Source organism: Parasteatoda tepidariorum, chromosome 6 (assembly GCF_982258835.1).
Source record: "Parasteatoda tepidariorum strain Cologne lab strain chromosome 6, Ptep-v5.0, whole genome shotgun sequence".
Taxonomy (NCBI): domain Eukaryota; kingdom Metazoa; phylum Arthropoda; class Arachnida; order Araneae; family Theridiidae; genus Parasteatoda; species Parasteatoda tepidariorum.
The window spans coordinates 16129831-16274009 of record NC_141760.1 but is presented as its reverse complement, the minus strand read 5'-3'; the positions used below and the strand labels follow the sequence as shown (position 1 = coordinate 16274009).

Genomic DNA, 144179 nt, shown 5'->3' with positions numbered 1-144179 from the left:
TGCATTGCTACCAAATCAACACTCTTCCCAACCTTAGGTGTTCAATTTACTCTATTTTATTTTCATTACATTTGATATTATTGCATCAGTCGCAGTAATTAGTTTAGATTAATTTTGGGATGCAAAATGTTTAGTAGCAATAAATTTAAGGTAAAAATGTGTTTTTTTCCCCATTTAATTTTTCATTATTAGAATATAATAATTATGTAACTCCTTTCCAACATTCTGTGATATCAAAGGCATTTTTGTAAACAAAACTGTTTATAAAGAATTCTGTTATGTAAATATCTTGAATGAGAATAAAAGTAATTTAATTTTCTCTTTTCTTATCTGGAAATAGATTTGTTTCAATTTAAAATCTAAATAATGCTTAGATTTCATATGAAATAAATATTTCATTTTAAGATTTTTTTTTATATTAAAAATAATTTTTGCTATTCTTTTATTTAAGAAAAAATAAAGTGAACACGTAAAATTTTTTTAAAGCTTTGATGCAAAATTAAACCTAGGTTAGCACAAAACTAAAAAAATTTTGGAAATATTTAATTGTTTAGAACAAAATTTGTTTCAGAACAGTTCTATAACAAATTTTTCACATTTTTTAGGAAAAATTACTATAAAAGGAGATATTAATTCCTATATTAGTTGCCATCGTTTCTTAATTATGTATAATTTAATGTATTTTAAAATTATAATTTCAGGTAGAGTAAAATTATTGCTCCAACTCATTATTCACAAAAATATTGAAATTTCTGTTCAAAGACACTTAACCTCACCTGTTTCAAAAATAATATTCTTCACCTTCTTCTGTTTGAAACGCTTTTTTGTAGCTCACCTTTTGCTATTAAACCCAACATTGTTTGTTCTATCACCTTTTACAGTTAAAACCATACTTTTATTACACTTTTTGTAAAGTTGACTGCAAATCTGTTAAATTTAGTATTCTTAAGCCAGAAAAATTTAGTGACATGTACCTCTATTAATCTATTTCATTTATATACAAAAGAAAACTTCTATTATTTACAATATCAGATACTTGTAAATAGAATTAGATTAGATTAAATGTTTTCTTTAATTTATAACAGCGCAGTGAAACAGTTAAAGTTTTTTAAAAAAGAAAAAAATTCCAGTAAATTCTTGTGTGAGAGAATAATCCCCCCCCCCTCCCAAGTTTCTGCATTCAGTTCAAAACTTTTCTGACATATTACTATACATCCATTTGATCTTTTTTTCCATTATGTTTTATTTTATTAATATGATAATGTGATTTTTATTTTTTGAAAATTGTAGTGTTGTTACAATTATTTTTCAATTAACTAATTTAATATATGCAGCACTATTTGTTTGAATTTTAAACTAAAAACAGTAACTCTGCAAGTAAAAATTTAGGTCCATCACATTAATTTTCTAAAAGAATTTTTTTATCCTGCTTTAAATTTTTGAAAACTATCAGTCTAAATTATGAATTATGTTTATTTCTATATATAACACAGGAAATTTAAAACAAACTACAAAATAATCAAAATATTTGTTCTTTATTTGTTTGCATTTAAAAATATCTTAACAGTTTTAAACAAAAATTTTACAATCAAAACCAAATCAAAATTTTACATCAAATCAAAATGATGAAGATTTTACAAAAATGCTGTGGAGACAAACTGGATCACAATAGTTTGAGATCACCATTCAAAAATTATTTAAGTGCTGAATAGTAAAAATTCAATTTTTTTAAAACTTTTTCGTTTATCGTATCTGAAATTGAAGAGAAATCGAAAAGAATACTGAAATCGAAAAGAATATTGAAAAAAAAAATTCTTCACATAACAATTATTGCACAGAAAAGCCATGATTATTTCACTATAATTAAACTCAATATGAAAAGAAATATTTAATCCTTAAATAATTAATATGCATAAGGTCTACTACAAATCAAAACTTCCTCTGCAGTAGAATTAAATCTTACATCAGCCTTTGGCTAATTCACATCCTTTTTCTAAACAAAAAATTGTTACTTTATCCAATTTACTATTCAAATTTTTATTGCACTCGTTTTGTATTAAAACTAATCAATTTTTATTTATATCTGATTTAGGTGAAACAAAACAAAATGCAAAAACAGTTGATTCAAAACATGGTAGCATATGCTAAGTGTAGATTACGCTGAATAACTTTAAATCCTACTATTGGATTTTTACGTACAAATATGCAATCTTAATCATTCGAATAATTAACCATATTGAGTATGAAAGGTGATTTATTAAAATATTTTTTAAAAGATACCTTTCCTAAACAAACTTATTTTGTTTTATGTTCAACCTATGGGCAGTTTGTAAAATACAACCCAATTAAGTAAGTCAGTAGATTGGGCAGGAAATTGATAACATAAATTTTACTTTTTACGTTTTTTGCCATATTTCAAAAATTAGTTGAGTCACATAAAATTTTTCCTACTATTATTAAACTTGTTTGTTCAAATGCATTTCTAAGTGAAAAATTCTTTAATGCAAAGAAAATTGAGGTTTTTTTTTTCTTTGATGTGCTTTAGAATAAAATAGGCTTTCTCAAATATAAATTTTTTGTCTAAGCTTTTTTCATATTTACAGACACATAATTCAATTTTCAACAGCATGTATATTAAGTATGTAGTTTCCTTTGCTCATCCAAGTTTATTTATTAAATCCTACAAATTAATTTTATTTTCAAAGTATGAGAAAATTAATGGCAAATGAGTTAATAAATGTTTGAAGGATAAAACTTCCATAAGTTAAACCTTCTGCTTTTCCATAGGAAAAAAGAAAAAAACATGAGAAATCAAATACATTTCATATCACTCATTCTTTTATGTTTCGTGTATAAGGCTAAACACTAGACATTGGGTAACAGCAATATTTATATCATGATAAAGCATGGAAATATACAGTGATTATAAATGCATTTTTAAAGAAATACTATAATTTATCACAAACTCAGAAGTGTAAGGCATTTTCAGGACTTCAAAGGATGATAATAGCAACTAGTAACAAAATCTTGGAGTGTTACCTTCGAGCAAGTTGTACCACAGTTGTCTTACTGTACCAATACTCACATGTAATTTTATTTTTAAAAAAACTAACCCAATTGGGTTACTCTAAATTTCTACATATGATACAATCATTAAAACCTTTTTGTCTTTTAATATTTACTAGCTTCTTTATTCCAAACACGTTACAAGAATAAAATCACCTATATTTTAGAAATATAAAATTTTGTTTTATTCTCCATAATAATTACTACCTCATAGAGCTTGAAAATTTGTCAACTTTTTCCACATATTCGCCACTATGAATCATGCATTTTGTTGACATTGTGACAGATTTTATAAAACCCATGTCCTAATAGCTTCTCGTGATGAACAAGTGTTGAAACTTTTCTTACTTCTCATTAAAGAGGAGACCAGCCAAATATTGTTTCTAAACAGGAAATGGGTGGTAGTCTCCGAGTGCAAAGTCCTGACTATAGAGTGGAGTTGTAGTGATTTTCTATAGAATAGAAGTTGTTGACAAAAAAGCACAAGTCAGACGTGGGCAATAATTTGGGTGGTAAATGTTTGCACCTTAACTAATTTTTTGGCTTTAAAATAATTCTAACTTAGTTTCTTAGTGTGTAACGTTTTTTCTTAGTATGTATTCGTTAAAATTATTTGCTCCAATAACAAGATAAACGCTTTTCTCAAGGACATGACAGGGAGCTGGTGTGTTAGGAACACACAAATCTGCAAAAGTGCATAGACCAAGGTAGCAGTTATGTAGAAAAAAGAGAAAACTTCTAAATTGATGTAAATATTTTAGAAAATAAAATAAGCTGGATTTGTTTATATATTGTTGTGACATGTGATTCATTCATCCCTTGACGCATACTCCACTCCCTTGGTTTTCTCTCCTTTGTAGTCTAACCATTAATTAAAGTTGACAGGGCTGATTGTGCTCCAGAAAAAATCCGGATTTCTGGATTTTTCGCTAACAGTGATCCAGAAGTTTCTGGAGATTGAAGGTCCAGACGTTTAAAAAAATCATTGATCACAGAAGTTTACGGAAATCAAATTTTCAAAGGTGGAACTTAAAAACACAGTTTATTTTATTTGTTTGTAAGGGAGAGCCAGAGAGATACTTTATAAGCTTATAATCATGATTAATATTCATTTTTTATCAATAAATAGTTGTTATAATCATAAACTCAAGAAAAAAAGTAATATTTATAAATTTTAATTACTTCTCCAGGTCATCATAGGTACGTGTAAATGGTATAGGTATGTGTAAAATTGTGTATATATTTTAAGTAAACTAAGAAATATTGAGAAAAATGAAAAATAAACTTGTTTAAATATTTTTCAATTTAAACTTTTTTTTTAACTCAAGAAATTTTCCGGAATTTTGGCTTGGGCTCACAATCACCCCTGAGTTGACTACTTATTAAAGTACTTCATTATATCTCAAAAACCTCCAGCTGATTAAAAATTATATTTCTTTGAAAAAATTTAGATCTAATCTATCTTTTTCCTACTATATAATAGCGAACAAAGTAGCTGTTAATCAAGCTATTTTAAGAAAAAATATTTGCTATTCTTTGTAGTTTTTCTTTAATTAAAAATAATTTATAATTTAATGCAAAAAAAAAAAAAATTCTAGTAGGCTCAAGAATGTTTTATAAATAAAATAACATTAAAATATAAGAGAAAGAAAATTTTTTAGCATTATATTATAATTTAATGTACAGTGTGCAAAAAAAGGACCATCCTGGATAACTTTTGTAACTTCACATTCTAGGATGACCTCAAATCTGGTAATAAGTGCAGATGATATTTTAAGTTACGAAATCAAACACAAAAACGTACTTTCTCTGAATAAACATACATTTCTGTCAACTGATTCGAGTTTAAATATGTAAAAAAATTTATAATCAAATTTCTCACTAACTCTTCAACCGATTTTGCTTACATTTTGTATTTTGCCATGTAAAATTATATTCTTTATATTATATATCACATATAGAATGTAAAATATATTCTATATTCTTTAAAGCCATAAAAAAATGTATACCTTACAGTTCAAAAGTTTTTCCGACCATTTCTAAATAAAGTAATAAAAAAATAGTAAATATTTACTACATAAATATTATTTTTTGCATGGACTTACCCGTGAATAAACAAATTTTATAATTGTGAGCAAAAATTTTTCAATTCGGTAAAAAAGTTCTCGAGATACAGCGGAATACACAAAAAGTAAAATTAAGGTGTCCAAACTTTGGACCTTTCTCCTGACCAAATTACAGAAGCAATGATTTTGCTAGATTGCAGTTACCCCCTATGTTTTGGGGGTCAGAAATCCGAACCTGTCAAAAGCAAGGTATGTTTTTTCAGAAAAATACATTTTTGTGTCTGATTTCGTAACTTAAAATATCGCCTGCTGTGGCCCTAGCTAGATCTCAGGGGTATAAATAAAGAAAAGCTTAGTGCCTAATAGCACACAGACAAACATAAATTTGAATAATTACGAGGGGAAAAAGAAGGTCCATTCTGTCCGAAGTCTGAGCATCTACTATCTCTTCAGATGGCGCTATAATAGTGGGGGAAAGAGGAAAGTTTATCATTCTTTCCCCCTGGTTCCGATTAAACGTCTCGTAGATTGAACAGCAGTTTTTGGTCCTTTGCTTCTTCTGAGGGTCGTCAAGGTTTTTGGGTTAGGATCAAGAGTCTTTGGTCTGCTTTGCTTATGTAAAGGTGCCACCGGCACTGCATTTTATCAGAACACTTTTTCAATGCAGACATATGATACTGTCCTAACGGTTTATGTGGCTTATCAATGTGGGCAACTTCATACGATGTACGGTCCATCTCTCTTTGGCATGAACTTGGCCCTAGCTAGATATCGGGTCTATAAATAAAGAAAAGCTTAGTGCCAAATATTTTTATTAATAACAAACAGCACACGGGCAAACATAAATTTGAATAATTATGAGAAGGGAAAAAAAAGATCCATTCTGTCCAAAGTCTGAGCATCTACTGCCTGTTCAGGTGGTGTTATAATAGTGGGGGAAAGAGGAAAGTTTGTCATACTGCACTTATTAATTAGCATATTTGAGATCAGCCATTAAGATTGAGTCCTAGAGCGTGAAGATCTGATCATTAGATCAAAAGTTATTCAGGGTAATCTGTTTTTTGCACACTGTACATAAAATTCTAAAGAAAGTAGCAATTTCTCAATCAGAATAAAACAGTTTCACTTAAGTTATTTCAGTAATAATAGGTTTTTGTTCACAGATTTTGTGTTTGTAAGAAAGGTTAATTAAAGAAGGTTAGAATAATTTTACTCTTAGACAAGTTTAAAGTTTTCAAATATTTGTTTTAAATGGGCAAAAATGAAAGAACTTTTCAATGTGATCTTTTGCAAGGTCATTTGGAACATATTTTTCAAGCATTTTATTAAAGCGTGTGGTGTGTCAATAAAATAATGGGCAATGGTCATATTTATTTCTAGAACTGAACGATTGTGTTACTATTTTTAAAAAAAAGTTTCAGAAAAATATATACAACCTTTTAAATGTAATGCTTCTAAAAGGTATTTGTTTAATTTTATGGTATAACATTTTATTTACTTAACAGAGTGTTATGTACTTGAGATGTGCTTTAATTTAACAATTTGGAGTTAAATATATACTATAGAATTGTAAAATACTGTGAAACAGTAACTCATAAGTAATTGTGATATTAATGAAGTGAAGTTGGGTTTTTAATTTCAAGAGACAACACTTTCGTTATGGAACCTTTGTCTTTCTCTTGCATTGACACTGCTACTTGGCAATATTGTTCTATGACATATAGGACAAGTCTTTCTTTCACACAACCATTTCCTAAGACAATAAGAATGATAAAAGTGATTGCAACGCGTTATGCATGTAATATGTTTACTTATATCATTTAAGCAAATAGCACATACACCATCCTCTTTTTTAGAAGCAATGGGCAAGGCATTGACACTATGAAAAATTAAACGCCTTTCCTGCCAGGCATGCCAACCAGAAAAAAGTTGGCTCCAAATATTATAGTAAAAATGAATGAAAATAAAGAACAATCTCAACATACTGCCAGATTCCATAAGTTTATTGATACCAGTTAAGAGAAGTAATACTGAAAGCACAAGAGTAATTATGTCTTTTGCACTTTCAAGATAGTAAATGTAGTCATAAATCTCGTACCACATTGTATAGCGATAAGAGTGAATCAAATTTAAAAAATATATCATTGCACTAATTAGAAGATTTATCAATATTTCAGCTACAAAAACAGTTAAAGGAAATGACCAAGTTTCAAATGCATTTGTTCTTTGTAGAAATAACAAGTATGAGACACAAACAAATAAAAGTACAAAAAGAGCAATCAAAACCCTACAATGTCTTTGTGGTGTACTTCCTGTTGCGCTTAATAATATCAATTGTTTATTAATTTGTACATTAAATCTGCTTAGTACTGAAATAAGCATAACCCAGCTAATTTTAGATACCATATTTAAACGACTACTCGGTGGGAGATTCATAACACTAAATTTGATGCCCAATAAAACTAACAGTTGTGAAAACATAGCTGAAACACTAATTTGTTCTTCTTTAGGTATGATAAGAAATTCTTGTAAAAAGTTGTAAACCTTTTCAACAAATAAAGAAAGAACGGTTGCTGTGCCAGAAATTGCAACAACGTTTTCAAAACTAATTATAACAATGTGAGACATAATAAATTTTGCACGAACTAATGAAAAAATATTTTCATAATGCTCATTTAAAACATCATCATACATGTAATATATAAATATTTTAATGAGACGGATAGTAGTAAATAACTGCAAAACTTGAGTTACTTTGTAATAAGTCCAAAAATACCCAAATAAATTTAAATTGTGGTGAATGTTAAAGGACAAATGAAAGGGAAACAGGTTTTCGTGAAGAAAAATCAGCAAGTTTGGAAGGCATTTCAGTAAATGAACAACTAAAATAATGCAGGTTACCACAGAAACTAAGATGGGTGTAACAAAAGAAAAAGAAGGCAATGCAGCATTTATTAAGGTGGGGAAAATAAATAAAACAGCAATTAAAAATTTTTTATGAGTAAAGTAAGAAAGATTCACAGTAGAGAAACAAAATACTAATGCTAAGAATGTTTGAGATACATAATTGTAAAAAAATACTTGGACAGCATTTTGATTAATATTGAAAAGCTCTTGCTGCAAGGTGGAATGTTGAGCTAAAAGATCAGAACAAAATTTTATAAATTCGATGTTCAATATGTAAGACCATAAAATGACTCCAAGAGAAGCAGCTGATAAGTAAAATGACATCAGATGATGAGTTTCTTGAACAAACAGTATTGCAGCAACCAAGAAACCTAGAAATAAACTTAAAATGAAGTAACAAGTTTGAGATGTGCACTTTTAAAAACACATTAATACCAATGGGAATTATGATAAGAAGATTTTATCATGCATTTCAAACTTACAATATACTGTTTTTAAGTACTCATTTCAGGGTGGTTATGTTTAAAACATAGAATAAGAAATGTATTTTAACAATATTGCTACGCCCATTTGACCAACAGTATGACAGCAGATATATGATTGGCATTATGCACTGGCTGCTTTTACTTTTTTTTTTTATTTGTTCTAAATTATTATAAATAACAGCACTTAGCAAGCATTAGCTGATATATGCTCTAACTTACACTTTTAGGCCGGGATAGCCTGGTCGGTAGGGTGCTGGGCCCATGTCCAAGAGTTTGTGGGTTCGATCCCCGTCGGCCGAAGACTTCCCATGTGGTAAATGGTGACTGATGCTCGTTAAATCTGTCAAGTCGCTAAGTCGTCCCTGTTCCCATTACAAATCAATATCTCTGGGGGTACTGATCCAGGAGTTTCCTTGTCTTCTAGATTGATTCAAAATTACAAGGCAATGGAGTTGAACATTAGTAGTTGTAAACCCACAAAATTGGGTCGGCTGTTCAACGACGGATATATATATATAACTTACATTTTTGTCATTAATTGAATTTTTTTTCAAAAGTAGACTTTTACCCCTTTAAAACAGTCATTTTTGGTTAAATATTTACTCACTGATATACTAACATTTAAAAAATAAAATAGCAAATTTGTATTTAAGAGGTAGATTTGTATTTGTAAGAATATTCATCGATTCAGGATTCATCTTTTTTTTATTAAATTTTTTTTGACAATATGAAGAAGAAGAAAAATTAATTTTAGAGACATTTTAACTTTTTGAAATCACAAAAAAAAAAAAAAAAAAAATTCCATTTGTTTTTTAGTCAATTTTGATTTCACCAAATTTAAGTTTAGTGTAAAAAATATTATTGAAAGAAATGTGGTGTGGGGTTAAAGTAAAACATCTTGAAATGTTACTCCTTTTTGTCACCATGACATTTTAGCGTAGATGGAAGAGTTGGTCTACAATTGATGTGATGTATTATTCTCCTTTCCTTTCGTGGTTCTTTATTGTACAAGATTTTCATCGTCTTTAAGAGGTAAAGAGATTTTTCTTTAAATGTGATCTTTTAATTTCTTAGTAGAAATGCATTAAGATATTAAAAAGAGGGATAAGACATAAAATATTTTTATTTAATCACCAACAACAGTTCAAAGTGAGCCTCTTTATGAAATTGTTATGTTGATATAACATTGGTTAATATCTTCTAGTTTGGTAGCATTTTTACTAAGTGGTTGATATGATTACCTTTCATGTTCAGGTTCTCTCCTTCTAAGAGTCATTCAAATATTACCAAAGCATGCTTTTTGGAATTTTCTACCCCTTTATCAGCAAAAATAAGTAAATCACACACTTCTTCCCATGATTACATAAGAACTTCCCTTTTTGTTTTTTATTTCAACTTATACAGTTGTAATCCAATTCAAATTACGAAGTTGTCCTGATATCCCTAATAAAAAATGTTTTGTTCTTATTTGTCTTGATTTTTAGCTTTTTTCCTGATTCTCGGTTGTGTTCAGAACATCCCATTTTACAAGAATACAAATCAAGAATTTTAAAAAATGGATTTTAAGAATCGAAAGATCTAATATCTTTTTATTTTGATATATAATGCTAGTCATCATCATAGTTGGCCAGACAGCCCAAAGCCTTCCTATATAATCCTAATAGAAATCACAAAATTTGATAGCTCCAATTTAGAGACTGCCAACTAATTCAACCCTACCCATACGTTTCATTGCTTGAACCTCATTCTATGAAAAATGAAACTCAAGATATTGTCAAATTTTTATGATGATGAATTCAGGGATCATAACCTGATTTATTATTTTAAGCAAGTGTTACAATAAATTCTCTAGGGTGGACTTGTAGTTTCATAATTATCGATTGGTCTCTATATATGGTTTTAAAAATGATTATACTTGTTTTAGGTCCCGCAGTGGACTGATCGTTAAGACACGGTTCCCAGCAGATCACTGAAGTCAAGCATCACTGGCTGCGGGTGGGTGACCACTTGGATCAGTCTGCGTAGGGACCGAGGGTGTGCGGTATTGGTCCTCGTTAAAGTGTGCTACCGTAAAGTGCTCGACTTAACGCGCAGGTCGTTGGGCTACCGAAGCGGGGCTGCCATCCCCTCAGCAGAGGATCAAAATTGTGATGGCATGTCTTCGGATCATCCTCCGGGATGTTTCCCAGACCGTCGCCAATAGCTGATCGACCGTCGCCAATAGCTGATCGTTAAGACACGGTTCCCAGCAGATCACTGAAGTCAAGCATCACTGGCTGCGGGTGGGTGACCACTTGGATCAGTCTGCGTAGGGACCGAGGGTGTGCGGTATTGGTCCTCGTAAAGTGTGCTACCGTAAAGTGCTCGACTTAACGCGCAGGTCGTCGGGCTACCGAAGCGGGGCTGCCATCCCCTCAGCAGAGGATCAAAATTGTGATGGCATGTCTTCGGATCATCCTCCGGGATGTTTCCCAGACCGTCGCCAATAGCCCATTGTGCAGCTCTAGTGCGACGTAAATTAACAACAACACTTGTTTTAGTTTGCCAGATTGCTAAAGTAGTCTGATATATGTATATTGTTCCAAAAATATTCCTGATTTTTTTCAAATAATTATCCTGATATTTGATTGGCCCACTAAATTAAAAGATGTAACTCTACATAAAGCAAAATTTACGTTATAATTCATTTTATAAAATTTTAGTCGGTTCCTATTAGGACAAAAGGTTAATATTCACTAGAAACCTTTCGTGTTTTCTTTCAGAGACAGAAACTTTTGACCTCTAGAACTCATCAGAAAAAAATATTTCTAACTTTTTCCTCCCCTAATTTAACTTTTACTTAAAATTTTTGCAACTATTAAAAAAAATTTAAAAAATCGAAAAAGGGGAAATTATGTTAGCAATTTCATCATTTAGGAATGTTATTTGCAGCTTTAAAAGCATACAAGTCAGTTTTTATAAAATGGAGCCGTACTTATAATATTAGTAAAAATCAGTATTGTTATTTAACATTACTCCAATTTTGAGGAACTTTCATTAGTTTCAAAATATATTTTAAAAATGAAAAACTAGGGGTGATGTTACAGACATAACACAATTACAGAGATGACTGTGCTCCAGAAAAAAAAAAACGGATTTCCGGATTTTTCGTTAACCGTGATCCTGAAGTTTCCGGATCTTCCTTATTTAAAGGGTATAACTCGCCACCTGGATACACCTTAACATATATATTTATTTTTGTAAACTTTTGCAAGTTTAAAATCTCTATGACTAATTGGCGATTGTAGTTGGTGTAAACAGATGCAAAAATATTCCCCGGCAGCTAGTGTTAAGGTGATGTATTCCTTCATTAATGATACCTAGTTTATTTCATTACAAATAATTTTGAAAGAAATGTGTACCACTAAAACACACCTAATTACAGTTATAATAAAAATCTTTTTTATGATGCTGGAGATAATTCTTATTTATATTTTTTAATAATGTATCAAAAATTTACCAACCCTTTACTAAATATGCAGATTAAATACATCAAGTTTATTAATAATATTAGATATTTGTCAAAATAAAAACATTACAGGGAAGGAATTTTTAAACATAAATAATGTTTAAAAGATCACAAAAATGTAATTGACATTGTTAGGTTATTGATTTAACAGTTTAATCCACGGCTAAAATAAGTGGTCAATTTTGTTTTTTACAGTTAACTATTACGAAAACTTAGTCTTAGTATCGCACTATTGACTACAATATTGTTTTCAAAAATTTTTACATTGTGACTACTGTAGTTTCGTTACTTGTAGGTTAATTTACTGGTTAAGAATGTTACAATTTTGACTATAATTACGAAATTAGAAGGTTTTCAAGGAATTAGTATGTCTGCATTTATTTGTATTAATAAGCCACTGAATATTAAAACTTTGGAAAAGTAGTAAAAGAAAAAAGACAGAGATTAAAAATTACCAAAGGCTTGCAGAAAGAAAGAAGCAAGAGTTTCAAAGGAAAATAGAGAGAGATGATTTATCCAAGTATTTGATTTTATAGTAATAGGTAATTGAATTATTTCATTAATAACAGTTTTAAATATAAACCAGCCATCAAAAGAAATACAATTTTTTGAATTGCATATTGTATCCATCAAAAAAACAGATGGAACGCGTAATAACAGATGCAGAAAAGCTTTAAATTTGTGATGCACCAAAATATTTTCCATCATGCAATAAGAAAGAATTGATTGACATATAAATGAAGTTTCTTTAGTAATAATTTATGTGATTTTATTGGGTTTCCAAATTAATGATGAGTAACTTATTGATTTATTTACAGTAACAATTTTTATAACTAGTTCTAGGGAAATTGTTCAATTATTAAATTTTGAATCACCCTTATTAAATGTTACTTTTGTACATATATAATTGAGAAAACGATGGTCTGAGCAAAACGCAATAAAAAATTAAACGTATATTTACTATGACGTCACACTTGATTATTTATACGATCGCTTTTAACACGCTCGTAATCTCACTCTAAAAACGAAAGTTAATAATTATCACATATCAAGCATAAAATTGAATCTGATATAATTAAATTATACAATTAATTGTGTGTAATTTAAAGCATCGTCTCCAAAACTAATTAACAGAAATACTACTGAAGTTCATTTTAGAAACTTTAGTGAAGAAGAAGGTCCATTAGTTATATTAACATCAACTTTAACTTCGACCGTGTAGTACAAAATAAAACTGTTTCTGTTTACAAAATTCCTCTATGACAGAATTAAAAGCAAAGACATCTAAAATAAGTTTCTTGATTTATTATTTATTGTGTTATTGATTTTAAGTTGATCGACATAAATACGTTGTTTATACGCTAAGATATTTAAGAAGCTGTGCTGAAAAGGCTTTAAATAAAATGATTAACTGGAGTAAATGTCCAAAAGTTGATTTGTAAAGAAAAGCCTTGTTATAGATTGCACGAAGAAAAAAAAATGAGTCTCAAATGAGGAAATTTTCATCAATAATATAAATTGGAATCATACTGTGTAATTAAGAAAATTTAATGATTCCTGCCCTCTAGTATAAGTAAAAAAATTATTACCTCATTTTGAAAAAAATAAATCATACATTTTGTCTTGAAAGTTCACGGATAAAGTCTACTTTCTGTTCTATTCTTGTAAGTAAAGTGAATTTATCCATACTGAGCATATATTAAAACATTCATAGTTAACTATAATACCACTTATCATTTTAGACAGTGTTACTTGCAGAAAATCTTACTTAATTATCTATTTTTATGATTATTAAATTATTTTAATCCTAAATTTATCTTTGTGCCTGCTTCAAACTTTGCCATTGTGATCAGTAAAAAATTGTTAATCATGATGATAAATTCTAAAAACATGTATTGCTTAAATTTTTTGTTTACACTGAATTGAAACTGCATGTGGACAAAAAAAAAATATGTGCATCGTAAGATTGGCTTTTCCTTCCATGATTCTTAATATTGATTAAGTATGATTATATCCAGCATTTATGTCTAATGCATCTTAATAATAATAACTGAATCAGGTTCAGTCGATAGAATTACTTGAGATTGTGTGCTGTTTTAATGATGTCTTTTGAATATTAATAACAATTTAAATATTTCTGTAGCTTTTGATATTCTACAGAAAGAAGCTCTTGTAAAGTTGGATAGGTCTTCTGATCAAGCATTACTAGCTCAGATAAACATCACATGTTAGAGTTATATAATAAGAGTTAGAGTTATATCTAAAGGTGATACGATGAATTTTTCAACAAAGAGTGACCTACCTGATGAGAAGACTTATTCTTGTAGTGTATGTAATCAGAGTTTTTCCAAGAAGCACCATCTAACTGTTCACAGAAGTGTTCATAATGGTTCTTATTCTTGTACTGTGTGTAATGTGAGGTTTTCAAAAGAGCGTACTCTTGCCAACCACCATCGTATTCATACGGGTGAGAAACCTTTTTCTTGTAGCGTGTGTAGTAAGAGCTTTTCTCAGAAAAAGTATCTAGTCAAACACTTTCATATTCACAGTAGTGAGAAACCTTATTCTTGTACTTTATGTGATAAAAGTTTTTCACAAAAGAGTGCTCTAACTAAACATAACAATGTTCACAATACTGAGAAATCTTATTCTTGTTGCATATGTAATAAAAGTTTTTTACATAGAAGTAATCTCATTGAACACAGTCGTGTTCATACTGGAGAAAAACCTTATTCCTGTAGTGTCTGCAATAAGAATTTTTCCCTTAAAAGTAGTCTAACTAAACACAGTTATGTTCATACTGGTGAAAAGCCTTATTCTTGTAGTGTATGCAATAAGAGTTTTTCTCTGAAGAGTAATCTTAATAAGCACAATCTTGTTCATACTGGTGACAAACCTTATTCTTGTAGCATATGTAATAAGAGTTTTTCACACATTGGAAATCTAACTGCACATAGCCGTGTTCACACTGGGGAAAAACCTTATTCTTGTAGTATATGTAACAAGAGATTTTCATTCCTTGGAAATCTAACTTCACATAACTGGACTCATTCTGGTGAAAAACCTTATTCTTGTAATGTATGTAATCAGAGTTTTTCTGCTAAAAAAATCTTAACTGATCATGTTCGTGTTCATACTGGTGAAAAACCTTATTCTTGTAGTGTATGTAATAAGAGTTTTGCACAGAGGAGTACTCTAACGAAACACAGCTACATTCATAATGGTGAAAAACCTTATTCTTGTAGTATATGTAATAAGAGTTTTTTACAGAAAAGTGATTTGACTAAACACAGCTATGTTCATGAGAAGCCATATTCTTGTAGTACAGTCAACCCTGCTTAAAGGAATACCATCAATTCCAGCCATTCTAAGAAGTGGGTTATTCAATTGATCAATCTTAAGTTTTACTTTGAAATGGTATGTATATTCTTTTGAAGAAATACTCATGTAATGATCAATAAGCTATTATAATTAGAGTTAATAGTGTTAGTATTATAAAGTAACATTTAATTTATAAAAATAAATTAATCATGGTGTATTGCTAAATAACGATGTTGCTGTAAATAATGTTGAAATAGGACATTTACAGACAAGCAGGTTGACATTCTTTGCTAAAATAACATTTAAATGTCAAGTATTTATTTACATGTTAAATGGTGTTGTAAAGTGATATGTAAAAACATATTTAAGAAACAAAATTTGATATTTTTCAATTGTTTATTGGAAACATTAATTATTAGTCAAAAAAGGTTTCTATGAAATAATTTTGAATGGTTTAGTTGTTTTTAATTTGTAGCTTATAATATTATTTGACCTTTTGTTTCACATAAACAAAATAAGAATCAATTCAAACAACAACAACAAAAAAAGAAAACTTTTTTTGCTACTTTTTGGCAATGATTTGACTTTTGATTTTGGCAATAAAAAAATTAGCATTTTTAGCTAAAACTTGCGACAAAAAAAATTTTTTTTTTTTATATTCAGAAACCAAAAAGCCTAACTCAAAACCTTACAACAAACTTAGAAAATAATCAATCTTGTCATTTATGGTTACAGTAGTTGATGATGTTTGAAGTGAATAAACATAGTATCAATTTCATTTTATTTTATAACCGTCGTTGAACAACCGACCCAAATTTCTTTGGATTTATGACTACGAATGTTTAACTCCGTAGCCTTGTAATTTTGAACCCAATCCAGAAGACAGGTGAACTCCTGGATCAAGAAATCGCCTTTGTGGAGGACTCTTTGATGGAACATTTTGCGTTACACGGAGAGGAAGACCACGAGAACCTCCCACGGTTTGCCTGATGGCAAGGGGTCTCTAACCCATGATCCGTCTACCATTGAGTATATTTTACGTCAGCACTATTATCGGTGCAAGCCGGATGCAGAATTCGTATCGGCCAGCTATCGCTGGAATTCGAGCACAGTTCACCTCATTGAAAGGCAAAGGCTCTATCCTCTGAGCCACCATGGCTATGTAGCATCTGTTATAATCATTTCTTGTAAAAATTCAACTGTAATATGGTTACAATTTCTTAAATGAATTAAAATCAGACCTTTAATTTGTACCAATACCCTTTCTTCAAAAGATTCTTGTTTTAATTTTCTTTAAAAATCTAACGATTATTTGTAGTTCTGTGTGCGAAAAAAGGGAACACCCTGTTAAACTTTTGATCTAATGATCTGATTTTTCAGTATTAAGACTTAATTTTAATCATTCTAAATGCATAAAAATCTAATCAGAATATTTCTAATCTAGAATCTAATACCTAATATTATTCAAAATATTTCTTCCACTGTACAACAATACTAGGTAGGTTGGTTATAGTTTGTTTTAAAAATTTAACTTTATGCATAAATGCATTTCATATACGAATATGATATGTAATGGCTATATGACTAATGTCACTCTATTATGAATTATATTACATTGCTTGGGTGCTGTTAGTGTGGGGAGAAAGTGAAAATATGTTCCCTTAAATAATCAGTATTTGAGACAAATAAAGAGAAGTTTCATTGTATTAATCATCTATATAAATTCATCTGAAAATAAGTAAGGCATAAAAATAATTCATCTTTTTAAAGATCTTTAGCAGATTAACAATTACTATTATTATTTTATCATGTGTGTATTTTAAAGAATAATAGTGACTATGCATTTTAATTTTGTCCATTCCTTCGATAACCCTGTTTCATTGTGAATTTTTCAGTTTTTTCCAATTCTTGTGTAAAATATCACTTCTGTTTGTAATTAGTGTACTTGTGTAGGATGAAGTCTGTTTGTTAAACTATCCTCTAGTATAATTCTGTCGTCTTACTCAATTTTGCTCATGCAATATTATAAAATTTGTCCATGAATTTAGAACAAAATTTTTTGTTGCTTGCTTAATAAAAAATGTTGTGTGCGGTGAAAATATTGTCTAGAATTTTATTGACTGTTAAACAATATCGAAAGGAATATTTCGAAAGGAATAATGTCGTAAGAAACGGAAAATAAGAAAATTTTAAATTCTAATTATAGAACAGTCGCAGTCGAGATTTATTATATTGAATAAGTCACGTTATAGTCCCTATTAACATTAGTAGAAAATGTTTAGTTGATGCTGTACGTTTGAAGTGTAGGACTGTAGTCAAGGGAGGGGAGATATGGACTATTTTCCCCGGGGTCAAGGACTGCTGTGGACCGAGAAAAATATTTGTACAAAAAATTTAGTGTTTTTTGAAAGAAAATTACTGAGTTTTTTTTTTCTACATAAAAACTACAGTTTTGAATAAAGGATCTTTAAAAATTTGCCAAAATATAAAAATAAAACTTTAAATGCTCAGCCCTCAATGTTCTGGGACCCATATAACTTGTGTTCAGCTTTGTTCAGCGAACTCAAACACGTTGAAAAAAATTATTATGCTAATTTTATTGTGTTGCATTTAGTTTTTTGTTTTAGAGTATATCACAGTTTATATAGTTTTTTGAGTATATCACAGTTAAGACTTTTCAAATAATCTTTTTTATTTCTCATGGCAGATTACAAAGACAACTTTAGACAAAACAAGAAAAAAGCAATAACAAAACTGCAGTGAATAAAAGAAAATCAGCCTACACAGTATAATTTTTTTTTTTTTTTTTTTTTTTTAACAAACAAATATAATTTTATTGAGAACAAAAACACATAAATACAAAGAATATATATTCGTCGTCAAGAGGAAAATCCTGTCCAGGCGACAAAGAAAAGTAATACAATAAATTTAAAATAGAAATTTAAAAAAAAAAAAGGGGGGGGGGTATTACAATCATAAATTATTTTGCTCATCATAAGACGTCATATATTGTTGAACATTGTAATAATAGAAAACAAAAAAAAAAATGCATGAAACTATATATAAAAAAAAAAATAAGCTGAATACACATGCACTCGAGCCTCCCAAAGAGCTCGAGTGCATGTGTCTTCAGCTAATTCATTTCCCAAACCATTGTGCTGGTAAATAAAGTACAGTTACCATTCCCACATCTATGTCTATAAAGTTGCGAATTGGGTTTGAAAAAATGTTTATCCGATGCAGATATTTTAATAGACTGAAGCAAGACGAAAGGCAGATTATTTGAAATAATCTTCAATCAAATAAATGAGTTTTTCTTTACCATCGTGTCGCCAACTACAACATTATTAAAAAATTATTCTGCTCGAATTTTAATCTGGTTTTAGAATTAGGAATGCTACACTTATTTCTGAAAGCAGCAGGCTTTAATTTTATTCCAAATTGGTGTTTCATAAGCAGTGGCGTAGTTTTGGGGACAAAACCCCTCGGAAATTACATATTACATCATTAAGGAGCTATTGTACGGTAAATAGGTTGCAGTTTTCAAGGAAAAAAAATTTCATTTATGATTTTTTGTAATGGAGAGAAAAATTGGAGAAAAAATAAGTTATTTATATATACATAAAACTTATTTTGTCGACTTTCACCGGTGAATGTCCGAAATATTTGTTATATCCGATTTTATATTAATTTATTCGTTGATATTATTATATTTATTCGATATTTTAATATCTGCTGAGGATAGATTAGGAGAAACATCGGTGTTAGGAGTACCGGTTAAATGCATGATGGGCATTGGCACTGGACCTTAAAAAAACATTGATGTAGGGTATACCGGGCCGTGTCACTTAACTAGATATTTCGCACATTTACCAAAGCGACTATGTGATTGTCAACATTCACCGGTTTAAGTCAACAACCACCAAATTTGGATCATTCATAGTAACATACATACATAATATACGAAGGACATAAACCCCGTCCAAACATACATTAAAACTATGCCACTGTTCATAAGTATAAAATACAAGGCAATAATAGGCCGGGATAGCCTGGTTGACAGAGCACTGAACTCGTGAGAACGGGAGTTTAAATCCAGCCGTCAAAAGACCTCGTACAGTGACTGGTGCACACTAAATCTGTTGGGTCACTAAGACCTCCATGTTCCCATAAAAAATTATACATCTGAGGGTACTGAATTGGAGATTAATTATTCTCTGTTTCAGGTCAAAATTACGAACTGTGGATGTAAGAATGGATCCGCCGAATTCTTTGCCATAGATGGCGCCACTGGAAAAACAAGAACAATCGCACCTATTGCCTTAATGGCCTACGACAACAACATGAACAAATAATATCAGTGCATTGCAATCCACTTAATAGTATTTATAATGATAAAATTAGACACCTAAAATTTAACTGTCCCGCAGTGGACTGATCGATAAGACACGGTTCCCAGCAGATCACCGAAGTCAAGCATCACTGGCTGCGGTCAGTGTGTGGGTGGGGGACCACTTGGATCAGTCTGCGTAGGGATCGAGGGTGTGCGGTATTGGTCCTCGTTAAACTGTGCTACCGTAAAGTGCTCGACTTCGCGCGCAGGTCGTCGGGCTACCGAAGCGGGGGTGCCATCCCCTCAGCAGAGGATCAAAATTGTGATGGCATGTCTTCGGATCATCCTCCAGGATGTTTCCCAGACCGTCGCCAATAGCCCATTGTGCAGCTCTAGTGCGACGTAAATTAGCAACAACAATAAAATTTAACTGCAATTCATTCACAGAGTTTTATTTTTATAAAGTTACGAGAGTGTAATAAAATTAAATTTCATTAAAAACGTTTAAAAATCATAAATGGTAAAATTTTTATTAACACCTGTACGCTTTTCGGTAATTTATATTCAATTTGCACGTACTATAACAAATCTAGTTTTTAAAATATGCAAGCTTCAACTATTAATATATATACTTATATAAATATTTATTGGACGGTGACTAATCCTATTTTATTAGATAAATAGTAAATAGTCAGATTTGAAAAATTTTGTAAATACTAAAACTTTACAGTTGTGTTTTTGTTAATGATATTTTGTAATTTTAGGTTGATATTGATGATCGTTAATTTCTGTTTTAAGCCAACCTATAAGGGTTCTGAATTTGAAAAGGGGAGAAGTTAACCAGATTCACTTACTTTTGCTCAATAATAAATGATAATAAAAATAATATTTAAGTAGTTAATTCGAGAATATAAATTAAGAAAACGAAAGCTTAAAATAAAGAGGAAATAATATACCAATACTTATTCTAGAACTAACTCACTACTAAATAAATGATAAATAGTAATAGTAGCCTAGAACGCCCGGAGGCTGAGTGGTTGAGCGGCTACGCTCTCTCGTGCCACAGGTCCTGAGTACGTTCCTCGGACCTGGCACGGTTGACTCAGCCTTTCATCCCTTCAGTGGGTCGATAAAATGAGTATGGGGACTAAACACTAAGGTATTTCGCTCTCGGCTGACGGCCCAATCGGAACATCTGCTCCTGAACCTCAGGTCTAGAAAACTGAGATTGGCCCTTTATGGGCAATTTACTTTAGTTTAGAAAATAGTAGCCAATTATATTGTGATAGTAACCTAGGTTACTATCACAATATAATAGGTGCTATTATATAGCTATGGTAGTGAAACCTAGACTTTTACACGTTGCCACAGTGGAAAATTATTGATAATTAAATTTATCATTTAAATAGAAAGAAAAAAAATTTCGATTTATGAAAATGAAACGCTTAACATAACCTGGCAAATTAATAAAAAATTAACGAAAATATTTGGCAGAGAAAAGTCTTGGAATGTAGTGAATTCAAGACCCAAAAAGAAAGGGTTTTAAACGTTAACAAAAAATCTAACCACAATGAAAATAACTAGGTGGAAAACTATATCTATAAGAACAGGAATGTTAGAAACAACATTGTTCAGTAAAAGCCCATTGTGGGCTGTAGCGCTTTTAAAGAAAATAGATGTCTAAATATTTACATATATTTAAATACGAGCAGTTTGTTAGCAAAAATATTAATGATTTACATCTTTTATGTTCAAACAAAATAATAAGTTAAATGAAAAGGGAAATAGTACAGATTTATTTATTTATTTATTTTATTCTCAAGATAGTTTGCTATGACGGTCGTTGCGCAATCAATCTTCCAATCAAAAGCGAAAGAAATTAATTCAATGATTTTTTAGAAAATTATAAACTACTGTTTACTGTTACACATTCTCGAAAAGCATCAATTTTCTCTTTTTTCAGAGTCAGAAGGTTAAATTTCTTTGGGCATCGTTTAAAAGTCACTATAAAAATTGAAAAGTGCGAAATTTTTTTCGCAAACCAATCTTTTAACCAGAGATTACCATTTTCTGTTTCCAAATATGCAAACTTTTCAATAATTAGGGACGGAAAAACAATGTCCTTATACTTTTTACCAATATCATTAGGATTTAAAAAATCAAAAAGTAAATTTAAACAGGTGTATATTTGAAAATTTTATGTTTACCCAAATAAATAATTTAATTTCATTCCAATTATTACTTCAAAATTTTGTCCACGATTTCGTATATAAAATTTCTAGGATTGGCGTGTCCTTATACTTTTTTTCGTGTAGTGTATATTCTATTCATCATTGATAGAAGGGAAAGTCCAGCAGACGTTGAGTTTCAGTTTGTTCGATATTATTTTCTATTGCCGAAGCCTCCATACTGCCCTTGTACTCTAGTATTTCTTTTGCTAAATCCGGGTGAAACATTTCAAAATAAATCCAGTTTCCTTTTACCGAATCTTGACTATCTTTGACCCTTAACAAAGTCCAGCTTTTGGAATCGACTGCCTCTTGCCAGTGCTCAACGGCGTATTGAATAGCGAACTTTTTCAAATCATCATCGTTGTGCATATCTGCCATGACAATGGCATCGAACACGACGTTACTGTTCATGTGCATCTTAAGATAATCACTGCATTTCTTTTTGAATTCCGGCATCAGAACCTTACTAGCGAACTTGTAAAGATTAAACACTTCGTCAAGATTATTAAAGCGTGGGTCAATATTGTTCAAAATGCTCTTCCCTATAATGTTCAAAGACCTGAAATCATCCGAATCAAACAGGTAAATCCTCGAAGCGCGGATTTCGACTAATAATTTTCTGAAGTACGCTGATTTTTCACTGAGAATCTTCCATAAGTGATGATCCGGATTCTCAATTATCAGCATTTCATCTTCATCCGGAGAATTGAGGTACATTCTGTAGGGCATGTGGAAATTTTCATGCGGATAATACTGGACTTCGCACTGCACGAGTAGCGTTTCAGAACAGAAAATGTCCGATGACAGCAACCTGTCTCTTCTCATGTACCTGCTTAGACCGAATGTTTTCGTGTTATCCGATGACTTTTTCCTTGAATTGATATTTTCTGAGAAATCTACTGAAAAAGATTGTGGAAATCTCGAACTTCTATCTGCGTCTAACAAAGTCAATGTAAAGTTCATATCGCATCCTTCATAGAACAGTTCTCTTTCTACAAACATCAACGAAATGTAGCCTTCATTTTCTTTACAGTTGCCATTCGGGTAACATAAGAAGCTTATAAGCCCGATAAAATCTCTGTGCAATTCGTTCTTTGAGTCAATAACCTCTTTCACCTTAGCAGCTTTTCCATATTCCGATTCCTTGACAAAATTTATTTTAGGAATTTCGTAGACTATAGACCATTCTTTTACAGTCCTGTAGTCCGGACCAAATTTATGTTTACTGATAAATTGATTATATTCTTCCATTATTAAACATGCGATCTTGGGAATGAGAAGTCACAAAACAAAACTTACTACTTTTTATTTCTTATTTTATCTTTTCCACTGATGCGATTAGAGTTTTCATCACTTGTATTATCTAATCGCGAGTATCAACTGTGATAAGGCGTTACAGATGTCAAAAACAAGGACGCAAATGATTTTATCAAGTTTTTCTTACTTCTTTCAATTCAACATATATTTTTAGATTTCTAGTCAAAGATGAAATCAAAACTTAATAATTAGATATTTAAAATAAATATTAGATGACAGGAAAAATAATTAATCTCGCATCTCCTCATTTTTATCCCCACTACCTCATTTATTTATTTATTCTTTTTTCCCTGGAGGAGGAAAAGTTTTCCAACTGATGAGTGAGGTTTTAAATGCCCGAAACAAAATTGATGTGTTTCAGCCATCGATGTATGGAATCATGTTAATTAAAAAGATATTCAAGGTGGCAAGTATTCAAATTAAAGCAGTGCATGTTTTCAATAACATTTTTGCATTACATGGCGATCGAAAATGAATTAAGTGATGATTAATTTAAGTTTACTTAATGACAACGGCGGAAATAACACCATCGCAACCTCCTTGGCTTAGGGGTGTGGGGGGCACACTATCCAGAAATAATACACTACATGACACAAAACAAAAAAACAATATATATATTTTTGCAATAGGGTCCAATTAGCATTGTTGGATTTATGGATTCTGTTGTTGTTGACGTATGCCATTTAGGCAGGGGGGTGCGATTGTTCTTGTTTTCCAGTGGCACCATCTATGGCCAAGAATTCGACTTCTGCTAGACCTATACGTCACACCCGCTTATAGGGCGGACCCATTCATCCACAGATCGTAATTTTGACCTGCATCAGAGAAAGATCAATCTCCAATTCAGTACCCCCAGAGGTATTGATTTGTTATGGGAACATGGAGGACATTGAGACTCGACATATTTAACGTGCATCAGTCACCATTTAGTGAGTCTTCGGCCGGCAAGGATCGAACCCACGACCACTTGGACATGGGCCCAGTGCCCTTCCAACCAGGCTATCCCGACCTATGGATTCTGTTTTAGAATAGAGTTATAAAAAACTACTAAATGTTTAAGTGAAGAAATAAATTATTTTAACTCGAATAAAAGACACAAATTTTAAGAGTAAATCTTTAACATAAAAATGTATTTATGCAACAGTGCATTGCATTACTTTTCCAACTGTGTAATTGTGTCCTATGTTACGTACGATGAAAGAGAGCTTTTATTATAAGTTCTAGTATTTCAACAAGGAATACATCAGAACAAGTAAAAATTTCTCAAGTTAAAAGATGCAATATTTTAAAAGTAACAATTGGAACTGTATTTAATAAGACTTGCAGATGGGGAAAATAGTTATTAAAATATGTACTTTATAAATAAATTATTATTCCATTTCATTGAATAGTGAGTCTAAAAGTATGATATGTGTAATCTTGCTATAAGAGTAGTTTCAATTGTGAATTAGTATCTCCAATATACATAATTTGTAATTTCTAATATTATGCATTGTTAAAAATGTTAATTTAAAATATCAAAGTTCAGAGTATATTATAAATTTAATATTTAGAGCTGATTTGTAAATAATAAAATGTAATTATAAAAAAACACACTTAGATTTTTTTCAAGTCGGTTTTTTGAAAAAACCCATTGGAGTTTTTCAGTTTGGGTAAAATCATAACAACCCTGGCGTAGGCACAGAACTGTTGGAGTCCCCATTAATTGTATTTTTAAGCAAAATTGACATGTTTGACATATGTAAACTATCTAAGAAAGCTTTACCATAATACATCAAGTTTAAATACTGTACAAAAAATATTTATTCATCTGTCTTTTGATAAAATAAATACAGGACATACGAAAGTAGACCAATAACGTAGACCTAAAAAATATTTTTAAGGACAGAAATTTTTTTTTTCGATTTCCGTCTTCGAGTCAGTCTTGTTTCCGTCCGCGGACATTTTCGAAAGACGGAAATCCGTCCTGGGGACGGAAGGCTTGCACCCATGATGTTTGGAAAAAAATTATTTTAAATTATAAATAACAAAAGTAAATTATGATTTATTAGTAAATTTGAGCTTGCATTTATTTCAATTTTTAACTCATATTTTTAAAACACATTTCTTAAGGAAAGACATAAATTTTTTTATTTTATTTGTAACATTTAAGGGGTCATGTGAGAGCCTCTCAGGCTTAATAATAAATGAGGGAGAGATATGCGGTCTCCTTCCCTCTTGTAATAAAATCACAAAATGATACAGCAAATGAAATTTTATTGAGCAAAACCCAACACAAAGGAAAATATGCGGTCAATTCAGATTTTACAATGTACACACAGTATATACATATAAGTTTTGATGGCATAAAAGTAGCACAATACTTGTTTTAGGAGGAAAAAAAAAACTTTTACAGATGTAAACTATCACAGAACCAGTTGTTTCAGACCCTTGTTAAGAATGCATAAATTGCATTCTTAATATATTAACATAAGATTACTCTAATGATAAAGATAAAAAGCATTTTGAAGAATTGGCCAGACTTATTATTAAATTATAATTGGCCAAGCTTTATTTATTAAATTTTTCTCTCAAAATTACAGATTTGAAACTTTAATATTTTTTATTCCAGTGGGTTAGCCAAGCATGATTGGCCTGATAAATTGAAGAGTTATTACAGGCTAGAAAATAAATAATCTTAAATTATAATTATCAAAGTCCTTTTTTTCTTTCAAAAATATTATTATAATAAATATATAAATATGCATTGTTTAAGTAACATTTATACTCTGTCAATAAAAAAAAAAGCTATAAGCATGTATACAATAAGATAATATATCAGCTTTAAAGAAGCAAATAATACACATAAAAATATTTAAAAAAAAATACTAGGTAAGAGGTTGACTTTCTTCGAATGTCAAATGAACCTTTGCAGGGATGTCAACTTCTAAGAATCTTTCTCCGTAATCGAATAAACTCTGAACACAAATTTTAGGCAATTTTCGCAATGATCCTCCATTCAGATAACTGTTATTTACAGAAAATTCATCCTATAAATGCACGCAGGGAGTCTCTTGAATAAGTCCAGTATTACATTCATGTTTCTTTTGTTCTCTTTAATTTACTTTCTCTTTTTCAATTTAAGTATAATTCTATAAGTTTTTACAAATAAATTCCGTCAGAAAAAAAAAAAACTGATTATGGATATACTGATTGTATTTATTGATAACAATAAACACCGTGAATTGAGCTGTTTTCACTGACTATGCATAAAAAAAAGGCAATAAAGACAATTTGATTGCCTTTATAGGCAATTATAATTTGGAAGGCGGATCTAACAGGTTAAGAGTTTTTTTGCAGAATAATTTGATGAAAATTATATATTTTAATGGAGAAAGAGAATGCACCCAAATTCAATCCGTTCTACTTTTTTTTAAAGAAATATAATCTACAAATGGAATTTGCATTATAAAATTTAAACGACACAAAAGATAAGAATCAATGAAAAACTAGACTAAAAGTAGAAATAATATAAACAGGTGAACATAGCTGCATCCCTGTTTTAAAGCATCTCAAACTCAGAAGAAATTAAAAAGTATGTTAAATATGAACGAAATTATTGATATATAATTTTTGATACATTTCTTGATATTTCTATAAACAATTAAAACCTATAAGTCACTCGAAGCATATTGTTTTTCAATGATACAAAACTTTATTTGGCGGAGAAGATAATTTTGTATATATATATATATTTTTTTTAAAAAAACTAAGAATAAAAAGAAAATGTATTGCTCTTCGTGAGAAGAAAATATTATATTTCTCCCTCTGAATCCCTGCATACTTTCAAGTTAGAAAATTAGTGTTTTCATTTATTATTTTTTTATAAATAAAATTCATTTTATATTCAATCTTAGAAAGTTGCTTTTTGAAAAAAATTTTAAGATTTAAAAAAATCAGAAAAAATAATTTTATGAGAATAATTGGCAAATAAAACTGAAATAAATTCGCTATAATGTATTAAATAGTGTGTTCAACATAAAGTTGTTAATGAATAAATTTTAAAAAAAATTATTAACGATAGTGTTCAGATCAATTTTACAAAAACTATAGCATCCAAGAAATAAGAGTTATGAAAGAAATTTATAAATTATTTTTAATCAATCAATTACATGTAAATTCAAAAAGGAAATATTTATTAATCTGAATTCAATTCAGTATTAGATGATATATAAGAAAAATACAAATGTTTGAAAGAAAAGCAGACAAAGGAAAATAACATAACAACTTATCTGTTAAAAAATAAAACGAGTAACAACAAAATTTAAACTATACAAAATCACTACTTTAATAATGACAGAAGAGAAAAAAACACGCTACTGAAAAAAATAAATAAAATAAAATTGTTTAGGGTAAAGTAACGTCACAATTTACACTATAAATAAATTTATTACAATCAACAAAAAATCAATAAATATAAATGCTAACAAAGTTATACATAGATTGGAATTCATGTACTTTTTTCTTAATTTCAGATAACAGTCCAAATAAATAATTTTTAACATTATTGAATGAGATGGTTTTAGAGCATAAAAGTTGCACATAGTCAAAAACATTTACATAGGTTTAAACATAATATTTTATAATAGAAAATATTTTATTTATCACATGTTTAAGAATGTGGGACATTCAAATATAAAACCATTTAAAGTCACATATTATTACTTCTTTAAAAAGGATTTTAACAAGTGCACAAACATTTTTAAAGATTAAATTTGAGGACGTAAACAAGAAGTGCTACACAATTATTTATTTTTAAGTAAACAAAGAAGAAAAAAAAAGAAACTTAATATTATGACAGAACTTTAAAATTGAAAATAAACATAGCCACTTTTCTTAACACGAATGAAATTTTTTTAAAAGTCTGTTTTTTTCCCCTTTTAGTTACAATTCATTTATTTTATTTAAATAATATTCTTTTATGTGGAATAGAACCTTTATTATTATTAATGAATATGTATGCTTGTTATAAATTTAAAATAAAAAAAATTGGAAAAAAGAAAGAAAAACTAATTTTAACCTTGATTTAAGTATAGGTCATATTTTATTGGTAGTGTACGCAACTTGAACATAATAGTTCGTCTTCTGAGGTCACACATTGTATTTGCAATGGCTGCAATAAACGACTAAAATCATATCTTAATGCAGTTTCTTTAAAGTTCTTCATTAAGGAGAGGGATAACATGCTTTATTAAAATTTCAGAAATCAAGTTGTGATTATAAAGAAAGAATTGGTTAATGACTTCTTCTCTTCTATTGTAGATAAAATGCCATTCTGCTTAAAATTTATCAATTATTAATAATTTTGCTGAGAATAGCTATTTTGTATTGTATGTTTAAAGGCAAATTTTATAATGAGGTTAACTTATAGCAATTGTTTTAATCTAAGAGGCAATTAGTACTGTTAAAAAATTATTAAGAATTATTTAGACCATTTGAACCTTCTATGAATTGATTAATGATTAAAATTTTTAATGAAGAAAATGTTTGTAATTTAGATCATTACTTTTAAAGTAATTTTTCATCTCTGAGGAATGTAAAAAATATATTTATTAAAAACAATAAAATCTGGTAACCATCTTGAAACATCAAAATTCCTTAATATTTGAGAAACAAAGGAATATACAAAATGTCTAATACATCATAATGATACTTTTTAAAAAGTATTTTAAAAAATATTTGTTAAATTCTTATAGATTAAAAAATTAAAAGTATTTCAATTGTTTAAGAAGAACAGAATAAGTTGAATTTTTTAATAGAACAGAATAAGTGAATAAGTTCAATTGTTTAATAAAATAGAATAAGTTGCTCAACTAAAATCTGTTCAAATAGCTCTAAGAAGATTATCAATCTACTTTGAATGTTGATTGAGTACTAGGGCAGATTTTGCATTAAGGATACTTATCGGTTATTTTATTGCTAACATTTAATTTTTATTAGTTTTCTTGGCTATGGTTCAGTTATTATAAAATGTCTTTTTTGAAGTTTACATATTTAACAGACATTTGTAAACAAATTGACTATTTTGATGGGGTTTTTCTTCGTTGCCAGATGATTTTTTTTTTTTGTCAGAATGTAGCTGTAAAATGTACTTTTTTGTATTGGCAGTTAATTTGAATTTTTTTTTGTGGAAGTTTACATATTTAGTGAACATTTTTCTTATGACTAATCTAATGATTTTTTTGTTGTTGTTGTCAGATTCTAATAAATACAAATGCTAAGTTATATCTCTTTTAATCTGCTAACAAAACTTACTTCACAGAACAAAAAAAAAGAACACTTAAAGTGTTCTTGTAACGAATAAAATACAACAAAAATGTAGATATATCTTATTTAAATTTTATTTTTGATACGATATAACCGATAAGTAAATTTTAACAAGATAATTACGGATGAGTATAAAAACTGCATTAGTTTATAAGGCGGATAAAGAAGAAAATTGTGCCAATGTAATAATGCTCTATTTCACAAGATAAGATAGTTATGCAAAATTCTTCTCACTCAAGAATAACAAAGCTGAATTAACAATTTATAGTTTGGCCATATATATATATATATATATATAAAAAGAAAAATACAATTAGCTATCACATTTTTATATCAACAATTGGAACACAGAGCTAATTCAAGGCTCTTTAACCGCTGGTCATGGAAGGGATGTACGGACAATATTATCTGAACTTTCTGAACAGGGTAATGCTACATTAAGTACCTGTGCATGTTCATGGTTCACAGGCTGAGGATTTATTGTTGATACTGATATAAGGGAGGGGGCTTGATAAAATTTCACATCATTATTGGAAGAAGCCATTGGAAGAGAAGATTGATCTATTTTAATAATTGTTGAATTCATAATGTTCCTATTGGGGCTCTCTTGAGAAACACCAGGCTTCGAACTGCTGGCGGGAATAGCTTTTAATGAGTCCGACTGATATCTAAGGTCATTCTGCAAACTGTTGTTATCAGAAATTGCATCATTGAAAGAATTGAAATTATTTTGCTTATTACTAATGAGATTAGAGGCTTGTGGTTCAATAGTTTGGTTCATGTTTTGATTGAGTGCAGAGCTAACGGATGGGCTCCCATCCCTGGAATGGTGAACATTTCTGTCTTGACTATATACAACTGGATTTTGAGAGTTTTTGATATGGTAACAACATTTGTGTGTCCGTAAATGATGCATTTTATAGGACTGAAGCTCTTGCTGGTGACGCCTGTATAATTCCTGACGCTCTTGTTCTTGCCTATAAACATAAAACAATACACACCTTTTTTAAACATAAGTATTTTTAGCATAAAAAACACATATCACTTTAATATTTGCTCCCAGATTTAATTTCTTTCAATTATGTTTTACACTGATTATGTTAACAGGGGAAAAAACAAATAACTGTTTTGTTTATTCTTAAAATTTTGATCCCAGCTTTGCTAATTTTTGTCTGAAACCCGTAATGATTATTATCTTATAGCACAATATGTATTGAAAAATATGGTAAAAAAATGCCTTGCTTTATTAAGTGGAAAATAATATACGAAGATTAAGAGATCCTTTAGATTTTTTTCCCTCTAAATATTAACTATGGAGTTATGAATTTATATTGTAAGAATTTTTAAATTTTCCCCCATTTTTTTTAACTGATTGAAACGTTGAAAATTAATATCAAGGCATACTACACTAAAACCAAGACATAGTTTTATAGTCAAGAAGAAAGCTATTAAATTATTTATCTAAAAATGTGTAGTATAATGACATTCTATTGCTACGATTTTGGGTGAAAAATTTACAGAAATTCTAAAATAATGCATACTATATCTTTCTTTCTAATCGAGAAATTTATTAATAAATTGATACAATTTATTTATAAACATAATATTAAGAATATAAAGTAGCAATTATTAGTAAAAAAAACCTTAGTTTGTAAGTAAAAATAAAGAGGGTTATCAGAACTTTTTCTCCATCCATACCTATTAATAAGATATAACAATAATAATAGAAGTAGTCGTTTAAATTTAAAATACTCGGGGACTAACCTTCTTGTTCGCGATTGCTCACCAACCCCGATGATTGCTTCGCAATAATTGTTGTTTCTTAGCAGAAAACAGTTTTTCTAAATTATTCACTTAACATTTATGTACTAAAAGTAATGGTGTTTGCTTACGATTGAGTCTCCATTTCCCATGTCCAAATATTATTATTTATAAATATTTAGATCTATTGGTGAACCGAAGTAATTATTTTTTAAAATAACATTTACATTGTTTAAACAAATTTGATATGTTCACAATCGTAATTTAATATTTTTGCTTACCATACAGGTGGATATATTAAATATTTTTGCTTGCATCTCATTGTGCACGAAGCTGACGGTTAAGTTCTAAATCATTTAACATGTCTCTAACTGTAATTTATAACAGTATATCAATGTTTGGGAAATAACTTAAAATTAGGGACACAAAAATAGTTATAGAAAAACAATACATTTATGACTTTTGTTAATTTTATGTTGACAACAAACAAATATGGAATGAATGAGGAAAAACTGGATCCTACCACGTGAATTTCCGGTCGGTAAAAATGCACGAGTAAACAATGGAAGACACCATCATTACATTTTTATATATAATAAGACATATGCTGTTAAGATATAAAAACTTGAAAAACAACTGAAACAGAATTTCATACAATGAGTTATTAATTTAAGTGTCTTTATCTAAAACTTTCCCTCATCTCGCATTATTATTAAAATAACATTTTAATAAAAAATATCTTACCTTTCCAGAATTACTTTCAGATATTCGTCATTACATTCTAGAAATTCAATATTTTGGTTGTCTTCAATTGAAGGTTCCTAATGATAAATTGATGAGAATTAGAAACGATTGATGATAATAACTAATGAGATTAGGAACAGTTTCTTTTCAATTGTTATCACTTTTTTAAAGTAATTCAGAAACTTGAAAAACATGTTGAGAGAATCGCTATAGAAATAGTAAAAACACGATCCAAATTTTTGTTTTAAAAAATATTTTTAAAACTAGCTGTTTACTGTTCAATTTTATTTAATGCTGGGAAAAAAATAATTCGTCTAAATAAATTTAATGGCAAAATTTACCAAAAAATTTCTAACATCGATAAATTTAAATACAGGAAAACTAGAAATTAATATTTATAAACATTTTAAGGAAATGATAAAAATATTTTGTGTTAGAACCATTTTTATACTTTGATATATTTTTAAATGAGCTGTTTAGCAACTATGATATGAGTGCTTGAAAAATATTGATAAATTTACAAATTCATACTAGTACAAGTTTCACACTTCTTGATTTTAGATTCTAATTAAAGAAATTAGTACTCAACTATGTCTTAGTTACATTCAAGGATGTAAATAACCAGTTTTTTTTTATTCATTTTTAAATATCTACTGTTTTTTTCAAAAGTTAATTGTTTTTTCCTCCATCATTTTTACTTTTTATGGTCGTAGAGAAAGTCTTACTGCATTAATAAATACCATTAATTTAAATTGTGTTAAATTAGTTATATTAAAAAAAAATTATTAGGAACTGCATATAACAAGGCTTGCAAGTATGTAAAAATATTATTTAAAATATATTTTAATAAATAATGTGCTTATTTCACTGAATTATTCTAAAAATATTATACATTGTATCTTGCTATAACAAATTTCAATTATATTGTGAATCATTTATATGTATAACATTATACTGTATTATATATATTGAATCTAATTATACGAATTTTCCAAAATGTTAATTAGAAATTTTAAAGCTCAGTAGAATATAAAAGTAAAGGAAGTATGTGTAAATATGAATAGTTAAGTTACGTCTAGGACTGGGCGATATTAGAAATTATATATCGTGATGCATCGTCAGTTTTGCATCGCGATATAGCGATGTATCGCGATATAGTATTTTTGAATTTCATTTACTTGTGAGGCACAGAAAGTCAGATTTCTATCAAAACTTCATACTCAGATTGATTTAAATCAATTTATAAATTTGAAGATATATATGTTTTGCTTAAGGAAGATATTAAATAAATTGACTACAATGTACAAATCTTACTTAAAATATTTGTTGAAATGTTTGTTTAGAAATACATAATACGCGTAAAACAAAGTGTTAAAAACTTTTTTTAAAGCGTTTTTTACAAATTAATATTTTCTTGTACTAATGCATAAATAATTTCATAATTATTAAGTTCGATTGTAATGTTCAATTTCTAAATGAAACGTTAAAAATTATTTGTATGTTTAAAACAAAGTGCTAAATAAATTTTAGAAAAAAGAAGAAAAAAACGCTTTTGAAACACTATTTTTTATTATTATCATTTCAGTTATTATAGTTCATTTACGTCACACTAGAGCTGCACAATGGGCTGTTGGCGACGGTCTGGGAAACATCCCTGAGGATGATCCGAAGATATGCCATCACAATTTTGATCCTCTGCAGATGGGATGGCACCCCCGCTTCGGTAGCTCGATGACCTGTAAGCGAAGTCGAGCACTTTACGGTAGCACAGTTAACGAGGACCAATACCGCACACCCTCGGTCCCTACGCAGACTGATCCAAGTGGTCACTCACCCGCACACTGACCGCAGCCAGTGATGCTTGACTTCGGTGATCTGCAGGAAACCGTGTCTTAAAGATCAGTCCACTGCGGGACCTTATCATTTCAGATAAATAATTAAATTAAATAATGAACGAAAAACAAAGTAAGATTTAATTTCTTAAAAATAAAAAAATTGTGATATTCGATAATATATTTAGCTAATTAACAAATAATATGAAAACGAATATTTTTAAAAAAAAATTATTATACTCTCTAATAAAACGAAGTGCTAAATGATTTTAAAAAATGAATAAAATACGCAAACCTTTCAAATTTTTTTTGTATAAACAAAGTTGATTGAGATATGTTCAAATCCAAACGACAAAAAAAAATTTTTTTTTTTTACTTTATTTCTAAAAATAAAAACAACAAGATTTATAAATTTAAAATCGGTAATAAAAACTCATTAAATTATTAGAAGTTTCATCCAAAAAATTTTAAATAAATTTAAAGAAAGTAAAAAAATAACCTAACAAATTCAATTCTTTATGGGCGCCTAAATTAGATTGCGGATAATTTTCATATTTAAAGATAAAAAGAAGTTTTTTTAAAAAGAAAAACTTATCTAATTAATGAAGAAACTCTTCTTTATATATTCTTTTCAATAATAGATTGCCTTCAGAACGAGGTAACATCGGCGATCACGAAGTTAGTTCCACTGAAAATAATCTACAAGAAAAGTTGCGACAAAGAAAAAAAAAAGCTAAGAGGTGCGAAAAGGAACATGCGATATAACGATATGTGTTCTCAAAACTCTGATTCTACAGCTCATCATCAAGGCCATTTCAACATAACGAAACGAACATCGTCTTCCACAGCGCGAGTCGACATCGGAACGTAAGAGAAGAGTCTTTTATCCCTATATCGTTATCTTATATCCTTGCGTGTCTTATATCGCTATATCATTTTGCACTCATTGTCTTTACTCGACGGCTTAAATCAGATTTCTGATGCATCGCCTTGAATGAAAGTCGCTGTATCGTCTTGCCGATATATGCGTTAAATCGATATGTCTCGATACATCGATTTATAGCCCAGTCCTAGTTATGTCGTATACGTTTATCTGTAATTCTTGTTTTATTTCTAATTTGCACATTTTCAAATTTATTAAAATGTCATTTAAGTATGAAGTTTGTAATTTATACTATTGTATACTTAATATCTAGAGATGATTTGTTAGTAATAAAATATAATTACAGTGTTTTCACTACAGCGCGAGAATCTCGCATATTTTTTTCTTTTCTCGCAATAAAAAATGATTAACGCGAGAAGTTCGCGCACTCTATTAATCAATTTCAAAATGCGCGAATTTTGGAAAAAATTTCGCCTTTTGCCATTTTGAATAAAATCCGTTTCACTTTTCTTCCTTGATTTTTCATTATTTTGAACATCAGTCCTTGTTATCTAGCTTCCCTATTTACCAGTATTATTCAGAACCGGTGCGAACAGCAGAACACCACCCCCAGAACTACAGAACCCCTTTCAGAACACATTTCTCTGCAACCATGTTTTCACCGTAGGTAAGGTTTCTTCATTTAAGACGATTACATTTTGAGTGCATGAATGTAAAATGGACTAATACCTTCTTGTTAAGGCGACATCTTCTACTCCGTAACGGACAAATGAAAATGGAACAAATGTCGGTAGAAACAGTCAAAACGAAACAAATGCGGATATTTTTCAGGCAAATAAATATAATAGCTGATGAAAAGGTAGATATAGAACGTTTTCCATATGATGATGCATCAAAAATATTCAATTAGAAGATGTTAAAAATGTATTATAATTAAAGAAATAATTTTTTCTATGTCTATTCGTGTTTTTTTAATTTTAAGAAATCTCACTTAACTTTTTGAAATCTCACCCTGTTTTTGAGAAAGGGTGACAAATTCTCTCCCATTTTTTTTTTCTGTAATGAAAACACTGAATTATGAAGTAAACTCAGTTGGGATTTACAAAGGGATTTTTCTGAAATTCCCACCCAGGTTTTTTCGGATAATGTAAAATCATAACAACCCTGTTTCTACCCAAACTATTGCCACACCAATTTTTTTTTGGGGTACTACTAAGAAATTTCATAAAGGACACAGTTTTACAAAGTATTTTAAAACAGACGATGTATGAAAATCTGTATAATGTTAATTCTAAAAAAATGATTCTATAACATTAATAGCATTGCTTAATTTTTTCAATTAAAATAAAGATGGATTGACTTAAGACCGATGTCTTCAAGAAAAAACAAACACAAGCCTTACTTTAATTTTTTTTTTTAAATTTAAAACCTACTTAAGATTTATAAGTTTAAAAACAATAATAAAACTGTAAGAAAATATTTTAGTTACGTGCATTAAAAATAAAAAACGAACATAAAAACGAGCGAAACGAACTAAAGACATTTTAACTTCAGTAAAACATTTGCTGAAAAAAATGTGCTTTTGAAACATCCTTAGACTTTTCAATTATTTATTTAAAATAATAAAGCTGGTCAAATTCTATACTTAATAAATGTAAGTTTTGTCTTATTTATTTATTATTATTTTCTTTTTCGAAAATAAAATCGACTAAAGATTAGAAAGGTTTAAAAGTAATACTAACTACCTAACAAATTATTAACCGAACACGTATTAAAAGAGTTTTTAAGAAATTTTTTTAAAAAAATACTAAAATTTAATAGCATTGTTAAAAAGCATCAAAACATTGCTTAACTTTTTATTTAATTACTTATTATTTTAATAAAAAATAAATTATTATTAAGCTCATTTTCTATTCCATTTTAGTTAACTGGTAAATAAATAATATAAATTAACAAACGAAACTTTTATCAAAAATTCATTTTCTATTTTGAGGTGTAGTAAAATAGGCTTAAATATGCAGGCATGCCAATAAACAAATTGTCACTTGCCTGATGATTGCCTGCATTGAAAGTACATCGTAAAGGATTGGCATTTGCATCTTTTAAGATTGGCTGCTGGGGAGCAACAAAAGAAGAGGAGATTCTAGATTCAGCAGAAGATGAAGTCACTTGATGGGGCGTGATAACAGAAGATGGATGAATTTCAGCAGCAGAGAGAGAGCCTGGCGTGAGTGCAGTCTCATTTGCGGAAACATTACTACATGCAAGACTAGATGGTAACACTTTAGAAGTAGGAACAGAATTGCTATCATTGACCACTATTTGCTCATGATGTGGCATGACAGTCACTTCTCCGGTGTGCAAATTTCGATCACTCGTGATAGCAGCCCCATTCTCTGTTATACAAGACTGGCTGTGAAACACATTAGGAGGAACTTTACATACTGGCACAGAGCTTCCATTGACTAATTGTTCACTTCTAGAGACTGGGGTGAAGACGCTAAGAAGGGAATCTGACATAACTAACTGGGGAGCGGTTGAGACCAAAGTTAAACTGATTAAAGGCTTAGCAGAGCTATCAGAAATCGTTGTAAGACCAGGAAGACAACACATCACATCTTCTGTAACTATTGCCTTAGGTAAACTAGAATCATAAAAAGGAGCTTCTTCATTTGGTAGAATCTGAACAGTGTTAGATGTTTCATCAGCGACACGTGTGATTTGAAAACGACCCTTCTTTTTCACATTAAGCTCTACAGGGTTTGTAGCGGTCGGAGAGGAAACGCTTGGACTTGAAATAGAAGCAATATCGTCAGGTTTACTTTCAATTACAGGAGTGACTTTGAAACGTGAAATATTTGTGATGCCTGAAATTTCTGGAGTAAGAGTATTATTGCTGAGAGTATCTGAAAAAGTTAATAATGTTCCACATTAGCTCCACAAATTTAAATGCAAAATACATATAGTATGCTAAATTTGAGCATTTTGATAGAAGTTTCATTCTATCTAGAATAGAGGTGCATAACCTTTCATGTAAAAGAGCAAAACATAATTTTCTGAGGTTATACAAGGTTGCAATTGATAATAGGTTATTTCTTCTTTAGTATAAAGAAATACCTGATCAATATGTCGTAAAAAGACAAAATGTATGTATAATATTTTTGAATGAAAAAAACCCAACAAAAACAATTGTAATTTCGACAGTTGTATCTATGGATCAAACAGTCACATCAAAAACAAAAAGTTGAATTTGTAAAAATATTATTTTATTTTAAATAACAAGTAGAAGACAATATGTAAGGTCAAATATTAAATACGTATTACAGTACAGAACCCGTTATCCGGAAATCAGAAAACCGGAAAACCAAAAAACCGGAACGAAATTCGATAAATTTTCCCACCATTTAAAAAAAAAACAATTTTTTTTCCTCATAAGATTTTAGGATTTTTCTTTCTTTTTTGAAAGATGTGTACCATACCATCATTTTAGAAATAATCATTACTGTATTACTTCATCGTTTTTTCTTCTTTTTAAGATTATTTCCTAATCTTTTTTTTAGTTGGGTTTAACAATAAAAAAAACGGCTTTTTGTAGCGATTCAGAAAACCGGAAAAATCAGTTATCCGGAATATCGATGGTCCCGATCGTTCCGGATAATCGGTTCCCTACTGTAGTTATTAAATATAATTTTTATGAGTTAATTTTGTAGACAAGAAAATGCCTTGGAGGAAAAAAAAGCGTCTTTTATTACATAAATATAGTTTAATTATAGACCCGTAGACACTAACAAAAGATCTGCTGGAAGTTGATTTAAAAAAATCATTTTAAAATAATTTTAAATAGAATTAAATCATTAGGAAAATAATTTTAAATAGAATTAATCAACTATCTTTAGAATACTTTCCTTACATTAAAATTTTTCTTTTCTTTATGCAATTCTGTTTATAAATCAATCCAATGCTATAATCTAGATTTTATGCAGTATTGAGACTTTAAAATAAACAAGAATGAATTATAAAATATAACAACAAAATAATTCAATTTTAGTAAAATGGAAATTTAAATAATAAACTATAATTTAAACTTAATCAAATCAATCATTTAAAATTTTTTGAGGATGTGAAAGCTCTAATTTTAAAATAAAACAAAATATGTATAAAAAGGGGAGATTTTTTATATTTAATTATAATTTCTACTTTAATACAATTGTTAATTCAACAGAATTAACAATAACTGTAATTATATTTGCATATAAATACTTTTATATGAGTTTAATGTTTTAAATACCTTATAAAAAATTTAACATTCATCAATGTTTAGTGTAGAAACTTTCTCAGAATTTGCCATAGGGTTAATCTTATATTAATTGTAACATAAACTGTACTTAATGTTAGTTTGTTTAAATTCCTAATAAACATGTTTGACATAGATTTTAAATGAATTAATTCACCATTTTTATGATATTAACAACTACATTTAGTAAATTCTTTTAAAATTAGAAATAGAAAAAAAAAAATATATATTTAAAAATTAATATAAGTCAATTTTACTATTGTTTACCGGCAAATTTACAAAATTTTTTTTTTTTAATATACTTGTAACTTTCCCAAAAAGCCATTGTATAATTCCTGTTTAATATGTGGCTTCTTCTAAAAATAGCAGTTTGATACACCAATATATTTCATGAGAAGTACATTGCAAAATTGTAATTTATTATAAATTTAGTAAATTTTCATATTATAGTGGCAAAATAATTTATAAACTATAAAATATCTTTCTATCCATATTTTTCTCAGAAATGGGTATTAAAAAAATACATTACAACCCCATTTTGCCAGCATATGATTAAAAATGCTAGTTTTAATATCTGACATTCTTTCTAGAGTAGGTTAAATGCATTAGGAAGCAAGTTTCATTGTTGTTATTATTATAGATAATGTGGCGCTATAACTTTTGTAATGACAAACACAACATTCAGCTGCTAGAAAATGATGTACCAATGACTTTTTATTTCATATTATATTATTATTTAAGATGAGGCAAAAATAAAATGCCATTTTTTTAAACTCTGTTAAAGTCACTACTTTTTTTGAATAATTTCACTCATAGTTTCATGCTTAAAAAATCAACATGAAAAAGCTGTTGATTTTCCACTGAGACATAATTGAGGTTGTATTGCATTCAGATTTGGTTTTTAACGTCTGTATACAGTTTATAAAAATAAATATAATTTGGACAATTACCTGTTGGGTCTTTAGTCAACTCCATGGGAGGTTTTACTAAACTTTCGCTCACTTCAGCGGAGGGAGACATAACAGTAGGCGTCACAGGTGGCAATTGGTGCGTATGATTACTGGTATTGGAATGAGCGGGAGTAGTAACAGTTTGAGCGTTACTGCTGATGGAGAAAATAGCTTGAAGACCCTGTTCAATGTTGCTCTTCAAACCAACACATGGTACTGAAGGGGAATGAATTTTTTGCAATTCCAGTTTGAGACCTTCAATGTTGGTCGCAACGGTGTGGCGTCGAGTAGATATGTTATCAATGGGTAAACCCATCTTAGAAGAAGAAGACTGAGTAGACACTACTGGAATGACAGCCGGTACTTGAACTGCTGGTGTACTTACAGGATACACTTCACTGTTAGTTGTTTCCAAATTAAGAGACGAAGTTGAATTAGACTGAAAATAATATAACATTAAATAACTTAAGAGAATAGCAGAAAAATTTCTTACAATAAATAAATATTCCCTTTCATTTAAATGTAGAGTTTAGTGTACCAGCAGAAGCTATATTGTGCATGATACATAATTAAAATAAACAGATAAAATGATTCCAGGTGTATTTCTTTTGTATTCACACATTTGCTTTTTAACATAAAGTTTGCTATGATATAACTATAATAGCTACAATGGAAAGACAGCACATACCCTCATCTACAAAAATTCTAATACTATCTAATATAAAGAATTAAATAACACATTTTTATCCTGATTGATATTTTAATTGGCACTGTTAATGCTCTTTCTAAGATACCATGCCCCTTCAGTGGGTCGATAAATGAGTACCAAGCATGAGTGCTTGGGCACTAAACATTGGGGGTTCCGCGTTCGGCTGACCACCTAACCAGAACATCTGCTCCTGCACCCCAGAGCCCAAAGTCAAGAAAACTGAGATGGGCACAGTAGGCCTTGGCTCTCTATGGGCTGTCGTGCCACTGAGTTTAGTTTAAGATACCATGTCAAACTGCGAAAGAAAATGACTTTAAAATTTGATTCAGAATACTTAGATTCAGAATATTTGAATTTATGTTTACTCTAAATGAAACATTCAGATCTCAGTGCATTTAAATTATTATATATAAGTGGCACTAAAAATATTAAAACGATGAAATTAATGCAAATTAGAGAATAATTTTGACAAAGATAATGATACAATAAATTTCGATGTCTTTCTGTGTCACCCATTTTATATTAGAGAAAAGTAACTCCAAAATTGATTAATTAACATACATTATGCAGCAAATATTATTTACAAATTACATAAAAGTTTTACGATCTAAATATAATCAATTTTAAAATTACATACCATTACAGAAGTTGGCTGAGAGGGTGGAATATTACTTGTAGACATATCAGCGGGAATATTACTACCAGTAGATGTCAGCTGAGCTAATTTTAACTGTAAACTACTTAAATCTGGCACTACAGGTCGTTGCTGTTGAGAATGCTGGGTGCTTCCACCACTGCTACTGTTGCTACTAAAAACATAAAAGTTGAATTTTAGATAAGTAGATAGATATTACATAAAACACTAAAGCCCTGTGTATAAATGTAGAATGCTTTTCAAAGTGCCAACTATTTCCTTTTAGTAACTATTTCTGTGGGCCACAAAAGTCTGAAAGGAACAGAGCTGTACAAAACAGAAAGTTTAAAGCAACAGGTCAACAGAGTGTAAAATATTTTTGTTATAATCAGGGTATCAGCTACATTTTAAATTTTCAAATTCATGACTTTACATGACTAATTCCTAGAATTTTTCATGACTTAACTAAGTTACAATTTTCTTCAACAAAAACACAACAAGAAATTTAAAAAGCATTATAATAACATAAATTGAAATGATAGATATAACCAACACTGTTATACTCTGCATCGTCATATTTAAAGATTTTAAATTAAAACAGAGTAAAGAAAGAGTTGAAGCAATAAAACAGCTGAAAAAAATACAAAAGCAAATAATTTTTTTCAGTAGAATTATATTCTAAAGATACTTTTCTTGTTCATCCGAAACGAAGGAAATACTTCCTATTTTTCTGTTCTCATTTCGTAATTAAAAAATTTGCCAATGAATGGCTTGTTTCAGCTAGAATTTATATAGATAAAATAAAATAAATAATAACAAAAATTCCGAAATCACAGAAGTTTAAAAGATAATTCGCTCTAGAAATGATGTTTAACATTAAAGAAACAACACCATAACTTTTAAAGTACATGATAAAAACATTTTATATTTTTATAAAATATGACTGTGAGGGAGGATTTTATTACAAATTCAGATATTTGGAACACCATGAAATGGGAGAGGGATTTTTAAATTCCATTTTAAAAATTAGATTTTTCAGCAACCTAAATCCATGACTTTCCATGATTTTTTTTTAAAAAAATAGTTAAAATCATGACATTTCATGATAAATTTTGCACAATACCGAAATTCATGACTTTCCAGGTGCACGGATACCCTGTATAATTATGTTAATAATAATATAATTAACAATTTAGAGATACATTTAAGCTTTCATGAAGCTTAATGATTAACATAGAGACGTGTGTTTTATAAGCAGAGTAAAACTTTGTTACAATGTTCTTCTTATCTTTGGTTTTTATTGAATAACGGGCAAATGAAATTTCCAAGTAGCATTAAAAATATAAATGAATCAAATCGTACTATATATATATATATATTGAATGAAATGTTTATGAATCAAAGATTTTACAGGATGTATATGATGCATATTTTAAGAAATTTATTTCCAAAAGAGGACAACATACATACAAAGCAAGAAGCAATGAATGAGAGATTCGAATTCTGATGATTGGTGAGAGCAGTCGGCAGGATTCTAGATAATTGTTTACAGAGTACTATATTCTAAAGATACTTTTCTTGTTCATCCGAAACGAAGGAAATACTTCCTATTTTTCTGTTCTCATTTCGTAATTAAAAAATTTGCCAATGAATGGCTTGTTTCAGCTAGAATTTTAAATAGATAAAATAAAATAAATAATAACAAAAATTCCGAAATCACAGAAGTTTAAAAGATAATTCGCTCTAGAAATGATGTTTAACATTAAAGAAACAACACCATAACTTTTAAAGTACATGATAAAAACATTTTATATTTTTATAAAATATGACTGTGAGGGAGGATTTTATTACAAATTCAGATATTTGGAACACCATGAAATGGGAGAGGGATTTTTAAATTCCATTTTAAAAATTAGATTTTTCAGCAACCTAAATCCATGACTTTCCATGATTTTTTTTTTTAAAAAATAGTTAAAATCATGACATTTCATGATAAATTTTGCACAATACCGAAATTCATGACTTTCCAGGTGCACGGATACCCTGTATAATTATGTTAATAATAATATAATTAACAATTTAGAGATACATTTAAGCTTTCATGAAGCTTAATGATTAACATAGAGACGTGTGTTTTATAAGCAGAGTAAAACTTTGTTACAATGTTCTTCTTATCTTTGGTTTTTATTGAATAACGGGCAAATGAAATTTCCAAGTAGCATTAAAAATATAAATGAATCAAATCGTACTATATATATATATATATATTGAATGAAATGTTTATGAATCAAAGATTTTACAGGATGTATATGATGCATATTTTAAGAAATTTATTTCCAAAAGAGGACAACATACATACAAAGCAAGAAGCAATGAATGAGAGATTCGAATTCTGATGATTGGTGAGAGCAGTCGGCAGGATTTTAGATAATTGTTTACAGAGTACTCACCTATCGAGAACTCTTTTAGTTTGGTCCAAAATATTATGGGTTATGTGAGACATGTTTTGACCGTCAAATTGTGGGAAATCTTTGCCCTGAGATGAGGACATCAAATCAGGAGCACCTGGTATAGTTTCAGGGGTTCCAACTTCACTAGAATTGAGCTACAAAATAAAAATTCAAATTCAGAAACACATTTTAAAGGTTCTTTTTTAATAGCTGCTTAGTATATAATACTGTGTAGTCTAATAAATTATACTTGCAGAATATAATCACCATTTTTTTTAAAATAAAACTTAATTTAGGGTTTATAAATTTTTTTAAAAAGTAATAATAAAATTTTAAAGTGAATATGTGAAATTTTAAGAATCTATCGAAAAATATATAAGGTTAGAAATTATTTATAAAAACTTGGGAGATATCTACAACATTAATACAATTATTTTGAAATGAATTAAAAAAAAAAAAAAAAAAAAAAAAAAAAAAATAAAAAAAACAATCGCCTGAAAATTTTACAAATTTATTTTTTGCATTTACTAAACCTTATAATTAATATGGCGATTATAATTAATAATGCATAATCATACTTCACATATAATGATAGTAATTTTGTAACATATTTATAATTTTAAGAAATTGAAAGAAGTCCCAATTATTGGTTATGGAAATTAAATTTACATATCCAACTTATCAGAAACTAGATGAAACAAAACATTTTGGAACAATAATAAGAATATATATTACTGCAATAGAAAAATTATGGAACGAAATCTGAAATACAGAGGAAAGGTTATATCACTAAGAAAGTTTAGAATAACGTAACATTCTTAAATCACGTGACTATATAGAGATTTTGAAAAAAATTTAATTTAATCATTTACTTCAATTTTTAAATTCGATTCAAACTAATTCAGGCACTCTTTTTATAAGTGAATGAAGTACCTTAAATAGGTTTTATAAGTTGTGAACAAAATTGTTGGCAAATTGCTTGCATCAAATAAATTCCAATTTAATTGATTTTAAAGTGTATTTTCTAAATGATTTAGAAACAATACATGTATCATATCTTTTTTTAAATCTTATTAATATTCTTAAATAGGAAAAAATATCTGGCTTAATTTTTCCATTTTTTTACTATGTTCATTAATGATGTAAATAAAATGTAACAAGGTTATTATATGCATGTGCACCTGATAAATAACAACATAAATTTTGCTGTAAATTAAGACTTTTCCAATGATCTTTTATTTTAAATTCATAGTAACATAATTAGACACAAATTTATTATTATCTTAGAATTATCATCATAATACCATTAACTATTATCATGATTATGAATCTCCACCTAAGACATTAAATGCTACATTTAAAATAAATTTAACAAAAACTACACCAGTCAAATAATCACAAAATTTAAAAAAAAAAAAAAAAAAAATTAAAAATCAGCACTTGTCAGTATTATTAGAATTTGAAGTTATTTTTTTTTTTATAAATTTGCTATTTTATAAAGATTCTCTGTTTTATTTTAAACATGAATTTAGCAAATCTAATAATTTTTAGGGATGTAACGAAGATTCGGCCACTTATTGGTCCTTTTGCCGAATATCTGGCCAAATATTCAGCTGAATGTTGGGCAAAGTGTTAGTATTTGAAATTTGAATTGATTTAATAAAGCATAATCTAAAATCGTTTTTACTATACATTACTAAAAATAGTTTTTACCCATATTTTTTAAGTTCTAAAACTTGTAAGCTTATGTTCTGAAAGACAAATAGGAAAGCGAAATTTGAAGAAATTGAAACTTTATTACTTAATACCGGCAGTTATGTACAGCTGATTTTTTTTTCTCTTTTCCAGAATTATATTCAGGCAAGTTAATTCATCCTTTTTTAAACAATTTATGTTTTAAAAATTGAGAATTTTTTTTAAATTTTTGTTTGTTTTAATATTGTTTTATTATAACATGGCAATTAAAAGGGTTCTTATTAAACTATATTCTTTTTTTGAGTTTCTGATAGACTATATCTCTCAACGTTTTATGGATATTTTTTTCTATTTCTCTTTTATCAACTTTACAAACTTAGATTTTTTAATAGTTGTTCAGTTTTTATTTATTTTAAATATTTCTAATGGATAACTATTATAGTTTTTTTTCTTCTACCCCATACCAACATTATAGGTAACTTTTGATTATTTTTCAATAATGACTAAACTTACTTATAAATAAAAAATATGTTGCTATTCAACTACCTAATATTCACTATTCAGCCGATTTTTTTGTTCAAATATTCGGCGCTTGGCTCTTCGATCAAATCACAATTCGCTACATCCCTATTCATTTTATAATCAAAACCTCCAAGCAAATGAATCACCAGAAAAAATATAATTCAAAATAAGACATCCAAGCAAATCATAGTTGGAAATCCTTCACACAAATTAAAATAATTCAGGAACTGATTAAAGAAGAAAAGAAAAAAGAATTACAGATTGTTTGTTAGCAGGCTGTTTAGAAAGGATAGAAGGATCAGATTTTGAAGCATCACTTTCCTTAGGATCAGGCATAGGGTGTGTTCCCTAAAAGTGAGAAACAACCCTTCATTAAAACTAAGGACAATCACTGTGTATGCATAAAAATTCTTAGTGAATAGCTTTATGATAAAAGCAAGTGCATCTAGGAAAGCTAATTTATTAGAACACGCATAAATAAAACATCATGAACAACTAGAAATAAATCTTAAGAGTTTGAGACCTTAAATAAGCTAACTAATTAGTGAAGATGATGTTTTAAGTTACAAAATCAGACTCAAAATCGCACTTTCTCTGACTAAACATATCCCCCCCCCCCAAACAAATTTGGATCCTTGATATTTAAAGAAGGGGTAGGTCCAATCTTTCGAATGCCTAAACTTTGGGAACCATGTTTTTAACATTGCAGCTACCCCTTCACTTTTTCAGGGTATAGAATTCCAAATCAGTCAAGGAAAAAAAAAGATATGTTTGTTCATAGAAAACATATATTTAAGTCTGATTTTGTAACTTAAAATATCACCTGCACTAATTAATTAGCTTATTTAAGGTATGACCCTTAAACCATTAAGATTGAGTTCTAGCATGGTAAAAATTGATCATTCAATCAAAAGATATTCAGGAAATTTGCTTTTTTTACAGCACTGTAAAAAGTATTGATTGAAGAATTTTCTGTTGTACGATGAAAGAAGATGGATACAAGTAATAGAAATTAATCTCATATTGCTACACTGATTTTCGTTGGAGTAAATAAAAAAGTATGAAAGACAACTTAAGAGGAATAATTTTCAACATAATTAATAGGAAAATAAACAAAAGATTATATAAAATAATCTGTAATGATCAACATTATAATTATGTTTTCTTTTAATTAAGCCCTTTGACTATTAAGTATTTTTTTTTCTTCCTTTTTTTGGGCATAAATTTGTATAAAAATTTATGGTTTTCAGAACAACTGTGAAAGAATAGTGGGAAATCAATCAGGGCCTATTATAACAAGCTTACTTAAATAATTAAAAAGTAAAATATATGAAAAATATAGATAGTCACAGAAGGTTAAATAATGCAAAATACTGTTCAGTCTACAATGCAAAAATTAATAAATTTAATTAAAAACAATAAGAAGCTGCATACTAAATTGTTGATGAAATATGATATATTTTAAGTCAGATAATAAGATATATTTTCTAAAAGTTTCTTTTATACATAGTAACAAATAACAGCTATTACAAAAAAGTGATCTCTTTAAATAGAAGTATGATTTCTGTTTTTTCTTTTATTATCTTCTTAAAAAATCCAGAACATGAAAAGAGTCTAAAGCAATTTTTTTTTTCATAAATATATGTAATTAAAAAAAAAATTCATAATTCAGTTTATAAACTGATGACTTTAAAACTTTTAAAAATTATTCAAGTCATTAAAGAAATTTTTTAAAATTTAATACTGTCTACTAAAAATTAACTTAATTTTTTCTTAATTATTATATACTATTCATTTACATTTTAATTAATTTAATTAGTACATGAATTTCCATGAACAATATCATTAAGTATATTATTTGCAAAATTGGAAAATTTTATTCGAAAGTAGAGTGGAAATTGAGCTACTTTTATTACAAAGTGAAGCAAAATTGTTATATATGCTCCATGAATGAAGTATGGTAGAAAAAATATTTTGATTAATGCTAGTTTTACAGCAGGATGTTTGTTCCCATTTTCACAGCCGCTCAGCAACATGCATTTGCAACTACAGAAGCTGGCAGCATTGCAAAAAAGAAGCATGGCTGCAAACACTAACCTGCCATAGAAATCCAGGAAGCAGCATGTATGGGATTTCACAACAAACATGGTGAGTCATGGTTATCAATCTTTTCCAACGACCAGAGCGTTTGCTAGCAAGTCTTTTGTCTTTTGATTTCTTAATATTTTTATTAAAAATTTATTGCTTAGAATAGTAAAGTTTATAGTCTTAACAGGTGTAAAGTTTAATTTAGAAACTTCATTACAGAGACATAATAAATTGCAAAAAATTTAGCAACAATCAGACATCTGTTTGTTAAATAAATTACGAGATAAAATTCATGCTCCACAACAAAAGAAAGCATGTAACACATCAAAGCACATAAAATAAAGTAAAATAGATACAGATATTAATAAAAAAAAAGCAGTTTATTTTTTTGCAAAAAAAAAAGCTTCAAAAAAATATCATAGCTGCCAACATTTCCAAAATGAAAATTTGGTAAAAGTTCAAATTTTTTGATACTGAATTTCATGATGAAGAAAAACTGTGCTAAGATATTATTTTTCAATGAAATAGGAATGTTTCCGAACATACTTTTAATACTTAGCACTATAACTTATATGCAAATACTTAAATTATCTTTTAATTTATTCCTGTGCGAAATGTTACAATCTTTAAAAATTTATTTTCAATGTAAAAATTCCCTTGTTAGAGATTCAGTAAAAATTGGTAAATAAAAAAAAAAGGATATTTTATCAAAAATATTTTTTTAGTAATAAAAATCTATATAGATTAAAAATAATTCAAACACATTAAGTAAAATATAATCTCTATATGAAATAATTCCTCTTCATCATATTTTTTTATATTAAACATGAAAGTTTGTTCGTTTTTAGGAATTAAATTTTCATTACATTTAGGAGAAAGCATTCATCTCTATTAAAGATAAGGAGAGTTGGCACCTATGAAATATTAATAATTTATTCCTTGCTATAATTAATTGAATTCATTCATTAAACATTCATTAAACATCCATTCATTTGGGATACTAGCCAAGTAGTTATCCCACAACTCATTGTTCACAAATTAACTAAATTTGAGAACTATTTCCAGCATTCCATTACTACACAAAACTTACCAGGCACTTTCAGAGTTTGATAAAGTCACATAAAGCAGCACAGTTTTTTCTCAAGACTATTGCTTTTGTAATGAGATAAGGTCCCTCTCACTAAACTAAAGGATTAAACCTCCAGTTTAAGTGGCAGCTTTTGCACATCATGAGATAAAAATATTAGGAATCCCCATAAATATTAATTTTGTTGTTTTTTCCAGCAGGACTTCCTTCTTGTCCCATAATACTGAAGTTAAAAAAAAAAAATTTTTTTGTAATAGGATGAAGTAAGACTAAATATTGCAATTTAGTAATTAGATATCCTTCTTTCTCAATCCATTGATTAACATACTTTGATACAGGCTAAATAAATAAATAAAATTTCAGACACTAAAAAAAAAAAATGCTTTCGAAATGCTGTGTATATTTGTCATTCTAAAACAAAATTACTAATAATGTGGATTACGAAATTAGTAAAAAGAAATATGCATGGCAGTTTGTTAATAATTTGAGTTCATTTAAAGTAATTTTAAGGAAGAAAAAAAAAAAAGGAGAGATAGAGAGAGATTGAAAAATTTACAGGTCTAATTAAATTTAAAAAAAAACAGGATTTTAGTTTATGAACTAAATTATTTATACAAAATTTTCCCTTTTGAGAACAGAATTTTAATTAAAACATATTAGTTAAGTAAACATTTAAAAAAAAAAATCACTGAATACTTCTTCACTTTAATAAACGTACTTAACTAGCTCACCTACACAGAAGTTTAATGACTTTTCTGTGAAATTGCTGTGAAGGAAAAGATTTTAATTATAGATTACTAGAAGTATGTTGGGGATATTTAAAATTAAATAAACATGTATTTATTGAAGAATGCTCAATTATTTTTCGCTTTTCCAACCACTCACCTAATAAAAGCAATCACAAACTTTTTAAATAACCTTTTGCATACAGTATGTAAAAGCTGATTATTCTAGTCAACTTTGTTGTACCAAAACGTTAAAAATTTTTTTATTCTTATTAATTTATTGTTTATGTCAGGAGATTTGTTGACCCTCTCTTTTTCTAATTTCCTTCATAGAATTCTATATTTGAATGCAATTATCTTTGCCTTTCCTTAAATAAACATAGGAAACAAAACATGAAAGAATTAACTTCTATAATTAATAACTAATACAACATTAAACATCTAAAGGAGGAATTCGTCACGTTTCTCTACCTAAAAGAGAAATGAATATATAAGAACTTTTCTAAAATGATTGCCCATTCTATTAGTCATTGTGAGAATTTATTACTGAATTTAAAGCAATTTATCAATAAATAAGTGCCCTTTAAATGATAAATAGCACTAATAATATAATATTTTAATAAAATAAATTTTTTTTTCCACAGGCTGCTTAATGGAAACAAATAGAACATATTTAAATTGCTCAAAATCTATGAAAATCATACACCTGAAATTTGAGAACTTTTATAACTTATTATTTGCAAAATACTAAAATTGCGTTTGATAAATATACATGTTAACAGGCAATGTCCTTTTTACAAGTTTTAAAATTTTATTATTGCTCAAACAAACCTGCGAAACTTAAAATTTTTAGATGCAATATTTATTAACTTCAAAATAGTTAATGACAACCATTTAATGTGTATAATAGTCAAAACAATAAAACACTCTTGGAATAGAAAAAAAAAGAATTACCTGTTTTTCTTTGGGAGGAAGGGATGCCTGCACAGCACTAGCATCATTTGTTGATATTTTAGCAATGGGATTCACCATCTTCGAGGGAGATCCTTGTTTTTTGGGAGACCACTCTTTCTCCTGATCCTGAGGAGTTGAAGGCAAGCTGCTGTCCTGACTGTCCAAACTCAAATTCTAAAACAAATAACAATCATTTTGTTAATAAATAATAATGACATTAGACTCAGAGGTCGGGCACATCGACCAGAGGTCTATTGTACCCAAACCCTAAATCATGATTAGCAAAAAAGCTTTATAGCTGAACCAGAACTCAATTCAATGCTGCCCTAAATACTCAAATCTTTGAGCAGTACTTCGCAAAGTATATGTCGTGAAGTCTCCTCCTCAAGATGACAACCTTGACAAAGAGGAGCAGATACAATGCTCATTATGTATTATGCAGTGTCCAATGAGAAGACCAATGCCTCAAACTGTTCCCGTTTAACTTAAGAAGATTTTTTTTGTCGCACACTAGCTTGTCACAATTTGCTTGTCTCTGACCTTGCGAGTTGCACCATTGCTCATCAGCAATCTTGCCATAGAGCTTGAATATAGATGCCTTGAAGGATGTGGCCCCAGAAAATAGCACTCAAGCCAACTCCTTACCAGGAATACCCATATGTCCAGACAGGCATGACATAGTTGTTAACAAGGAAAAAGCATAATTAGTAGAACTTTTTTAAAAAAAAAAATAATAATATGGGGGGGGGGTAAGAAGCACAGTATATTTTTGAAACTCTCAATCAAAATATAAAGATTTGTTCACTTTAAAAGTAAAGCAAAATAATTCTTTACAAAATAAATATTTTTCAAACTTATTATAGTGGTTTACTTTACTTTGTTTATGCCGCCATAAGAAACTTTAGATATTATACGTAATTTAATCTTTTAAATTCACACACATTTATGACATTCCTAAACAATATGATTTATTATGACTAGTTGTCAGTAGTTTAATTGGATGTTTGATTTGTCACACAATAGAGCTGGTGTTCCTAATATATTTACTAGTGATCCAAAATACAAAGCAAATTTTTATTCCAGCATTAAATGTAAAAAAATAAACTAAAGTTTTGAACTGAGTTAAATTTATGACCAATTATATGTGATCATGTGGATCACATGAGCTATAAAGCTTTGAATGCCTGACCATTTAGAGACCAAAAGACAACAAAATATTTTATGAAATCAGCCTTAAAGAGTTATTTTATAGTAAATAGCTTTGTGACAATCATGGCCTGCAGATTTAGTGACAAACCTGTACGCCAAGAGTTAAAAACTTTTTTCCATAGTTCACTTTTCTTATTCATAAACCATTTCAGTATAGTTCAAATTTATTAAAATATAAATAAAAATAATATATATTTTTAAAATAAATTATTTTACTATGAAAAATTTCCTAAAAATACATTTGACACATCAGATATAGCAAGCATATTAACTAAAAAGCTTGAAATTTTTTTTTTTAATATTTAGGGAAGGAAAAACATACAATTCATGATTTTTAAAAAAATATTGAATTTATGATAAGTAAATAAAATAAATAAGTGACATAATATGAACATAAAAGAAACATTGAATTTTCACATTAACAATAATAGTAAAAGCAACCATTTTGAAGTAAACATTTACTTTGATCTCTTAAAAGATTTCTTAAAATATATTACAGGTACCATTACAATAACAAGATTAAATAAGATTTTGTATAAAGATGCTCACTCTTTCAAATTCTAAATAGTCTTTAAAAGCCTGTCTTCTTAAAGTAGGAGGGCTGGAATTACCAGGTGTTGATTCCAAGCATTGTATTACAGGTATCGTATTTGGATTTTCTTTCAGTTGTAAAATGACTAACTGTATGAACTCTGTGAATATCTCGGCATGATTTTCAGCTAACAAGTTTGTTATGACCTGAATTGAAAAAAAAAATAGATATAATTTAATTTGATTTTATCCGATTTCAAGCATGCCAAAGATAAGTATTTTATTTGCCACTGAATAATGGTAAAGTCACTTTAATATTAAGGGGCAGTATGGGGTCATTTATATGTACAGCTTTTAAAGTGCCACAAATCCTTTTTTTCTATAATTACTTACCGGGCTCCCTAATTTATTTATAAAGAATTTTTTAGATATGGTTGCATAGTATGTCATAATATGTGCCACATCGTAGACCCCCTAATTTGGCTATAATTTCCTTTGATATGGTACTATAGTTTGTTACATAATACCTGACCAAGTTTGAATATTATAGGTTAATATAAAAGGCAGACATAGGACCTATAACACTTTTCAATTTATTGAATATTACATTTCACCGGTGATCTTTTCATTCTAGACATACCTTAAAATAAGTGTTCAAGAACTAACAGAAACAACTAACAATGTGTGTTTGGGGAAATGGATAAAGCTCGACATGCGCATTTAAATTTGATGTATAGGGTACATTAATAAAGCACTCCAGTAGAGCAGTTGGTTAAGGGTCACTTTCAGAGATAGAGTCGCAAGTTTTATCCTGAAAGCTGACTAAACAATAGGTGTGTTAATGCAAATAGTCAAATATGTTGTGGCTTAAAGTCCTCTTGTCAATGTGCTATGGAAATTTAGGGAGGCAAGCACCAGTTAAGACCATTTGACTGGGGTCAGAATTAAGTGGTGTTTCTTTTTATGGCAGTTGAAAGATAAGAGTCCTGAAAAAGGTTAGGTGATGTTCAGACACTTAACGATGAAGAATATGAACAATTTATTAAGACCACATGAAATAAGTATCAACAAAAAAAAATATATAAAAAAATATATATAATATAAGTAAAAGTGGAGTGAGACCTAATATTCGAAGGCCCGTTGGAGCTAAACCTTCCGACCTAAAAATGGTTAGATTTAAGAATTAATATCATTCCTGTAAAGTCATATATGTACTTCTTAAATGACTTTTTTCCAGAAAAAGTCAAATAACCATCATGTGTAGAGTCACCACTACCCGTCTTATCCCAGTACTGGAGTAAGACTGGGTACACATGCTAACTCTATTAAAATTCAGAAATCTTGCAATTTCAGTTAAAAAGTAGCTGATATTTCTATTTTAAAAGACTATTTAAGGAAATCATGCATGTAATTTATGTGTGATGTAGTCAAGGCTATACTTAAGAGGGGCGACAATTGTCTGGGGGCTCAGGATGGTTGAGGGCCTGATCACATACAATAAAAAAAAAAAAAACATGAAAATAAGGCTTTTTATGCCTTGAGGAAGTATACACAATATATTTTGTCCTGTAGCCCATAAATTTTATGCACAAAAAATAAATATTAATTTATGTATCAAACTTGAATCACATTTTTTAACATAATTTTATAAACTATCATTCATAATTAAATTACCAAACAACCAATACCACACCTTTACATTAATTATTCAAGAAAATACTTACTTCTTACACGAATCTATGATATTGAATTTTAAAATCTCAAAAATGCAAATGACGATATTGAGTTTTAAATCGCGTAAATACGAATCCCGATGCGTAATTTTTAAATCGTAAAAATCGTGTGTGAGTACAAATCGCAATGTGTGGTTTTTAAATCATGTATAAATAGGAAAAATCAATTTTTGATATCGAGAGATCAATCGTTCATTTTGAATCGATAATGGATATCGACAGCTACGTGAGTGCGTATCACAATATTGGATTTTAAGAATGCATGAATACAAATCGCGAAGTTGGATTTTAAACTCGCATGAATACGTATCACGATTTTGTGTTTTTGAAACACGTAAATACAAATCGAGATATTAGATTTTTAATTCACATGAATAGGAATCGCGTGAGTGAATAAGAATCCATGCGAATTAAAATGTGTGAAAATTAATCGCAACATGTTTTTTTTTAAATGGGTGAATAAGAAAATCTATCTTTGATATTAAAATTGTGATATTAGCCGATCCCAGCACAGTCTCAAATATTCAAAATTTGGTAAATCCGCTGAACAAATGGCTGAAGAATTACATCCTGTAATCAAAATTTTGTCAGATTATTAAGTTTTTGATTCACAGAAGTGTGTGTGTGGTCTTGAGATCACATGCCCTGCTTCTGATAATATTTCTCTAAGATGATACTATGTCTAAAAATGAATTTACTTTTATTTATTAATATAATTTCATTACTTTAAAATGCATGAGTTCTCGCTAAATTTAAATATATACATCTCATAAATCAAATGCTACACAATATTAATTTAAAAATTGGCAAATAAAAATTAATAAGTAGAAAAGAAAGAAAATATATCTAATAAGGATCCTCTTCCTTTGGAAATGCTTCATTATTTTCATGATACTAACCAATTTGTTTGCTATTTCTTCTGGACTTGTGTCTGTATAATCAAATTTAAAGGTGACAGTTTTCCCTTTTGTGGATTCAAGTTGACATTCAACCATAGTGTCCTCCACGCTGATGACAGTCAATTTGGGAGTGCGATCTTGTGTCCGTCGCCTTTTAACCTTCTTCTTATCAGATTTCTGAGGCTTAAGACTGCCCTCAGGAAGTTGTTCTTCTGAACCACCTTCAAGAGCTGGCTCTCTAAATAAAGTAAAGAGAAATGTGAAGATTTTTAAAACTTAATGCAAAAGGATAGGATTGTTTTAAGTACCACAGAATGTATTAATTATTAATTATAATTTAAACAATTAATCAGGAAAATAAAAATAATTAAAACATGGATTATAACATAAACCTACTTATCATTACATATTTTATCATAAAAAATGTAAACCAATGTAAATTTTTAGTGTCGTCATTTATTAACAGAATTTTTCTGAAGACAAAGCAATAAGTTTTCTGGTTTATGCTGTTTTGCTTAAAACGTCTATAAGAGAATGAGAGCACACATAGTTTAAATTGTTGAAATTTTTTCACAAACCAACAACAAAACAAAAGTCTTTTTCCATTAATAGCTGCACTACTTTTTTAGTAATTCCATCTGACTAGAAAGAACAAAAGCTATTTTTTAAATATTGAACACTGGTTACTTTCTCACATACATATATATCCAGATATAAATATATATATATATATATCCTTAAATACACCTACTTTTATGCCTACTTTTTTAAATTTTTGTGACCATAGAATTCTTGGAAATAAATGTTTAGAAAAAAAATTTATAGCCTTAATTTAAAAACTAATTTAAACGTAAAAAAAAACTTACCTGATATTTTTAGACTCATCATGCACACTAGGAAATGATGTCTGTTCTAACACAGGAGTCTGTGAATGACTATCTGAATTTTCCTAAAGTAAACAAACAGTACTTAAAAGACCAGCTTGTATTTAAAGATTTTTTAAGTAACACTTAAATACATAGTTCGTATAAACTAAATAATTTACTCCCTGATTATTTTACCTTTAAATTGTAATAAGTTTTGAAAAGAAAATCTTTAAAAGAAAAAGATAAGACTTCAAAAATATAATTTCACTGATATGATTATGTGTTAAGAGTAGCTATTTCTAATGCTTTTAAAGCAATACAAAGCTTTAATGATTTTACAGAAATTTTTTTTACATTTTATGTGCAGTTCAAAGCAAATAAATGTTTCATAATTTAGGGAGCCTTTTTGAGTAATAATTTTACATTACACAGAGTTGCAATAACTTTTTAGATGTAACGTAAATAATCAGACAACAAATTGAAACAAATGAAATAAAACTATGAATTTTCAGTTTTTGAAAGGAAAAAAAAATAATAAAAGTCAATCACAGTTTTATAAAAAAATTCCTGTATCGCAACGTAAATGCAGCTAAAATAAGTTGTAAAATAATTATTTGTATAGGTTTGGAGGAAGCGTTTGTGGAAATGCCTACTTTGCAACGAACTGGTAGGTATATTTATGGTAGTTCAGAGAAATTTGAAGCTTTAATCAAATTACTGGGTTTCTTTTTATTTTGCAATACATGAATGTTTAAGCCAAATATTAAATTGCAGCGAAATTGTAATTCCCATAGATATTTCAATTACCTATATCAAATAACCTTAGTATCAAAACAATGATTTCACAAATTATGATTATTTTATTACACAATTAATGGCACATCTATGTTTATGATTGTTTGGTTGAGTAAGGTTAGTAAAAGATCATGCAATAAAAACAGAAAATGATAAATAAAAACAAAAATTATCATAAGGATTCACCGATAACACAGACAACCTAAATTTTAATAGTAGAATCTTTCATATAAAGGTTAACTGACAATAAAAAAAGATAATTATGCTTGCAAGTTAGTGAATATACCAGAAAAAAAACCCCACAGAAATTTCATTGTTTTTAAAAAATGAAACATTTTCAAACGTTACTATAATTTTACCTTGATATTACTTTGATCAATAAGTTTATTAAAACATAATTAACAACAAAAAAGGTACACTCAAATAACCAAGGCTGAATTTGACTGTAACTGTGCGTATACAGGTCTGCTCATTACATAAATTTAATTTATTTAGATCATATTTAGTTATGCATGGGGCAGAATCAAGATCATTTATCAAACATTAAATTTCAACATTAAGAAAAGTGTTGCCTTGGTTATAAAAGAAGGAATTTAACTTAAATATTTTAATGTTGTTAAGAACATTTTTACTGTATGTTTGGGATTTTTTCTTCTTTTTTTGTGTAGAAAGATCTGTCCATTGTTTTGCATGTACGATGTTCTAGACCATATTAAAATTAAATATTAAGTATGATTAGTAGCCTTAAAATTGAAACAACTTTGAAATTGGATTTGTAAAAAAAGTTAAAATTATTCCATTCATTACAATAATGATTTTTAAATAAAACAATATTTATTTAAAATTCTCTTTGTTACTTTAAATGTTTTCAATGGTTTTATTGCTACAATAGAAAAGTAAAGATGCATAAGTGATTATAAAGAACATCTTTAACTTATAAAAATATACTTTAGCTTTATATTTTCATGGGATACTTAAAAGTTAAATTGGAAGACATAAATTTTTAAATATTATAAATCGTATTTTAAAATTTTAAATCAAATATCTCAGTCATAAATTGGCTTAGTCTAGATATAACCAGAAATATTGACTGCCTGTAACACGCAGCTATTGTTTGCTAGAAGGCATTACCAACATTGTTCTTGTGACAGTCCATTTTAATAAAAAGAGACAGACTGATACGTAACAGTTGAGTTACTGATCTAGTTCAGCCTTGAAGTAACAAAACAAAATACATGCAAACAACAAATGATTTAACTCCATCATACACAAACATGCAAAAATTCGAGCAGAGTGCCATGCAAATCATGCTGGACAACAGTGAAGATATTTTTTCATGCATATTATTAACAAAAAATAGCTCATTGATATAGTACTTCTCTGTTAATTTTGTACCTGGTCCATTCACACTATCTATAATTACTAACTATATAATAATTTTAACTCAGTTATTACACACATAATAAATAATAAGTAATGCTTTTTCCACTACTAATACATAAGCCTGTACTTTAATAATGTGATTAGGCTACATTATACATGCGTGAAATTAAATAAAATGTTCAAAACTTATCAATATAAGTAATGTTATTACATTACAGATGGTGCTAAAAATGATTGCATGCATAAATAAAATATTATACAGTCAAAACCTACTTTAATGACCTCTAAACAATGGCAACCTCCGAAGAACGGCCATATGTTACCGAAATTCTTCTATTGGATTTGCATCAATTAAAAACTTCTGAAATGCCATTTCCGAGTAACAGTTACTCCTTTTGTATCAAGTATGTATTTTATTTCAAGGTGAATCTAATAAATTTTTTAATCTTTAGCTTACAATATTATAACTTGTAGTTACTAAACATATTTTTCTTTAATGGTCATGGTATCCCAGTTCTTGTAAAAAAATATTTTTTAAGCATTCATACTGTTAATTGCGAATGCAGTTTGACAGTTACATTCAGTCTACTGCCTTTGATGCAATTTGAAGAAATTGCTTGTGCATGTACAAAAAAAGTAACTTGCGCAATATATGTTGACATTTCATTTTTTTCTTTCTTTAATTTCTAGACCCTGGTAGAAGAAGAACTTAGTAAATGAATACTTGAAAAATGAGCGATTATTGCAAGTGAAAATTCTTTACACTGAAGTATAAAGCCAGTTATTGAGAACAGTAAAAAAGAAATAAGAACACGAAAGCTGACTACACTACGTGAGATTAGAAAAACGCAAATTTAATATCTTTTAAAATAAAATAAAAAAGATTATAAGTGGATCAGTATTCAGGTGAATTAAATCTACTTTTTATTGTTTTTAAAATCATTATTTTAGGGAATTAAATATCTTTGTGATTCTTTCATTTTTTAACAATCAATTCGTTGATAATGCATGCAAAACAGCTACATCTTAACACCTGTTACTTAAGCACACCAGGGACCATTGTTCGGAGGTTTTACTTCATTATGAACATACCATGAGATCATAGAAAATATTTTTACTTGAAAATTTAATGACTAAATACAATAATAACATTATTTTAACATTCCCATTTTACAAATTCCCTGCCATAAAAACCAGTTTTCTCACTTATGACTCAAACTAACCGAAATAACAATAGCTGAAGATAATTTTCAGTAATAAAATTGTGTATTAAAGTGAAATCGGCAAAATAAGCTTTTTTTTTTGTTTTCTTAGAAAAAGCGGTAAAATTTCAGGACAGAATGCATTATTGATAAACAAAAATAATATTTTCCTTCTTGCTTTTTTGCAAAACTGTGTTTTAGTCTTAAAATTAAAAAAAGCTACATTATATAGCAAATGCTTGATACATGCTACAACTGATCAATTCAAAAGAAATGAATATTTCGAAAAATAAAAAAAATTTCAAAGTTTAGGTAGAAAAATAATCAATCTGAGCTTATATATTTGAATAACTTCCTTAAAAAAATTGGGAGTACGATCAAGTTACTTGCAGTTCGAGTTTCGTGTCACAAAACCAGTGAACAGAGGTCTGAATCGGTAAAGCGTTTACAGCAATAACCATATTAAAAAAGTTTAATGAGTTCGGTTAATTTTAATAAAAGGTAGAAGTGTCGAGATATTCCATTTTTTTTTGCAAAAAAAAAAAAATTTATTTTATGTAAAATAACAAACAGTATCTGTAATGGAATAGATTTTAATTGAAATACCGATAAAAGAATTTTGCATCAAAAAAGTGAATAATTTTGATGCCACATATATACTATGATTTGGATTGCTCCATAAACTGGCATTCAGAAAAGTTGAAGCACACATCATTGGGTTTATGTCAGCCACAGGTATGTAACAAAATAAAGGGCCTCACTGAAACACGCTAAAAACTTTATAAAACAAAATTATTAGTCCACCTTGAACCTTTCAGAAATGGTGTTATTTATATGTAAAATTTTTTTAACAATTCACCTTTCTGAAAGCAATGAAAAGGGGCTTTATGTTCTACCGTTGATATAAAGAAAAAGAGAGATAAGGAAAATACAATTTCTATTAGTGTTCACACTATTCTTTAAGCCTGATACATTATACTATTATTCTATCCATGATAAAAATTTAAACCAGTTTGTTTAGCAGTAAATTAATATGGGCAAGAAATAATTCAAACTAAGATGTAAAATCTAGGACACGGTTAGTTTAAAAATTTAAACTACTTGAAGCAAAGAGTTAGGACTAAAATAGTAATAAAAAATTAACTAGAATTATTGAACGTAAGTTCTAATTTATTTGCCATTATCAACAATGCTTCTAGTAATTCAAATTTTACATTAAAAAATATACAAAGTGTTTCAAAAATTACTAGAATAAAAGCTTTATCACAGAAACAATTCACATAGTAAGTTTAACCGTCTTATTAAAACATAAAGTAAAATTAGGAAACTAATTTTTTCCATCTTTTTGATTGATTAATGCAACCTAAAGCAGATCTATATCATTATGATAATACAAATTAATGCATAATTTATAAGTAGAATTAGAACAATGCGAATACTTGTGTTAATTGAGAATATAGTACTCACCTCCATGCAACAAATAAATTTCTCTCAGCATACACTTACAAGAATACTGAATTTTCAATAACTATAGTTTTATAATTATTATCAATGAAACTAAATCTTTACGTTAACCCTTTCGACCCGATATACACACACAAAAGACTAAATGTTATTACCTCAATTTTGCATGCTTTCAAGGTTCTTTAGGCATTACAGAATAAAAATATGACTAAAGGAACATGACAACACTCTCATTTTCAGAACTTCTGCTTGCCAGTCATTCTCGTATTAATTCAAGTATTTTCTGAGTTTTGAGGTAAGTACAACTATATTTTTGCCATATTTTGTATAAAATAGTTATGTTTGTTCTTATGAAGTAATAATTGTACCTATTTAGTTTCAGATTTAAAATTTTGACACATTTTGTTTGGTGGGATACAAAGTCCCAATCATACATACCAGTGGGATAATATATCTCATTAGTGATAAAAATATTATAGGACAGAATTTTAGTTTTTATTTTGATTATTTTATAAAGACAACTTCTGGTTTCTATAACTTTTGGTTAGATGACTTCTGGTAAGAATAAATAATTCGATGTATTTATAATATTTTCATTATTTATTCCCATGCAATATATAGGTATTTTTACAATATTCAAGACGAATATATAGTTCCAGGAGATTTCCAGAAAAAGTGGAAAACTCATAGTATACTTATTTTAATACGTCAGCATTAACAAACTGCTTTTCATATTTAAATTTTAATTCTACAAAAGTTGGGTCGAAAGGATTAGGTAAGATTTTATCCAAATTAAAATAGTAAATATTCAAATTTTATGAAAAGAAAAAAATGAAAATATTCAATTATATTTTTTTGAAACACAATGTACATTGTAAAATTAAATAAAATTATAAATATAAGAACATTAAACATGACTAATACCACAAAGAAGTAAACTTAAAGCATAAGCTCAACAAGAAGATGTACTTCTCCACCTGCAGTTCACCTCTTGAAACATTTATGAAATATTCATATAAGTATAGTATCTTAAGTAACAAATTATATTTAAGAATTAGATGCTAAATTTAACAAAACATAAGCATCATAATTCGACAATATAATGCAGGTCAAGAAAAATATTGACCTTACTTGGTGTATCTAGCGATTTTTTATTTTATTTTAAATTTTAAAAGTTATTCATAGATGGAGGGAAAATAGCAGAATTCAAGTTTTAAAGGGAAAAATATATATTATTCGGATAATTTGTCCCAACATCCTATTTTAGCATTTTTTATTTTTTTTCATGAGCATATAGAGACGAAATGGAAATAAATAAAAGGAATAATCCCAAGACACCGATAGAAAAAGAGAATAAAAGAGAGAGAGATTCACCTCAAGTTAAGAAAAAGAGCCCATAGCCAGAAGAACCAGAGAATCAACAAAATACTGTAATGTCTGAACAAATTTAAAAATAATTTACATTATATAATTGAAGAAGTTTTATTAAGGGAAAAATTTAAACTACGGGAATATTTTCAATTTCAAAATTAAAAATCTCGTAGTTAAGAGTTCCTTACTAATTTCATTTCCAAAAAACAATTAGCTTGTAACCAGATTAGTTTACACAGGTCTAATCTATGATAAACTATGCCGCTTAAATTGATGATTAGCATTAAAATTTAAATATGTTTCCACTAATTTATTTATTACAACACATAAAAATATATTTTGGTTACATTATCTATACAATATCTAAAATAATCATAGTGATATTATTCATAACTATGCACCTGCATTAGAATTTTTATAAATGTTGCATATTAATTATACTATTGAAGTTAATAAAATTTTTATAAAGTTTTTTTTTTAATTTTTGTTTTTTAAATACATAAATACCTAACTGATACCTAACCTAATTGATAATTTCACAACAAACATAGAATTTAGAAGAGTAAGTAATTATTTCAATTGTTTTTTTAAACTTTTATTGGACAATAGAAGTAAGATAAAAATGAAGAATAGAATGATTTTATTATTACCTAACAATATGAACAACATTTTAACATAATTGGACTAAAACTCAAGCAATTTGGCATATGTTTAACTTTTTCTGTTGCCAGTAATGTTAGCCAGGGTGCATAGCCGGATTTTTCAACAAAAAATAAGCACCTTTTAAACACTCAAAAAATATTTTTAATCACTTACCAAAAAAAACAAAAATCATAACTAGGATCTGTGCAACAATAAAAAAATTTTTTCTCTAAGTTCTTTTAAAGTTCTTGATTTATAAACATAAAATTAATAAAATTCAAAAACTTAACATAATCATGATAAAAAAATAACTGGTTTCTGATAAATATTGCCGAAAAAATTATGAAAATCATGCATTTTTCGTAATTTAGAATGACAATTGATATGGCAAAGAAAATTTTTTAAAAGATAGGAAATTAAGCACTTTTTACAAAACCCAATTTAAAAAAAAAAAGCACATTTAAGGGCTTTTAAAAAACTTAAATAAAAAATAAGCACTTTTTAAAAACACTATGCACCCTGGTATTTGATGGTTTTAACTCCTACACCAGACTAAACAGAAGCCCTTTCAATTGTTCCACCTTCTCTAAGCATTGTCAGATTGGCCATAATACTGCTTTCAAGCTAAAGCTTTCAGACAATCAAAGAACTTAGGAATATTGTTGAGCCCCTTATCACATTCCTGACAAAGCCAGCCAGGTGGCCGAGTGGTTAGCATGCCTGACTAAGAAGCCAATGGCTGTGGGTTTGAATCCCGCTCAGGGTATGGATGTTTCTCTGTAGTGTGATGTGTGAATAGGAACATGGTCTAACCAATGAACGGGTATCTGCGGCAGTGTGGCATGGGTAATGTTGATCGCTTCTGTGATTTTGGTTCCCAGGTGCCCACCAGATAAATGAGCAACACTTCCGGTACCTTCTACAGCAAAGAACAAAAGTTCAGTAACTGCCGTTATTAAAAAAATACCTGACAAAATGGATTGTCAATGAGAATGTCTACTCACTGACCTGGTGTAAAAGCCAAAGTTTCCAGAACAACAAGGAACATCTATATCCATCATAACCATCTTACATTATTCAAGAGAAATATTTTTTAAATAGTAAATTAGAAAACAAAGAAAACATATACCAAATGCCTGGATATCTATGGCAACTATCTTAAAAAATAGCAATGTTTGTAAATATTGTTTAGTAAAAAAAAATCACTTAGTTTTTTACTTGTCTTTCTCAATAGTCCAGCTGAGGCTAGAAAAAAAAAAGCAATCCAAATATTTTAAAAATCGGTGTAAAAGTAATTTGTTCTCCTGACCTTTAAATGATTAATTGATTATCACAGTATTTTGTTGATTTAAAGAAAAATATATGTAAGCATAGACGACAAAACAAAAGCAACAAAGCACATGCATTTGATGGAGAATTGTCCTAGATTTAAGGTTACACTTCTGGTACCTTTACTTGGCAGGTGTTTGCAGTATTGCCGTACAGTACATTTCTAATGCCTAGAGTTGTAGGGCGCTGCACGTTGCTTGAACCAGGTGGCAAAAAGGCAGGAACAGTGGCTACTGGTTTCGGAAAACAGCATTCACTCATTCTATGCTGCGGATGAACAACAGTATTGGGTGATAAATTGTAATTTTGAGGAAAAGATGGACATTCATCTAAGCTCATACTTCGCTCATTTCCATGCATCAAACCGGCTCTCCGGCTATTTTCAACCGCGAGAGACATAAACAACGGAGAAGAGGATTGAGGAGATACAAAAGGTCCAGATAAATGAATGGGAGAATGTCTATTTGAACGATCAAATGGGATGACAGTATAGCTGTTATTATAACGACTGCCATGTGATGAGGCCAGTTGGTTTAAGATAGACGTTGGTATAGCTGACAAAGGTTGGCATTGGTCACCTGGAATGTTGATATTAGGCTGACCTCCTCCGAACGTTCTGGAACGTGTTCTATGCAATTGAGATGAAGGAGGCAATAATTTGTAAGAATTGTTTAGAAAATTGGATGGGGCGTTTTGATTTTGAAAGTCATGTGATTGGTTAGAAAGATCCGTAACACTGCCAACTGGTGTCCCACATCGAGATAAAGTGCGCATCGGAGTCGATGGGGGAGAATGAGTTGGCGATAAAAGAACGGGGAAACCAAAACCTGAATCTGGATGCAAAAAATTAGTAGGCGGAGAGAACATTTGCGGAGGAGGTGTCGACCTAGGAGAATCGTTATCTATCCTATTCGCATAATATGGTAAGGGAGATGTTGACCTACTCCCACCAGGGGTCACAAACTTAGTGTATCTCCCACCACTTGTCAAATATGAATCATTTGAAGGAGCATTCACCGAAGAACCAACCCAAGAACTCCCCTGTGAATGAACAGAAACACCATATGCAGAAGGTGCAGACAAAGACCGAGAATCATTAAGAGAACCAAACTGAGCAACATTGGTTCCAGCAACAGAATTATTGGTGGCACTGTACAAAACAGCATCATTTTGCCAATTCACAATTTGAGGGGAACCAATGTTACTGGATGGCTGCAAGACAAAATAAACAGGTGAAATTGAACCATCGCGTTGGGGGTTGCTATAATTAAATCCAGGTAAAGACCCACTACTAGATGTAGGGGTGACAGCTTTTTTTGACATGGAAGGAGTCCTAGTGAGTGGAGAAGTAGATCTATTATTCCACACAGTGAAATTTTGAGGTGCATAATTTGGATCATGTAGGTTAACCGGTCCACCAGAGACATTGGTAAAAGAAGTACAAAAACCTACTAAAGGTTTTCCTCTTCCAACAGACTGACTGGAATCTTGACTCTGTGATGACATTTCACCATCTGGAGGAAGCACAGCAGACTCCATATTAATGGGTGGCATTTGTTGAACTGGTAAAAAATTATTGTTTGGCTGCATCTGATCCGTACACGTCTAAAATGATATACAATGATTGATTAACATTTAAGGCATAAAAATTTGGTTATGAAACTTATTTTTTAAACAATTCAAGACATAAAGGCATGATGCTAGATTAACAAAGCAGTAACAAAATAATCTAAATCTGCTACATACTGGATGAGTAAGCAAACAAATTTAAAAATTTTTTTTGATAAAAATACTAATTAATATTTAAAAATGAAATTTTCATTTGTATTGAATACTTCCTAAAATGGTTTAAAAGTGTATATAAAACTAATGCTTCAAACCAAAGTTTTACCTGAAACGTCTAAACTTTTTCTTCTTTTTTGTAGTTATTCCTATTCCTTGCAACAAATAAAATTTTTGTGAACAAATTTTTTTTATTGTTTCTTGAAATTTAGAAACATAACTATTAGTGTAAAATCGAAACAATTAATTCGTAATAAATATTTTATTAAACTAATTTTAAGGTTTAAATCATATCTACATCAGATTATAATTTCTCAAAATAATTTAAAATTAATGTAATCACTAATATTGCAGTAAAAGTATCAGATTAAATTTTCCTGAACCTCAGTTTCCCTGTTGATCATTGTTTCTTGCTTCTCAGGGTAAATCTCTTCATTTAAGCAGTTGAATAAGAATGCATGCTCAATATAACAGATAAAATATACAACACCATGGATTATAAGTATAATTTTTTTAAATTTAATGTATGATTGTGTTGGCAAGGATAATTAATTTTGAAACAGATCAAGTAATCAATTCGAAACAGGGGATTGCAATTTAATTGAAGGTATGGTAAGTATAAGCAACATATACTTAGGGGTGCACAACCTTCAGGCTAATGCCGCCAGCAGAAGCTTCAAAACAAGCTTTTTTTTTGTTTGTTTGTTGAAAAATAAAATATATAATGAAAAATTTTAGTTGCACACTAGAGTCATCACTTTTTGATGTACTCAATTTGCACAGATTATGTTGTAAATCTCTGCTGTTTCTCTAACACAAAATTCTTAATACAATATTACGATGAGCGAATTTCGAATTTGAGTAATTACTTTTCGACTCGCTTTAATTGTGCTGATTTTATAATAAATATTTTAATTGCTTTTTTAAAGGCAATTATTGCTATACTTTTGCACAGGATTTTAAAATTCCCATACTTTTGCTACGATATTACAACGAGACGAGAATTTCAAATTGCACAATAAAATAATTACAATTTGACTGGCTTTGTTTTTTTTTTGATTTACGATCTCATTGTAAATTCCAGTTTTTTTTCAATCAATTTTTTATGATTCATTCCCACATGATTTTAAAAATTCCAATTTTTATTATGGCATGCTTATTAATTACTTATTTAATTACTTACTTATGTTCTTCATTCACGCTGATTTAATCGCAATTTTAACAATTCCATTACTTTAATTATGATGTTTTTACGACACACTTTCTAAACATGCATTTAAATAATCACTTTTTCATAGTATTTATTTCCGATCATTTAATAGTAAATATAAGCTGTTTTTTTTTTTTTTGGAATTAATGTCATGCATTTGTAAGTAGTATTTAGAATTCCAATATTTTAAGGCAATGTTATTGCAACCTGAAAAATTAGAAAAAATGGAGGAAAACGCTAATTTTAATTAATTAAACACTAACTGCTCACTGTTTACAATTTATTTTGCTTCACATTTTCTGTTCATTAGGAAATTTTTTTTAGGAAAAAACGAAAGAGAATTTTTTTTAAATTTAAAATTTGCAAAAATATAATAATTCAAGAAATATCTGTATTATATTGAATATAATATTAATTATACAAATAAATTTTGAATTTTATTTTGTCAAACATATATCAAACATTATCAAAACATACTCAAAATCTACTTTCTCCAAACAATCATACATAGGCTTTTTGGCCTGAAAATTTGTCAGTCGCAATTTGGATCAAAGCTGCCTAGCAGTTGTAACAACAACAGAAAGTGAATAAAAACAGACATTTTGTAACTGTAACTGAGCTGCAACAACTTTTTACAGACACAATATTTTGTTTGAAAGATTTAATATTGGGTCATGAATTATTATTCCAGAAAACACAACGTTAGAGATGAGTTAAGAAAAAAAAAGGGAACTGAAAGTTTGTAATAATTAAAAAGTAACTACAGTCGGACTTCTATTTAACGAACTTCCATTTTGCGATATTTTCCAGGAAACTAGAACACTTTGAAAATTTCTTCGTAAAATAACTTCAAAATAGTGAAGTGAATATTCTATTTAACACACTTTTCTTTGAGATCCATTTTTCCTATTTCCTAAAATATTTCAGAACCTTTTAAACTCATTAACACATTTATTTTATAGGGGGAAATGACTTTGAATTGATTTTCGCAGCTACTTAACTTTTAGAGAAAGTAGTACAATCCCTTTCCCTTTTTGTTTGCATTTCAAACGAAAAACGCAGACAAAACGGATTTTATCAGTATCAATTAAACTTAAGAACACATGTGGAAATGTATGTTTAAAATTACTTTTATAATAATCGCAGCTATAATTTCATACATATATTTATCTTTCTTTAGTTGAAAATGTATGCAGCATGATAGTGTAACACTGGATAATGTTTTGCTCTATTCTCGGTTTCCATGCAGATTTCTTTTATGGTCAAGATTTATAAAATAAATAGTAGATTCTAGTGTACACGATAAAAGATTAGTACAGTAGGGAACCGATTATCCAGAGCGATCGGGACCAACGCTATTCCGGATAACTGATTTTTCCGTTTTTCTGAATCACTACGAAAAGCCGTTTTTTTACTGTCAAACTCAACTGAAAATAAAAATATTTGGAAATAATCTTAAAAAGAAGAAAAAACGATGAAGTAATACACTAATGATTATTTCCAAAATGATGGTAAGGTAAACTTCTTTCAAAAAAGAGAGAAAAATCCTGAAATCTTATGAGGAAAAAAAAATTTTAAAAAAAAAATGGCGGGAAAACTTATTGAATTTTTTTCCGGTTTTCTGATTTCCGGATAAAGGGTTCTGTACTGTACTATAAAGAAAGTATAATTTTTTTTAAAAATTATGTCTAGTGTTTATGAATTTAAAACCTGTTTTGTGTTGTTTAAGTATTTCAAAAGGCGATTTTCTATTTAACGAATTTTCCATATAACAAACTTATTATCGGGATTTAGCGACTTCGTTAAATAGAGGTCCGTCTGTATATTTTTAATGGTGAAGACAAAAAAAAAAAAATTTCATGATCTAACCTGAGAACCAAAGTTCAATTGATTTTCCATTAAGTGTACTTTTTCCACCTCAGGTAATAGACCTGTAAGAGTATTAGCAATTCAAACATAATGCACTTAAAATTCTTTATAAATCTAACTTAAGGACAAATGCTAACTTACCTTGCGTGTGATGTTCCCCTAGAGTTTCAGGGTTCAAACCTTCAGATTCCAAGGAAGGTTGACGAGACATAGCATCTTGCAGGGCGCTCAAAGATTGCTCTGAAGTTTCTTGGGCACCACCTTCAGAACTGTAAGCAGAATTTTGCAAGTCTTGCGAGCTAGACATTTGAGAGACACTTTCTTGATATTGAGGCGGAAAGTTTTCATGCTGATTTGGCATGTGTTGATTCACTACCCAGTTAGTATTTTGGCTTGGATCACAAGAAGTGGGATGAGGGACAATATTTTGCTGAGGAGAATAAACTTTCTGGGGACTTGGTGGCTGTCCTTGCGAATAAATAATAGAAGCATTACTGGTAGCGTATGACGGATGGACAACCTTTTGAGGACTCTGGGCTCTGGACACTGGAACCTGAGCAGTTACTTGCTGAGCTGAAAACTGTTGAGAAGCAATAACTGGAGAAGACTGGCTAGAGGAAGGTACTGACGCTAAATTTTGTAGTGGTAAATTTTGCCCCTTCATTTGATACTGACTCGATATGGCAGATCCACTCACAGGCTGCATTATATGCGCCAGTTGAGCTTGTAAGAGTTCTGGAGGTATAGTATTGTCACTGGATAAAACTTGGGTTCCTGCAATTTGCATTTGATTTGAATAACGAGGAGTAGTCATTTGATTTTGGGCAGAAACTTGCTGAAATTGTTGATACTGTTGATTGGTACCTTGATACTGAGAAGTTATGGGCTGGTTTGTGATTTGATACTGAGTATGAAGTACTTGATTCTGAAATTGGGCTGCTGACGCTGGTACAGAAACATTAGTTACCTGGACATGAGAAAATGCTTGAGGTTGACCAAGAGGCTGAGATTCAGATTGCATTACATTTGCTTGAGTTTGCCCATGTTGTAAAATTTGAGATGCTTGATTTTGCCCATGCTGTACAACTTGAGGTGCTTGAGCTTGCCCATGCTGAATAACTTGGGGAGCTTGAGTTTGCCCATGCTGAATAATTTGAGGCGGTTGATTTTGCCCATGTTGTAAAACTTGAGGAGCTTGAGTTTGCCCATGTGGCATACCTTGTGGCGCCTGAGTTTGTCCATGCTGAATAGCTTGAGGGGCCTGAGTTTGCCCATGCTGCATGGCTTGTGGTACTTGCGTTTGACCATGCTGCATAGCTGTGGGTGCTTGCGTTTGTCCATGCTGCATAACTTGAGGAGCTTGTGTCTGTCCGTGCTGTAAAACTTGTGAAGCTTGAGATTGCTGCACCTGACAAGATTGAGTAGAGGCATCTTGGTGTTGTGGTATTTGTATATGAATGGTTTGAGATTGATAATCTGGAGTTTCAGCAACTTGTGTAGAGTACTGAGATTGTTGAGAAGCTGCAATATGCATTTGCATTTGCTGCATTTGAGTTTGGTAAATTTGTTGAGGGTACATTTCATGAATCATTTGAGTTTCAGACTGCTGCTGATTAGCATTAGTTTGGTATTGTTGAGGCATAGAAATTTGAACTTGCTGCATAGTTTGATTATTCATGGTCATATTTTGCATCTGCGTTGAAGTTTGAGAAGGGCGACTAGGAATAACTTGTTCTTGCATCGCCATTTTGTTCTGATAGCGTAAACGTTCTCTAGTTAAATATGAAATTTGATTGCGTACAAGCATAGCCACAGTTCTAATATCCTCATCTAAAATTATATTATTCTTTGCCTAAATAAAATATATATATATAAGTAATAATTAAGGATAGATTGATTACATCACATTTATGCATAAAAATAGTACAAAAAAAGAACAAATAATAATTATCACTGTATTTGTTTTCATTTAGATGTATGCATTAAAAAAATTAAAGCTTACTAGGAAAGCCTTAAGATAACAGAACTGCTGAAATAATTTAACTAAACATTCTTTCTATAATAGGGATGTAGCGAATATTCGACCCTTTTGCCAAGTATTTGGTCGGCTGAATTTTTGACCACATATTCAGCAAAAGATTGTTTAGAAAAGCCTTTATTCCCAAAGGTTTTGTGTTGTGAAATTTGAATAGATTTAATAAAGAATACTCTGAAATTGTATGTTTTATTATTCATTATTAGAAATAGTTTTTACACATATTTGTAATCCAAGTATGCTAGCGCTTCATAGTACAAACATTAGAATTTACATAAAATAACAATACAGTTGCCCACAGAGTGTTAAATAATGGAATCGTAAGAGAAACCGAGTCTAAGACCGGTAAACATAATGATCATCAGCAATCCAATAAAGAAGCAATCCGTCAATACGCCATAAGCTTTAATCCCTGTGTCTCCCATTGTTCAAAGGAAAAATGAGAATTATGCCCAGCAGCTTATATAAGCATATTATTGTTTTAAATTCCCATTCCACAAATGAAAAAAGAAATTTCTCCACCAAAAACATGAAAATTTCCTTTGCTAAGATAGGCCATGAAAGTAGGTAGGTATTTTATTTACGTTGCACTAGAGCTGCATGATGGGCTGGGAAACATCCCTGAGGATGATCCGATTTTGATCCGAAGACATTCCATCGCAATTTTGATCCGAAGACATTCCGTCGCAATTTTGATCCTCTGCAGAGGGGATAGCTCCCCTGCTTTGGTAGCCCGACGAACTGCGCATGATGTCGAGCACTTTACAGTAGAACAATTTAACGAGGATCCGTAACGCGCAACTTCTATCCCTATGCAGGCTGATCCAAGTGGTCACTCACCGGCTTACTGACCATAGCTAGTGATGCTTGACTTCAGTGTTATAAGGGATCTTTATGATCAGTCCACTGCGGGATCTAGACCATGAAGAGTGTTAAATTTGGGAAACTCGAGGCCTACACAAAAATCAAGTCACGAAAGGATTCCCTCCCTCGCAGCACTTTTTATTGCTGTCAGAAAAAAAAGATTTAATAAGCTGCTACTATAAGTTCTTGTTAGATGAATTGAATGCAGAGTTTTTAAAATAGTGATGTGATTAGACAACTGCTCAGGGCAACAAAAAAAACTGGGCTTTAGTTTTGTTTTCTGCCTACATCATCAACCCTTCAGAAATAGCTGTAGAAGCAATCAAATAAAACTTTTTTAACCCTGGCCATTTTTTCACATCAGCTGATAACTTTCAAATTGTGAAAATCATGAATTTTTCGTAATTTACAATGGCAATTGATATGGCAAAGAAAAAATCCCTTTTTAAAGGATAGAAAATTGAGCACTTTTTACAAACCTCGAATAAAGAAAGCACCTTTAAGGTGTTTTAAAAAAACGTAAATAAAAAATAAGCACCTTTAATCACTTTTTAAAAACACTACGCTGTGACCTGGTAATACTCTCACCATTTGAAAACTGCCCATATGCAGGAGAAATTACGTACCATAGCTTGAGCAACTTCATCACAATTATCACTTTCAATGTCGAATTCAAACTGAATGGCTTCATTTTCTTTATGTTTTTCTTTCCTCTTTTTTGGATCCAAGAGGCGCAACCATAATTCAACTTTAGTTGATGTACTCTGAATACTCTCCTCTTTGTTGACAAATTCAACTTTTAAGCCTAAATCCTCTTGGAAAAATTCATACGTCAGCAAATCTTTTACTGTAGGCCTAAGATGATAACAATAAATAAATAAATTAATAAGTAACACGAGCAAAAGTTTAAACGTTCAAACAAAAATTCAATTTTATACGAAATAGTCAAGTTTTTTGCATCTTAAATCATTATTAATAAGGATAAAAAATAGTTTCGTAAAGAAAAGAAAACTGCCTGCATTAATGATAACAAAAACAATTTAATTGGATTTTTATCTCATTTTCTATAGGTTTTAGAACTGATGATCTCTGTGTCAACATGTAAAGCACTTTTAACTAGCTCATAGCTTTGAAATATGGAAGGCACTGATTACTTGCTTTATCATTTTCTTCAGAGTATAATAGATATAAATGGTCAAGGGACAGGTAAAGTTTAGAAATTTTGTTCAAAAGTTAAGCAAAATGTTAAAAAAAAAGAAAGAAAAAGAATTATTAGTGCAATGAACCGATTCGAAGGAAACAGGAAGATGAATATCTTACCGGCTAAGACGACAATCAAAATTGGGTGCAGGAATGTAAGAATGTTATATGAAACTGGAAAACTTTTTCAAGTTGAAGCTGAAATGGGATCGATATAAAATTGACACTCTTGGTATTAGTGAAACAACCCGCCTTAAAAATGGAAAGTCTATTATTTTCTCTATCAGCTGAAGAAGCAGTTAGAAACAATGACTCAATAAGGCTTTATGACATCACTTACAAAATGAGTGGAAAGAGAATTCCTGGAAAACAAAACTGAACAAAAATTTGAATTTTCAATAATGTTAAATCTGTCCTACTACAGTACAGAACCCGTTATCCGGAAATCAGAAAACCGGAAAACCAAAAAACCGGAATGAAATTCGATAAATTCTCCCGCCATTTTTTAAAAAAAAAATTTTTTTTCCTCATAAGATTTCAGGATTTTTCGTTCTTTTTTTAAAGATGTTTACCTTACTATCATTTTGGAAATAATCATTAGTGTATTACTTCATCGTTTTTTCTTCTTTTTAAGATTATTTCCAAATATTTTTTTTTTTAGTTGGGTTTAGCAATAAAAAAAACGGCTGCTTGCAGCGATTCAGAAAACCATAAAAATCAGTTATCCGGAATAGTGATCGTTCCGGATAATCGGTTCCCTACTGTATATGGATCTGAGACATGGCACTGCAATAAAAATAAGATGAAAAAAACTTCCAAGTATTTATTAACAACTGTTTAAGAAGAATCTTGCATATTAGTTGGTTCTATAAAATTTGTAATACAGAAACGCTTAGAAAAGCAAAACAGAAACCGATTCATCTGGACATTAAAAAGCGTGAACGGAAATGGATTGGTGTTATGATCGACATAAACCAGGAAAATTTAAAGTAAAACAAGTTTTTGATTGGAATCCTCAGGGGAAAAGAAAAAGAGGAAGAAATAAAAATATTTGGGGCAGGATGATTGTAAACAGTAGGAAAGACATGGAGGGAGGCAAAATATCTGGCTACGAATAAGAGTGAGATGGAAAGCTATGATCTGAAATGCTCCAATACATAGTGAAGAGGAATATGTATGAATACATTAGTGAAATTGTTGAAGCAATGAGTAAAAAGAACATTTTTAAATGATTTATTTGCATTCAAGACTGGCATGTTTTCTAAGATTGTACAGATTTAATAGGTGAGGGGGCAACTGTGCTTTGATCAATGCCAAAAGAAGCACTTCCTAACAGTTCTTATTAAAGGAAAATAATATAACAGAAAAGATTTATAACTTTTGAAGCCCCACAAAAGTGAATACTTTATCCTTTAAATATTCTTTTAATACTGATAAATTATCTTTTTGCAAAAGGAAAAATAATGCAATATTAAAAATAATACTAAACTTTTTTAATAAAACAAAAACTTTTCTTCATTTTCTTTCCAGTTCAAAAATTAACCTTACATTATTCACAATATTTTTTTGAAAATTGTGACATAATTTAGCAAAAAGGTTTTGGACAGGACAGTTTAAACCATTTGTTAATTCATTCTGTCCTAAACCTTGCCAACTCTGGAATAAAACAAAGGTGGATAATGTGATTTCTTAAGATCTTAAAAGGAGGGACAAAACTGCATTTTTTTAAAAAGGTTAATTTTTTATCTTTTCTGCTAACATTACATTTTCTAAAACTAATGTTCAAACATTAATTAATATGCATACCAACGTGTTCTCAGAAAGGCCAACTTGCTCCGGACAGCTGAAAGATATTTTCGAGTGGTAGTCTTTTAATGCACCATTCTTGGTTTAGCAGTGGGCATCTCTGTTCTTCCACTTATTAATTACTTTCCCGCAATGCCTAACTAATTTTTTATTTTCAACTTTTAGGTGACATTTTATGCTATACTGTTTTTGTGTATGAAACTCATAAGAACTTAGGGTCACGAAATTGATAAGAGTTGAACTTATGGATAAGAACTTAAATAGTAAAGTTAATCCAAAACAGTTTTATTAAGTAAAAAAAAAATTAATCAGATTTTAAATGAATTTAATGCAATATTAATATTTTAAAGCACAAAATTAACTTTGCTTTATTTGGTTTATTATTTTACATGCATGAAGTTACTAATTAGCAGGGTTTTCACATTAAGGGCTAAAAACACATGACATTACCAGCATTACCCACTAGGCTTAAAAAATAGTACTCAATTAATTCAAGTTATTTACATGTCAAGTTATTTACATGCTAAAAACACATGACATTACCAGCATTACCCACTAGGCTTAAAAAATAGTACTCAATTAATTCAAGTTATTTACATGTCAAGTTATTTACATGCTAAAAACACATGACATTACCAGCATTACCCACTAGGCTTAAAAAATAGTACTCAATTAATTCAAGTTATTTACATGTACAAATTAGAAGCGAAATTCTTTGATCATAGCACTACATAAAATAAAGAAGAAATATTACAACAAAACAATAAAATTATAGAAAACAATTATAAAATAGATACAGTCGTACTTCTATTTATCGAACTTTCATTTTGCGAATTTCTCTATTTTGCGATTTTCTTCAAGGAATCAAGAACATTTTGGAAATTTCTTAGTAAAATAACTTCCAAATAGCGATCCATATTTCCCAAAATATTTTGGAGCAATTCAAACTTGTTAACGCTTTTTAAGGGGGAATTGAACCTGAATTGACTTTCGCAGCCATTTAACTGTTAAAGAAAGCGGTAAAATCTCTTTTTATTTGCATTTCATACAGGAATTCATGCCAAAAAGCAATTTACAAGAAAGCATAACAAAAATTTTTGAAACATGGAACTATGATGTTATAGATTGCACTATTCGTAACAGTTTTACTAAAGCTAAATTCTTAGTCAGAGCAGAGAATTTGGAAAGTGCGGAGGACAAGGATGGCATTCCTTTAGAAGAACTTCAAAAAAATGGATATAGCTAAGAAAGAACACTGAAATTAATGATGATGTACTGATTAATGAATTTTTTTTAAAAATTCATTCTGAAGCTGCAACCACAGAAACATTAACTGAATCGTATATTTTGAACAGCGTCAAAAAATAAAAACAATACAACAATAAATTCTGAGGAAGACGAAGAAGATTAAGCCGAAAATGATGAAGAAATCACCAAACTTTTATATGATAAAATCACTTGAAACAATTCAATAGTAAATAATAATTTACAAGATAAAGGTGTATCAGCTGCTATTTTAATTATGTCTAGTGTTTATGAATTTAAAACTTCTTTTGCATTGTTTAAGTATTTCAAGTGGTGATTCTTTATTCAACAAACTTATAAAATAACAAACTTTTAATCGGGATTCAGCAACTTTGTTAAATGATAGTCCGACTGTAATTACAAAAGCAAACTAATAATATGAGAAAAAATACACAAGATATGAGTAATACTTTTGTCAATTATTTACTAACTTTTTGTAATTCACTTGTTTTGTAACTCACTGTAATTGTCATGCAATTTATAATATATACTTCATTGTCTTACCTATCATCTTTGGCAGATATACATACTCCAATAATTTCTTTAAGCTCTGGGTTTTCCACTTTCTTAAAATTTTGAGGCAAAATACCCTAATTAAAAAAAAAAGCAATTTTATGTTTCAATATCAATCCAGTTTCACATGATATGTATTTGATAGTGATTTTCAATCATTTCAGTAACATTTATTGATAACAATTAGATAATTAACTTAAATTAAAATAGATTGACAGAATAATTTAAATAAATAGTCTTTTATCTCGTGGCTTGGCGACATTTTTGCAGAAAGTTACAGAGTTCTTGCAGAATGATTTTTATTTTGAAAAGTAAAAAAAAAAATTTCCTTTCTTCAGAAATTTACATGTAATATTTGAATCATGCATTCAGATAATACCTTTTCGACGCAATTAATTTACACAGATAGTATCATAAATTTATGCTCATAGTATCGTAAATTGATGCAATGTTTCACTTGTATTTTAGGCAGTTATTGATTTTCAGGTGGATTTCAAATATCCTGATATATTTCAAACAATATGGAAAATTAGAATCACGCATTTGAGTATTTACTTTTTAAGGCAATAATTCTATCGAATTTTTGGCAGTTCGTGCCATTGATTTCGCTGCAGTTTTTAAATCCAATATTTTTTATTACAACAACCTAATCTCCAAACAAAACATGCATTTGAGAAGTCTGATTCATGCAGTTTCCTTGTCAATCTTTTTTCGGCAATTACTACTACAGATTTCCTGATTTTTAATTATCTTTTTATTGTGATGATTATTTACAAAATGCAAAGAAGGAAATGATTTGTGCGTTCCTCCCAACAAAATGTGAGAATATCACCAATAATATTAGAATAAAAAATTATTACATGTTCAATTAGAAAAAAATATATACAGTTTTTTTTTTTTTTTTTGTCAACACAGCGCTTTTATTTTAAATAAGTAACATATGTGCTCGTTATTATTATAAGTATCTTGCAGAAATATATTAGTGCTAGAGAGTTTCATTGCAGATAGCTCGAAAAAATTCTGCCACAGGAGTCTTTTAAAAATGTTTAAAACTTAAATATTTTATTTTACCAGTTATTAGACAATTACCAGACAATTAGTTATTTTAACGATCTTAATGTTTTCCCCTTTACAAGAGTGTAAGGAAAAGCTTACTTTGCCACAAAAATATGCTTAGTGGTTCTTTAAAATTTAAATAAAACCAGACATTTTGCCACTTACTATTATAGTGTTAGTGCATTTTTGACAATAGGCACAATATCCAAATAAAATAAAGATTACTAAAAAGTTATTAACTGACATGTAAAAATTATAAAGTTATATTATAAATTAAATTGTTAAAAATGTATTTTCAGGAATTCCTGAAAGAAAGAAAAAATTCTAAAAGTATAGACAATATAATATTTTACAAAAATTTTAAGTGCCGGTACAAGTAATTTAGATTTATTAAAAAAAAAAAAACAAACATTTGGTTTGAAAACTTGTAAAAGAACATAATAAGAGAAAACTAATTAAAATATTTTCAATCAATACACTTATTGCTTACATGTTTTGTATCAATATTACATATAATTTATTTATTAGTTGGAGTTTTTGCTCCAGTTAAGAAATTATTTTGTTAAACTTGAACTAACACTATGATTAAATGAAAACTACTAGTTTTTCTTGCTGAATATTTAAAGGCCATGCCAATCAATATATGCTATTTAGTAAGCAATATTTACACTAAATTCTACCATAAAGATTTAGAATACTTTTACTAGACAACACTAGTGATTATGCAATAAAAATGAAATAATTGGGTTAAGAATGATTAAAAAAAATAAATTTACAAAATTTTAAAAGCTAGGAAATGTGTAATGCCTAAAGAAGAACAATAAATAGTAACTTACACTGGTGACTTTTTTGTAGATTTGAGCAGGTCCTGTACATTCTGAATATGGATATTCTGATGTGGCCATTTCTAAAATGCACATACCAAAAGCATAGACGTCTACGGATTCAGTATATTTCTCCTCATACATTTCTGGGGCCATATATTCAGGAGTACCTATTAATGGTTATTTATATTATAATTGTTAATAAAATATTTTTATGTTTAATTCACTCATTTATAAATAATTAGTGGACCAATGACTTAAATCATTATAATAAATAAATGATTAAGATCATATGCTTAGAAGGATTTTGAGCAGTGAAAAAGAAAAAAAGGAATTTTCCTTAAGCAAATAAAGTTATTAAGAGCAAGAATCTGAGAAACTGTCACACCTGACATGGGGTAATTCATGACATCTCAGATTTTCTCCAAAAACTTACCAAATATTACACACCTTTGTCAAAAGACAATATCCAGAATTTTTTTTAGCAAAGTTGAGTTGTTCATTTTCAAATGTTAGCAAAATGCCAATAAAATAAGAATTTTAATACTGGCAAAGTTTTAACTAAAAAATTCAGCTACATTGGTTTCTACTTCACAAATAAAGTAAATAATTTATATGAATTTGATAACAGTTTATAAATGATTATTTTTTTTTTATAACCATTGTTGAACCACCGACCCATTTTTTGGGTTTACGACTACCAATATTCAACTCCGTAGCCTTGTAATTTTGAAACCAATCCAGAAGACAAGGGAAATCCTAGATCAAGTATTGGGAGAAATTTGCCTTCGTGGAGTACTTTTTGATGGAACTAACCCGCATTTGCGTTACACAGAGAAACATAAGACCACAAAACCCTCCCCTGGTTAGCCTGATGGCAAAGGGACTAACCCATGATTCGCCTTCTACTGAGGATATTTGACGTCAACACTGTGGCACGCGCAAGCCAGATGCGGATTCGTATCGACCAGTCAATGCTGGGGCTCGAACCCGGTTCTCCTCATTGGAAGGAGAACACTCTATCCCCTGAACTATCGTGGCTCAATTTATAATTTCGTAAAAGATGCAATCTAATACATGCTGTCTTAAAGTAATAAAATGAATAGACAATTAGATTTTATTGTAGTATCAGGGCCATGCTTAGGAGTAGCCAAACTGGTAAGCCGCTCAAGGCCACTAAAATTTCAAAACTTTTTAATACACTTATGTTACAAGTTTCTTCTCTTCCTTCCCTTTCTTGCCACATTGAGTAAGTTTCTTTTTAACTCTTTATAAACTAGTTCTATCTCGTTCCCAGAAGAAAAGGTTGTTATTTATCTTATAGCCAGTTATTGTGGAAGCATGTTAAAAGATCTTTCCACTAAGGGTTGTGAAGAAGACATTGCCATCTTCACCAAACAAGTTCACTACCATCGAACTTGAAAGTTGGAATTATATACTCAGGTAAAGGCATCTTGGAAGTAGCTTTCGTCCATTCCGTAAAATTGCCAGAGCAGGCAGAATTTCTGAATATCCTTGAAGGTCTCAATATTCAATTTACCAGAAAGAACATGCGAATGTACCAGACCATACCATGAAAATAATCCTCAAATAAGTACACTACCACCGAACTTGGGAGTTGGAATTATACACTCAGGTAAAACCTGGCGTTCATCCTGCTATTTATTTACTGTCAATGAACCAAGGTTTCTAGTTTTAAAAAGAACAGTGAATAGTAAAAACAATTTTACTGACAGTATGCTAAATTTCTTACTGTTCCTGTAACCATTACTACTGCATTTATTCATTTTCAAAACTGAAACTGATAGAAACATATTTGAGATCAATGATGCCCGCCTTTCATCATGGCATCATTGAGAATGATCTATCCACTTCTTTAGATTTTCTGTGTAAACAGACAATTTTGCTGCCCAAAAAGCTATAAAAATTGCATTATAATTAATTTATCCATATTTGTAAGCAATATTATAATTTTTTCTTTACATTTGCTGAATCTTGGATATATTTTTCCTATTCCTAGGATATATCATTTTTACGAATTATTTTAATTTATATTCCAAATCAGTCTGATTTCTTTTCATTTGATGATCCTTTATATCAGGAGAGTAATTTTGAAAATAATAACATAAATTTAACTTTGATGTCATAGAAATTTATTATATTAAAAAATGCAATTATTGCCTATTTATGAGTGAGTGCAATCCCCAAGAACTGTCATGGATGATGTCAAGAAAGAAAAAAACAGGGTTGTCATAATTGTAGAAAATATTATGAATATAATACTGCATTTTCTAATACAATGTATATACTTTGATAATAAATCATTGATATCAAATCTCATTGTTAATAAATGTTTTACAGGGTACGTAACCAGATTTTTCAACAAAAAATAAAGACTTTTTAAGCAGTCCAAAAATATTTTTAATCACTTTCCAAAACAAAAAAAAAATCAAAAAAAAATTCGTAATTAGGATCTGTGCAGCAATAAAGAATTATTTTTTCTATCGTTTAAAGTTCTTAATTTATAAACATAAGATCAATAAAATTCAAAAACATTTTCAAAACCTTTACATAATCATGATAAAATAATTAGTTTCTGATAAATATTGCAGAGAAAATTATAAAAAAATCATGCATTTTTTGCAATTTATGACTACAATCGACAAGGCAAAGAAAAATTCTCTTTTTAAAGGCACTTTAAACAAACCCCGAATAAATAAAAAAAAAAGCACCTTTAAGGGCTTTTAAAAAATGCAAATCAGAAATAAGCACCTTTAAGTACTTTTTAAAAATGCTATGCACCCTGTTTAATTCTTATAATGTGGAATAGGTTGATAAATTAAAAAAACAAAATAAGAATGTTTTTTCTGTTCAAGCACTTAAATTCAGATAAGAGTGTAGCTTTAAAATGATAATATTTCATTATTATTTTCATATTTTAATGTGCTCATTGTAGTATGAAAAATAATTAGCAGATTCCCTATCAGTAAATATATTTATTTTTAATAAATAAATAAATTTATTTACTTTTCATTTGACAAATTTATTCTCTCTCTTTACAATTGAAGTAAAAAATTGACAAATTTGTAACATACCCCTTTTAACATTGTACTAAAAAACAATATTAAAAGGGGTGTGTTACAAATCTGCACTTTCGAGAAAACCAAAAAAAAAAAAATTTGTAAAATCTCCTTGATATCAAATATTGAGTAATTTTCTAAACTGCCTAAAGAAGAGTTTCCAATGATTCGGAAGCAATTAAAACAAACTTTCTAAAATTGACGTAGCTTTTTTTTTTTTTTTTTGTTGGCTTTTATTGAGAATTGAGAATGCAGATTTGTAACATACCCTCCCTTCTAACGTTGACCTTTTCAATGCATTTAAGGTTACAAGTTTGATAGAAAAAAGTAACTGACTTCATTTATTCCTTAATTAGTATGCTGTAATTAAATAAAAATATTAAATTTTTTACTATTGGTGGTGCTAAAAATTTCAGTTGCAGTATTGCTGTTAAATAATATTCAGTATTATTTATACATTTTATCTGCGTTTTGATCGTTAAACAAGAAAAGAATTTTTTAAAAAATCTGATTGAAATTTTAAAAAAATCCAATACTTAATATATATATATTTAAATAAAACATGACTTTGATCAACTCTAATAAAATGCCTGAATATTTCACCCAGAGCCGGTAAAACACTCAGCACGCCCTTTTATTAGCAACACTGAGAGTAATTTTTGACATGTATTATAAAGCATTGGTTCTTTCAGTTAAGTTTAAAGACAACTAACCAATGACACTTTTAGCAAAAGAGCGATTCTTTAGAGTGGCCAATCCTAAATCTCCAATTTTCACAGCTCCTGTGGTACCAGTAATGAATATATTGTCACACTTTAAATCACGGTGGATGATGGGAGGTTGACGAGAATGTAGAAAGTTTAATCCTTTCAGAATCTGCCTACACCAAGATCTCACTACTTTGATATTTATCTTCTTGAAACGTTTCAGGTAACTAGAAATAAAACAATAAATTATTAACTCAAATTTAGTTAAGACAAATAGAAATACTAATTAAAATTAACCTTACGTTTCATTTTAACTTTCAGACTGACTTATGGTGTATTGGGGAATGTGCTTAGCTTGTAAGTCAGGGTTGGGGATTTGGACGTCCTAAACTGGTTTTGGACGGGACAGGTGGATTTTACTGTCCTAAAGTGTCCAAAACCTTGAGCATTGGTAAAAGGTAAAAATTCTATATTCCATTGTACACAAAATAATTATTTGATACTTTTTATACACTTTGCTTTAACTTATTAAAGGAAAATAATATAATAATTGGAAAATATTTATACGTTTTGAAGCTCCACAATTCAATGAACAACAAAAGTGAATACCTTATTCTTTAAATATGAATAAATATGCTTTTAATACTAATAAATTATGTTTTGCATAAGAATAAATAATGCAATATTAATAATAATAAAAAACTTTTTTAGTAAAACAAAACTTGTCTTCCTTATGTTTCAAGTTCGAAAATTAACATTTTATTTTTCACAATATTTTTTTTAATTGTTACACAATTTGAATAAAAGGTTTTGGACAAGTCAGTTTAAACCCCGTTTTAAACCGTGGATTAATCCATTCTATCCTAAGCCTTGCCAACTCTGTGTGTACCCCTAGTTTTCAATCTAAAATTTTTAAAAAAAAAAATTTCTTCTAACCTTTATTTTGATACTTTTTTATTTATCCTTTAATTAGATTAAATGCTCTTAATTTTTTCCTTAAATATTTTACTAATTAATTCAAAATTAGTAAGCTTCAAATAAGGTTCAGATAAAATAATTCAAATTTACTTATTTCTTTATTAAATCGATTGCTTAAAACATGGTATTAAAAAATGTTCTTTTTTTTTTTTCATTCCTTGTTAGGAAAAATACTGACCCTTTTCTGACTACTAGAAAACAGTAGGCTCATTTATTTGTTTTGACAAACAGATGATACTAGTAACACAGGTTGCTATCTGTCACGACAGCAGTCTGTTTCAATCAAAGTTGGCAACGTTTAGGACAAAATGTATTAATCTATGGTTTTAATCAGGGTTTAAACTGTTCTGTCTAAAAATCTTTTATTTAAATTATGTCACAATTGAAGAAAAATATTCTAAAAAATAAAAAGTTAGTTTTTGAACACGAAACATAATGAAGACAAGTTTTGTTTTATTAAAAAAGTTTATCATTATTATTAATATTGCATTATTATTCCTTATGCAAAACATAATTTATCTGTATTAAAAGCATATTTATTTGTATTTAAAGGATAAGGTATTCACTTTTGTTGTTCATTGAATTGTGGAGCTTCAAAAGTTATAAATCTTTTCCAATTATATTATTTTCCTTTAATAAAGCAAATTGTATAAAAAGCATCAAATATTTATTAATATATGTAATTATTATGCGTACAATGGTTACACATATAGAATTTTTACGTTTTACCAATGTTCAAGGTTTTAGACAGTTTAGGAAAGTTTTAGTCAGTTTAGGACATTAAAACCCGTGTGTTCGGTCCAAAACCCCAACCCTGGGTACACAACCAGCAGTCTAAGTAGAATGGTTAATGTGAAATCCCTTACCTGCCGAACATTAATTTACAAATGACTCAGTTAAAAAGCTGCTATACATAATTTAATTTTATTAAAGAAAACTAAGTTTTCATAACTTAAAATTTTATTTAATTCAGAAGTATTTAACAACTTTATCTAGCAATTTTTAGGACAAAATGATATTGTTCTTATCACAATAAGTAGGTTAGTATCAGCTGAATGAAATTCATCCCAATTTGTAATATCCATTTCCCCCCCCCCCCCCCCCAAGATCATCTTCTGAAAAAGATTGTACAGCTCGATATTTAAAATAGATGGAACAGCTTTTGAAAAGATATACAAATCTACAATCTTCATAAACAGTAAAACTGAATAAGTAAGATATGATTAAAACTGATTGAAAACTAATTTTTACACTACAGTAAAATTTTTGAAAATTTTTACAGAAAAAAAATCCAATTTCCTAAAATTTTAATTCAGTGTCACTTTTAACATATATTACCTACAGTACTAATACTTCACAAACATTTTTCTCATTATCATGAGTGTAAAATGAAAAGAAAAAGTGTGCTTACGTTTTCAGAGTCCCAGAAGTCATAAGTTCGGTAATCAATACTAGATATTTTCCTTTAGGTGGCAGATCCATTTCCCAATAATCATAAAAGCGAACAATATTTGGATGCTGTAGACCCTTCAGCATTTCTGCCTCTTCTCGAAACCTTTGTCTTTCATTTTTATTCAGGCGTTCCTATAAATAATCACGTTTTAATAACACTACACTGTAATTTACTAAAAAGAATGCAATAAAAATTATTATAATATTCCTATAAAGCTTTTTTCAGGTAGGTACTTTATTTACATTGCACTAGAGTTGCACAATGAACTATTGGTAATGATCTGGGAAACATCATCCCTTTGGATGATCAGAAGATATGCCATTGCTTTCGATCCTCTGCAGAGGAGATGGCTCCCCTGCTTTGGTAGCCTGATGACCTGTGTGCGAAGTCGAGCATTTTACAATATAACACCTCAACCAGGTCTGATACGGCGTACCCTCATTCCCTAAGCAGGCTGATCAAACTAGTCACCCACCCACTTACTGACCGCAGCCAATGATGCTCGACATCGGTGTTCTACTGGGAACCATATCTTTACGATCAGCCCACTGCGGTACAAAGCTTTTTTTATTTATCACAAACAGAGTTAACATGCAGAATCGCTACAATATTTACAATTCTTTCAATGCAAATCCTCTTGTGGGTTTACGTTGATTAAACAAAAATTTATTTTATAAACATATTTTAGATGAAATAGCAAAAATAAGCAATTCCCTACCAACCAAAAATATTTCAATGGCTCAAATGTTAAGGTTGTTAATTGAAAATAAAAGCGGGAAATACATACTATACACATTAATGCAAACTAAAGAAAATTCTTTGAGACATGAAAAATCAAATCAAAAATATAAATAATTCATAGTCAGGGGTCTGTTTAGAAGAAATTTGGGTCCGTTAACGGACCCTTCACAAAATATTTTAACTTAAAAACGGACTATTCACAAAATGATTTTTCTTTTAATCGGACCCTTCACAAATTTGTTTATCTTCATTATTATTTTGTTAATCGAATAAACCCTTTCCAGGGCCGAAAACAAGAAAGATGGATGTAAACGAATTAAGTTTTGTCTTCGGCAGACGATTCTTCCATTATTCGTCCGAAATTAATATTCTGCTTTCAGCAGTATAGGCTAAGTACCAAATATTTGTATGTTGCATCTCGAATTTAGAAGCAGCAATTGTTGTTTATTTTTTAATTATAATTTTACAGTGTTGAGCATAATCTTGTATGTCTTTACAATTTAAAAACTCCTTGAAAAAGTTTTTTTTTTGCAATAACGGACCCTATTTGCACAAATTCATAAAAGCGGACCCTGGTTGAAAGAATGTGAGTAATTTTTTCACAATTTCACGAAAAACGGACCTTTCACAAAATGTCTGGACAGACCCCTGATAGTATATATAGGTCTAGAATCTTTTTTAAAATTTTTTTTATTCAAGTGACACTCTTTGCATAACTCATTTAGTTAAAAGCTATCTCATCAATTACAGTTATAATATTTAAAAACAGAATTTACCATAGCTTGCTTAACTTTATACTATTGTGCCAGTTGAAAAAGTATTAAGTTCTCTAAACTTAAACTTTTTCAAATAATATTTAGTTAAAAAAGTGCATATACATTTCAGATTAAAAGTTACACTAGGCAAACAGTCTTAAATAAATTAGATAGTACTTTTAAAAATATTAAAATAATTAACTTGAATTTATAACAACTATAAACTATACACACAATTGGTGAAAATTAAATTTTAAAATATTTCATTAAAATATATGTTTTCCTTTTGAATGTACTTAAATACATTAAACTGCACTTTAAAAAAAATAGAAAGAAAAAACCCAGAATGTGTTTACACAATACGAATACATAAATAAAAATAATTTTAGCATAGAGCTTAAATAAGAACTGTTTTTTTAATTGTTAAATTGCAATAAATACGTTATGATTTATATTCTCTCTCGACCTTTTATTTAATTCCCCCCCCCCCCCTCTTTTTCATTTACTTTCGGCAACAGCTGAAGTGCGAGTTCATAAAATAAAAATCTTGAGAGATGGATTTTCTTTGTTTGAAAAATCCTTACATAAAGCAAAATGAGAAAAAATAAAACGTTAAAAATGCAATGGCTTCTGAACAAATTGGAATTAGGGAGGGGAAAAAACAAATGTTTAGATTATTTTTTTTTGTAAGGAAAAAAAATTGCTTTTGTTAACGCAGTAGAGTCCAGATTATTCGAATGAATGTGGACCACGACTGACTCGGATAACCTAACAACTCGGTTAAAGCGAAGAGTATAAAAAAGGAAAGGAAAAAAAAAATAAATAGGTATAAATGTAATACATTTAACAAATACAAAATTTATACGAGTAGGTACACCACATAGAACTCATATTATAATTAAAAAGCACTTAATTAAGCCTTTTTTCGTGGCACACGAACTAAAATACATTAGTTGTAATTTTTTTGTGGACAATTTTCGTTAAAAACTATATGGGTTTAAAGTACTTTTCTTTGTTTAAAAAAAAAATCCTAATTTCTTCATTTCAGTGAAATTTAACATACCAATGGCGCAAAAAATTTATTTCTCAGGTAAAAATCTACTTCATATTTTGCTTTGAAATTCAATACTTTTGTTTTGTACAACTTGATAAAAATCTGACAGTAATATTTAATGTTCCTTCAAACATAAAAGAGTCCCATATAAAATTTTGATGAAGTTGCGGCTCGCCATTTGACTGACGTTTTTAATTGCGGCCCCCGGCCTCATGTAAGTTGGAAACCCCTGTTCTATAGACTCAATAGCATTTTCAATAGCTTTTAGTCCATCTGTTTCAGAGATTTTTATAGGTTGATTTTCATCGTCACTATCTTCATCATCTTCGCTAGATTCCTTTTCATTATTGACGATAACGATCATTTCATCTTATCAAGTTATTGGATTTCATTTTCCTGAGTGTTTGTAAGATAAAATTCAGAATTTTTTTTTCCGCGGTTTTTTTAAATATAAAAAAATAAACTAGAACAAAAAAAAAAATATCCTGGAAATATTTGATAGTTCGGTTAAAGCGGAAATTAAATTATGATTGTATTTTAAGTTTTTTAGATTCTATATTGCAGACATAATCACTTAGCTTGTATTAAAGACGACTCAGTAGCTCACTTTATTTTCATTGAAATTGATTTAGAAATAAATTATTCGATATTACGCCAAAATATCGATTAAAAAAATTATAATAGTAAAAACAGATGATGTAAAGGCAAAGTAATAATAATAAAGATTGGTTGAAAAAAACTGCATCAATTTTCATTGGTTGGAACAAAAAAATATATAAATAAATTGTGTCAAAATACCTTAACTTTTCTCAATGTAAATAGAACATCAGTATCTTTTTCATAAATCGAAAAAAATAACGTCGAATTTATTAACAGTTGAAATTGATTTAGTAATAAATAAGAAAAGTGAAGATAATGCGTTCTCCCAGAGTTATCTTTTATCTTGCCTTAACAATCGTGACATTTAAATTGCCAAATAAATTCACGTTTTCATGCTTTGCTTTATTCCCTAAATAAGCCAAACTTATAAGATAAATACAACGCAAGAAAGATGTTTTCAACTGAACACCTTTTATTTCAAACACGATTAATCGATACTGAAAAACTACCAACTTGAATTGAAAATTTCTTACAAAGAAGCAGTTAAATAACAATTGTTTCTTTATACCTTAAAGCGCAAATAGATATTTTAAAGTGGTAGTTTATCAATTGTGATTCTTGGTTTAATAAATTCGATTTAGTAGATTTTTATCCACCACCATTTCTAAATAATTCGTAGGTTTATATAATTCACCACTTTATAGTACTTATGTCATGCTATACCTTTCAAAAAGCAAGTAAAAATAGTCAAATATTTGCAAAATTCAGTTTGTAGTTATTTACAGTTTTTTTAATTACTATTTTGGCGTGTGCGGAGCAATTGGCATATCTGCCAACATTCTGTTGCGAGTTGTTGTTTACAGTGCAATCTCAAGATCATTTCTATATCAAGAAATGATATGCCAAGGGGTTAAGAGAAATATTACTACCATAAAAAAGAAAGAAAAGAAAGGAGGAAAAAAAACATTTTCCTCAACGCTCGGCAGTCAGCTATGCAGTCCATTAATTTGAAAGCGAACAGATTAAAGATTAACAGACTATCGTGGGCCAAGAGAATCGGGGCAGGATAGTTGTAATTCGGTCGGCATGGCGCACAGGCCGCTTTTACTAGACAAGTTGAAACCCAGCGATTGGAAACTAGATGGGCTAAGAGCTGTCACTGGTAATAGAATGCCAGTACTTCACTATAACAATTTATGTTAAAACCATCGTTGAACAGCCGACCCAATTTTTTGGATTTGCGACTACTAATGTTTAACTCCGTAGCCTTGTAATTTTGAACCCAATAGAGAAAACAAGGGAACTTTTGGATCAAGTATTTGGAGAAATTTGCCTTCGTGGAGGACTCTTAGATGGAACTAATCTGCATTTCGGTTACATGGAGAAGAAAACCACGAAAACCTCCCACGGTTAGCCTGAGGGTAAGGGGACTCTAACCCATGATTCGTCTACCACCAGGGCTTGAAAAAACCCGGGGATTTTTGAAAAAACCCAACCCGCCTGGGTTTTATTGAAAAAACCCGGGGGAAATTGGGTTTTATTGAAAAAACCCGGGGGAAATTGGGTTTTATTTGAAAAAACCCGGGGAAAATTGGGTTTTTTCACTTAGTGCTCATAAATTTCACTGTGAAAATATTTTTATTCATTAAATAGAGTTGTATAAGTAAACACTAAAATATCATCTGACTTTTACCTGTATTAAAATTAAACTGGAATAAATATTTAATGGTCTTCCACGTTTTTATAATACGATTAATAGAAAGTGAAATTAAAATTACGTATAATTATAAAGAGTTTGCCCCTTTTTTCAAATATTTAGATAAATATATGCATTTTTAGATACATTTTAACTTTATAGTTTCAAAAGACAAATTAATCTTAAAATACATACACTACAAAAAGCATACATAAAAAGTTATGGCTTATTTTTAAAATCAGAAAATAAAACTTTAAATTTGTTTATTGTTGTTTAATGTATCACTTAATAGAAGTTTTTTTTCGTTTGCTTTCAATATTTTTAAACATGATTAAAAGAAACAAAATAAATTGTATTCAAATGAAATCTTAATAATTTTTAAAAAAATCTTAAAAGTAATATTTTAATATTTAACTGTTTTTTAATTGTGATAAACTTTCTCCAAATAGTTAAAAATTGTCAGCAGGTGTTAAGAGTTAACTTTAGAAAAAGGTCCATTTTTTCCCTTATTATTATTATCATACAACAGATTCAAAGTGTCTACATTTCTCTCTTAGATGGTGATACACTTTTACGAGTTTGGTGCAGAGTAAACTTCGAAATAGATGAGGAATAGATAAAGCTGAAAGTTGAAAAGCGTCTTTCGATAGAGACAGAGGATGCTGGTGCTGAGTGCAAATAAAAAAGAATTGACAGAAACTTTGTGGAAGCAATGAATTTTATTTACTTATTTATTTTTGCCATAATTTTCCACTATTTTTTGATGAAAACTGTTGAATAACAGTGTCAAGCATCATTGATTTTGGAAAGAAAGTATTCAGGATCGGAAATTTTGAATGCCATAACACGTGGCAGAAATTCTGGATGATGCTTAGAAAGACAGTTTTCTGCTAATTGGTCTTGTTCATCATTTAAAAATTGTCCCCTTGTTTCGAGATCCAGGATGCATATGCTAATAAATGATGTGGCTGAACAGCCTGATTGAATCTTTTTACAAAATGTTTATGGGGTTCTAATTCAGAACACGATAGTAAGTTAATTCATATTTCAACAGCTTCTGAAATTGAAATGTTTTCTGATTGAAGCTTTTTTAAAGCTTAAGAAACAATTGATATCTTTTTTCCCAATTGATAGTTTATTGGTAAAGCCCAACATTATTTATTATGGTAAAGCCCAACATATCATTATTAGATTCATTTTGATGTTCAAGAACAATCTCTTCATATTTATGGTAATTATTGGCAAAAGTTTTTACGTGCTCACAATATGAATTCCACCTAGTATCATTTGGTCATCAAGCAGTTTTTTTTCATTTGCCCATCCATGTGCTTGATGCACATTTCTAAAATATTTGTTAACTTCAACGATGTGTCCAATGATAGTATTAGGAGATACTTCTTTTTGAACCAAATTAAAAAAAAACAATTTGTGAAAAAAAAACACCAAGTGGATTTTTTCAAAGTGGGCCCACTTGGGGAACCCTGGTTATATGTATTTTATATTAAGTTTAAATAATGCATTATCACTACATATTTGAATCCTCTTTATTGTTAAGTACATTACGTTTCATAATTTTTTAAATTAGGAATTATAAAATATAAATGCAGTAATATAAAAGGAACAAGTTTATTAATCTTTTTGTTTTTACACACATTTATTTACTATATTTATTAAACATATGGATATTACCTATTATAAAATTATAATCAGTAAATATTTGTAATCAGTAAAAACTAAAATTTCATCTGACTTGAGTTAAATAAAAAACTGAAATAAATATTTAATGGTCTTACATTTTTCTATAATAAGGTTAATAGAGAGTGAAATTAAAACTACGTATAATTATAAAGAGTATCAGTTACTTGTCCCATTTGTTTTCAAGTAATTGGGTATAATATGAAAAAAACACAACTACTTCGATTTAGTAGGAACAACATATGACGCAATGCTAAACGAATGGAATTTAGTTGTTGTTTATTTAGTTATTGTTATTAGTAGTTGTTGTTATTTGTTTTAGTTGTTGTTGTTTATTTAGTTGTATTTAGTTTCAATAACTTTTCTTTATAATGCAATAAAATCTGGCGAGCAGCTATTTAAACGATCGAACACTTCGTTTGTTTATTTGTGGCTTGAAGTTAGGCTCGCAGAAAATGCCGTTCATGGGTTAAATTTAGTAGGAACAACACAACCTGTGACGTAGGCTATATTATACCCAATTAACCCTAGGAAAATGATTTCATTTTTAGATAAATAATTTTAAAAAGTTTTAGCATTTTTTTTTTTTAAAGCCAGAAAATAAAACTGTTTAAATTTGTTAATGTATCACTTGGTAAAAAAAGAAAAAAATTGTTTCTTTTCAATTTTTTTAAACATATGAATTAATAATAATAACCTGTTTATTAATATATAAAGCATGCAACAATATTTGAAAAATTGATCTTTTCAGAGTATATTATTTAAATTTTTATTTCATTTAATATCATTAAAATATTACTTTTTGAAAAAAACCCACTTGAAGTTTTCAATAGCAGGTACCTACTATAAAATTATATGAAGATTCGAGTTTCTTTTACTTTACTAATATTAAAAACTTAATCATATAAATCATGCAACTCTATTTGACAAATTTATGCTGCACAATAAATTATATAAAAGTAAATACAAAACAATAAGTTTTAGTAAAAAAAAAAAAATGTTTTTTTGAAAAAACCCACTTATCGTTCCAAGTGGGTTTTTTCAAGGTGGGCCCGCCCAATAAAACCCGGGCGGGTTTTTTCAAAGTGGGCCCACTTGGCGAACCCTGTCTACCACTGAGGATATTTTACATCAGCACTGGTCGGATACGGAATTCCTATCAATCAGTCATCTCTGGGATTCGAACCCGGTTCACCTCATTGGATGGTGATCACAGTTTGAAAATAAATTCTAAGAACTTCGGCACTTTTCGTTAACTTTTTTTTAATTTAAAGAAAAGTTAATATATTTGTGTGCCCCAAATTTAACTTGTAAAAAAATAATTGCAATGGTTACGAAACCATACATCTCTTAAGTGAGTCTGCAAAAATGGAAAAAATATATATATAGTCGGGTAAATGAATCATGGAGCCCAGGGTAGTTATCAGTCAAAATTGTTCGGGAAAGACCCGAATTGTAAAGTTTGATGAAGATATCGTACACATGCTTACTGTCTGATCAGTTTATGAAGATTTAAGAATTATATTTTTCCCGAAAAATTTCAACTTTGAAACCATTAAAAAAAACTGGAACCAAAAGAAAACAAACAAAGGAATTGAAGAGATTTTTAAAAAACTTTTGGAAAAGAGAATTGGGGATTTGGCCTTAACTGATCCTTCAATAGTATTCCCTGGATGCCCCGTATGGGGGAGAGACAGGGTTAAAGCCGAGCTGGTAAATGCATGAAATGAAACAAACATGCGTGCAGCCGTAACTAGCACGTTATTTTCAGAACAATTCTAAAAAAACATAACACATATATACATCGATCTCTTAATTAATAGACATTAAAAAAAAAAAAAAAAAAAAAAAAATATATAATAATAAAAAATAAAAAAACTTGCATGTTGCTTAACAACAGGTATTTATCATATTATATAACAACCAGAAATAATAAGAAAAAATAAACAGCTAGAAGAAAAGAAAAAAAAAGGGTGTACATGAGATAATATTTAAGAAAAAGATAGCTGCTCCATTCTGTCTAAATTTATATGAGGAAGCAGCATCATCGATTCTAATAACATCTACATTTCTCATTCTTGTGCCAAAAAATATGAGCCCATAAATTTCTCTCCTATTTTTTTCCCAGAGAGTCTTTTGTCTGGACGGGCTCACTTGGCACTTTCTTTGTTTTACATTTCTTTAATCAGCATCCATATAAAAGAGTTCGGCGAAAGAAAGAAAAGCTTTTATATAAAGTAAATTTAAAAATATGTAATTTTTTAATTTTTTTTATTTAAAGATACACAACTAAGAAGTGTGAAACAAAGATGAACATTTGTTTAGAAGATAAATTTCACGCAATTTCTCCCTTTTTTACAAAAGAATTCCATGGGGTAAAAATATGTGGAATGGGACATAAAAGCTTGTGAATAAAAATGAACATTAGTAAGAGAATTTTTTCGTTTATTTTATTTTTTTCTTTTATTTTTATTTCGTTTATAAAAATAAAACGTATTCGAAAAGGAAGAAAAGAATCAAAATATTATAGTATAGCTCTCTATATATAAAATAAGCTCTCCCCCCCCCCCAAAAAAAAAAAACTTTAAAACTTTAATCAATTTTCTTTATAAAATCGCGAAAAAGTCTAGGTAACTCAAGATTTTTCTTTTTTTTTTAAAGGGCAATAATATATAATAATGAATTTTTGGTTATCAAAATGCTTGAGAACCAAAGAAAAAAAAAAAACAAGTATGAATATCCATGTTGTCAAAACATGTTTTCGTTTCCTGATTTTTTTAACTTAAAATGTAAAATTGATTTATAATCCTAAATAAAATTCATTCCTATCCTAACACATTATAAGTGTCTCTTAAAACTTAAAAATCCGATCTTTGTATCAAAAAATAATTCAATAATTTAATTCTTCATTATTTTTTGCCTCATTTCACTTCGTTAATAATTCAGCATTCAAATGTAATAAATGATAAAATTATTATTTTAAAAACTTGTGTCTATATAGCTTACTATGGTAATTTCAATGTGGTACTAATCAATAGTGTTATTTATTTAGTTTAACTGATTTTTTAAAATTTCCTAAAATTACATTCTTATCTATATTTAATAACTACTATTATTAACAGATGGCAATAAAGTAGCTATTCAAAGTCATGCTTAAGCACAATGTTTTGATTATAGCAGTAAAAACAAGCTATTTAAAGGGGTGATTAAATCGCGCATATAAAAGCACGCCTTCAACCTCTCTTGGCTACAAAATTGACCTTGAAATAAAAGCAAGGGGATAAAAAAAAAAAGAATCATTTTGGCTTTGAAACTGCTGACGATGTAAAAAAAGGTTAATGTGTTTATTGAAAGAATTCTTGATTGAAAAAGTCTGTTAAGAATCACATCGAGAGAAATACCGCAATAATCATAGAATTTAAGTTAAAATAATTAGTAGAAAGATGTCAGCAGTCGCTCAATTTTTTTTCAAAGAAATTAACACAATTCTTATACATTAACTTTTTAAAAGTTTGTTAAACAAGGGATAAAAGATAAAATTAAAGTTTTTCATATTTAATGCGATTCATTATTTAATTATTTTTTTTTTATGAATAGCATCGCTATGGCAACTATTAATATGAACGATTTGGTATAGCCATTTTGGAGGTCTGGAGCCCAGGACATACGTGTAATTTCTTCTGTTCTTAGCATAAGTGTAACTAATCTTTAAAAATATACGATAAAAATGATAGTTAAATAATTATAGATTAATAATAGGCGAATATATGTGATATTAAATTTTAAAAAAAAGGGGAAGAAATGTTTACGCTTCTCAGGGGTCTGTTTAGAAGATATTGGGTCCGTTAATGGACCCTTCACAAAATATCTTTTCATAAAAACGGACCCTTCACAAAATAATTTATCTTTTAATCGGACCCTTCACAAATTTGTTTATCTTCATTATTGTTTTGTTAATCGAATAAATCCTTCCCAGGAAGGGGGGGGGGAGGAGAAAGACAGATGTAAACGAACTAAATTTTGTCTTTGGCAGACGCTTCTTCCTTTATTCGTCCGAAATGAATATTCTGCTATCAGCAGTATAGGCTAAATACCAAATATTTGTATGTTGCTTCGCTAATTTAGTAGCTGCAATTGCTGTTTATTTTTTAAAATTTAATTTTTTTAATTATAATTTTTCAGTGTTGAGCATAATCTTGTACGTCTTTACAATTTAAAAACTCCATGAAAAAAAAATTTTTTTTTTTACAATAACGGACCCTATTTGCACAAATTCACAAAAGCGGACCCTGGTTGAAAGAATGTGACTTAACGTTTATTTTATATTCACAAATTACGAGTAATTTTTTCACAATTTTACAAAAACGGACCTTTCACAAAATGTCTGGACAGACCCCTGCTTTTACCGGCATTTGCGTTACCTGGAGGAGAAATCCACGAAACCCTCCAACGGTTAGCCTGACGACAAGGGGACTCTAACCCATGATCCGTCTACCACTGAAGATATCTTTACGTTAGCTCTGTGGTCGGTGAGAGCCGGGTATGGAATTCATATCGACCAGTCATCGCTGGGATTCGAACCCGGGTCACCTCATTGAAAGGCGAACTCTCTATCCCCTGAGCCACCACGGCTCAAAGCATGATAATGAAAACTCCAAAATGACTAAAAAAAATATTTAAAAAAAAATCTTAAATTGAACACCTAAACTTTAACCTGACACGAAAAACAGAAGTTAAAGATAATTTTTATACCTTGTAAATTTTAAATTTTTTATTTTTAAAAACTGAACCAGATGCCCGTTTAAAAGCAGTAAAAAAGTTATTCAAAATTTTATTATGAGTCCGAAACCTTTTTTCAATAAACGAGCTCTGGCTAAGCCCATCTCTCGCTAATAGCTATTGAATATAGGAAGGAAAAATAATGAGAAACAGAGAATCGGTATAATAAGGAATCAGAGAAATGGAAATGAGTCAGCGAATAAATTAACAGCAGTTTAATATTAACCTCAATATTGGTATTGCAGTCGACGTATATATTAAAAGAAAAAAAAAATTCAATAATTATCGAAACGTCTAAAAAAAATAAGCATCATTAATTCTTATAATAGTAGTTCCAAAGTCATAAAATTTTTCCTTACAATAAATGTCTGTTTTTCAGAAATTTACATCTCGGTACATTAAATGTGTCGCAGCTGTAAAAGGTCCAAAATAAATTTTTAAATTTTATGAGTTGAAATTCATGATTTGTAAAGCTTTAGAAATTTTATGACTGACAAAGTTGCTTGTAAAATTATTTGCTGAATGCGGTTGAGGGATCTATCTCTACCTCACATCTTGAAACAAAAATACATCTCATTAAAATTCATGTTTTCAAAGGTAAATATGATAAATTTAGATTTTATATTTTGCACAATTTTAAAAATTTAATTGTTGATTGAAAAAGAGAAGAAATAAAATAATCTTCATTTAGAATTAATTAAAAGAAATATAATTAATATTTAGAAAAATTATTAAGAATAATAATTCTAATAAATATTGTACAGAATTATTCTTCCGAAGAATAATTCTAGTATTAAGATTGAGTAATTATCATATCAAGAATATAGAATAAAATTATGAAGAACAAGTCATTATTTAGAATTACCATGAAGAGTAATAATTCTAATAAGAATTGTTACTCTTCTATTTAGAATTTAAAAAAACAACAAAAATACATCTCTATTTAGAATTTAAGAAAACAACATTAATTTCATAAACTGTTCAATAATTTCATTTGTGAGAAAATTTTGAATAGTTTTTTAAAAAAAAAATAGGAATGCAGAGTTGAGAATGGAACAAAGACCTAATTTAAATATTTCGTGTCTGAATTTTCTCAGTTAAAAGGAATTCTCGATTTAAAAATGCAGCGAGGCTTCAAATGATATGACCTATTCGCATCCAGGAAATCTACGCATTAACAGCAATAATCGCCGCGTATCTTTCCTTTCCTGTCATACTAAACAAAATAACAAATTACTTACTCTTTCATTATTACTTACTCTTTCGGAGTGTGAGATAAGAAGAATCAACCACTTCCGACCTAGTTAGACAATGACATATTTGCCATTGGGTTTTTTTTTTTAATTGTAACACAAAACAAAATTTTGAACTAAAGCAGAACATCTTAAAAATAAACTCGGCTAATAATACCTCACATTTAATAAATTTTTTTATTGCTTCGGCTGTAAAAAAATTTCTTTTTTCTCCACAAATGTTTTAGGGATTTTACTATCTTGCAAGCGAAATCGAAGTAGTCTTGTCTTTTTTTTCTTTTTTTCTCCCCGATTATCCCGACAAGAAATGATTGTTCCATAACTGTAATCATCGTTTCTTACACGTTTTTGGAACATCATTTCTATTTACAATATATATATATATATATATATATATATATATATATATATATATATATATATATATATATATATATATATATATATATATATATATATATATATATATATATGTATGTCCCGCGCTAAGCATTCACCACCTCGCCAAATGCTATAAAATCGTAAAATGTATTTTGGCGAATGATTTTTACCACTGGAGAGAAAGAAATATTTTTTAACTCGATCCTCAAAATAAAATCAAAATGAATTTTTCTAAACAAAACGATATTTGTTTTTTTTATTAGATTACAGTAATTTTCTGTATAAAACCAAATAGAATGGGGTCCAAATAATATAAGCCTGAAACAAACTATTGTAAAAAAAAATTCTACAGGAAAAAAATTTATAATAGAAAATTGTTAAGATTTGCATTTGGCGAAGACTTTCGAAAATTAGCGAGTGAATACTTTCGATATTTGGCTAATTTACTGGCTAATAATTTAAAATCCTTAGCGCGGGCCCTGCATGCACACATATATATAGATAGATAGATAGGTTTTTCGGTTCGATTTCAGAGGGTGGAAAATGAAGTCTGATATTGAGAATATCTTGGGAAATGCAGCAGAGTTGCAGGCAAAATGCAGAAAGAAAGAATCCTTCCCATCGAACCCAGCTCAGTATGCGGACGGTAAGTATTTCATCAAACATGTAAAATGATCGACTCTTTCATATGATACAGACTGACGGCACACCGAAATGGATTGTGCTTGAAAAAATTGTGAAAAAAGGTGAAGAGAACAATGTGAAAACCATGCTTTTGCATAATGCGTGGTGTGAAAATCTTAATTTCGAAAAGGGAAAATTAAGCACTTTAAAAACAGCTAATAAAAAATTTAAAAAGGAAAAGCGAAAATAAGCACCTTTAAGTACTTTTTAAAATACGTTACGCACCATGTCCTTGACTGTTAACATTGAGAAATAGATAAAATTCTAGCGGTCATCTTTAGAGTCAAGTTAAATCAATTAATAGTGTAAGCATGTGCAAAAACGTCAGGTCAAATTTGAATGGTACCGTGGATAAATATTTTAGAAATATTGCGTTAAGCATTCCCGTTTAAAAACACAGAAAAACATAATTTCCTGCTTTAATTATAAACCTACCTAGATTAAATTGAATGCGCTTTAATGTCAAATTATGAAATAATTTTAACATAGACCCCAAAATCCTTTTGTAGAACTATGTGAATGGTGGTTCAATGAACATTTAATGCGAATTATCAAATTTTCCGCTATAACCGAGCTATTAAATATTTCTTGGATATTTTTTGTTCCAGTTTATTTTTAAAACTACCACCGAAAAAAAATTCTCAATTTTATCTTCCAAGCAAGCACTCAGGAAAACAAGATGACGGACAACACGAGATTGCTGTGGTTAATGTGATCGTTAATGTCGTCAATAACGAAAAGGAATCTAGCGAAGATGATGAAGACAGTGACGATGAAAATCAACTAATAAAAATCTCTCAAACAGATGGACTAAAAGCTATCGAAATTGCTATTCAATATATAAAACAGGGGTTTCCAACTTACATGAGGCCGGGGGCCGCAATTAAAAACATCAATCAATTGGCGGGCCGCAACAAAACTTTATATAGGAGTCTTTTACGTTTGAAGGAACATTAATATTACTGTCAGATTTTCATATAAGTTGTTCAAAACAAAAGTATTGAATTACAAATAAAATATAAAGTAGATTTTTACCTGAGAAATAATTTTTTTTTGCGCCGCTGGTATGTTAAATTTCACAGAAATGAAGAAATTAGGATTTTTTTTTTTTTTTTTAACGAAGAAAAGTACTTTTTAACTTTAAAGTTTTATACGAAAATTGTCCACAAAAAAGTGACAACTAATATATTTTAGTTCGCGGGCCACAAAAAAAGGTTTCGCGGGGCGGATGTGGCCCGCGGGCAGCCAGTTGGTAACCAGTGATGTAGAACAAGAGGCGACGCGACACCTGCCTTCCAATTATCCCTAAAAAAAAATGGTGAAACATTGCTGTAAAAAGGCGCCCAAGTAATGTAAAACAAAAAACGGTTAAGGACTTAAAATAAAAACTCTTTAATTCTCGTAAAGTATGTTCATTAAGTGCTTTTAAGTAAGCTTTTTAATTATAATATGATTTCTATTTGGTGCACTCGTATACATTTTGTATTTGTTAAATATATTGCATTTATACCTACCCTTTTTCTTTCCTTTTTTTTAATACTCTTCGCTTTAACCGAGTTTTTCGGTTATCCGAGTCAGTCGTGGTCCACATTCATTCGGATAATCGGGATGTATTTTGTTATTCCGCCGTTTAGGAAGAATATAGACAGATACCCTTAAGCAACCATAACTTTAAAAAAAACTAAAAAGAGATATTCAATTTGTTTCGTCCTTTTCATTTTGAAAAAAAGACTTCAGTTCTGAAAACCAATCAAAAGCAAAGGTAAATAAAACTATTTAAAATGATTGATTAAAGTTTCATTAAAATTTCGTACTTGAGCTCAATTAAAAGGAATTGTTGGCGATGCGAAACACAACAGATCCTTGAATGAAAGAACAGCCAAGGTTAACTTCTTTAAACGTCACTCAGCTTTAATGCGAATGAATTTTTATAAAAAGGGAGAGTAGGACGTTTATGATTCATACGTAGAGAAATGAAAATAGTAAAGTAATTTATAAGGGTCAAGACCAGTGGTCGGAAAAACTACATTTTCTTTGTACTTAAATTAAACTACTTTATTACATCTGTAATTAATTACAACTACTGTTTTTTAAATGAAGCGACTACAAACTACTTCCGAAATGTAGTCACTTCTTCGCTACTGTTAGATAATTTGTATGAGTGTATTCTCAAAATTTATTAAAATAAAGAATTACAAAATTTTTCACTTTATACTGTTTCGTATTACAGTACGGAACCCGTTATCTGGAAATCAGAAAACCGGAAAACCAAAAAACCGGAACGAATTTCGATAAATTTTCCCGCCATTTTTTAAAAAAAATTTTTTTTTTCCTCATAAGATTTTAGGATTCTTTGTTCTTTTTTGAAAGATGTTTACCTTACCATCATTTTGAAAAGAATAATTAGTGATTTACTTCATCGTTTTTTCTTCTTTTTAAGATTATTTCCAAATATTATTTTTTTTTTAGTTGGGTTTAACAATAAAAAAAACGGCTTTTTGTAGCGATTCAGAAAACCGGAAAAATCAGTTATCCGGAATAGCGATGGTCCCGATCGTTCCGGATAATCGGTTCCCTAGTGTATTTCTGTTTAAGAAGGCGAGGGGTACACTGCCGTTCTATTGGGAGAAAAAATGCGTAAGTGCATCCCGATTAATTTCGAAAAAAGTGATTTTTTTTTTTTTTTTTTTTGCTTGTTTTTTTTATTGCTAAGATGAGCCGTGATAGCTTAGGGGATAGAGAGCGTTCGATACGAATTCCGCACGTGCCTTGCACCGATCACAGTGCTGACTTAAAGTATCCTCAGTAGTAGACGGATCATGGGTTAGAATTTCTCCCAATACTTGATCCAGGCCCTTGTCTTCTGGATCGGGTTCAAAATTAGTTGAACATCAGTAGTCGCAAACCCAAAAAATTGGATCAGCTGTTCAACGACGGTTACAAAATATGCTATAAGACAAAATAGAATTTCAGAAGGAAAAAAAAAAATAGATTTTTTTTTTTTGTAATTTTTTTTATTTTTGCAATATAGTTTATACTAAAATGCCAAGCGTGAAAAATTACAATTCTTAATTTTTTGTCGCTTACCTTAATGTTTCTACTGTGCGGCAGTATATGCACAGCGCGCAAACAAAATAAACGGACCATCCTGAATAACTTTTGATGTAATTTTTTTTTGTTCAGAATTTATTGATTTTTTGTTATATCTTCTAATTAACAAACAAATACTAGTTAATTATAGATGGTTAACCGCGTAAAGCTAAGCGCAGATGGCGTTAGCGGCTAAAATTCAATGTAAGACTTTCTGGCTATTACTTCCGACTGCTTTTTACGCCTTATCTTAAAAAAAAAAAAAAAAAAAAAAAAAAAAAACACCATTCAATATTATTATACTTGCAGTGTTTTCATAGATCCGAATTGATTCAACACGTATCTATTAACATTTTACAAAATAATTTAAATTAAATAATAAAAATAGTTATTACGAACTATAACGTATTATTTATTGGATTTCCAGAGGGAGAAAAGCACAACCTCTTGATCCTCTTTGAAGCAAAATATTATGTATTCAAACCAGTGTTCTATCAAAAATTCAATAATAACAACAAAATAGTTTAACGAATAAAACCTATGCACATTGATTTAGTGAGAAAAAAAAAAACTAAGTAATTAAACTTCATTACACATCAACTATCCGGTGGCAATCGGCTGTTAGTTGAATGATCAAGGTTTTCTATTAAACTCACAGGATAAAAAGTCTATTTCTTATTATCTATCCAAAAGAACAAAGAGGCACAAGGTCGGCAATTAGCACCTGGCTGTTTACGATTCAATGTTATTCAAGAGCACAACCCCTTTCAGTCGCTGAAAGATGGGGCAGTCGGTCTGACGCCGAAGAGTTACCTGACTGTATACTTGTTTTTAACATTGTTGGCAGCACAAGTGCTATCAATCAACCACGGTAAACACTAACGACTTATATCCGAATAAATGAGGAGTTAATGGAGGACAAATTAGTACTCTCCGTATTGGTAGAGTCTGACATTTTAAAAAATTTTATTATTCGTGTTTACACGATGTGCAGAATGTAAATACAAATAATAAAAAAAAAATTTACACCAGCAGGTAATAGGCAGGGGTCTGTTTAGAAGAAATTTGGGTCCGTTAACGGACCCTTCACAAAATATCTTTTCATAAAAACGGACCCGTCACAAAATATTTTAACTTAAAAACGGACCCTTCACAAAATGATTTTTCTTTTAATCGGACCCTTCACAAATTTGTTTATTTTCATTATTGTTTTGTTAATCGAATAAACCCTTTCCAGGGTAGAAAACAAGAAAAATGGATGTAAACGAATTAAGTTCTTCGGCAGACGATTCTTCCATTATTCGTCCGAAATTAATATTCTGCGTTCAGCAGTATAGGCTAAATACCAAATATTTGTATGTTGCATCTCTAATTTAGAAGGAGCAATTGTTGTTTATTTTTTACAATTTAATTTTTTTAATTACAATTTTACAGTGTTAAGCATAATCTTGTATGTCTATACAATTTAAAAACTCCTTGAAAATTTTTTTTTTTGAAATAACGGGCCCTATCTGCACAAATTCATAAAAGCGGACCCTGGTTGAAAGAATGTGAGTAATTTTTTCACAATTTCACGAAAAACGGACCTTTCACAAAATGTCTGGACAGACCCCTGATAGGTGAAGTAAAAATGTGTTGAGGATAAAAACAAACGATATAGCTAGCTAGTTGTGAATAACCGAAAATGAATTCGATAAACCATCCTTTTGATGATGTTTTTTTAATGTGCAGAAAGGGTTCGACTGAAATTCTAAAAACAAAATTTAAATCATTTTTAAAAAAAAATTCTCACGATCACGTGGGATGTATGACGGACCAACTACTTATTTCCTTTTATTTGAATGTCGTTTGCAACATACAAAATGGTAGCGAAATTCATACCTTATATCATACGAGAAAATTAAACATTTATTCCTTCAATGAGTTATAAATACAGACTGATGTTTTGTATTTTACATACAAAAATAATAACTATTAATACTTTTATTAAAAAAAAAAAAAAATTTCACTTTAAGAAATAATTTTTTTAAATCACGTTAATTATTTTTAAACATTAAATCCAAAAGTTGACGGTAAATAATTCTGAAGAAATTTAAAAAAAATTTCAGAAATTGCATTTTATCTCTCGGGAACTATATTCTATAGACCGTTTTGTTTCTAAATATGCCATTTAAAAGCACGCAGTTTAACATGATGTAAAAATTTTTACTTTTTATAATTCAAAAACATTTTTACTCATTTTTAAATACATAAAAAGTAATTATTTTACTTTATAACAGTCGTTGAACAGCCAAACCAATTTTTTGGGTTTACGACTGCCAATACTCAACTCCATAGCCCGATAATTTTGAATCCAATCCAGAAGACAAGAGAACTCCTGGATCAAGTATTGATGGAAATTTGCTTTCAAGGAGGACTTTTTGATAGAGCACGCATTTGCTTTACATGGAGAGGATAAACTACGAAACCTCCCATGGTTAGCCTAAAGCCAAGGATCTCTAACTCATAATCCGTCTATCACTGAAGATATTTTACGTCAGCAGAGGATATTTTACGTGTGGTCCGTGCGAGCCGGGTGCAGAATTGGAATTGATCAGCCATCATTGGAATTCGAACTCGGCCCACCTCATTGGAAGGCGAAGACTCTATCCCTTAAAGCACCATGGCTCGTTCAAAAGTAACAATTATTTAAAAATCTCTTTTTGCATAAAATGCTATTAAATGTGGTAAATTTAATATTGGGTATAAACTTTTTTTTAATTTGTCCAATCGCCTAGTTGGTTTCACGATAAAGCGAAACGAAGTGAAAAGTAGACAAAAATTAAATTAAAAAAACCAAACTTAAGACCGTTCTCATTCAGTAAACAATCAGGATTATATTTTATCTTTTAAGAGAATCTCACTACTCTATACATGTTTTATTACAGTCGTTGAACAGCCAACCCAAGTTTTTGGTTTACGACTACTAACGTTCAACTCTGTAATCCTGTAATTTTGCACCCAATCCAGGAGACAAGAGAACTCCAGGATCAAGAATCGGGCGAAATTTTGCCTTCGCGGAGGATTTCCATCTTGGGGTCAGAAATCCAAATCGGTCGAAAAAAGGGTGTGTTTATATTTAAAGAAAGTACGTTTTTGTTTCTGATTGCGTAACTAAAAAATATCGTCGACCCTAAACAATTAACATATTTGAGGTCATCCCTTCAAAACATTAAGATTGAGTCTTAAGATGTGATCATTAGATCTAAAGTAATTTAGGGTAGTTCCATTTCTTTTCCTTTTTTTGCAAACTCAAGAGTTAAAGAGTGATTTGCTTATTATTTAATTTACTTTTTTGTAAAATTGAGTTTAGAGTTAAAGAAAAATAATTTAATTGAATTTTGGTTAAGAAAAATTAAGTTAAAGAGCTTGTAGAGGAATGGCTAACAGATTATATACTAGTTCCATTCCTCTTTTTACAACGGCTATTCAAGGTCAAAATGATGTAATGGACAACGAGAGGTCAAAATAGAAGGGTGTCAATTTGCTCACGTATGGCAATTAAAGCTCTCTCTCATTTTCACAATAAGTCTAATAGTTATCACTAGATAGAGAAACAAACGATGCGAAACTTGTTATCACTTAAAAGCGATAACGTAAATAGTAACTGCAAACACTCTCCCAGTATTGGGTGATTACAATAATTAATTAATTAATAGCAAATGTTCAAATGTAATTGATTAAACGTTCAAATTTTCCTACACACATGATCGAATTGCTGGGTTATTAATTTCAAGCTTAACAACACTGGCGGGAAAAATACGAGACCAAATATAATCTAATAATTTTATACGAGGATTTTAATTTTTTTAAAAATAAGAAACAATTTTTTTAACTTTACTGATTTCGCAGCTAAATATGGATTTATTTTAAACGCATTTTGTCTAATAAAGAGAAGATGAAACAAATTTTAATAATCCTACAGTCGGGCAACGTAACTGGGCTAGGTAATAGAGTTCAGATACTGCGTTGGGGCCGATGCCTTTTCCTTAATTACGGTGGAGACATGGGCAACACTGCACTATCTTTATTGTCCAAGGATGAGTTTGGAAAAAAACAAAAAATCTGAAAATCGAAATCCAAAAACGATGTGCGCAAAACAAATTTTAAATAATTAAAAAAATTCCTGAAATTTGAGGAAGAACTGTATGTAAGAAGCATATATCCGTTGAACATAATAAATTTTTTAATAAAAAATAACAATAAAAACGGCGAATTATGAACAATGCTTAATAAAAATTAATGTTTTTTTCCTTCAAAAAAAATTTCTGAATTCTAATCTCGATGTGAGATTTTTAAATCGCGTGAATGCGAATTCCAATGGGAGATTTTTAAATCGCTTGAATAAAAATCGATATGTGCAATTTTAAATCACATGGATACGACTCGAGATGTGCAATTTTAAAACCCGTCAATACGAATCGAGATGTGTAATTTTAAATCGCGTGAATACGAATCGAGTTGTGTTATTTTAAATAGCGTGAATATTCGATAGCGATATGATTTTAAATCCAGTAAATGCAATTTTAAATAGCGTTTAAATAGGTACGAAAATGAGTAAAAAAAAAAATTTTTTTTCTTAGAAAAGCAGAATTACTTTTTTTATTAAGTTGAAGGAAAAAAAATTAAAATAACGCCAAAAAGCTGAAAAACCTCATCCTTGATAGTTTCAACACATAAATACCCACTAGTTATGAAAAGAAAGAAAATATTGGCATACGAATTGATGAATGTAAACTTTAACGATACAAGACATGAGAGAGGCTGCGCCAAATGAACTTACGTGATGTACGGTGCTGAAAACTATATCTGACAGAAAAATTAGAAAAATGGTATTTCGTGATCGTTAAAATCGCATGTATCCTAAGAAGATACATTAATTATTGATTAATTCATTTTAAAAGAATTGAAGAAAATAATTACTACATAATAAGCATTTGAAGTGAAATGTGCAGTTGTTTAATTCTGTCTTTTACACTGTATGCGTAACAATAAATAATTTCGAAGTTGAAATTCGTTCTTAAAAGATCATATTTCTTAATGCCTGTTCCCACTGTGTGAAAAGTAATCCTTAAATTTTAAACAACCGAAAGAATTAACACGCAACACTTCTATTTTTCACTTTCAATAAAATTAAACGTTACTCTGTCGCACATTTTAAAGTTGCGTTTAAAGCACTGGAGGTATGCCAGATTATGTCACATTAATCACGTGATCAGAAACGACATTAAAAGTGGGGCCACAAATAAAAAAGATTTTTTTTATCTTTAAGCGAGAGGTCTCATCCTCGAAGGTAATATTCATAAAAACATCGGTTAAAACCGCCTTTTATCAAACCAGTCATAACACATCAAAATAATTGCTTTATTCAAAAATTGCCAGAACTTAAACTCTCACAAAAACTTCCAATTCCTTTTTTAAAAAATTGGACAAACAAAAATCAGATGTGGATTTCATAAAGAGTCTAAAGACCTTCACAACTAATTTCTCATAGAGCGTCTGCGGTTTATTGGTTAGATTTTCCGATTCCTTATTTGAAAAGCATCTGTTTTATTTTAAAATCGGAATGTAGGGAAAATGAACCAAGTAAAATTGTTTAGGAATTATTAAATGTAAATCAAGGCACACAAGAATTAATGCTAATCAAAATAAATACAAATTACGAAAATATAACACAGGTTCAACTGTGTTATATTTTCCAAACCAACTGTGGCTATCGACCCATTAATTAGTGATAGACCCAAACATTAAAATGTTGAATAAAATAGAGGGTAATATTTTCTGGATTTAATATTTTAAAGACAAATAGCTATTAATTTAAGCAGTAATTAATATTTAATCTTGGAAACTCATAATTCATATCATTTCCTCATTCATAACAATTCAACATTTCAGATAAATGATTATTATTATTGAGGGTTCTTTTTTAAGTATGGGCCATTTGAAAATAAAAACCACACGAAAGAAAATTTCTAAGAAGGGAATTTATTTTCAGATTCTACATGAGTTTCTCGTTTTTTCAGCACAGTTGCCAAGTTTGTTTAAACACTTATCAGACCTTACAACTAGATTTAGAATACCCTCTTCATACTAATTTCCCGCCTGCTCCGTTAACCAACAGGTCACAGCCGTTTCCACGTATTCGTCATCGTTGTAGTGATTACCACCAAAAAGATGTTTAAAATATCGGAAAAGATGAAAATCACTCAGTGCAAGATCTGGACTGTTTTAGGGAGGGTTGGTCCAAAACTTTCCAACCAGAAAGAGTCCAGTAAAACTGGGATCTAAGCCATAGCCACCGAGAGTCAAGGCCTCTAAAAGGTTTGTGACGTCATCTTGGGAAGTGTTAGCGAACCGTAAGATAACGCGGAATTCAGATTTCTATTAAGAGAAAACTATAATAAATAGTTCACATTTCCCTAGCAGCAAAATAACTTGGCCCCTCATTGGACCAATATTCACCAATATGGACGCAATAAGGGTTTAAAGAGCCGTTATTTTTTGCGATATTGGCCCTATATAGAATTGTCCGATTCACCCGATATTTTACAGCCACTTTACAACCAATATAGGTCCTATATAGAATTGTCAGATTAACTCAATTCATTTTTCAACCAATATAGACTCGATATAGACTGATATTAGCCCTATATAGGACCAATATTAAAAAATCTAGACATCCCAATATTGGTCCCTCGGCCCATACAGAGACAAAATGGAGTCAAGATAAAATTGTAGCTAGGGTTTTGAGCGACGCAAAATATTTTTGTTTAACAAATTTAATAGCACTTAAATATTTTTTGATTTTTAATAGAATAAATCAATGTTATTTATCACGTTGTAACTCAATAAAATGAACATGTAGAACTGTTAGGTGCTTTTCATGACGGTATATTATGCGTATTTCATAATAGAAAAAGATTTTAATAAGAATTTTTAAATTTAAATCTTGATTCGTCATAACTATTTTTAATAACAAAAGAATAAATCTTGTTTAAGTGTATAATTTATTATTTTCTAACATGTAATGAAATATTAGATTTAATCATATAATTATATAATTTAAAAACATAATTTAATAGCTAACGCTTTTCTTTACTAGTTTTTAAAATATACTACTAGTGAATATAAATTTTTATTTTTTTAAAAACTAGCATAGTAAAAAAAAGCTTTAGTTATTTTTAAAAGAAAGAAAAATTAATAACAATGTTGATTGGCATTTAAAGCTTATTTATTCTTTACGATAGCTTACGATCATGAGAAAATATTCATACTTGAAAACAAAATAACTCCAATGCATTAAATCATATTAATAAAGAATGAATTCAAATCATTGTCAGCCATTTTAATTTTTGTACGTTATAATTTTAAATGAATATTAATGAAACTCTTGTTAATGCTTCAGATAGTATTAATAAATTTTGAGTTTGCTCCAGATTAAATGTGCTATTCCCAATTGATTCCCATTTTTATGTTTATCTTTTAGATCAAAAAGTGAAAAGAAACAGACTAGAAAAAATAGTATAAATATGAAATAGGACTCAGATTAGTTAAAAGAGTCAGGTATCTATGCAGAAAAAAATGGCAATCATATTTACGTCAAAATCTTACAGGACGAAAGTAAACACACTGTACAGGGCCCGACTTAGCCTACTTGGGTCCCGGGGCAAAAACTTCTTTGAGGGCCCCCTCTGCTTAACTACTTTAGTAATGAAGGTATTTAATATTTCGGAATTTAAAGATATTTAATTTTGAGGTTGGGGAAACCAACCAGTGAAGGAACATTTCATATATACCTATTGATTAAAAATAAGAATTTGAAAGTTTTTCTTTAGATTGATTGGTAACAATAGCTTACTGCCAAACAATAGAAAGTCATCTAGCAATGTTTTGGATAACCTGGTCACATAGACTTCTCTGGAAATTTTTTTAAATTTGTTATTACCTCTGCAACATCTTGTTTCGTTGAAAAAATTATAAGGTGAGTGTTTGTATTTATATGTTTGAAGTGGAATTAATTGAATAGTTTTATTTTTGTCACTGAGAAAATAAGAATTCAATATATAGTTATTGAAGTTACGTTTCATTTTTTTAAGCATTATAGCATAATCAAGTACTGAGATAAGGGGGTGTTTATTCACTGGATCACCAAACGATGAAAAACCAGTGAAGGAACAAGTGTTTCTTTACTGAGAAATTTTGTGTTCCTTCACTTGGTCTTCTTACTAATTGTTATTTGAACCTCCAAAACTTTAAAACAATATTATGTAAGTTCTCTACAATTTTTTTACATAATTTGCAATTAGTAGCAAATATGTTGACACTGTCATTTAACTAAAATTACGAATTTTGAAATTAATATGATTTTTAAAAGGCAAGCGAAGCTTAAGTGTTCCTTCACTGGTTAGTTTAACCTATTTAAATTTTTCACCTCATTATAGATAACAAGAAAATTGACAAGAATCTAAAATAGCTATGAAGTCCCTCCCCTTCAAATGGTCAGACGAAATATCATTCAATCCATTTTATTAGTTCTCAGATAATTCTATGTCCATCATGCCAAATGCAGTTTTCTGACCTAGCAGCGAAAAATTCATATCCTTGCTGACATTAGGGCTACATTTACGCAATTACGATGGCTCAATGAAGCCAATCAGAAGATCGTGTTTTGTAAACAGATTGCAATTTGCAATATATAAAAATACAGGCTTTCGATTGGCCAAATTTGTCCACCGTAATTGCGAAAATTTATCTGAATTCCGCCTTAGAAAGCCATGGAAACCTTGAAACGAAATGTAGAAACCATACGAAATGTAGATTGTGTTCATACGATAGATTAATGAAGAAGCTAACTTAAAACTGAAGGATTTTACACAGTACTGATATTTTGTTTAAAAAAAAAGTTTATTAAAGAATATAACGTAAAATAAACTTTCTATTCAATTTGCGGGCCCCCTCTAATGCGGGAGCCCGGGGCAACTGCCTCTATGCCCACCCTTAGTCAGACTCTGACAGTATATGCAACACCTGAAGTAGGAATTTGAACAAAGTAGGAATTTGTTACACGAGGTAAATGCATAAGCAGCTATAAGAAAGAAAAAAAAAGTTGTGAAGATGCTTCAAATCGCTGAAGCCTACAAGTTAGGCGAAAAATATTAAAGTAAGCAAATATTTTAGTTTCATGGAGTAGGCCGAGAATATAACAGACCGGATTCAGGAAGGGGCGATCCAATACAATAGAATTTGGTATTGGCACGCACCTTCTGTTTATTGATTTTAAAACAGCCTATGATAGTATTAGCCGAAAAACTCTAATATCAGCCTTAAGATAATTTAATATACCGGAGAAACTAGTGAAGTTGATTAGCTTGACACTAAGTGAAACCAAAATCATGGTCAAGATACAGTGTAGTCTTTCCCATCCAATAGAAATTAAAAATGGTGTACGATAGGGAGATGCCTTGGCATGTCTCCTCTTTAATCTAGCATTAGAAAAAATAGTAAGGGACTCAAACATCAACAACCGAGGAAATATCATCAACGAATCAGTTCAAATATTGGCTTTTGCTAATGATTTAGATATTATCACTAGAACGCAGACAGCACTAACAAAATCCTTTTTATGTCTGGAGAAGGAAGCCATTAAGATGGAATTAAGAATCAATGAAAATAAAACTTAATATATGCCTTGCACAAAAGCTGGCTATGAAGAAACACAGTTTGAAATTGGAGCATACAAATTCGAAGCCGTTGATAGCTTCACCTATTTGGGGTCTAAGATTAACAACAAAAACGACATTACACAAGAAATACACACGAGAATCACAATGGTCAATAAGTGTTTTTATGGTCTAAGAAAATATCTTAAGTCAAGCCTAAGAAAAAGAAAAGCAAAAGTGTTACTCTATAAATGTCTTATACGATCAGTGCTTACATACGCATGTGAGACCTGGACAATGACCCGTGGAGATGAAAATATGATAGCTAGATTTGAGAGAAAAATACTGCGAAGCATTTTTGGTGGAATAAGTAAAAACGGTACCTGGTTTAGAAGATCAAACACGGAACATTACAAAGCATATAAAGAACCTGATGTCATTAAATTTATCAAAATTCAAAGGATTAAATGCACAGGCCACATTATAAGAATGGAGGATAGCAGGACAACCAAAAAAGTCTCAGTGCCAGACCAACAGGCACAAGAAAAAGAGAACGACCAAACCTAAGATTTTTAGACTGCCTTGAAAAGGACCAACAAGTTTTAAGGATAATAAACTGGAGAATCTTGGCTAAGGGAAGAATGTCTTGGCATAGGCTTGTTGAGAAGGTCAAGGACCATCCTGGGCAGTCGTGCCAATGAGAAGAAGAAGGAGTAGGCCGAGAGCATGCCTACTGAGTTTAGTTAATCCTTATTTTGATGAGTTGAATTTTTAAAAACGCGTCTTGCGTATCCAAAAGATGGATACTTAGTGCTACGTACTAAAACAAGAAACAACCTGAAAAAAGTTTTTTTTTTTTTTTTAAATATTATAACCGTCGTTGAACAGCCGACCCAATTTTGGATTTTACGGCTACTAATATTCAACTCCGTACCTTGTAATTTTGAACCCAATTCCTGGATCAAGCATTGGGAGAATTTGTCTTTACTTTCAGATTAAACGAGCCCGCATTTGCGTTACATGGAGAGGAAGACCGCGAAAACCTCCTACGATTAGCCCGATGGCAAGGAGACTCTAACCCACGATCCGTCTACCACTTAGGATATTGTACGTCAGCACTGTGGTCAGTACAAACCGGATGCGGAATTCGCATCGACCAGTCATTGCTGGGATTCGAACCCGGTTCACCTCATTGGAAAGCAAACGCTCTATCCGCTGAATGATCGCGGCTCGAAAGTTTAGTTCATGATAATGGTGATTTGCTATAAAAAAAAAGCATTTAGAAATAAGTTCAGTTAGGGATTTTAATTTATCAGGGCAATGAACCGTTCCTGGCCTCTCACTAAATTTAACATTTTCCATACTAAAAAGGCATTTACTATAAAGGTGGGGCAAAAAAAAAAATTCTATCATTTTAGTTTTGTTTTTCAGTACTAGAGAAAAAAAGCTTCAGTTGTTATCTTAAAAAAACAAAGATTCACGATAAGAATAAGGTTGCAATATTTGCTTAACGATCACTATCATATTCAAAATAAGAACATTAAACAAATAATTATTGGACGATGTTATATGAGATATTTGGTTTTGAAACCAAAAGCAATTCCGTTTATTTTTGGAAACACCGCAGCAGAAACAGAAGGGAAAAAAATAGAAAAGTTTTCAGAAACAAGCGTGAAATAAAAGTAATTTTCAGATTATAAAATATTCATAATATTTTCATAAGGAAAAAAAATGAAACAATTATAAAATGCACACAGAGTGAATTTACGGTGAGCAGCGTCACAATAAAGTATTGATATTAGAATGTAACACTTGATTGAACCAATTTGGTAATGTGCGTAATATAGATGCATTACAAAAGAATAAAATCAAGATTGGTAATGTTACATATTAGATAGCAGAGTGGGATGTAGCAACTGAGAGGATCAATTTATTAATGGGCGTTAGGAAAGTGTTTTCATAATTTATAATTAAGTTTGTCACAATCGCAAGTTACAAAAAATACCACTTTATATACATCTATAAATAATAATTTGTATCCATTTCACTTATTGATGAAGTTATTCTTGAAATTCACCACACTTGATTATTAACATGACGGAATTTTGACGCTGTGAACCTAATAAAAACTCAGCAGACATAATAAAAACAAAATAGATTCGAAAGAAAAAACGCAAATCTGTCAACGAAAACAATGTAGCGAAACAACGAAATAAAATAGAACGGGAAAACAAACTATCAAAATCGTAGTATCCAAGAGAAGCAAATCAGAGCAGAATGCATTTCCAAGCTCTTTAGAGGAATGGTGAAAAACTTCTGTCCTTAATTAGGAAATCGGCATTCATATGAAAAAACAAGATCCCAAAGAATCAAGATCAGTTGACGTGAGTATTTCATTCAACATTCGATTTTATCGATTTTAATAGTAGTATTTGATAATAAAATTAGTTGAAAATGCTGTTTATCAACGATAATTATAAACTACAACTTATAAATTTAGCAACAATTAAGATACATTTGAAAATCAGTAAAGAAAGAGTACAAAAAAATAATAATAAATAAAAAAAAATACAGTCATCTCTCTATAGGAAGTTCCCATAACCATGTATAGAACAGAACAGTATATACATTTTTTTAAATATAAATGTAAGAATTTTTCTTTAAATCTTAATATAAGAGAATATTATATATTCTAACATTATTGACGATATTCTCCTGTTCTGAAAAATATTTGTATGGTTAATCTTTTTTTAAATTTTTGCTATTTGGACTTAACTTTTTATAATATGAATCTGAAATTCTATAGCTAAATCCAATCATTGCGGAATTCTTTTACTCTCAAAAGAAAGAAGAAAAATCAGGAACGTTTTTTTCCACCTCCAATATGCGAGAAAGGGATTTTTGGAATATAATTCTGCAGAAAGGGGAAAAACTCTGTAGATAAAAAAAAATAATAAATAAAATAAAATATCTTTCTGCAGGAACTCAGTAATGTTATGTGACACGATTCTGCAACGCAGAACGTACGCACGAAGCAAAAATACCTAATAATTTATAAAGTATTTCAAAGCTTTCGGACGAAAAAAAAATTGCGTAGAACATCGTATGGCATAAAAAAAAAAGAAAGAATGTTAAGTGAGCATAAATTGAAGAGAAGTTCTAAAAATATAGGCTTACCTGTAATTCGCACCACGCCACAGCGACACCTGTCAGAGTATCCAATCCTTTATAGACAGTCTTAAAGGAACCCCTACCGACTTCCTCCTCAAACTTAAGAAAACGGCCATCGGGAGATATGGCCTGTGCCTTTTCGGCTTCGTCTTTTTCCCGCAATTCACTAATTTTCGCACTCTCAATCGGCACACTTCTTATGGCAACGTCCGATAACTCATCTTCTACGTGAGCATCCTCCTCACCATTCAGTCCGCTGACAGCAGTCTTGGCCGACGGAGACCTCATCCTCTCTCCAGTCACCGACTGAATCACAGATTTATCTTTATCAGATTCGATAGGAACGGACTCTAGAGTTGTTACGGCATCTAATTCTTTATCACAGATTTCACCTTGCACGAGATAAGGTGGACTCAAAGTCGATTTGGACGCGTCGCGAGGATTAGTTAACATCAGTCGAATGTTGTACCGCGGTGACACTTTCTTGAAAGTCTTTTCCTCGCGGCATGGAGATGGACTCTTTTCCAACACAACATCAGTGGACACGCTGGCCGGCGGCGACGTGGGAGGCGTCGAATCTCGAGATCCGACACTGGACACATCGTGGGGTTCAGACACTGACCTGGAAGGTGAGTTTTGAGTCACACGAACACTACACGGTACTTTCGAACTCATGGTCCACGTATTCCTCCCCTTTTTCGTTAGGGTGTTAAGAGATTCCACGCTACCATCAGAAAGATCTGCAGACGATACTCTCACGATGGTTCGGCGAGAACTTTTGCTTCTGTTCGAAGAAGAAACACCGAGGCCCGCTGTTGACGAGGCCCTGGCATGTTTCCCACTGTGAGAAAAACACGTGGTGTGATGCGAAGAAATTTTACCTGATCTCTCAGGTGATCGTGTTTGTCTCGTCTGTTTGGGAGTTTCACCAGCGTTGGAAACAGACCGTTCCAACTTGCCATCCTGTCCTCGGTTAGGAGTGACGCCAGATGACGTTCGGAAAGGAGATTGCTTGCGTTGAGAGTTTCGATTAAAAGGCGGCTTTTGAAGGCTTACATTCTGACGACGGTTTAAGGGCGTCGTCGAAGGAGGGGTGATGCGATTCTCGTTCTGAGGTGCTGGTCGCTTGTAGGTCGGACTCGAAGTTTCAACGTTCTGGAACTGACCGGTTGCTGAGGTCATGCGCTGACGTGACATCTCAGAATGGCGTCCAAGATTAAATGTCTGCAAAATAATAAGGAATCTCTAAATGATGGAATTCTATGTTTTTCATGTAAATGATAATATTTCAGTTTATACAACAGCAAACTTCGAATAGATTTTTAAAAAATCTAAATAATAAGCACTCAGAGACTACTAAATTAAATGCTAAATACGTCGCTCGTAACGAAAGGGTTAAGCTTTATGGGAGAATGATTAGAATGAGCAGATTGTAAACACTAGCGTATTTATAATTTACAGTTTTGCATCAGGACTTCAGTGGGGTCCGCAATATGTGTTTTTACAAATTGCTTTTCTTTCTTAAAAATATTTCATTAACATAAACGATTTAAAATTAAAAATAACTTACCAAAACAATACAATTTTAAAATTATTGCTATACTAGCATAAACTCCGCACAAATTTCGAAGTTTTTAGGGTATACTTTAATAATTTGGCGTAACTTAAACAGAAACAGACAAGGTTCGATTTAACACATATCCATGTTTGTTGTAAGTTTTAATCATATTAAAGTAGATCGCAGAGCACTATTTTTAACTTTTAATGCAAAAAAAAATTAATTTAAAAGCAGGAATTTAATTTTTTGTCAATTATTTAAAAAAAAATAATAAACAAGCAAACTTTTCTCGAATAAATTTATCAAATAACAAAACAAAATAACAAACAAAAGGTTGAAATAAATTAGATTCTAGAGCACTATTTTTAACTTTTAATGCAAAAAAATTGATTCAAAAACAGAAATTTAATTTTTCGTTAATTAAATAAAAAAGATAAACAAGCAAATTTTTCTCGAATAAATTTGACAAATAACAAAATAAAATAACAAACAAAAGATTGAAATAAATTAAAAACCTTCTGAAGTACGGGCCCATCACAAATCCTACTAGTAGTCAAAGTAGTTTTTCTTCATACAAATTGAGAATAGTAATAGAAATTGAGTGACTTAAAAAAAAAAAGTTTTTTAACAAACAATAATCCCAAGAAAATAAGAAGGGCAATGATGCACGTGATCAAGACCGTCGTAATTTGAGATAGTTGATGAATGTTCATCGACCTCAAGCTATTTACGACCGTCATATTTACGCTAACCGCTGTGTTATTATCTTTAATGATGGTAAGCCCATAATTCAAAACTCCTCAAAAAAGTAATATCCTTGCCTAACATCGATCGGACAGAATTATGGGCTTCTATCTATAACCGCCGGCATAAGAAGCTTCTTTTACTTTGATTGATTCCTCTCCCCTCCTTTAACTATCAATAAACCATTTACGAAAAATAATTTAGAACTTAAAGAGTGTATGAGTTGTAAAAATGGAAATTATTAAAGAAGTTTAAATAAGACGTTATGGTAATCTAACCGTTCTTCAGGCAAATCTCACTAAATAGCTTTCATACTTTGGAGTATAAGAATTTTGAAACCACATTTTTATTAGTACATTAGCTACATATATTATTAGTGCATTAATTACTAATTGAATGTTCCGCTCAGTAACAAAATAGTGAAAGATGAATCAAATGAATTTTTTTCAGTCGGCTTTCATTGATGATAATCACTAACAAGAATCGATGGTATTAATTAATTCCTAGAACGATTTAATAAAATATATTTGTTTGAATACTTGCATGAATTAATATTTAAAAAGACATTATATTCTAAATTATTCTTACGATTATTTCATTATAAAGAATTTCAATTTTCTTATACTATAGTGCAATGCTCCAAAACTTGTAACGCAACTTTTTCCAAAAATAAATAAATAAATGCATAGAATGATCGAATCAAAAACACAATATCCTACTATCGCCAATTTATTATGTACTTAAAAAAAAAAAAAAAAAAAAAAAACTTGACAAATTTTCAGATTTAAAAAAAGGACCTGCTTGAGATAAGGTCGTTCAAACAGGGTCCGTTTTTCAATTTGTTCTGAAATTTAAAATTTAATTCAACTGAACGTCTACAACTTATGTAGCTTAAAAATAGAATCTGTAGAATGTCCTACTCAAAAAAATAGATGTTTAAAAGAAGAAATAAATTTCTCAAAAATAAATTTGTTAATGTTTAAAGTATATAATTACATTTATTCGAACTAAGTTTTATTCAGTACCTTAAAAAAAATATAATAATAATGAATATGTTAATTAGTTTCGACTTTTTAAAAAAAAAACGTGTCAATAATTACTATAATTTTTACAAAAAAAAAATGGGAGATAGTCATTTACTGCTTGAATTTTAAGGGAAAGGTTTTTATTTTCAGATCATTAAAAATTTACAATTTAAAGCAACGACCTCCACCCCCCTCCAAAATTAACTTTTGCTACAACCCTGTGTGAATCATTGGGAGTGAATAACAAATTATTAATTTTCTTCATTATGATTATTTTGTTCTCAGATAGCAAAATTTTCTATACAATGGATGTAGCATGATTTTTTTTAAAAAAATTCCGATAAATTGAATAGAAATGATCTCGTTTTAATCACACATGATTATCAGAAGAATTTTTTTATTTTTTATCTAGAACTTTTTTATTCTCTTTTACGTGAAGTTGCGGAGATGACGCTTTCCGTTGTCTTTAATTTTCAACGCTTAGTCATGCAAAGGTAAGGAAAACGAACAAGAATAATTAATCAGTCAGGCTTTAGTGATAAATTTAACTGTGGGGAAACGCTCTTTCTAGAATTTTTTTCACACTTTCTACAAGCCCTGAATAATTCGTATATTCCAAACCCTGAAAATTTTCGCGATGTTGAAGAATTTAAAGTATGCAGTTAACAGGGTAATTACATCACGATTTTTACATGTTGACTAAAAAGAGAGGGGCAATGACTGTAGAATTATGTACAGAGACTTGCAAAATATGGACCCTTTCTGGCTCAACAAATTTTAGACAGATAGTGAACTTTTTTAAGTAAAGAGATTTACTTGAATGTTGTTTAAAGATTAGTGGCTGCGAGGGTTGCTATTTATATTTCTGGCCTAATAATGAAAAAACAAATATGTAGGATCGAAATTGGTTTTATTGTTTTTCAAAATATTCTCCATGATGATCAATACACTTTTGCATGCGTTTGAGCCAATTTGCAAAGCACTTTTTCCAGTCCGATTGAGGTAACTCCAAAACATGCGTTTTGAATGCATCAACCGCTTCTTCGGGGGTCGAAAATCGTTGTCCACGTAATTTATTTTCGATGTGTTGGAATAAGAAGCAGTTATTGGGTGCCAAATCAGGGCTGTACGGCGGATGACCCATCAGTTCGATCTTTCGCTCCGTCAGAAATGCCTTTGTTTGAGTCGATGTGTGAGAGCTCGCATTGTCATGATGAAGAATGATTCACCTGTTCCTCTGCTTTTTTCGAATTTCTCCGATGACTTCTGGCAAACAAATGGTCGTGTACCATTCAGAATTGACCGTCCTGCGTTGCTCTAACGCCACTGTTGCCACATGACCGTTAATGCCGAAGAAACAGGCAATCATTTCTTTCGATGTGCTTCTTCCTCGAACAACCTTTGTTGGTTTTTCGTCGTCTTGGAAGACCCATACAGTTGATTGCTGTTTTGTTTCCGACTCATATGCATAGATTCATGATTCGTCACCTGTGTAGATGTTATACACAGCCTTTGATGTACCTTGAACGTATTTTTCCAACATTTCCTTGCACCAATCGACACGAGCCTTTTTTTGAGCGTTTGTCAGATTATGCGGGATCCAACGCGAACAAATTTTTTTTACGCTCAAATGTTCATGCAATATTTTATTGATGCTAGTCATACTAATGTCCAAAGACGCCTCTATCTCACGGTATGTCACATGACGATCTTGCTTTATCGGTTCACGCACAGCATCGATCTTTTCAGTGATCTTACAGTGCTGTAGGATGGCGCTTTATCGCTGAATAAAGAATTAAGTTCATCGAAGTACTCTTGTCTTGACAATCCACGTCGAAAGTTATGAAAAATACTGGCACGAAAATGTTCACGATTGAATTCCATTTTTTGAAAGAGAAGAACTTTTCAATTTACTGTCAACAACACAAATGAAGCTATAATGGTAAATCGTCTGCTGAATTTATGTTTAAAAATATCAAACTTTCGATTAAAATCGTCTGCGGGCGCCTAGCAACACTTTGCCAAGGCCAGAAATATAAATAGCAACCCTCGTATTAAAAAACGGTGGACGTTTAAAAGTGGGGATATAGTGTTATATAATAGTGTTACATTTTTAGTGAATTGCAATATTTTTGAAGTTCGCTGCACCAGTAAGGTTCTCTCTCTGCGGTGCCCTCATCCCAATTCAGATTTTCGTCTTAAATACTGATTGTTTTTTCTTCTTGTTCCTAAATTTATTTTTACATATAAACAATCTCTTTTCGCATTACTTTTATTTTCAAATTTTATCCAACTGCTCTCTTTCTCTCTATTGCTTAATTTTTATGTACATTGCGCAAAATAAGAAACGGGCCACCCTTAATAATTTTTGATTTAATGATTGGATCTTCACGTTCTAGGACTTATTCTTAATGGTTCGAAGGGGTGACCTCAAATATACTAATGAATTAGTACAGACGATATTTTAAGTTACGAAATCAGACACAAAAACGTATTTTTTCTGAATAAACATGCCCCTTTTTCAACGGATTCGGGTTTCTGACCGCCGAAATATAGGAGCTATCTGCAATCTGGGAAATAGGGTCCCCATAGTTTGGTCAGGAGAGCTCTCCAAAGTTTGGACTCCTTAATGTTCGTTTTACTTTTTGCGTATTTCGCCACATCTCGAGAACTTGAAAAATATATTGAAAAAATTTTAATACACTTATAAAATTCGTTTATTCAAAGGTAATTTTTACGCAAAAAAAAATTTTGTATACATTTATTATTTCATTTAATAAAAGTCGAAAAAATATTGAATTCTACGGTATATAATTTTTTACATTATTTTAAAGTATGTAATTTTAGAGAGAAATCGGTTGAATAGTTCTTGAGAAATAGAATTTTAAATAAGTCGTATATTTAAAACTCAATCAATCAGAAGTAAAAACTAACCTTTTCTGGATAAATATATATTTCTTTTTACATATTTAGATTCTTCACCTTCAAAATATAGGGGGTAGCTGCAATCTGGAAATTTTGACTCTTAAACAGTTAAGTCCGGAGATCGGATGAAAATGTGGTTCGCTTACTATTAATTTCACTTTTTCCGTTCTTAGTCGTATCTTAAAAACTAATTAAGCAATTACACTCACTCATGAAACCCATTAACCAAAAGATAATTTCATTGAAACCATTTTTACTAATTTTTCTTTTATTATTTAATTGTGGATGAAAAAATTTTGAATTATGAGGCAAAAAAAAAAATTTTATGCCACATAACTGTACGTATTTTCTTTATTGCAAAATCTGTTTCAACTGTTTTTATTAAGTAAAAGCCGAAACAAATTAAAATGAATTATTTATAAAAAAAATAATTTGTCGGAAATGTATAAATATTAAAATGGGACGATAAATATTTAAATGTGGTTAACATAAGAGAAACTTGAATCACGCACGCGTAGCGTAAAATTTCATTTATACTTTTTTCCGCTGAAAGCCGAATGTTAATTTTTTTCTTTGGTAATTATAAAATACGATGTCATCTGAAACTGTATTTGTAATTTAGCAAAGAGATTTGTATATAACATTACTTTCACCGAATGTTGAGTTTAATACATGCCACAATATATTAATGTTGAGTTTAATAAATCGCCAAACAGCAACCTTGTCCAGGATTGTTCACATCCTTCCTTCAAAAACAGCGAAATAGTATCGTCGGATACCACGTGATGAAGACAGAGCAAAGTTCCAACTCCTGGTGAACGAACTATACTTTTATTAACACCTCACATTTTTTAAAGCCAATGAAGTTTTTCTCAATATATACTGTCTTACAATTGGGCCTCGATCATTATATGAAGCAGAATATTATGCTCATAAAGGTAAACATCTGTATTTCATTATTTTAACAGGGTTCATACCGTCCTTAAAACATTAAGTAAGGAAGCTGTGACGGCGTCAATATTGTAATTATGAAGTTATCTCCAACTATAAAATTAAAATCTTAAGATTTTGTTACCAGATATTTGAAATTGATCATTGAATCATGTGCTGAAAATAAACCTAATAAAATACAATTATCTTCGTAGTTTTGCTGCCACCATTTCAGTTTTTTAAGGAACCTTTAGCATTCTGTTTAAAAGAAGTTTATCGTATCAAATATATGTATTCATGGTGAGAATTGTAAAAAAAAGTTTGAAATAAAAGGAAGTGAACAACGAGATTATAATAGAGGCATTAGATGATACATGTGGCTAATCGCAATTGGGTACTTGCACTTCAAGAAAACCTTTCATACCCACACGTGACTTATGACATCAGCGCCAGCTAATCTTTATCAGCAAAACGGCAAATTAAAATTGAGCTAATTTTCCCTACATAACTTAGAATGTTAATTAACGTAAAGTTAATTAAATAAAAAAGCCGTATCGAATATTGAATTTGTTGAAAGACAATTCTTTCTCCTCTACTTCTTTTACTTAGCTTATATTTATTCAGAGAATGAATACTTTCGGGCTTGGCATACTCGAAATGGAATGAACAGTTGCTAACGTAAACAAATTGCACGTTTCAATAACCAATCAGGATCGAGATCAGGTATCCTATTGAAGAACATATTAAGTGACTCCTTATGAATTCTAAATTTTATGAATTTGCGAAAATCCGTTCAGAATGTATAGAAACATTAGGATGCTACAAGCAAATTATTTTTATCCAAAGAAAACCATGTAAATCTATATTTGACAGAATGCAACAATTTTTTAAATAATGAATCATACAATATTCTTAAAAATACATATATCAATGTTACTAAAATGTCAATTAACATTAACTAATTTTAATAATAATTGAAAAACAAATATCATGAATTATATAAAATTTCGTGAATGAGCATAATAGTTATAATCTCTCTCAGATACTCATGATCAGGAACCTTATTTTTTTTCCCCCTTGGAACCTTTTTGTCTAGAAAACTCGATCAAAGGTGTAAGGATGATTTGCCCTAAAACTATGTATATAATCAAAAAAATTAAAAATTAATTTTGGAAATTTGGTTTTAGTGTAAAATCTTCATTCTTAAAAAAAAATTTAAAACAAGGTAGAAAATACAAGTAATATAATATGAAAAGTTCGTGAGTTCAAATTCTAAAATTTTGAAAACTCATAAATAGTTTATTAATCCATTCAAATTCTATTTTCAAAGGAGATAAAAAAAAAAGAAAACAATTTTCGTGTTTTGGTCAGAAATCAGCCCAAAAAAATCTGTTGCCCAGGAAACTTCAAGATATTTTTCTATTAAATGATGAATGAAAAAGATTGAATTTTTATTTCATTATTACTTATTAACTTAGTTGGTTACTTAGCAACAGAGAAAAAGTAGGTGTTTTTCTCTTGTGGATCACCTAATTTATTAAAGGGGATATTAAATGGCACCTCCTGCTATAGCAATATTATTTGGCTTTTTCTGGTGACTATGCCAAATACATATAACTTCCTAGCATCCTGTATTTGACTCTAGTGTAAGAGGGCTTTAGTCTTGGTTGGACCAAAACACACTCATCATGAAATTCACCACAAAAAAGGTGATAGTGAGTGCTTGGTGATATAGCACAGATCTAGTCCCTTATGATTTTTATGAAACCTGACCCTTCGGTCAGAAATACACTTTAACTAGCTAGGCGAAATTATGTAAACTATATATGTGTGTATATATATATATATATATATATATATATATATATATATATATATATATATATATATATATATATATATATATATATATATATATATATATATATATATATATATGTGTGTGTGTGTGTGTGTGTGTGTGTGTGTATATATATATATAGATAGAGTGGTTAACCAATTGTCTCCCGTCTTATTGGGGTTATGAAAATATAATAAATCTCTATATTCAAACAAGATATAACTATTATAAATGTATACGTTAATTACAACTGAATAATAAACAAAACATAATAGCAAAAAAAAATTAGTTCATTTATATCTTGGGAAGAAATTTAACTTATTATTTTAAATTTGTTTAAAAATCATTTAAATGAGGTTAATTTTTTTAAAAAAAAAAGGAATTTTTCTTATGATCTCCAAAATTGAAGTTTTCCACATCTTAGGTTCTCAGTATCATAGATAGGACTGCCAGACATAGATAAAATAAATATCGTTCAGTAAACACAAAATCTGAATTAAAAAACTATCTGCAAGAAATTATAATTAACTCTTAAATATCGCACTATTAGGTAATTAACTTTTGAAACTAGTTTCAATCTATTCCTTGCCATCGCTTTTAGCGAAATTTCACATAAAAAAAATTTAAAATCACACATTTTTTAAGAAATGTTTCAAATTTTAAAAATTATGTATTGATTATTAGAAATGCCAGCATTCTTGAAAGTCAAATGCAATGATATAATCAGGGGAGGAGGCTGTGCGAAGCAGAAAAAACGATTCTCATATCAATCTCTCAATTATCAATCGGGACATGCAATCACAATTCTTATCCTCTGCAGAGGGGGTGGCTTCTCTGCTTTGGTAGCCCAACGACCTGTGTGTGAAGTAAAGCTCATTACAGTAGAACAGCTTAAGGAGGACTGATACCTGGCACCTTCAGTCCCTACGCAGGCTGATCAAAGTGATCAACCACCCGCACACTGACCGCAACCAGAGAGGCTTGACTTCCGTATTGTATTGGGAACCAATTCTTTACGATCAGTCCACTGCAGGTCGAAAAGTGTTTGAATGAAAATAAATTCAACTTATCAAATGAAGAAAATGAATAAATATGACAACTGAAGCTGGCGTCTTCAGGGGGTACCAGGTTAGGAAGTCATAAAAGCAAAACCTTTTCTATTGAGAGAGCACGACAAATGTTTAAAATTGCTCTCTCTGTACCCCAAAGTCCCAGAAGAGAATACAATACAAAATATAAAATACATAAAGTAAATACAGAAGTATAAAAACAAGACATATACTTCTGTATTTGCTTTATGTATTTTGTATTGTATTCTCTTCCTGGACTTTGGCAAAACCTTTGGGGTACTGAAACAGATTAACTTTAATGCCAACAGATGGCGCGCAGACTGAATGAATATTATGAATATTAATGTTTTTATTTTGTTTCAGGGTTGATTTCTATAGCTTATGATGAAAGATGATCGTTTATGTTATGTCCGTCCTCCTTTTATTAAATATGTTTTATTATTGAGTTCGTTTTCTTTTGAAGACAAGCGACGCAGTATCGAACTCTGGTAAAAAGATAAAACCAGGTAGGAAAGAATATTTGAATTATTTCTACTCTATTTCTTCAAGTACATAGAGGGCATTTTAGACATTTGTCGTGCTCTCTCGATAAAAAAGGTTTTGCTTTTATTACTTCTGGAGGTGTTACCCTCTGAAAACGCTTCGGTTGTCATATTTATTCATTTTTTTCATGTTTCATTGTTTCTTTTGTTTTAATTCCTTTTGGATTCTCAGCTGCTTAGTGCATTTTTCCACAGGAAGTATTATTTTTAATTGCTTTTAATATTGAATTCTTTGCTTAATATATATTCAATTCATCCTCTTGCAATTAAAATTAAATAATCAATAAGTTTTTTTTAAAAATAATAATTGTAATATTTTTAGCTCCGCTGAAAAAGTGATGAGATTTAGAAATGCAATCTAGTATCTGATCAATTTATAATCTGTCATCAGTGTTCCCAGTACATTTTGTGCTAAGTCAATATTTCATTATGAGATCAGACAATTATATTTTATAAGCTAACCATCAGAAACTCAACTTTTATAAAGGAAAAAATGTGAAGCACATTTACCTTCAATTATGCAAGAAATAAATTAAAAAAAATTTTTTTTGTCAAACATAAACTTGTTTAACTACATTACTACGGGACTTATGTTTACAGGAACGCCGAATTGACACGGCTTTAATTTAACGAAAATGTCACTAAGTCCTGCAACTCAAAGTGAATAATACTGAAATTTCTTGCAGAATTCTAAGACAAACAATTTCAAAAAAAATTTTTTTTTGGAATATAAGGATTTTTAGATTGACTAATTAAAATATTTAAAAACTTCTGAACTTCTTAACACGTAATAAAAATTGGTTAATATAATAACCAAAAAATACAGTGTAGTGCGTAATACTAGTTAGTAATGTCTGTATTAAAATTATTTTAGATGTAATGAACTAAAAATTAAGTTACAATTTCATTCAGATACAGTGTATGTTGAAATTATGCAAAAATTTTTATATGCTGAAAAGAGTTCAATTACAAACATTTCACCTATTGCTACTTTTTATCATAGTATAAATTCTAAAAATCTTTCTCAGGAACATCAACAGCGCATAAGTTATAGGAAGAGGGCTTTAAATTTAACAAGTCATATTGCAGATAAAAATAAATAAATAAATAAAATACAAATAAAAAATGCTAAGATCATTATATGCTGAAAAGACTTCAATTAGAAACATTTCACCCATTGATACTTTGTATCGTAGTATACATATTTTATCATAGTACATTATGAAAAAATTAAAATTTTTTCACAATGTATGTTAACCTGCATATTTGTTTCTAGCACGCTGCAACTTCTGAACTTAAACATGAATTTAGTGAGGTTTTAACGACATTTAATTTTTTCTAATGGTTTTGTCTGCTTCTATTCTTTTTATCAATATTTTGAAAGAATGCCTTTTCCATTAAAGCGCATGTTTTAATTTATAACAATGCTTCGTATCAATGGAATTTGGTATTTGCGATACTGTGTCCGGACTACATGAAGTCAGAAAAACATTCATATTTTCTATCCTGGGAAATGATGTGTCTCAATACTTAAAATGTGACAAAAGTTTAAGAAATCAAAGCTAATAAAAAGTCAAAGCTTAAAAAACTATATAATACAACTTGTATATACAGTAAAAGCAAAGCATGTATATTTTACACTTTGAAGTGTTATTTCAAGTTAAAAACTAAATATATTATTTTTTTTTTTGAAGCAAGTAAAGACCATTTTTTTTTTTGCCGCCTTGAGAATATATATAAAAATGCAAATTAATTAGAGGACCAAACTTCTTTTTAAACAAAGTGTTAAATTAAAATTAAAGCTTTTAATGGACAGTAATTCTTCATAAAACTAAGCATCTCCTCTATCCCAACACCACTACAAAAAATTAATCAACCCACTATGTTCAAGAAAGATAAATTACATATTTTAAAATATTTATAGTAAAATGCATAATTTATGGAAATCCTTAAAAAAAATTGTGAGTTTTATGCACTTTTCTTTAGAAAAAATAGCTACTTTATTCCGTATGTATTTTAATAATAATTTAATAAAATTTAAATTGACGGAAACACATAAATTGTATAAATTATCAACAAGGAATGCAGTTTGTTTTATGTCACAAAGGTTGACTGCTATCTTTCATACAATAAATAATGCTAATAAATTCAGCAATGAACAGTGAACAAATTTTAACATTTTATCAAAAATAGGAAGGAAAAAAAAACAATCAACATATGAAAAAAATTCAATGTGAAAATAGTACTTAAAATAACAAAAATTATATATGTATCATATATGCCAATAATTAAGTATACATTTTTTTTAAAAAAACATAATTATTGTTAACTTATAGAAATTATATTACAAAAAATGGCAATTATAAATATTGTAAACTGAAACATAAATAAAAATATTATAATAATATTGATTTATAATAGTGCTAAACAGGGCCGAATTAAGCGTACGCGGGGCCCTAGGCCATTCAAATTTTTGAGGCCCTTAGATTAAAATTTTCTTCTGGTATATTTATTATTTATTCAAATATAAAAGTATTTAGATATGCTTATATAAATATGATTAACATTATGTAAAAAAATTATCATATTTTATTAATATATATTTGAAATTGATTTTTTCTTAAATCATTGTTTTTCTTAATTTTTTAAAATTCATTTTCAAAATATCCATTGTAAGGGGGCCCCAGGGCATGGCCTAGTCTAGCCTAATGGGTAATCCAGCCCTGGTACTAAACATTTATAATAGTACATTTTATTGTACAGCAACTACATCAGAATGCAAATGATACTATTATTTATAACATTAAGCACTTTATATATTAAAAAAAAACATTAACATGTATAAATTTCTTTGCTATTTACCAATATCAATTTAATTTTACAATTAAACGTTCCTTTTCCGCACAACTTACATTTATATTTTGAAATGAAAAAAAAAAGCATTTGCAAAATAATAAAAAAAGTATAAAATTCGATTTATACATTAGTCAGTTAAATTGTAATATCTAAAATTCATGAATTAATCTCTTAATATAGAGAAAGAAAAACTAAATTATATACAAAACAAATGATATTACTGCAGAAGCAATGATTATCGTCTGGTACTGTTATACATTAAGATTTGTTTAAATTTAGAGAAAAAAAATAAAATAAATAAATGAGATAACATTTTTTTTATATTTAGAAAGGTAGAACTTTTCCAAATAAAACTCAGCAAAATTCTAAAATACATACAAAAAAGGAGATGAACATGATAAAGGTGTGACAACCAAATTTACTCTACACCATTCTCATATGTCAATTAGGTATAATTAGAACATATTTAGTAAATAAAATACAAAAGATATCACTTACTGAAAAATTGAGCCCGAACAGGCTTCATAGCAAATCCTATACATTCATGTTTTCTCAATTTACACTTTTACAGGGCATTGATGAACGTATTAGAATAAATTCATAACAAAACAGAACATTTCGCACCTCTATTGGCAGTCGTATACGACGTTCGCAAATTCATTACTTTAAAGCAGTTCATAACTTTCAGTTTATTTCATTTTGTCTTTATATGTGATAAGCATGTTAAAAGCATTGCAATAGCTTTCCTCAACTGAAATAACTGGAATTAAACATTGAAATATATTGCTTTCGGAGGTTCAATCCACAATGATGCATCATTGTCGTTATTATATTTGTGGACGGTCCCTTTTTTAATTTCTGGAAATAAGAAATAGTGAGATACAAAAAAAAACAGTTTATGTCTTTAAATAATTCAAGGTATAAAAATACTCTTTAAAATTTAAAATATTGACATTTTTTGTTGAGTTAAGGCATTTTAATATTGATTCATACTGTACTCCAGAAAAAAACCAATCAACCAATTAGAGTATAGAATGAGGGGAGTAGCCTTTCGTAATTCGCTATTCTATTTGCTGCTTTTTCGGTTTTGCAGTGTAGTCACTGCTTGCGATTCGCATTTGCGATCATACGCAAATGCAATTCACGCTTGCTTAAGAACTTCGTTTTGCACGTACAGTAGTCCCGCAGAGGACTGATCGTTAAGACACGGTTCCCAGCAGATCACCGATGTCAAGCATCACTGGCTACGGTCAATGTGCGGGTGGATGACCACTTGGATCAGTCTGCGTAGGGACCAAGGATGTGCGGTGTTGGTCCTCATTAAACTGTGCTACTGTAAAGGGCTTGACTTCGTGTGCAGGTTGTCGGGCTACCGAAGCAGGGGTGCCATTCCCTCTGCAGAGGATCAAAATTGTGATGGCATGTTTTCGGATCATCCTCCGGGATGTTTCCCAGACCGTCGCCAATAGCCCATTGTGCAGCTCTAGTGCGACGTAAATTAACAACAACAACAGCACGTACAGTCACTCGGAAAAATATCGTGCTCCGTAACCTTTTCAAAAAAGAAAAACTCACAAACGCGAAACGACCAGTTTCACGGAGTGTTTGATCCATGGAAAATTCTCTCAGCACCACAAACGGCCGACGCACATTCGCATGCCTCGTTGCATCGCATCTGCGGAGAATTGATTTGCAAACAACTGCAGTACCGAAATTTTTCGTTCGTTTAAATTTTTAAATTTTCCAATCTTGGCAATACAAGTGTTGCAAAATAATCGGGAGGGGGTGTTGTCAAAGTGATTTTTACAAGCAAATTGTCGTAGTGTCAAATTTTACAATTTTCAATCTTGCAATACAAGTGTTGTAAAAAAGTGGGGGAACGATCTCAAAAGAGACTTGCACCCATCATTTTTTGATAAAGGGATGGAAAAACCTTACAATTCACAATCGTTTTTTAACCACCTGTGGTATACAGATTTCTGTAAGTGTGGATCATAAGTCTTTGATGGTGTCCTCAAGACTTCCACGTATCCGTCCAAGAATTTTGCAATAAGCAATCGAAACATGGACACATATGGACTCTTTCCAATCTCGATGAAGGGTATTCCAAGATTTTCCAAAATATCCGCCGTATACGGGCATCCTTTGATGGCCAGATGGTTCCCAGACGGATATAATCTCAGCAATTTGAAATAAATATTGAACTCTTGAGGTAACTCGTTTGGTTTGGCATAAAGGGGCAAGCCCATCTGAATTACATTCTTCTTAATACGTTCTCTCTTCTTAATACATTCGCAATGCACGGAGTTGTTTATCTCAGGTAGCAACCTCCTGGAATCGATGGCCACAATGAGTCTCCTTAGGTTCATGTATGATTTCCTCCTGGCAGATGGAGCAGGTGGATACTTCATCAGAAAACCATCTTCCGAGTGGCTGCAAAAAACAAATGTTCCTTATTTCCTCAGCCACTCTGATGATTAGTTCGTCAGTCATTCTGTAGCCTGTCGAAATATTGCTTTTTGATGATTTTCTCCAAACAGTTGATTCCAAGCGATTTGAATGTTCTGAAGCCAAGAGATCCATGTAAATAGTCTAGGTCACAATTGATGTAACATTTGATTAACGTGTCTTTATCAGCATATCCGTTTGGATCGAGTGTTTGGATAAAAGTCATTTCGGCAAACACGTTGCAATTTCTGGCTGACCCATCTGCATCACAACACCCGGTAGCCTGCACCACTGCCATTGACTCTCATCGTCCATTTGCGAAAAAACGTATTCTCTGGTTGAACTCATAGTGTCAGATGATATGCCTATGTGAGGTTGTTATCTGAGTTTCGACCCCGTCAGGGGCCCTATCTCATTCATCTGAGCGGAGACATATTTAAACATAGCCGAAGCTCATACCATTGGAGTAATATTAAAGATGGTCAATTCAAGATTAATATAAACAGTAAGAAAAGATATATACTAGAATATGTACGAGATATTTACAGAGAAATATAATTTCAGCTCCTGCCTGCCTCACCTCCCCCCTTGCACAGATAGCTCAATGGTGCACAGACAGGGACCTTGATTAAATAGAGAAGAAAATATTTACAAGTTAAGAGGTAAATCGTTTTGATAAAACGCCATCAGAGAGGAAAAACACAGTTGCCGGACTGTAGTTAATGTTATCGCTGATAAGCTCAAAGTCGAAGATTTGATTGTAGTTACAGGTTATGCAGCTTATTGCGTCTTTGAAGAAGATAGCACATGATAGAACTATGTGTTCTTCCAATAAGGTAATGTTTAGGTCTTCGCGGATATCGCTCATTCTGAGTCTACGGGGTGCACCCGTGAACCTTCTGATCATTTTGTTTTGAATCGTCTCGAGTTTGCGTTTTTGAGTGATCATTAGGGCACTCCAAGACGGAGCAGCATAACTGATTATTGATCTCATACATTGAAGGTATAAGGTCCTCTTAGTTTTCAGGCCTAATTTTGAGGTATGACTGAGAATCGGTTTGAGAGAGTAGAAGGCACCTTCTGCTTTAACAGAGATTCTAGAGATGTTTGAATTCCAGTTCATATTATGGATGAGAGTTACACCTAAGTAGGTGGCTTTGTTTACTACAGGAATTGTCTCGTTGAAAAGAAGGAGGGTTACTATTCTTAATTTTCTTCTTTCGGGACTTTCTCATGATAAGTAATGAGGATTTGTTGGCGTTAATGGAAATTTTCCATTTTGCACACCATTCCTCGATATTTGGGATGATTTGCCTAATATTATTAATAACATTATTGGGATTAAGTGATTTGCTGAGTATCGCAGTATCATCTGCACATAAAACGCTGTACAAATATTATCGTTATCACTGAAATTCGGAAAATCAGCTGAATAAATGAGGTAAAGGGTTGGGCCCAATATTGAGCCCTGGGGGACACCAGCATGAATTGATCTGACTGAGGATATAGAATAGTTTCCTTTTATATGGAAGGACCTGTTTATTAAGTAACTGTTTATTGGTAAAATCAGGTCATTAAGAATATTATAGTTGATTAATTTGCAAATGAGGTCCTGATGCCAGACGCGGTCAAATGCTTTTGCCACGTCTAACATCAGGAGAGCAGTGGTCTCGTTTTTATAAAAACTCTTTGAGACTTCCTGAACAATTCGAAATAATTGTTTCGTTGCCGAAAGACTGTCACGAAAACCAAATTGCTCATTTGGCAGAAAAGTAAGATTGGGCTTCAGTTTATTAAAGATAATCCTGTCGTAGATTTTTGAAAAGGGTTTTAATAGGCTGATGGACCTATAGCTATCGGGTTTTAAAAGATTTTGCCTTGCTTAGGGAAAAGCACATCTGGGCATGCTTCCATTGATGTGGGAGGTAACATTTTTTCAAACATGAGTTAAGGATCTTTTTAAGCTGCTCTATAATATTTGGAGGGAGGTATTTAATCATAACATTATTGATTTTATCTGTCCCAGGTGCTTTATTGTTATGAAATTTATTTATAATGCTATAAAGCTCATAAACAGTTATAGACTCACTATCATTATTTGGATTGTGGGAATTTATATAGTCATTATAGGTACTTAAAATATTCAATTCAGTAGTGCTATCGCTGAGTTCGTTATTAATGGTAAACTGGGCTTCCATGGTGAGAGCGAAAATTTCCTACTTATCGATATCTGAGAAGGTTTTACCCCTAGATCCTAGGAATGGCATATTAGTAGTTTTGGAATTTGTAAGAGGCACGAGCCATAGTCCAGGCAGATTTGTCCTGTGTAGTAAGATTTTCTACTTTGTCGTCCCAAGTCTCTTTTTTAAAGTCAGTAATTTCTTTTTGTGATGACCTTGGTATAGCGATTTATTTGGGTTTTGATTTTTGGGTCTCACGACCTCTGAAAAACCTTTCTCAGTTTATTTTTTATTTTAATATGGTGTGGGAGTTTATAGTAATCATTCCTTATTTCTATTTTGTTGGACGCACCATTATAGGCGTCTTGAATATCCTTGCAAGGTCAAGTTGGTGATCTCGTTCTCAATATCCGAAACAGTGCTAAGTTCATTTGAGTGGTTTGATCGCTTCATGAGGCTGTTTACGTATGAGAGTAATTTAGTATTAGTTTTAATTCCGGTTTTATCCTGCTTTTTAAACATAGCAGTGACGAGAATGGGGAGATGATCGCTACTTAATTCGTATAGAACATTAATAGTAAACAGATTGCTCGAATTTGTTATTAGGATATCCAGGATATCACGTGTGTGACTAATACCCATTAGCATATACATCGCCTCTGAAGGCGCGTATACCGTAAGGTAATATTTTTTTACTAGTTTCAGAAGTTTTTTGTCAGGGTGTTTTCTTTGGAACAGCCCCATATTTCAGTTTTGGAATTAAGATCTCCTAAAGCAATGCACTCATAATGCGGTGGGAAGACATCTTGTATATTTTTTATCGGAGAGGCTATGATTTGAAGGGTTGTACAAACTAGTTATTTTTAATTTTCGATTGTCTTCGAGATTAATAATAACAAAGACCTCCCCCAAACCATCATTATTGCTGGTGCTCTATAATGTGGCAGAGTAATTTTTATTAATAAATAGTGCGGCTCCACCATCCCGAAAGTCAGTGCGATCACACCTGAAGGCATTATAATTTGGGAAGATAAAAGTTATTAAACTAAGTAACAAAATCATAGGGACCCCAGTACTTAAGTATTTGAGTTTAAACACTGTATAAAAGTTCATTTTTATTTCATCGTTTTGATATTTTCTCCATTATCTATACAATACTGCTTGAATTTTATTCATATGGTGACAAAAGCCCACCCGATGACCCGTCAAATTTCCCAACAGTAATATAGAAGAATCAGAAGATGTAACAAGTAAGTTCTCATTTTTCATTTAAAAATAAAATTGTAGAAAGGGAAGCAGGAAATAAACCAGTTTATTGAATCAAAATATACAGACAAGTTTCTCATAATTCCAAATTCTTTGCGTATCGGTTTTATATCAAAGCAATTTACTCTGATTTTTGGAGTGGTTAGTAGTGTTATGAATGTTTTTTTAAGAAAACAATCATATCTTATATTTCACGTAAATTGAAACCACGAAAATATCTTTCAGATTGCTTGATGTTTAAAGAATTCCAACTAAATGCTCAGTAATTGCAATATTTTTTTATCATGAATCATTTTTTATTATCTTTGTGAATATAACGAGATGCTCTTCATATTTTTGGTAATTTCTAACTCAACCCAAAAATCAAAGTAACTCGCTATTTAAGAATCGAAGTACAATTATATTTATGAAAACTATAAAGACAACCTATTTTAATTAAGATTAAATTAAAATTTTGCGTTACAGGTTAAGAAAAACATTGAAAATGTTTTTCAGATTGCATTTATCTGTAATAGAATTCCAGCTAAATGTTTACTATTTAAAAGAATTAATTTTTTAATAATTAATCCTTTTTTGATCATCCTAGATAGATGGCTTATTATCTTTGTGAACATAACGAAACGCCCTTATTATTTTTAATTCAACCCAGAAATCAAAGTAACTAGCAATTTATGTATCGGAGTGCAATCATATTCATGAAAGTTATAAGAATAGCTTGTTTTAATTAAGATTAAATTAAAATAATCAAATTATGCTTGACATGCGAAGGGAAGCCACGAAAAATTCTGTTAGATTGCTAAACGATAATAGGATTCGAACTAAGTTTTGATTATCGCAATGAAATTATTTTTTATGATCGATAATTTTTTTATCATTCTTGATAGACTATCTGTCATCTTAGTGAATGTTGCGAAACACTCTTCTTATATTTTTAATTTTTAACTCAACCTAGAAATCAAAGTAGCTTGCAATTTAAGTATCAGAATAAAAGCATATTTATAAAAGCTATTACCCGGATGCCCCCTTTGGGGGCGGGACGGGGTTTTAGCAATAAATTATAAAAGCTATTGTAGTAAACAATTTTATGTAAAATTAATTTTTGAACAAATCAAATTCTTCGATATAAGCAAATGAAAACCACGAAAATGTTTTTCAGATTTCTTGATGGTTATAGGATTCCGTCTAAATGTTCATTATAGAAATGAAATTATTTTTTAATAATCAATAATTTTTTTAGCATCTTTGATACATAGCCTATCATCTTAGTAAATGTTGTGAAATGCTGTTCTTATTTTTTTCTTCTTTATATTTTTGTACACAATCAAGGTACTTGTAATTTAAATGCAGGATTAAAATTATATTTTTGAAAGACTTTTTGAATGAAAAAAATTAGAATTTATATTACACACAAATTAAAACCACGAAAACGTTTTAATAGCAAACTAATTGAATGCCAGCAGACAATAATAAAACTCTATCTCAGCAATTATTAATATTTTCTAATTTATTGTTCTTTATGAAATTTAATGTTTTGGGCAGCTGAGATTGCTTACAAAAATGTTCTTTATTTTATTTTACTTACTTATTTTTTTTTGTTATTTTAATATTTTATATTTATCTTTTATAAGCACTTAAATAGTGTTTTTATTTCAAGCATTTGAATTTCAGAGCGATGTAAAATATTACTTTTTAAGAACATATGTGTTGTTTCTATTGAAATTTTGAAATTTACATATTATATATCTTTAAAAAATTTGGAAAAAAATGCATTATAAAATTTGTGAAATTCAGATTTTTTTGGCACAGAGGCAGAATGTCATTATTAATCATTACAATTTATAAAAATCAAATAAAAAAGAACAAATTTTATACAGCTACTATAAAGAAACAACTTCAATGAAGTTTTGTTTTAGCAAAAGTGCTCACTAGACAGTATGGATAAAGAGTAGAGACCAGTGATGTCAAAGTTCACCGTGACGTCCGTTAGATCGAGTGATTGATCTTTCTGACATTATAACTTCTGAGTACACACAACCAAAGGAGAGGATACAAGCATCCATATTTTTTGCCTACGAAGTACTTCGATTGGTTTGAATAAATTATCAAACCGACCATGCAATTTGCGCCAAACAAATTGCTAAAATTGCCATTCCAGTAAACCGGAAAAAACGATTAACCAATAAAGTTGAAACGATGATTCTAGTAGCCAATCAAATGCCCCTATTTATTAAAATGTAGGGCAGCGAAACAACAGCTTTAGTCAGCTTTATTAATGAAAATAGAAAGCTATAAGCTTAAGCAGAGATCTCGTCTCACTATACTACACTGATATTCTCAATCAACTTAATCTAAACAATCTGAGCTTAGATATGTATCCGAATCAGGAAAAATGTGCTCTAAATTTGTGTATCATGTTAAATAGCAATTTTTGCTTTAATATGTGTGAAATGCATTAATTGATTTTAGTTTGTTTGCACTAAGATATTTACACAATGTGTGTCGAAAAGACATTGGCAATGAATAAAGAAAAATAATTCAAAGCATTGAATGACAAAAAGTGTTTTAAAATAATGTAAAAGCGTAATTTCTATAAACTGTTTACCTGTTACAGATCTTGTTCGTATGGCACAATTATCGTAGCATAAACATTTATTTTGTTAGCCTGCTAAGCAGCTAACAATAGTAATAGGTTAGGATAACTAAATTTTTATGCGGCATATTAAATAAATATTAGCAATTTTGTCCACACTAATTTGAAATTTTCATATCTCTGTGCATGTGATGAAATATTTGTTGAAAAATCAAAATATAAACCTATAATATGTTCCTTTATTTTTACCTTAAGTCTAAATCGTTAATCATTCTTTATTTTTTATAATCCTTATTACCTTCTTAAGGTGAGTTTTTTGTTTCACAGTATAAATCATATTGTAGTCGAAACATGTATATAACTATAATTGCAGTGCTAAAATTTATATTGAATGCTACTCTAAATAATCCAAGCAGGTTTGATCATTTACCAAAAAAAATAAAAATTAGGTAGAGATAAATTTCAAAAATTTTAAATTATACTCCTATTATAATTTTTAAGTATTAATAACAATTTAAATATTTCTGTTGCCTTTTCTTTATTCTCTCCATAACAATATTAGATGTATAATCAGTCTCCACGTAAAAGCACATATTTTTATACTAGGTGATGATTATGAGACTTTTAACAAATACTAATATTACTAAGTATACGATGACCATTCAAGTTGGTGAGAAAACTTATTCTTGTGAAACATGTAATCATAGTTTTTCATAGAAAAGTCATCTAACAGACCACAATCGGACTCATGCTGGTTAAAAATCTGACTCTTGTAATATATGTAATAGGAGTTTTTGACAAAAAAATAATGTGACTCAATGCAGTCGTGTTGATATTAGTGAAAAACCTCTTTCTTGTGTAGTATATGTAACAAGAGTTTTTTTTAATTTATTTAAGAGTGATCTGACTAAGCATAGTACTTTTCATGCTGGTGTAAAGTCTCATTCTTGTAGTATATGTAACAAGAATTTTTCATATATTAGTCACATGACTAACCACAGTCGTGTTCACACTGGTGAGAAACCTTATTCTTGTGCTACATGTAATAAGAGTTTTTCACACAACAGTCATCTGATGAAACACAGCATTGTTCATACTAGTGAGAAACCTGATTCTTGTAGTTAATTTTTACCCCCGTATTCACCGTTGACACTGACCTAACATGAAACACCCAGTTCCAAAACCCTGGTTTGGAAATATTGACCACGAGTCGGAAAGTGTATTCTTCATTATTTTTGGACTGTCTGTTTCGTAACTGGGAGTTTCTTAACTCTGTTAATTTGCACTCTGGTGGTAGATTTACAGCCTTATTAACAGTGTTTGTTTTCAATTTTCATTGCTATTTTTAAAGCAATTTTTCTATGAATGAATAATTAAAATAAAAAAAAGATTGCATTGAGTAATTAAATTTGAATCACTCTTTTACTGGACAAATGAAAAAGATGTTAAGTTTTGTTTTCCTAACTGACTTGTATTGATGAGCAAAGAGTATTATTATTTTGAATTTAGATATTTTATTATTATGGATATCATAAGGCTGCACTCAAACATAGAGATATCACTGAAATTCAATTAGAAACACTTTTATTTTAAACAACGAAAGAATTTTATTTTTTTAAAAACTTTAAATGCATGGTAAGAAATAAACTTCTCAGATAAGTTTAAATCAACACATTCTTATAATTCAGAAGAAGTTATAAATGACTATTATTGTGCTACCATCTGCCGACGATAGAGCGAATCACCTTTGGGGATATGATTAATAAGATAAAAAAAATTTTAAAGACAAATGTCATAATCAGAACAAATATTATAAAACTTTTCAAAAATCATAAATTTAAAAATTTCATTATTTAAATAATTGTAAATGGAAATATATCAGTTGTATATGCCCAGATGTCATAAAGTGGCCAGGCCATATATGTAAAACAATGTTAATTAAAGACGGCATTTTAACTTCATATAGTATAAAGCAATTAATCTTTCCCAAATGATTCTATTTTTTCCAAATATTCAGCTGATTATTTTATGGTTATAAAATTCTAAATGGTTATTAAAGTTATTTCATGCAGATTATTGTGCACTTTAAATGTTATCTCAGATCAAAATTTGTATTGATTACACGAAATATTTATTTCAGCATAATTTTTAATATACAGTGAAACCTCCTGTTATGGACACTCCTGCAAAACGGACGCCTCTCAATACGGACATATTTTTTAATTCCCCGGGAATCTTCTATGAATAAACCATTACGTACATTCTCCGCAAAGCGGACACTCCCGTAACCGGACGCGGACAGTCATTTTGGTCCTGAAACGTTGTTTTTTATCTCTACAAACCGGACGCTATTTTTTCTAAATAAATTGCAAGATAAAAAATGCAACTTTTCACCATTTTTAAGGCATGTAAATAAAACTTTTTGCCTTATCCATAACTAAAAATATTGTTAAGCTATTTCACCACCGAAAAATCAATCTTTCTCCTGTCACCTTGCCTTATCTCTGCAAAGAAAGGAGAGAAAATGGTACTGCACTCCTGAAATAATTCTGACATCGGCATCTTTAGATCTTTTCATCTGGACCACACAGGTTATGAGACCCCTCAAGTTGAAATGACTTCTCTCAATGCTTCTTCTCCATTGAAAATTTCTTTAATTTTCTTATCAATTTGAAGACTGTATTTAACACAACTGGGGTAAAAAAAAGAGAACAGAAGTATAATCTTTGAGGTGTTTATTTAAATGAAACATTTATTCAGACACTTGATAGCTGATCAATTGTGAATAATCATCTCCATAGGTCCTCATGACTTACAGCTTTGCATTACTTTTTTTTCTGTGAATCATAGGAGGTTTATTTTCCAAGAAGGTATTAACCATGTTCCCTATCAAATGATAAGTAGGTGTAAGGGGATGTGAACCTAATAATTGAAACGGACTGAGGAGAGTACGCTCCTATTTGGTATCATATGTCTAACTTGAGTATCTATGCTAATAGGAAAATTATATTTATTTATCTGTAGCTGCATCCAGAATTATGTATTTATATCAAATTTCTTTATATATTCTTTTTTATCTTTCTTATTGCTTAAATAAATATTCTTGTAGATATTTACAGTATCCTTGTAGATATTATTTAATTATTTCTAAATCTTTGAGAATATTGTAAAAACAATTTACGGTGTTAAATTTCGTTATTAGGGTATCCTTCCCGTAAACGGACAACTCTCATAAACGGACAAATTTTTTGGTCCCATGAATGTCCGCTTAACGGACAGGTTTCACGTTATGACGGAGGTTTCACTGTATATTTAAAATAATGTGTATGTTTTTAATTTTATTAATAGTTTTATTTTCTGGATAATTTTTTTTAAATGCTACTCGATATCTTCATATCTAGATATTGCACATTATTTTGCCTGTTCATCTCTAAACTACATTTTTATTTTTAGGCGAGATCTACCATCTCGATAGATATTATCAAAATCTATTATCATTTCATGAATTGTATTTTTTTATTTTATATTTCTTTTAAGCATGGATTGTTTTTTTTTCCTTTTAAAAAAGTAAACAAAAGTTAGTTGAATTATTTAGAATTTTATTACTTACACTATTCATTTGAATTATTGTGGCTACAATTTGTATTATCCACAATTTTTTTTTCGAGTAAAAAATTTTTTAAGTGCTGCAAAGACTGCTAATAATAATTACAGAATATAATATCTTCTATAGAAGATATTAACGCATGAAAATTTACTTAATTTTCATTTTACCTCATTTGATATAAATTAATTATAGTTACAACTAGTAAAAAAATTGACCTCATTAAACATAAAAAAAAAGCAACCGAACTTCAAAAGTGTTATTTAATGTTCATTTTATTAATAAGCATTTATTTGATATAAATTAATTATAGTTTCATCTAGTAAAAAAATTGACCTCATTGAACATAAAAAAAAATCAACCGAACATCAAAAGTGTTATTTTTGAATACATAAATAAATAAAAATTCGCCTACTGCGTATCCGCGGTAATTTTCAGGTTAAGTTAGCTAACTCTGGGTCCAACTGTCACGCAGTTAAGTACATGGTGAAATGAAATATTTGGAATCTAGCCTTGAGTTTCTCTCATAAGACCTGAGTGTTAGTTTCCATGGTGAATACGGGCGTTTATCTCTGTTAAGGATTTTTATGTTCATACTGCTGACTAACTTCATTCTTGTTTTATGTACAGATAATGTTTAAATGAACTGTTCACAATAATTTTAGTTATTAATCTCATTGTCTAACTTTATCTAGCAATTTTTCTAGAAAAATATTTTAACTGTCTTGTCCAGAACTTTTAATATCAAATATGTTTGTGATTTTTTTCTTTTAATTCATTCAAGTATTCATCACATTACTGATGGTGGCTATAATTAGCTGAATGTTAGTTTTTCTTACTACAACATTCTGTTTAACAGCAAACTGTAATCAGAATAATGTTTGCATATTTTACTATCAAAACTGATAATTTTTTATAAAAATTAATTTTTGATAAAGTTTTACCCGTATTTGATAAAACTAAAAATCATCTAGCATAAAAGTTATATCTTCTTATCAGAATGTTTTACACAATGTCCTAATACTGTAACTAGAATTCATTTTTTAATGTTTTTGAAATGACTTAAGAAATAAATGATTTAAAATAAATAAAGTATCGGAATCATTAATACATTACTTAGTTTTAAGCAGATAAAATTTTATTTCATTCAAAATTTCATTTTTTTTTAAATTTAAAAATCCATATTAAGGCAATGTAGAATTGAACAGAAACTGGCAAAAAATAGCCATGACAATATATCATAACAAAAGGCTATAAGTCGGATACGACGTCCCTCATATTTTTTTAAAAAAAGGGTTTCCAATTTTAAATTTATTCTGTCCAAAAGTCCGGAGTTGCACATTATAAAGACTTAAAGTTGATGGCTGGTAAAGATCTTTAAAGTGTTTGTCATGTTATTTTTAGTTTCTTGTAAAATTACTGAAACATAATTATATGCTCATTTATATATCGAACATAAAATTTAGTTATTGGGAATACTTGCTTCAGCGTTAAATGATAATTTAGGGTTTCTTGTAATTTACTGAATCGACTCAAGTTATACCCATAAACACTAAATAGCCGAGATAAAATTTTGTGAATGGTTAAAAAAAATATTGAAGAAATCATTTTAACACTGTAACAGTTATTATATCATTACAGGGTTTTTTTAATTGAAATCGGTCGAAAATAATTCTAAAAAGTTTAATTGGTTACATAGCTTTTAATGAATATCTCTTATTATAAATTTTAATATATTCATTAATTTAAGAAAGAGTACTTTCAGGGGGAAAAAATTATTTCAAAATACAAAAAAAAAAACAATCTCATACTACGCTACTGACCATTAAAATTGCTACACCAGGAAGGCGACACACCATGAACGTGAAATTTGCAGGAGGGATAAAGCATGTTTTGATATGCAAATAACTAGCTTATCAGCTCGTTTATGCAAAGCAGGCGGCTGTAGCGTCACCTACAATGTGTATAAAAGAAGAGATTTGACAGTAAGTTTCTCATACAGAAATTGAATTTGAGCGTTGTTCTTGGGTAAAAAAGTTTTTGTTATGCCTACCAGCACGTGTCTGAATTTGTTCGAGGTCGAATAATGACCTACTGGGATTGCGGTTTATCATACCGAAGTATTGCTGCTCTCGTTGGTCGAGATCGCATGACTGTTGGCAGAGCATAGAATAGATGGGTTTATGACGGTCATATGGAACGCCGTCACTTACAGCCGAGAAGACAGACATCGAAATGGGCTGCAGGTGGCGTAGAGCAGAACTCTCTACCTATGGCAACACTTCGCATGCTTTCCCCATTAACGTGTGGAGAGTCATAGGGGAAGGAAGTACGTTAGTTTCTCTCTTGATTTTCATATAGATTAAAAAGTTGCAAAACTATATGGAACTGAAAACTACGTTAAACATAGTTCTAAAGAAAAGCATCACGGAAATTTTGAAAAATATTTTGATTAAATAAAAAGGAAAAATATTAAGAAAAGGGAAAATATCGTAGTACATTCCTATACAGCTGAAAAGAGGAGGAGAGGGAACAGGGTTGCAAAAAACCCGGGTTTTTCCAGAAAAACCCAACCCGGGTGGGTTTTTATTGTTTTTTTCTTTCAAAAGAGAGGGCAGGGGTAAGTACCTTATTTTAAAAAAGCTTATATTAATAATCAAGTTTAATTTGATGAATTGATTTAACATATAGGCAATTAAAGTGTAATTAATACAAACAAATTGGTGCAAAAGTCTGAAAAAAGTTCCTTCTGACATCATGATACAAAATGTTATATGTACTTACTCATTGACATGCATCACACATTTTAAACTTATTTTAACACAGGATTAATTTTTATTTATATTTTAATCTTAAAAAATATTTGAGGAAATTTTTTTTTGTTTGCATAGGAAGCAAATCAAAGGCACTGACTAATCAATGGTCATACAGTCAAATACAGCCAGCAAGGTGACTCTTCAGTCTCCAAACACATGTTTTCCATAATAAAAGGGAGGCTGGTCAAAGGCAATGACTAATCATACAAAATCAAATCCCACAAGGTCATTCTTCACACACACATCTGTTTTTCATAATGGGGGAAAGGGGGGTACAACCTCCTTTCTGAAAACTTAGAATAGAATAGAGGGGTGGTAAAAATTTATCTGTTGACCATTGAAAAGGAACCAGTTTTGTGAATCATCTTCTAGCTGTAGGAGTGGGGGTTACCAGTTATTGCCCATTTCACATGAAATTCTGTCAGTTGTACTTGATAGTTTTCTACTAAACTTGTTAAATTTTATTTGGTCCATGTGTTGAATTTAGTGTAGTGTGATTGTGCTTGAATTGATTGTGATAAAATGTCTAATGGAGGTGGTAGAAAAACTGCTCCAGAATGGTTGGAGGTTAATAAAAATTTTGAGAATAAAGGAAAATGCACATGCAATTACTGTAACACAGAAATAAGTGCAAAAATTGAAAGAATAGGAGCTCATCTAAATAAGTGTTTGAAAGGATCTCTGAACAATCATAAGAATGTACGTGTGGAAACTGTAAACAATTTGTTAGCTGTTGAGTCGTCTATAAGTGGAATACCAATACATACTCCTCCTGAAACTGAAGGTGGTGAATTTAGTAGAGCTAAGAGACAACGTATAATGAATGATTATACTGTAAGTACAACAGATAGTCAAAAGAATAATTTGGATTTGAAAATTGCAAAATTCTTTTATGCAAATAACATTGCTTTTAATGCTGCCACAACTATTGAATTTAAAGAAATGGTGACAGCAATGAGACCAGGTTACTCTGGCCCTACTCGCATCGATTTAGGAGGAAAACTGTTGGATGAAGTGCATGAGAATATAGAAGCTGAAAATAAGAAAGAAATGCAAAGTGTTACTTTATTATTAGATGGATGGTCAAATATAAACAGGGATGCAGTACTTGCAACATGTGTCCATACAGGCAATTCTTCATTTCTTTTAAATGCAGTTGATTGTGAAAGTAACAAAAAAAACATCAGAATATTGTGCTGAATTAACAGAAAAAG

The 144179-nt window shown here is 29.9% G+C and overlaps 4 protein-coding genes across 12 annotated transcripts in view; 2 read left to right on the top strand and 2 right to left on the bottom strand.

The window, feature by feature from the left end:
- Positions 1-325, top strand: part of Hus1-like (Hus1-like checkpoint clamp component) — an 8512-nt gene extending 8187 nt beyond the window's left edge. Inside the window, exon 8 of the mRNA XM_016053197.5 lies at positions 1-325. This exon is cut by the window's left edge and continues 1189 nt beyond it. The gene's annotated coding sequence lies outside the window, so the exon portion shown is untranslated.
- A 1191-nt stretch (positions 326-1516) lies between these two features.
- On the bottom strand, positions 1517-13023 carry LOC107440302 (protein TRC8 homolog). Of its 3 annotated transcripts, none has more exons than XM_087165471.1 (2): positions 12908-13023; positions 1517-8410 (listed from the first exon to the last, which is right to left on the bottom strand). In XM_087165471.1, exon 2 carries the CDS (start codon positions 8361-8363, stop codon positions 6771-6773), a length of 1593 nt encoding a protein of 530 aa, XP_087021597.1. In that variant the 5' UTR covers positions 8364-8410; positions 12908-13023; the 3' UTR covers positions 1517-6770. The 3 variants fall into 3 exon arrangements, with proteins under 3 accessions (XP_087021597.1, XP_015908675.1, XP_087021596.1); XM_016053189.5 differs by having other exon boundaries at positions 12488-13013; XM_087165470.1 differs by lacking the exon at positions 12908-13023 and adding an exon at positions 8744-12473.
- Positions 13024-13231: 208 nt separating this feature from the next.
- On the top strand, positions 13232-18154 carry LOC107440304 (uncharacterized). Of its 2 annotated transcripts, XR_015434537.1 has the most exons (2): positions 13232-15449; positions 18061-18154. XR_015434537.1 is itself a non-coding variant. In XM_016053196.4 (1 exon), the coding sequence occupies exon 1, from the start codon at positions 14307-14309 to the stop codon at positions 15372-15374; it is 1068 nt and encodes a 355-aa protein (XP_015908682.1). In that variant the 5' UTR covers positions 13232-14306; the 3' UTR covers positions 15375-17452. The 2 variants fall into 2 exon arrangements, 1 of the variants encoding a protein (XP_015908682.1); XM_016053196.4 differs by lacking the exon at positions 18061-18154 and having other exon boundaries at positions 13232-17452.
- Positions 18155-29328: 11174 nt separating this feature from the next.
- LOC107440307 (uncharacterized) lies at positions 29329-128914 on the bottom strand. 6 transcript variants are annotated; one of them, XM_071178948.2, is made up of 21 exons: positions 128560-128914; positions 114578-115795; positions 84933-85105; positions 82550-82770; positions 78769-78926; positions 76868-76953; positions 72679-72907; positions 69295-71005; positions 69154-69215; positions 64413-65897; positions 56107-56189; positions 55241-55478; positions 52627-52815; positions 50869-51042; positions 46273-46362; positions 43798-43952; positions 41351-41522; positions 40005-40443; positions 36810-37666; positions 32046-32122; positions 29350-30517 (listed from the first exon to the last, which is right to left on the bottom strand). In XM_071178948.2, the coding sequence occupies exons 2-21, from the start codon at positions 115766-115768 to the stop codon at positions 29920-29922; spliced, it is 8388 nt and encodes a 2795-aa protein (XP_071035049.2). In that variant the 5' UTR covers positions 115769-115795; positions 128560-128914; the 3' UTR covers positions 29350-29919. The 6 variants fall into 6 exon arrangements, with proteins under 6 accessions (XP_071035050.2, XP_042906003.2, XP_071035049.2 ...); XM_043050068.3 differs by having other exon boundaries at positions 65745-65897; XM_071178947.2 differs by lacking the exon at positions 128560-128914 and adding an exon at positions 128440-128537.
- Between the last annotated feature and the right edge of the window lie 15265 nt (positions 128915-144179).

What these genes read in the sequence shown, in the direction of transcription:
- LOC107440302 (XM_016053189.5), bottom strand. Translation starts at nt 12,740, where the DNA reads ATGATGGAAAATATTTTGGTGCATCACAAATTTAAAGCTTTTCTGCAT. An exon ending in TTTCTTTCTGCAAGCCTTTG is followed by an intron (nt 8,411 to 12,487) that starts GTAATTTTTAAT and finishes GTTTATTTCTAG; the next exon opens with GTTTCTTGGTTGCTGCAATA.
- LOC107440304 (XM_016053196.4), top strand. Translation starts at nt 14,307, where the DNA reads ATGAATTTTTCAACAAAGAGTGACCTACCTGATGAGAAGACTTATTCT.
- LOC107440307 (XM_071178947.2), bottom strand. An exon ending in ACTAAAAGAGTTCTCGATAG is followed by an intron (nt 41,523 to 43,797) that starts GTGAGTACTCTG and finishes TTATGTTTTTAG; the next exon opens with TAGCAACAGTAGCAGTGGTG. An exon ending in CTCAGCCAACTTCTGTAATG is followed by an intron (nt 40,444 to 41,350) that starts GTATGTAATTTT and finishes TATTATTTTCAG; the next exon opens with TCTAATTCAACTTCGTCTCT.